The following is a 117,676-nucleotide window of genomic DNA, read 5'->3' as shown; positions in this document are numbered from 1 at the left end:
GGTTTGGCTCAATTGATAGAGCGTCGGCTTGGGGACTGAAAGGTCCCGGGTTCGATTCCGGTCAAGGGCATGTACCTTGGTTGCGGGCATACCCCCAGTAGGGGGTGTGCAAGAGGCAGCTAATCGATGACTCTCTCTCTCATCGATGTTTCTAACTCTCTATCTCTCTCCCTTCCTCTCTGTACAAAATCAATAAAATATGTTTAAAAAAAAAAACAAAACAGAATCCAATTAGCTTCCCAAACTTGGCATGATGGTTGCTTTTTCTTCACATCCTCACCAACATGTATTATTTATTGACTTGATAATAGCCATTCTGACTGGTGTGAGGTAGTATCTCATTATGGTTTTGATTTGCATTTCCCTGATGATTAGTGATGTTGAGCATCTTTTCATAAATCTGTTGGCCATCTCTATGTCCTCTTTGGATAAATGTCTTTTCATGCCCTCTCCCCATTTTTTTTATCGTAGTGGATTTTTGTTGTTGTTATTGAGTTGCATGAGAAATCTTATATATTTTGGATATCAACTCCTTATCAGACATATCATTTGCAAATAAATTCTCCCAGTCAGTAAGTTGGTGGGTTTTTTTTGTTTGTTTTATTGAAGCTTTTGTTTTCTTCACTATACTTTTGTTTAGTTTTTCTTTTGTTTTCCTTATTCAAAAGATATTACTCAGACTAATGTCAGATAGATTACTTCCTTTGTTTTCTTCTGTGAATTTTATGGTTTTAGGCCTTACATTTAAGTTGTTAGCTCATTTTTAGTTTATTTTGTTTATGATATAAGACAATGATCCAGTTTCTTTCTCTTTCTCTCTCTCCCTCTCTTTTTTTTTTTTTTTTTTTTTTTTTTTTGCATATAGCTGTCCAATTTTCTCAATACCACTTATTTAAAAGACTGTCATTACTTCAGTATTTAGATTAGTTGACCTTTGTCATAGATTGGCTGGCATGCAAGTGAGCATTTATCTCTAGGATTATTATTCTGTTCCATTGACCTGTGTGTCTATTTTTGTGCTAGCACAATACTATTTTGATTACTATAGGTTTGTAGTATAGTTTGAGATCAGGAAGATTGATACATCCAACTTTGTTCTTCTTTTTTCAATATCGCTTTAGCTATTCAGAATCTTTTATGGTTCCATATAAATTTTGGATTTTTGTTCTAGTTTTGAGAAGAATGACACTGGTATTTTTATAGAACTTGCACTGAATCCATAAATAGTTTTCAGTCGTATGGTCATCTTAACAATATTAATTCTTTTTATCCAAGAACACTGTATATCCTTCCATTTATTTGCATCCTCTTCAATTTTTTCTTCCATGTTTTACAGTTTTGTAGAGGTCTTTCACCTCTTTGGTTAAGTTTATTCCTATTTTATTCTTTTTATGAAATTTTTTCTTCATTTCTCCTTCTGATTGTTGGTTATAAGTGTATTGGAACACCACAGATTTCTACATATTATTAATTTTGTATCCTGCTTCTTTATCAAATTTTTAAAAATATTTTTGTTGATTTTTGGCAAGAAAGGAAGTGAGAGGGATAGAGAAATAGAAACATCGATGAGAGAAATATTATCCATTGGCTGCTTCCTACACACCACTACTGGGGATTGTGCCCCAAACCCAGCATGTGCCCTGATCAGAATCCAACTGATGACCTCCCAGTTCATGGGTCAGTGCTCAACACTGAGCCACAGTGTCTGGGCTTTACCAAATTCTTTTATTAACTCTATTAATTATTTGACGATCAATCTTCTCTTTCAGCTCAGCAAATTTGCAAGCATTGTGAGCTGTGTGACAATCCAATCCATCTTGTTTTTGGTATTTGTTGTGGCAGTCTTAGGAAACTAATCTATAAATATATAAGGCTAATATGCTAAGCGTCTGACTGTTGGGGTAATGACGTCAGGTAGCAATGCCCAGCTTCCTCTTCCTAGCAACTAGCCTCCTTCTGAAGGTTTTACAATGCATTGTAATCATTAACCAGTCTTTTACTATTAAACTTAAATGGCCAATTGAGACAAACGGTTCTGAGACCGTTCTTCCACCACTGATTAAGACTGGGGTGGCAGCTGTTAGGAATAATGTTCATTTAGCCTTCTGAGCTTTCTGGGCAGACTTGGTGACTTTGCCAGCTCCAGCTGCCTTCTTGTCCACTGCTTTGATGACACCCACAGCAACTGTCTGTCTCATATCACGAACAGCGAAATGGCCCAGAGGAGGGTAGTCAGAGAAGCTCTCAACACACATGGGCTTGCCAGAAATCCTATCAATGATGGCAGCATCACCCGATTTCAAAACTTGGGGCCATCTTCCAGCTTTTTCCCAGAACGACGATCAATCTTCTCTTTCAGCTCAGCAAATTTGCAAGCATTGTGAGCTGTGTGACAATCCAACACAGGTGCATATGCAGCACTGGTCTGGCCTGGGTGGTTCAGGATAATCACCTGAGCTGTGGAGCCAGCTGCTTCCATTGGTGGATCATTTTTGCTGTCACCAGCCACATTGCCAAGGTGAACATCTTTGACAGATACGTTCTTGACATTGAAGCCCACCTTGTCCCCAGGAAGAGCTTCACTCACAGCTTCATGGTGCATTTCAACAGACTTTACTTCAGTTGTAACATTGACTGGAGTAAAGGTGACCACCATGGCGGGCTTGAGAACACCAGTCTCCACTCTGCCCACCGGGACAGTACCAATACCACCAATTTTGTAGACATCCTGGAAGGGCAGATGCAGGGGCTTGTCAGTTGGGCGTGTGTGTGTTTGACAAAATTGCACAGAACTAAACACACACACAAATGAATGCACAGGAAACTGACAAAATCCTAGTATGGCTATGATTTGTGCCAGTGTCAATTTCCTCATTGTGATACTGTGCTAATTTCCAGTAAACACGGCTCCAGCAGGCATTATGCGATCCCCAGCAGGTGACGTGGCCATCCGCACCTGGGCAACACCTCCGGGGCCACCCACTAATGAGGTCCATTCCCCCACCGTTAATTGGATCAGAATGGTGGGGGGAGCGCAGAGCCACACATCCACTAGCCCATGGCCTGGGAATGAAGGGAAACTTGGAAGGTGACAGGAGGAGACAGGCGCGGCGAGGTCAAGGACTGGAACCCAAGTCGGGTGTGAACGCCCGCCGGCCCCGAGTTTACTGGAAAGACCTCGCTTCCGGATGGCTTCGCCCACCCCCTCTGCGTGGGGACCCGAGACCCACGGCGCTTTGGGAGTCCCGAGAGGCGCAGAGAGAAGCGGGGACAGGGGTCCGGTCCTCCGCAGGGGACTGTCCGGGGCTGCCGGGACCCCTGCGGCCGCCCGGCGGCTCCCCGCGGAGCGGTGGGGACGCTGAGTCACACAGCTGTCACGCCCCTCACCTCTCACCAGCCCTCCGGGGTCTAAAGTAAAAGCGAAAGCGAATGAGACTCGCGGGGCAGCCGGTCCAGAGAGCCGTGCCCGTCGCCTCCTCCCGGACCCCTGGGCACCTGGAGGCGCCGGCGGGGGCGCGGGCGGGGGTGAGGCCATGGCCCGCCCGCCGCTGCGGGGCCGCTGGGCCGGCGACCTCCCGGCGCTGCTGCTGCTGCTGCTGCTCCGGCCGCCGCGGACGCGGGGTAGGGAAGGGAGAGGGGTGCGCCTTTGGGGCGGCGGGCGGCGGGCGGGGGCGCCGCGGAGGGACTGCCCTGAGCTCCTCACCTTCGGCGGCCGGGAGTGGGGGTGGGGTGGGGGGGATACGAAACGGGGAAGGGCTGCCGGGGAGGGGGCGCGGCACCCGCGCGCGGGGAACACGTGGAGGGAGCGGTGGCGGGGACCAGAGCGCGGGTCCCCGCGCCCCGACCCTCTCCAAGGGAGGGAGCTGCGAGACCAGGCTTTTAACAGGACTTCTCCCCGATTTCCAAAGCAAAGGGGAAAACCCGGGGCTTGCCATGGGGTATCTGAGCTGGAGCTTTAACAGCAATTCCGAGAAACCGTGAGCGCGGTTCTCCGAGCCCCAGAAGGAAAGCGGTGCCCGCGTTGCAAAGCAGGCAGTCCCCCGCGGAGGTCCGGGAAGACGGCCCCGTCCACACCCTCAGACAAAAAAGCAAATAACGCGCGTGGGTAGTCGTAGGATCGGCTAGGAACTGCGTCCCTGGGGAGAGGAAAGGCGTTGGGCAGACTGCACATCTGGGAATCTGGAAACAACTCCAAATTCTCAAGCGGCTGGGAACGGTGCCTGGTCACAGGACAGTGGGGCAGCAAGTGAAAGCGCTCCCAGGCAAAGGCGAAGAAACGAAATTGTTGGTGATGGTTTGGTGTAGGTCGCATAGATGTAATCTCCGCGGGAAGAACCGAATGAGGGGCGGATACCCTTTTCTCTTGGGAGGTAGAGAGGAGGAAGAAGAAATAATAGATCTGGATTTATCTACGTTGGCTCTTCTTAATCTTTTTTAGTCTGGGAGCTCTTTGAGGGTCTGATGAAAGCTAGGTACTCTCTTCCCAGAGGGGGGAAAAAGCATATACTTACAAAACTTGCAAATGATCTTGGGGTCACGGACCCACTGAAAGGCATCCATGGACTCCCCAGGGATTAGTAAATCCATAATAGCTCTTACTTCCGTGTGTGTGTGTGTGTGTGTGTGTGTGTGTGTGTGTGTGTGTTTAAGGCAAGATTCCCAATCATTTACATCCAGTCAGTCAGTCAGACCAGTCTAGCCAGTACTTGATCAGAGCCATCCATCCTGGCAGAGTTGGTGTTAACTCCATAGCTCTGGGGATTCTATGAAGTTTTATTTTTGTGAGACTGTGTTTTGACTTTTCCCACATCTGAAAATGTGAGTTATATTGGTAATTTGTTCAGGTCCTCCCAACTGGCTAACCAGTGTCCTGCATGACCCCTAAGGAGATGAAGGAGACAGCCAGTGGACTGGGGCAACTCAGTTGCACAATGTGAAAGGAAGTGCAGCTTTAGTCAGAAAGCAGCAAAGACGAGCTGTCAAAGTGCAGAGAGCAAAACTGCAGTCAAGATTTTTAAAGCTCATCAATTAAACATTGCTCTTTAACCTCACAAGGTTCTTGCTGACTTCTGATAACTCCTCATGTTTCTTAGTTGTTGTTTTTTTAAACAGCTTTACTGAGGGATAATTAACGGATAAACTGCATACACTTAGATTGAACGATCTGATAAATTTAAAGTTAAATGTATACACATATGAATCAATCACCGCAGATCAAGAGAATAAACATAATCATCATCTACCAGAAGTTTCCTCATGTCCTTCATACTCCTTACCTCCCAAAGGGCTCTGTCACCCAGGCAGACAGCATCTGCTTTCTGTTACTTTGTTGTATCTTCTAGAACACATGTGTCAAACACAAGGCCCGCGGGCCAAATCCGTCCCACTAGGCCTTGCAATGTGGCCCGCACCGCGCTGTCATCACTGCACTCCACTGCGTTTCCATTACAATGACAGTTTATGACTGTTGAGTAAACCATTCGGCCCGCGATTTAGGCTGGATTTTAGATTTTGGCCCCTTCTCTGATTGAGTTCGACACCCCTCTATCTAGAATTTTATATAAGTGCAACCACAGTATGTGCTCTTTCTTGTCTGGATTCTTTCTTTCATTGTAACTATTCTAAGAATCCATCTACACTATAACTTGTATCAACAGTTCCTTTCTTTTTATTGCTGAGTACTATTCCATTGCATGGATATCACAGTTTGTTTATTCATTAACTTGTTAATGGACATTTATGTTGTTTTGGTTTTGGGCTATTGCATATATTCACATGTAGGTTCTTGTGTGGACATAGGCATTTATTTCTCTTTAGTAGAGAAAATGACTAGGAATGGCTGGATCATATGACACATGATGTTTAATTTGTGAAAGAACTTGACAAACTATTTTTCAAAGTAATTCCACTATTTTACATTCCCAATAGCAGTATTGCTTTGGTTCAGTTTCTTTTTGTTTTGTTTGTTTATTTGTTTGCTTTGCATATAACTATCCAATTGTTCCTGAACCATTTGTTGAAAAGACTATTCTGCTGAATTGATATTATAACTTAAAAAAAAAAAAAGCATCAGCCATTCCTTTATGTTTGGATTGATTGTAGTAGACAAAAGACCAATATGCAAATATCAATTATAGTTCTATACATTAGCAAAAAGCAATTGGAAAATGACATTTAAAAAATGTATAATTTGCTATAGCATCAAAACGTGTGAAATACTTAGGGATAAATGTGACAAAAGACTAGAAAAGATCACCTGTACACTGAAACATACAAACTATTGCTGAAAGAAATTTAAAGATCTAACAAATGGAGAAATATACCATGTTCATGGACTGGCCAAATCAATATCATTAAGGTAGCAATTCTCCACTAATCAAAATTTAAGCAGGCTTTATTGTAGAAATTAACAAACTGATTCCAAAATTTACATGAAAATGCAAAAGATGTAGTATAACCAAAGAAAATGAAAAAGAACGAAATTCAAAAAACACTTCTGATTTTGAGACTAATTATAAAGTTACAATAATCAAGACAATGTGGTATTGGTAAAATGGATAAAGAGCTAGTAGAGCAGAAGATACCTAATATTTTTTAAGTAGAAGAGATTCAAATTATTAAATTTGTTACTTGATAGTATGAACCTGGTTATCCTATATATTAGTAATGAAAGCCTATGCAAATTGTCCCCTCGACCAGGAGTTCAACTGTGAGTTCTACCAGGGGACAGGGCCAGCCAGCCAACTGAGGGAAGAGAGGCCCCAGCTGGCAGCTAGCAGCCACTAGGGACCCTACCCATGCACGAATTTCATACACTGGGCCTCTAGTAAACTATAAAGAGCAGCCCATTTCTTATTCCTACGTGAGAAAATAATACAGTCTCAGATCTGTAGCTGCTAGTATACAGTGCTACTAGACAGCAAGTTGTCATCTGTCTATTCTTATTCAAAGGGCCTGATGTGGAGGGAAATTCATCATCATGGGCAGGTCATTTGTTTAAAGTTGAATATCCCTGCTCACCACTGCTGGTTTGTACATTAGTGCATTGGGGGTGGTTAGTGTATTGGTGGTTAGTGCATATGGGAGAACATATTCACCAATGATTCATCTGATAAGGGGTTAATCCCCCAAATATATAAAGAACTAATACAACTTAATGCCAGGAAGACAAACAATCCAAAAATGGGCAAAGGACCTGAATAAATGCTTCTACATAGAGGACATACTGATGGCCAATAGACATATGAAAAAATAAGCAACATCACTAATCATCAGAGAGATATAAATTAAAATGACAATGAGGTATCACCTCACACCAACCAGAAGTGCTATTGAGAATGTGGAAAAAAAGGGAACCCTAGTTGGTGGGAATGCAGACTGGTGCAGCCATTGTGGAAAACAGTATGGAGTTTCCTAAAAAAAATTAAAAATGGATCAGCCTTTTGACTCAGCAATCCCACTTCTGGGTACTATATATACTAAGAATCCTGAAACACCAATTAGAAAGAATATATGCACCCTTATGTTCATAGCAACATCTTTTACAATAGCCAAGATCTGGAAATACCCCAAGTGCCCACAAATAGATGACTAGATATAAAAGCTGCATTACATTTACACAATGGAATACTACATAGAAGGAAATCTTACTCTTTTTTAATATATATTGTGTGTGTATACATATATATATATATATATATATATATATATATATATATATATATAATTGATCTTTTACAGAGAGGAATAGTTAGAAACATCGATGAAAGAGAATCATCAATCAGCTGCCTCTTGCACACCCCCTACTGGGGATGTGCCCGCAACCAAGGTACATGCCCTTGACCAGAATCAAACCTGGGACCTTTTGGTCCACAAGCTGATGCTCTATCCACTGAGCCAAACCGGTTTTGGCAGGAAATCATACTCTTTGTGGCAGCATGGATGGACCTGGAAATTATTATTCTAAGCGAATTAAGCCAGCCAGAGAAAGACAAATACCATATGATCTCACTAATATATGGAATCTAATGAACAAATAAATTGACAAACAAAATAGAACCAGAGGCATGGATAAATGGAACAGACTGACAAATGTCAGAGGGTAGAGGAAAGAGGGTGACTGGATAAAGGAAAGTGAAGGGATTAGCTAAAAAACATATATGCACAGCTCATGGACACAGACAATAGTGTAGGGAGGGAATAGGATGGGATGGTGGAGTTAGGATAGAGGTAGGCAAAGTGGAAGGTGGAATAGGGGACATTTGTAACAGTGTCAACAATAAAAAATTTAAATTAAAAAAATTTAAACTATTTTTTCAAAACTATGGGGGTTTTGCCCAAACCTTTTATTATTTTATTTCAAATCAGTTTTATCTAGTTATGATTGCTTTGTGCTACTACTAATAGCAAAAAAGTGATGAAAACTTAAATGTACAAAAAATTTAGGATTTGTTCAAATCAAACTAAATGTTCAGCAGTGGAGTACTGCATAAATACAGTGGAGTTGCTTTAAAATAGTCTGCATCATATGATCATTTTTACTAGAAGATCTAGATACGGATTGTTTTTGCCTTTGTGTCTTTGCCTTTCTTCGTTTTTCCATCATATTTTGAATTGTGCTTAGCCAGTTAGCTCAGTTGGTTAGAGGATGGTGCTAATATTTTCAATGTTTTAAATAGAGAAAGTAAAATAATATCACAAAATAACACAATCAAGATCTAGAATTTTGGCGGAAACCGGTTTGGCTCAGTGGTAGAGCATTGGTCTGCGGACTGAAAGGTCCCAGGTTCGATTCCGGTCAGGGGCATGTACGTTGGTTGCGGGCACATTCCCGGTGGGGGGTGTGCAGGAGGTGGCTGGTCAGTGTTTCTCTCTCATTGACGTTTCTAGCTCTCTATCTCTCTCCCTTCCTCTCTGTAAAAAATCAATAAAAATTTTTTATTAAAAAAAAAAAAAGATCTAGAATTTTGGATTTTTTTTTTATTTTTTTATTTTTTTTTTTTTTTTTACCAAATCCCATATAATAAAAGGCTAATATGCAAATTGTCCCCTCAACCAAGAATTTGACCGAGATTTTGACCAGGGGGCAGGGCCAGCCACCAACTCCCCTAGGCCAGCCCAGCCCCGATCAGAGAGAGCCGGCCACACCCCACCCATGCACAAATTCGTGCACTGGGCCTCTAGTAGTATATAACTGTTTGAATAAATGTATAAAATCCCCAAGTATATACTCTTGGAATCACTCAGTATTACTTGTTACACAGGATTGATGTTATCTGAATACTTTCTATTTGGAAAGACTTAATTTTCTACTGCATTGTAGGGAGCCATTGAAGGTTTCTGGGCAAAGGAAACATCATTGGAGTTGAGTGGTATAATGGTGTAAAGAGTGTGGAGAATTAACTGTGGTTTAGTGGGTCTGGAGGCAGGAAGCTAGGTTGGAGGCTTTTGCAATAGTTCCAGTAAGTGGTGATGAAATCCTGAACCAAGACAAGGTCAATAAGGAAGAGAGGAGGGGCAGATGTCCTCCCAAGTTCTATGAGCATAAAATGTATTTCATTCTTTCCCTTTTGTTTGCTCCTCAACTTTCATTCAACTCATCCAAGCCCTAAAAAAGCATTATGTAAGGACTTGAACTATGATGAATTTACCTATCATACAAAAAGTAGATTGGGAAGCTCAGTAAATGAGCCTAAGACAAAGAATAGATGAGTTAAAGCAATGACCTGAGTACTGTTGGTACTTACAGTGGGTGCCAGAGGAAGTGGGTTGGCTTGGTTGGCGTTTCAACTAGAAAAATTATGAAAGAAAATAGATTACTATGAACACAGAGCCCTTTATGCTTTAAGTACATCAGTTTCACACTGCATTTATTGAGAGCAGAAATTACATGGCATACTTCTTTGTATCCTATAATTGGCATGTTGTGGGCCTTTAAATGGTAGAAAAAGAGAAATAAAATATTGGAATGGGTTCTGACTCCCCTTAAAGAACAGGAAGGGCATGCTAACCTGATAACTTTTGAACTCCAAAAATGAGAGTAGGCCAGAGCTACTGACTTGTATTAAATTGTGTAAACCAACTTGGTAAAAAAAAGCCTGATTCACAAGTTCTGGGAAGTAGAAACATGTGTGGCCCTATGCACTATTTTAGTGACTTCATTTAAATGATCGTTAGGACTTTCTATATATGTTTTTTAGACAATTTAAGAGTTTTGACATTTCAAGAACCTTATTAGTAAGTTTACTCCTATTTCCATCCCACTCTATATATTCACAAGCCACTAACTTCAGAAAATACCATCACATGTCAGATTTAGCTCTGTGAGTACCAGAGGACTTTAAAATATATCCACCACCATCAAGGAGTTTACAATATTATTAAAAAGGTGAGACTTGCCGAGACTGGTTTAGCTCAGTGGATAGAGCGTCTGCCTGCGGAATGAAAGGTCCCGGGTTCGATTCCGGTCAAGGGCATGTACCTTAGTTGCGGGCACATCCCCAGTGGGGGGTGTGCAAGAGGCACCTGATCAATGATTCTCTCTTATCCATGTTTCTAACTCTCTATCCCTCTCTCTTCCTCTCTGTAAAAAATCTATAAAATATATATTTTTTAAAAAAGGTGAGACTTGCTTACATTGAATATCTAGGGAACAATGTCATAAAGAAAATGAATGTAAAGGGAAATTATCATTGAAGTGTCAAAAGATGTGATTGAAGCCTCAATTAAAGCTCACTGATACAATCAAATGCATTATCTACTATTCTATCTAATAAGAGTAATATGCAAATTAACCATCACTCTGTGACAAAAATGGTGGCCCCCATAGCCACAAGATGGTGGCACCCAGTCCTCTTAGCCCCACCAGAGTCCCCAACTCCACCCAGTGGCAGCAGCCTGGAGTGTCCAGCTTGGAGGCAGCAGCCCAGGGTGTCCAGCTGGGAGGCACCAGCGCCCTGCACTATCACCAGCCAAGAGAAGAAGCCTGGGCTGGGGTCTCAGACCTGCAGGGTTGTGCACCCCCACCATGCAATCTTCAGGACAACGGTGGCAGCCTGGGCTGGGTCCATGCACCCCCACCTCGCGATCCCTGGCCAGGCTGAGATGGCTGCCTGAGCTGGGGTCTCAGCCTGGCCAGGGTGCGATCCCCTTCCAGCAGTGGTAGCCTGGGGTCTTAACCATTGAGTCACACCAGCCAGGCAGATATAGAGGAATCTTAAATGTTTATTTTTTTTAAATATATATTTTATTAATTTTTTACAGAGAGGAAGGAAAAGGGATAGAGAGCTAGAAACATCCATGAGAGAGAAACATTGATCAGCTGCCTCTTGCACACTCCCAATTGGGTATGTACCCCCAACCAAGGTACATGCCCTTGATCAGAATCAAACCTGGGACCCTTGAGTCTGCAGGCCAATGCTCTATCCACTGAGCCAAACCAGTTAGGATTGTCCAATATGCTAAAGAAAAACTATCTATGCAAGGGAGTGCATTTGGGGCTGACCGAGATGTCAGGGGAGGGCAGTTGGGGAAGATTGTGCTGGCAGGGGAGCAGTTAGGCATCGATCAGGCTGGCAGAGGAGTGGTTAGGGGGTGATCAGGCTAGCAGGCAGAAGTGGTTAGGGGCAATCAGGAAGGCAGGCAGGTGAGTAGTTGAGAGCCAGCAGTCCTAGATTGTAAAAGGGATATCTGACTGCCTGTTTAGGCCCAATCCCACAGATCGGGCCTAAACAGGTAGTCAGACATCCACGAAGGGGTCCCAGATTGGAGAGGGTGCAGATTGGGTTGAGGGACACCCCTTCCATGCACAAATTTCGTGCACCAGGTCTCTAGTTCTATATAATAAAAGAGCAATATGCAAATTGACTAAATGGTGGAATGACTGGTTGCTATGATGTGCACTGACCACCAGGGGACAGATGCTCAATGAAGGAGCTATCCCCTGGTGGTCAGTGCACTCACACAGGGGAGTGCCACTCAGCCAGAAGCGGAACTCATGGCTGGCAAGTGCAGAGGCAGTGGTGGAAGCCTCTCCCACTGCTGAGGCAGCACTAAGGATGTCTGACTGCCAGCTTAGGACATCCTAAACTGACAGTCAGACATCGGCAGTCAGACATCCCTCAAGGGCTCCTGGACTGCAAGAGGGTGCGGGCCCAGCTGAGGTACCCTCCCTCCCCCCGAGTGCATGAACTTTGTGCACCAGGCCTCTTGTATACTTATGAGAGTCTAGCTTTGTAAAATAAGTAACTGGCTGATTGGGTTGGATGCAGGATATTGATATTCTTATGCATTCGCATGTAATCAAGTAATCATGTATTTATTTTTCTTTGAGGACTATTCAACATGAAAAAACCTCTAGTAGACTTCCTTTTTCAGCAAAATGACAAAGTAGAGGTTTCTGAAAAGCCCTCTTGCTACAAAACATCCAGAAATAATTAATAAAACAGTGAAAACATTTATTAAAATCTCTAGCCACGCCTTGACTGGTTTGACCCAGTGGATAGAGTATTAGCCGAAAAGGTCCCAGGTTTGATTCTGATGAAGGGCATGTACCTTGGTTATGAGCACATCCCTAGTAGGAGATGTGCAGGAGACAGCTGATCAAAGTTTCTTTCTCATCAATGTTTCTAACTCTCTATCCCTCTCCCTTCCTTTCTGTAAAAATAATCAATAAAAAATATATTTTAAAAAATCTCTAGCCAATAAAATATATAATAACTGCTTAAAACAAAAATAATAAAAATGTGTCGCTGTTGTGGGGTTTATGATATATGTAGAAGCAACATGTATGACAATAATAGTACAAAGATTGGGGGAAGAGAAATGGAAATATATTGTTTAAGGTTCTTATACTACACTAGAGGCCCTATGCATGAAAATTCATGCACTGGAGGGGGTCCCTCAGCCCACAGTCTGGGAGCCCTCAGGGGCGGGAGATGACCTGGTGATCAGAGGAAGGCAATTCCCCAGCACACCTCTGCTGCTGCCACTGCCAGCAGCGCAAGCCTCAGCTGGTCCTGGCTACCTGAGCCTTGGGTGGCCCTGGGCAGCTGGGTAGCTGCCATCCGAGGCTTGCCTGTGCCTCAGGCCAGCCCTGGGCAGCTGGGGGGCTGAAGGGACTGGGGGACTCTGGAGGCAGGCTTGTGGAGTGACCAGGCCCGCCTGGGGGTGTGCCCAGCCTTACTGCACACCTGCCACCCCAGTGGAGCTGAGCGGATTGGGCGTCACCATCTTGTGGCTGTGGGTGCTGCCATCTTTAAGGGTGTGGCAGTCAATTAGCATATTCCCTCCTTATTGGCTGTGGATACCATCATCTTTTGAGGGTGTGACAGTCAATTAGCATATTCCCTACTTATTGGCTGTGGTAACCACCATCTTTGCAACAGCATGAGGGTCAATTAGCATATTCCCTCTTTACTTGATAAGATATGTGAATTTGTATAATGTCACTTGGAAATAAACCATGTAAAGTAAAGATATATATTATAAACCTTAAAGCAACTACTAGAATAATACAACAAAAAGTTGTAGATAGCCGAAACTGGTTTGGCTCAGTGGATAGAGCATCAGCCTGCGGACTGAAAGGTCCCAGGTTTGATTCCCGTCAAGGGCATGTACCTTGGTTGCGGGCACATTCCCAGTAGGGGTGTGCAGGAGGCAGCTGATCAATGATTCTCTCTCATCGATGTTTCTAACTCTCTATCCCTCTCTCTTCCTCTATGTAAAAAATCAATAAAACATATTTTTTTAAAAAGAAAGAAAGAAAATCCATTCTTAAAAAAAAAAAAGTTGTAGATAGTTAGCTAATAAGGGAGATGAAATAAAATTATGAAATATACTCAAATAATCAATGACATAATCGTCTCCATAGAAAATCCTATGGAATTTACCAAAATACAATTTGAATAAGTGAGTTTAGCAAGGTTGTAAAATATACAATTATTTTACAAACGTGCATATAATAAAAAATTAAGTAACTAGTAATTAACCAACAAAACTTTTCAGTCTCTTATATAGAAAATGATAAAACTTTTTTTAAAAAACCTAAATAAGTAAAAAGATTTACTTTTCAGGTACTAAGACTAAATACCATAAGGATGTCTATTCTCCCAAATTAGCCTTGCTCTATTAGCTACCTGAATTATGGTGTAGAGATAGAAACTAAATCAATGAAATAAAATGGCCTAAAAAGAGAAAAATATGGCAACTTATTTTATGATAGAGCTTAAAAAAATGGACTATTTATAATAAATCTTAATAAGATAATTGGTTATCTTTGTTTAAAAAAATTAAATTGGGGTGGTAAACACACAATATAATACACAAATGATGCATTTTAGGATTGTATACCTGAGACCTAATTAATTTTATTAACTAATGTTACCGCAGTAAATTCAATGGAAAATAAAAGAACTATAAGAGAGTACTATGAACAATTGTACACTAACAAATTGGGCAATCTAGATGAAATGGACAAACTTCTAGATATACAAACTCTATGAAGACTAAATCGTGAAGAAATTGAACATCTGAATATACCTAGGGACTTCATGTCTCTCATGTTCTCTGGCATCCCTGATCTGTGGCTGAATGGAGACTGTCCAGTCACCAATAACATATTACCTAAGAGGTCCAAAGATCCAAGGTCAATTCTGGTTCCCTCAGAAGGAAGGAACATTTTGCCATAGAGCATTGTCTAGTATTTTAATGGACCTATCTATTCTGGTCTACTGCCAAATTTCTAGAGCTGAGTTTTATTTTCATTCATCCCACTCTATCCTCTATGTGAACTTACAGGAAAGCATCACAGATGCAGACTTAAGATTTTGGTAGTATGAAGTTAAAACCATGGTACTGCTAAGCTACACACACACACACACACACACACACACACACACACACACACGATGACAGAGGGGAACTAGATCCAATTAAAAAGTATTAGAACAGTACATCAAGAGGAACCTATAAAAGAAACCCTCACTGATATAATCAGTGGCAGTAACTAAGAAAGGTATGAACAAGCAGCTATCCCTGAGTCCTACTGACTCAGGAGCTCTGAGAGGAGAATCCAGCACTCTGTATTTTAACAAGCCATGCAGGTGGCTCTAATGCCCACTCATTTTTGAAAACTATTGGGATAGAGCAGTGTTTTCCAAACTTCTCTCATGATGAGAATCACCTGGTGGAGTTGTTAAAATACAGATTCCTGAATCCCAACTAAGAAGTGCTAAACTAGAATTTTTGGGAACATATAGGTAAAATTGTATACTTAACTAGTGCTCTAAGATGTATGTGTCTTTCTGAGTGAATTTAATCAGGAGGCATATGATACTGATTGTCCCAATATTACTAATGTGAATTTCAATCTACTTTAAGAAGGGCTTTCTCTTCTCCCAAATTTATTAATTTACTTATTTATTAGTACAAAATTATGGAATTTTATTTTGTTCCATAATCTGTTACTATTTTATTTTAATACACAAATTGCTCTGGATTTGGCTCACATGAGCTGGTTCAACCTGGCCACTGTATCCTTTGACATGTTTTCATCATTCTTTGAGCACTTCCTTACTTCCTGGCACAATATATTCCACACTCACTTGTGCTTTCCCTGTCCTAACCCTGGAACTAGTCTTTGCTCCAATGACTTTTTGTAGAGACCAAGATCTGGGTACCAAGTGTGTTTGCTGTTAATATGACATTACTTCTAGGCACTATCAAAGGACAAAATTAGCACACACATACACAGGTACATACTTGCATGTATACACAAACACACAAGCGTACACAAACTCATGTACACAGTAATTACATACTAATATCTCCAACCTCAATTCTAGTCCAACACCATAGGATACATTCTACTCATCCCCTTCCCCTTTCCACAGTTGTAATTTCTTCCTCCAAAACTTGGACTGAGTTTGTTTCACTCATGGACGATGACTAATTCCTACAAGTTTTTCAAGAAGAAAAGGAGAGATGACAGTCACTTTATACTTTTGCCCCCATATTTAACAGCAGAGATGGGCTTGGGAGGAAAGTCTACAGAAGCTGCAAACCATCACTATTTACTCGTTATCTAGACCAGCTTGCTTTTCCTTTTATTACTATTTTCTTTTAATCCTCACCTGAGGATATGTTTTTCTCTGATTCTATAGAGAGAATAAGGGAGAAGGAAAGGGAGAGGGAGAGAGAAACCAGGGCATCCCTTCATTTTATTTTTCTGGCATTTCTGCATTGACAGATGCTGAGTAGATCTTCAGGATAAACCTAGTGCTTATCTAATGGCTGGTTGGCATACTATTCGTTCTCATAGCTTAGTTTAGAAACATGCCAAGATCAGGCAATTCTAGTCTGAAAGTCTGATGATTCAGCTACCTCATAGTACTGTGGACAACTAACTCCCAAATGGATGAAGAGAGCCTGGCCACCTATCCAGCTGGAAGTGAAAGAAAAGCATGGATGTGGGAGAGAAACATCAATCATTTGCCTCCCATACACGCCCTGACTGGGAATCATATATGCTCAGACCAGGGACCACACCTGTAACTTGGGTATGTGCCCTGAGTGGGAATTGAACCTGAGACCCTTCGGTGCACTGGAGGATGCTATAACCAACTGAACTACGCTGGCCATTGAGGGGGGGAGGGAGGGAAGGAGGAAGTTAGGGAGGGAGGGAGGGAGGGAAGGAGGGAAGGAGGGGGGGGGAGAGAGAGAGAGAGAGAGAGAGAGAGAGAGAGAGAGAGAGAGAGAGAGAGAGAGAGAGAGAGAGAGAGAGAAACATTGATTGGTTGGTTGCCTCCCATATGGTCCAAGATTGAACCCACAAACTGGACATGTGCCTTGACCAGGAATCAAACTGGTGACCTTTCGGTGCATGAGACAGTGCTCCACCAATTGATCCACATGAGCCAGGGCATCCCTTCATTTTATTTTTCTGGCATCTCTGCATTGACAGATGCTGAGTAGATCTTCAGGATAAACCTAGTGCTTGTCTAATGGCTGGTTGGCATACTATTCGTTCTCATAGCTTAGTTTAGAAACATGCCAAGATCAGGCAATTCTAGTCTGAAAGTCTGATGATTCAGCTACCTCATAGTACTGTGGACAACTAACTCCCAAATGGATGAAGAGAGCCTGGCCACCTATCCAGCTTAAACTATGTACCAGGCCCGGGGGGGGGGGGGGGGGTGCTGGATTCTGGAAAACTTGATCAGCTTCCACAGCTTTGAATGTGAGGATTCTGAATTCTGGAACACAAATCTTCATCTATCCTGGAAAATGTCTCTGATCTCTAGCTGGGTGTTCAGGTGATGCTGATTTCTTTCTGTATGCTTCAAATAAGCCGCTCTCATTTGACTTATCCCAATAGAATCTGTGCCTGCTTTCCAGCAACCTGGACCTTCTTTGGGTCAGGCAGGATCACGGTCAGCTTTGATTAAATGGCAGGTTTCTCCCTCCTTCTCACCTGCTTTCTGTGGATTGGTCTGCCTTGTCTGTGAATCTAACTGCCACTATATTTAGTCTCCCTCTCAGTCTACCCTCCTTAGTAGAAAGATTGCTTCACTCAGTTCTCTTGGATGAGTCCTAACCTTCTTGCCTACTGATGTCCCAACTGCTCAGCAGAGACATATTCAGGGTTCCACAACCGGAACCAAAAAGCCAGCTCCCAGGCAGCTGAAGGAAGCCCACAGATTTGTATGCTTTCCTGCTATCTTGGAAACCTAGGTTTCTGCCCAGATGGGGGGCGCGGCAATACTTTCTCAACACGTTCATACAAGCTCCAGGACAATAGGAAATGCTGCAGAATTTCCCTGTGTGGGACTTTCCTTCCAACGCAGCCCACTCTGAGACTCCTCTACCGCCTCAGGCAAAGCTTGGCCTCAGAAACTAGTTCTTGCTCATCAACTCTGCATGCAAGAAAACCTAAAATGTATTAAATCAATAGTAAAAAGCATATAAAAACCATACAGTGGTGTCAGATAGGTAGACTTATGGGGGTGATCACTTTCTAAGTTATCTAAATGTCTAATCACTATGCTATACATCTGATACTAAATTAATAGTGTGTGTCAACTATAATTGATTTAAAAATTAATTTAAAAAAAGATCATACAGTGTTTCAAGTGGCTAAAGAAATTTTTTGCTTTTTAACCTTCTCTGCAATAGACTCTTTCTGGCATTGGACAGGACCTCATCTTAAGGATATGCCAGCAATATTATTTTGGAGCAAACGTGGCAGAACACTACATTGGCTGGTCCTCACCTTTAAAAAATATTTTTTAATTTTTCTTTATTGATTAAGTAAAAAATTATTTTTATTGATTTTGAGAAAGAGTAAGGGAGATGGAGAGAAACATCAATGTGAGAGTAAAACATTGATTGGCTGCCTCCTGCACACCCCCTATTGGGGATCATGCCTGCAACCCAGGCATGTTCCCAGACCAGGAATCAAACTAGCAACCTCTCAGTGCTTGAGACAATGCCCAGCCAGTTGAGCTATACTGGCCAGGGCTGGTTCTCATCCTATATAATGAAGAGGTAATATGCAAATTAACCAGCACTTCAACACACAAGATGGCTGCTCCCATATGAACACAAGATGACTGCCACAAGATGGCCAGCAGGGGAAGGCAGTTGTAGGCAATCAGGCCAGCAGGGGAGGGCAGTTGGAGGTGACCAGGCCTGCAGGGGAGGGCAGTTGAGGCAATAGGGCCAGCAGGGGAGGACAGTTAGGGGCAACCAGGTCTCAGGGGAGTGCATTTGGGAGCAACCAGGCTGGCAAGGAGGGCAGTTAGAGGTGACCAGGTTGGCAGGGGAGGGCAGTTAGGGGCAATCAGACTGGCAGGGGAGCAGTTAGGTGTTGATCAGGCTGGCAGGGGAGTGGTTGGGAACCAGCAGTCCTGGATTGAGAGAGATGGATGTCCGACTGCCAGTTTTGGCCCATTCCCAGTGGGATTGGGCCTAAACTGGCAGTTGGACATCCCTCGAGGGGTCCCAGATTGGAGAGGGTGCAGTTTGGGTTTAGGGACACTCCCACAAGCCCCCCTAAAACTGGGCCTCTAGTCTTTTAATAATTAAAGAGCCTTTTGGATTTTGGGTTTTTTTTTTATAAAACCCTAATCTACAAAATTGGTGCCAAGGAGGATACTGTTATCAAGGACTTATAAATAGATACTTTCCTGGGATCTATAGCATTTTACATTAGATACATGATAAATAATGTCAATTTCACAGTTTTGCCCAGTGAAAGAAAAAGTTATTTTTTCTTTATTGCAAGCTTTATTGTTATATAATGTAGAAAAAAGTCCGAAGTACTCTTTAAATTTGTTTAATGTTTATGTTGCATGCTTTTATATATGAAAGGAATTTTTCCAAGGGTTCAAAAATATCGACAGGCCATAAATAATTAACAATAACAAAAAGTCAGTAATAAATATGGCATCCTCAAAATGGAAATGGCCAACATTCCAGTCTTTCATTTTCTTCTGGGCCAATATCCTTAGATATCAACTTGTGAAACTCCTCATTTCCACAGAACAGAATGAAAGCCGCATTGCCAGAATTTTTTAGCTTACATTTTGGAATCACTGTTTTTTTATTTTTATTTTTTTGTTAAATCTTTATTGTTTAGATTATTACAGTTTTCCCTCTCCTCTCCCCTCCCCCCCATAGCTCCCTTCCACCTGGTACCCTGCCCTTACCCCAGCTTCCCACTGTCCTCATCCATAGATGTATGATTTTGTCCAGTCTCTTCCCACACCTCCCACAACCCTTTCCCCTCAAGGATTGTCAGTCCACCCCCTTTCTGTACCCCTGATTATATTATATTCACCGGATTATTCTGTTCATCAGATTTTTTATTCACTTGATTTTTAGATTCACTTGTCAATATATATGTATTTGTTGTTTATAATTTTTATCTTTACCTTTTTCTTCTTCTCCCTCTTCTTAAAGAATACCTTTCATCATTTCATATAATTCTGGTTTGATGGTGATGAACTCCTTTAGCTTTTTTTTTTTTTTTTTTTTTTTTTTTTTTTTGTTTTTTTTTTTTTTTTTTTTTTTTTTTTTTTTTTTTTTTTTTTTTATCTGTGAAGCTCTTTATCTGACCTTTAATTCTGAATGATAGCTTTGCTGGGTAATCTTGGTTGTAGGTTCTTGCTATCCATCACTTTGAATATTACTTGCCACTCCCTTCTGGCCTGCATAGTTTCTGTTGAGAAATCAGCTGACAGTTGTAGGCACACCCTTGTAGGTTGGTAACTGTTTTTCTCTTGCTGCTTTTAAGATTCTCTCTTTGTCTTTTGCTCTTGGCATTTTAATTATGATGTGTCTTGATGTGGTTCTCTTTGGATTCCTTTTGTTTGGGGTTCTGTGAGCTTTCTGGACTTATAAGTCTATTTCTTTCACTAGGTGGGGAAGTTTTTAGTCATTATTTCTTCAAATAGGTTTTCAGTATTTTGCTTTCTCTCTTCTTCTGGAACCCCCATAATTTTGACATTGAGGTTGTCCCAGAGGCTTCATATACTATCTTCATATTTTTGGATCCTTTTTTCTTTTTGCTTTTCCAGTTAGGTGTTTTTTGCTTCTTTGTATTTCAAATCTTTGACTTGATTCTTGCAATCCTCTAGTCTGCTGCTGGATCTCTGTATATTACTCTTTATTTCAGTCAGTGTATGCTTAATTTTTAGTTGGTCCTTTTTCATATCCTCAAGGGTCTTGCTAAATTTATCAGCCTTTTCTAGAAAATTCTTGAAAAACCTTATAACTGTGGTTTTGAACTCTATATCCAGTCATTTGCTTTCCTCCTTTTCTTTCATTTGTGACCTGTTTCTTTGTCTCAACATTTTGACTGCTTCCCTGTGTTGATAGAGTGGCTTTGTGTGCTAGGTGTCCTTTAGGGCCCAGTAGCTCAGCCTCCGCATTTACTTGAGGCGGACACTCTTAGTGCACCACTTTGTGGGCTGTGTGCACAGTCTTGTTATAGTTAAGCCTTAATTGTTGTTGGTATCACTGGGAGGAATTGATCTCCAGGCCAGTTGGCTGTGAGGATCAGCTTTGTCTATCATGGGAGACTTTCTGTGCTGGAGACACCCTTATGGGAAAAATCTTGCTTCAGTGTGGCTTTGGTGCTCACTGAGTCTGCCCACTGAGTGTGTCCCTTAACCTGTTAACCAAGCGGGACCTATAAATACGTCAAACGTAAACAATATCGGGAATGGGTAGGACGTATGAATACGTCCTTGAAATATATGTTGTGTCCCGAGAGGGACGGTATATATTTTTTGTAATCTTTTTTTTTTAATATTTTATTGATTTTTTACAGAGAGGAAGGAAAGGGGAGGGATAGAGAGTTAGAAATATTGATGAGATGAGAGAGAAACATCGATCAGCTGCCTCGTGCACACTCCCTACTGGGGGTGTGCCAGCAACCAAGGTACATGCCCTTGACCGGAATCGAACCCGGGACCTTAAGTATAAATAAATAAAAAAATAATATGAAATTATGTCCTCCGGGTGTGACGTACTGACACGTCCTAGTGAAAGAGTACGCGCCCATTACAGGTTGCGTCATTAAAAAGGGAACTCCCCGGTTAACAGGTTAAGGATCTGAGGAGTTGTAATATGGATGGTCCTACTCTGATCCATGGGTACACTGGCTCTTGGATCTCCAAGGAGGTGCTAATTTAGCCTCTGCCTGAGGCCACCCAGCAGGAGCTACAGAGAGATATGCAGATTCCTCTTCTTTGTTTGGGTTTTGGAGGTGCCCAGATGAGGCCCAGCTGTGAAGCAATTCAAGCCTCTGTGGGGTCTTAGGCCTTCTTTTGGATATTCTAGGTCTCTTTGACTCAGCTGCAATTTGTTAAGTAGGTTTAGATATCAAAGGACCAGGCCATTCATATGCAAAAGCCTCTGCACATAGCTTAGGTAGGGCAGAGTCTCAGGGCAGAGCAAACAGCAATGGTTCCCTTCAGCCCTGCCATAAGAGGCCTCCGGGTCCCAGTGTGCCTTGGTAATCGCTGCAAGCACCTCTGAGAGAAAGCCACCCTTGAGTTCTGCCCACTGCCAGACTGTCCATTTTCTCCCCATATGAGTCTGGGTCCCAAGAGTCTTGCCTGGAACTGGAGTTCAGAGCAGTTGGGAGCTTGTGTCTCCCTGCAGATTGAGAAAGACAGCTGCATACTCAGTTGTGTGTGCCTCCATACCTCTGCACTTTGTTTCTGCAGTTCCTCTGAGTCTCAGTGTGCTTTTCTCTTCCCTTCTAATTGTAGAATTTCCACTTATCTAACCTTCCTGTGGTTCTGGATGATGTCCTTTTTGTCTTTTAGTTGTAGTTTTGAAATGGTTGTGGGAGGGTAGGGAGATCTGGGGGAGATAATAGATCAACCGAAGGACTTGTATGCATGCAAATAAATACAACCAATGGACACAAAACTCTGGGGAGGAAGGGTATGTAGGGGGGGGGGGGCAATGTTAAAATATGTACACAGAGAATAATTTAATAAAAAAAAATGTAAAAGGAAAAAAATAAAATAAAAAAAGAAAGAAATGGTTGTGTGAGGCAGCAATTTCAGGTGTTTACCTATGCTGCCATCTTGGTTTCTCTCTCTGGAATCAGTGTTTAATTCCAGCTGTCACAAAAGTAGAGCCACCTGAAAAGATTCATCTTGCCTCTAGTTTCTTCAAAAAAAATTGAGAAGAATTAGATAAGCTGGGTTATACATATGGAAATTAAATAAATAGAACTCTTATATTAGAAGTTCAAACTTAAGCCTGGTCTTAAGGAAGAAATTTTATTCATTCTTCTTTGAATAAGTATTACTTGAGCACCTATTCTTGCCAAGTACTATACTAGGCTCAGGGAATATAGTGTTGGGCAAAACAGATGTGAGCCCACCTTTTATAGCATACAATGCAGATGGTGAGACATACTGGGTGTACTGGCTAATAATACATGGAGTTACACATATGTTGATATGTATGTGATTTGATATGTATACTATTTTGTTGTATTGAGAAGTTAACTTCATATGTCAAATTTGCTGAAGATGTTAACATTATAGATAATTTTACAGTAAAAATGTTGAATTTCGTGACAAAAAAAAATAGCATTTGCGAGAAGTTTTAATTCATACTTTATTTTGAAGAAAAGCACTGCTAAATAAGCTTATAGAGAACATGTTCCATCTCAAGATACTTGTGAATGCTGGTTTAAACTATTTAATAGTGATGATTTCTATGTGAAAGACAAAGAATGCAAGGCAACTGAAAAATTTGAAGACCAACAATTACAAGCATTATTGGATGAAGATGCGCATCAAACTAAAAAACAACTTGCATAAAGATTAAACGTTGCCCAGCAAACAATTTCCAATCATTTATAAGAAATGGGAAATACTTTAAAGGAAGGAAAATGGGTGCCACCTCAACTGAATGGAAAACTGAAAAGTCATCAGTAAAACATTGCTTCAATAGCACACACACACACAAAAAAGTCTTTTTTGCATCGAATTTGACTGGTGATGAAAAGTGGATTTATTTTGATAATCCCAAATGCATAAAATCATGGGTTGATCCAGGTCAACTATCAGCAATGATTACAAGGCCAAATCGCTACAGAAAGAAGACAATGCTCTGCATTTGGTGGGTTCAGGAAGGTGTGTGTATTATGAGCATCTGAAACCAGGTGAAACCGTTAATACTGATCGCTACTAACAACAAATAATCAATTTGAACGATGCTTTGATTGTGAAACAACCAGAATATGCCAGAAGACATGGCAAAGTAATTTTGCTTCATGATGACGCACCATCACACACTTCAAAACCAGTTAAAGACACATTAAAATATCTTGCCTGGGAAGTATTCACCCACCTGCTGTATTCACCAGACCTTGATCCTTCAGATTACCACTTGTCCTGATCGATGGCACGTGCACTTTCTGAGCAGCACTTCAAAACTTACAAAGAAGTGAATAATTGGGTCTCTGAATGGTTTGCCTCAAAACAAGAAAAGTTCTATTGGGTCAGTATGCACAAATTACCTGAAAGATGGGGAAATGTGTAGCTAGCCGAAACCGGTTTGGCTCAGTGGTAGAGCGTCGGTCTGCGGACTGAAGGGTCCCGGGTTCGATTCTGGTCAGGGGCATGTACCTTGGTTGCGGGCACGTCCCTGGTAGGGGGTGTGCAGGAGGCAGTTGGTTGATGTTTCTCTCTCATCGACGTTTCTGGTTCTCTATCTCTCTCCTTTCCTCTCTGTAAAAAATCAATAAAAATAAAAATAAAAAATAAAAAGAAATGTGTGGTTAGCGATGGACATTACTTTGAATAAAACACTTTTGATGTTTCTCTTGAAATTATCGTATTTTCTTTGATAACAAAATCAAAGATTGGTTTCTGGCACCAGGGCCTGACTGTGGGGTGAGGAAAGACTTTCCTGAGGAAGGATGACAGATGGCCAGCCAAGAGGGGGGCGAGGGGAGGAAGGGAAAGCCTGGTAAGTGGCATTAGGGGACCAGAGGCCACTGTGGTCAGGGGAAAGAGTAGTTAGAGAGGTAAGCAGGGCCAGTTCTGGATGATCCTTGAAGGCTTAACAATTTTAGTTTTTATTTTAAGAGCAGCAGAATATCAGGAAAGAGTAAAGCTATCAAATATGCATTTATAAAGATGATGCTGGCTGCCTGGAGTCTATTGCTGTTTGTTTAGGCAAGAGAACTCAAAGGCTTGGTATGGAGGAGGCAGAAGAGAAATAGAGAGATGGATACCTTTGAGATTGATTGAGGCTGGGGAGGATGGGAAGTAAGAGTGAAGCAAAGGAGGGTTTCTCTGATAACTCCTCCATGTCTAGCTATGCTGAAAGTCTGGCACCTAAGGCAAGGAGCTTCTGGAAGATTTCTGAACAAGCTGAAATTTGTTCATCTCTCAAATTTACACTCTTATCTGTACTTTTGCAGGTACCACATGCGCTACTCCAACATCTATTGAACACGCAAACATCCAAGTCAAGAGTTATAACGAGAACTCCAGAGAGCGTTATATTTGTAACTCTGGTTTCAAGCGTAAAGCTGGAACGTCCAGCCTAACTAAGTGTCTTCATAACAAGGACACAAATATTACCCAGTGGACAATTCCCTCTCTCAAATGCATCAGTAAGTACCTGCCCCTGCACCATCCCTCCCTGCCACTCTTGCCAAGGACACATAGACTTCAATGCTGCAGTGTGGGTAATGGAATAGCCCATCTGAGGGGCCAAGAGTTTTGTATTTAGGTCTGAGGCTAAATTAACCAACAGGCCTCTAAACAACACCTCTGAAGGTGGAAATACATGGGCTTTGGAGCGGAGAGGGTGTCACACAATTCTGGCTTCAAATCTTGGCTCTGCCACTTACCTAAACCTATGAGACTTTGAGCAAGGGCCTTCATATCTCGGAACTCTGGTTTCTCATATAGAAAATGGACCTGATGTCAACATTGTAGCTTGTTTGTAGAAAGATTCAGTGAAACCTGGTAAATATTAACTATTATTACCATCGATGCTTTAAGATTGTGGTAGCAAGAATTTGGCTACAGATAAGGATGTGTGCTCAAGTGTAGTTACTTCCCTGAGGGCTTTTCCAGTTTCTCCCTAGAAGGCATGCAGGGAAATTATTGTCATTCTCCAAAGGTATCCATCCCAGACTGCGGAGACACATGGCACAGATTCCCTAACTTGGTTACCCACGTCGGGTGTCCAGTCAGTGTCCAGAGCAAGTGTGAGGGAAAGTCCCAAGAATCGATTTTTGTAAACCACCTACAACTAGATAACCATGCCAGAAGGAGCCAATTAATCTTGTGGCGGAAGCCAATTGTGCCATTTCCAGAAATTCTAATCCACTTACTCTAGGAAAAACATTAAGCCACAGTCTTCGGATTTAACATTCATTGCTTACTTGGTGCATGTCCAGCAGTGAGTGAGATCCTTTCTCATATAACATTTGTGAAAACTGCCAACTTCTCTATGGGGGAAGCAGAGGGGTAAGGAGATGAGGGGAGGTTTTGTTTATTTATTTATCCTCACCGGATGATTTTTTTCTATTAATTTTTTAAAATTTTCTTTATTGATTAAGGTATCACATATTTGTCCTCAACTCCCCATTCCAATCCCCCACCCCCACCCCCAAAGATGCCCCCACCCCCTATTGTCCTCGACCACTGGTTAGACTCATATGGATGCACACAAGTCCTTTGGTTGATCTCTCCCTTTTATCCCCACCCTCCCTTTGAGGTCCAACAGTCTGATCCATGGCTCCTTATCTCTGGGTCTGTTCTTGTTCATCAATCTATGTTGTTCACCATTTCCCCTAGATGAGTGAGATCATGTCCTACTGGAAATAAGAATAAAAAATGAGACAAGCAATAATCGTTATGCTAAAAGGCATTTGAATCAGTCTGTAAAGAGTTTCTTTCTGGGCCACCATCTATTGATTTTTAGAGATAGTGGAAGGGAGGCAAGGAGGGCAGTGGGGAAGAGGGGGGTGGACATGGATATATTGCCTCTTCACAGGGCCGCAACTAGTAATGGGGATCAAAATGCAACTCAGGGTCATGCTTTTGATCAGGAATCAAACCTGCAAATTGAACCCACGACCCTTTGGTGCATGGGCCCAACCACTTAGCAACACCAATCAGGGCAGAGGGGAGAATGTTCTATAGCAAACTCACTTTATTGTAGGACTTCTTGGAGAGCCAAGAATTTGTAGTGTTTAGGCCACTGGTAGCCCTCCCCCTCAACCTCTCTGTCTCTTTGCATGACTGTCATGCAGACATCAGAGGCAGAGCAAGGAGAAAGCGTTCTACTTGATGCAGAGGACTGACTGGCCCTTTCCCTGATCTTTTCAAGGATGCATGTATATATACAGCCTTGGAAGATGGAGACAGCACCTCCCCCTGGAGAAAAGGCAGACATGGTCATGCCATTAATAAAAGACTCAGGTTCCCTGAGCTCAGGCTTCCGCTGTTGTGTTGCAGACCACTGGATGTATCTGTTCTGGCCCATCCATGTTGCCTCCGTGGGGCTTAGGGATGAGGGAACTGCTACAGATTTGCTGATATTCCTGCTGCCTATTCTGTTTGCAGTCTGTGCTTGTATTTGCAGGAGAACTGCAAGTTGGGAAACATTGATTGTAGTTTATTTCTTGTGCTTCTGGCCTATCCTAGGAGGCCAAATGTATCCGTTTTAAATTTGTATGTTTATTTGTTGTTTATATCCAGTTCTGAAGCCACCCAAGTTCCACCCGCAGGATCATAAATTCCATGTGGTTGTCCTCTCTCTAGGAGACCCCTCCCTGACTCACCAAAGGCCATCCTCCACAGTAGCGCCAGCAAGGGTGACCCCAGAGCCAGAGAGTCCTTACCCTCCTGGAAAAGGTAGGAATGTTGGGAGTTTTTTAAGGATTCCCATTCCCTGCTAACACTCAGGTCCCCACAGATCCCTCAGATACATGGACCACAACTGAAGTTTCAACACAAACTTACATAATAGAACAAAACTTTTTAAAAATCAAGAACAAAAATTTACCTTAGCTTAAATTTTCTGTTTTAAATCAAAGGAGCTTGATATCCAGGTTTTATATGTGGATGGTTAAGAATGGATTGAAATCCACTCTTATTACGACAGATCAAACTTAACTGTAGACTGCTATCCTTGTCAAAACCATGGAGGATCTGAGGTTTGGCCTATCTCACATGTTAGTCCACCATGGTTTTGGGGTACTGGCAGAAAACACAGCACGCCTGGGTCAGAGCTGTGGCCATCACTTTGTAAAGTATATAGATGTTGAGTCACTATGTTGTGTACCTGAAACTAATATAATACGGTGTCAATTATGAATAATTTTTTTAAAAGCAAAAAAAAACAGAGTTCTGGTTCTAGAAAGAGCTCTAAGTATTAATAACAAAAGAAGTGAATTTCAGAAACATGAGACACCTACGCAGAATTACCTCCCAACAGTCCTAAACACCAGCAAGTGAACTATGATGGCGCTGGTGTAGCAGCATTGCCCAAAGCTGCCAGTGTGCCACATTTCCACTGAGTCTTAGGTAATCATCCATCCCAATTTCCTGAGCACTGTCTCAGTGTTAAGAAAATTTGAAATCTTGGGTGCTAAATATCATGGGACAATGTGCCCCTTATTTTACACAACTCTTTAAAAAAAAAAAAAAAAAAAAAAAATATATATATATATATATATATATATATATATATATATATATTTTTTTTTTTTTTTTTTTTTTTTTTTTACAGAGAGGAAGAGAGAGGGATAGAGAGTCAGAAACATCGATCAGCTGCCTTTTGCACACCCCCTACTGGGAATGTGCCCACAACCAATGTACATGCCCTTGACTGGTATCGAACCTGGGACCCTTCAGTCCGCAGGCTGATGCTCTATCCACTGAGCCAAATGGGTTTTGGCTTAACTCTTGATTTTTTGTGTCCCATTTTCCAATTTGTGGCTTTTCCTGGCCCTTTCTCCTCCCCTCCAGGCACAGTCACCCTGTTATACCTGGCACACCTCCCTAGAGCAGGGCTCCTAATCTTGGCTGTCCACTGAGGTCACCTTGGAACTCTCGAGAGCAACCTGGGAATAAGAATTCTAGAAGCTCCCTGGGTAATTCTTAGGTAGCCAGAGCCGAGAGCCACTGCTGAAGGGAGGATGGAGAGGCCAAAAAGGTTTCCTTCTAGTTAGCTGGCTACAAACAGAAGGCAGAGGCTGAGGTACTGGCTATATTTAAGTTTGGGCAGTTCTAAGCTCCTTTGATCGAAGTCAAATCTGATTCACCCAATTAATGAAAATCATCAAGTGGCCTCTCCCAGTTCTGCCTTCATGTGCCAAACACTTGGTCAGATGAAACTGCACAGTCAAAATCTCAGATGTGAGACTGTCATCTTTGACACAGAGTGATGTTGCCATGGGCACTTGGATGGGAATGCTCTGGGGCCATGGTCGGCAAACTGCGGCTCGAGAGCCACATGTGGCTCTTTGGCCCTTTGAGTGTGGCTCTTCCACAAAATACCACAGCCTGGGCAAATCTATTTTTGAAGAAGTGGCATTAGAAGAAGTTTAAGTTTAAAAACATTTGGCTCTCAAAAGAAATTTCAATCATTGTACTGTTGATATTTGGTTCTGTTGACTAATGAGTTTGCCGACCACTGCTCTGGGGTACTCTATGCAAAGTACCTGGAGTGCTGGCAGTCTGGGTAGTATGAGGACATGAAGGATTAAGGGGCATAGGACCTCTCACACTATCTGGGCTGGGAGCGCATGAAGTAGCCCAAATAATGTGGCCGGACGGCCAAAGATGCCAAGTCTGGGGCAAAGCCAAGATACTCTTTAAATACACTATCGTTCAGATGGGCGGCATCTCAGGCTCCCCCTTATTTAGAAAACGTGTGTAAAATAAACTAAGGCCAGCATCCCAGACACTTTGGCTTTGGCAAATACAGTCCCACTTGTGTGTCTTTTTTGTTTGTTTGTTTTGAGACCAGTCTTCTCTAGTAAACAGCCTGGATCTACTCTAATCTTTGTAATTTATTCTGCAAACCTTCTAGCTTTCTCAAAAGTCTCGTGGCCACCCCGGATGGCTGACTATGTTAAACACTTAAGGGATTTTCGTAAAGATCCATGGAGCAGTGTGTGGGGGAGGGCTGGCCCAGGTCGGGCTCCTTGGAGCACGGATTAAGTTCATTCTCTTCTGGAGCTGAGAAAGTTACTATTTGTGGGAACCCCTTTCACGTTCTGTGAGATTCAGGGTTCTGGTTCAGGGTTTGGGTTCTGGAGAAGGCCGCACACAAATGAAAAGAGACTTTAGAAAAGATTTTAATTTGGGAAATGGGGGCCAGGCGGTAGTCCAACTCTAGTGGGAGAACTACTTCTCGCTCTGGCTTTTCCATCCCTTTTATTAAGATTAAAATTATAGGATACACCCATATTCCCTAGGCAGGAAACTCCAATAAAAGCCAATCAGTGAATTTAGGACTAACAAGTGGGGGCTTCTTCAACTACCAATATCTAGTAATTAGCTCTGACCCAAAGCAACTAAGGATGACCAGCCCTCCGAATTCCCTGTCCACAGCTCTCTATTATTAAAATAATGATCGGCTTCAGCAACTATTCTAAACATTTATGTTCTCCATGTGTTGTACCTTCTGACAGAACCAGCTTTCATGTCCAAGCCAGACACCATAGTGGCCACAAAGCCAGCCGTGGTACCGGGCTCCAGGCTGATGCCATCCAAACCTCCTGCAGGAACCACCGGGGTAGTCAGGAATGAGCCCTCCCAAGCCCCACCTCCCACAACTGCAAAGGCCTTGGAACACACTCCTTCCACCTCCCTCGAGAAGCTAGGTTGGCACTGGCTTTGCATACTTTACGGGAGATCAGCTCTCTGTCACAGCCTTCTTGCTCTGGTCTCTGTTTTGTGTTCTACCCTGGCTCAGTCCAGGTGAAAAAAGAAGTCCATTTCCCAAACATGCTAAGGCTCGCCGTATTAACCTGCTTTGCTAAGAATCTGAATACTCTCTGCCTCCTCCTAATATGGGAGGACGGAGGAAGCTCCCCACCCTCTGGAGTCACGATCTATGGGGTGGAAGAGCTCTCGGTAACCTGTACCTTATGCAAGGGCACATCTAATTCTTAAGCATGGCCCAGCCTCTAAATGAATTAATTACCTTGCTTGTTCTTTGCTAAAATGAGTTTGGCTGCCAGCCATGCATCTCTCAAGGCTTTAAGATAGGAACCAAATTGTGCAGAATTTCTCCTGCTTAATGAGAAGAGTATCTTTAGGACTACCATCATAACTGAGCTGCAATCTCTCCCCGCAGGTACACATTCATCCAATTCCACAGTTGTCACTGGTAAGTATTTCCCTTTGTCCTCGAAGTGTTGGAGCTCAGGGGACTTGTCCCAGGAAGCTGAATAGTCCTGGTTGAGCTCATCTTTGTAAAATAAATAAATAAATAAAAAATAAATAAATAATGCTTTATACAATACAATAGTGGTTGCTCAGTAAATGTTAACTTAATGTTTTGATCAGCACATTGTTACTACCAATATCATTTGTTTTTTAAATAAGGTTATAAAAGATAGCACAACTTTTAAAGTTGCTTTTTTTAGTCAAACAGAAATATTGAATGAATAAGTAGTGAATGAATGAGAAAATTATTAAGTAAATTTGAGGGCTTTAACATTTAAATAAATATTCAGGAAGTGTGGTGCATCATTTCATTGTCTTAAATATCTACTGCCTCACTTGGCAGCCCTTTTTATCAATAATTTTATTCAGTTTTTCCAAGATCTGGTCTCTGATCCTTAACTAAGCTATTCTTGAGGAGTCTCAATTGTAAAATAGAAGTCAAAATGTCATCTATGATGGTGTTTACATGGCCATATTCATTTAGTACACTAGGAGTGAGGAGTTCCTTTTTCTGTCACATCTGAAATTTTTGCTACAGTCAATATGCTCAGCTTTAACAGGAGCTACAGTTGTAACATTCATCTGTTCACTCAGTAGAAATGGAGATTCTATTTGTGGCAGGTCTGGTACTAACCTGCAATAAAATGCAGGCAGTTACTAGCCTTTCTCCTCACCCCCACCCCCAACTCTAATCCTCCTCTATCTCACGAAATCTCTTTCACTTCCCTTTTCTCTAATTCATGCACCCCTAGGAAACCCAAAAGGGTGGAGGACTTGGCAGTTGTTATCTTGGTCCATTGTTATAGAGATTCTGGTTTCAATTTCTTTACTAAATTATCTCCGTAGATAACTGAGGAAGAGGCCAAGTGTTTGAGTTTAAGTCACTGAGTTCAAATTACTTCTCTCTTGAGTTTGAGTCTGTAGTTTATATATATCCTCATTAAAAATAAACAGGAAGGAGCATTGTGAAATACAACTTATTGTTTATATCAACTTGCCTTTTCCAATAAATCTCTCTATGAACAGTAAATGCATGCTGAACTGCTTAGTCAACATGACGAAATAGTGAATCATCGGCTACAATATCTCTGCTAATAAAGATTTTTGATTTTTAGTCAAAAAACTTTCACTAGTTTTCCAAGTTTGTTGTTATTTCTTTTAGAACAACTTTTCTATGCTTTTTCTACAGCAAGTAATTTTGGTTTTGCACTTTACTGTTTCTTCTGATTACAGCAACATTGCAAAAATATCAGGGGAAAATTTCTTAAAGAACATAAAGATTATCTATAATCCCACCATTACTTAATACTTTGATAGATATTCTTCAATATTTTTTTTGTGCCTATGATACACACATGGCTTACTGGATTTCTTTTGGCTCATTTTTATTTCAACCACCTTTTTTCACTTATGATATCACTAGAGGCCCAATACATGAAATTGCCCGGTTTCATCCAGAAGGACATGCAGAAGATCGTTTGGCTGTCCAGTCTAATTAGCATATTATGTGTTTATTATTATAGATAGGCATCTTTTCATGTTAATATAAATTAGTTTCACAAGTTTTAAAATATATTTTTATTGATTTCAGAGAGGAAGGGAGAGGGAGAGAGAGAGAGAGAGAGATAGAAACATCAACGAGAGAGAATCATTGATTAGCTGCCTCCTGCACACTCCCTATTGGGGATTGAGCCAGCAACCAGGGCATGTGCCCTGACAGAATCAAACTGTGACCTCTTAGTTCAGTGGTTCTCAACCTTTTTAATGTTGTGACCCTTTAATACAGTTCCTCATGTTGTGGTGACTCCCAACCATATAAAATTATTTTCATTGCTACTTCTTAACTGTAATTTTGCTACTATTATGAATCATAATGTGTTTTCCGATGGTCGTAGGCAACCCTACTAGTGGTTCTCAATCCACAGGTCGTGACCCACAGGTTGAGAACCACTGCTATAGAGCCTAATACCTAACTGTATTAAAGAGTCGCGGCATTAAAAAGGTTGAGAACCACTGTCCTATTTCATAGATCAAAGCTCATAGGTTCATAGGTCAAACTATAATACATCTACCAGGCCATTTCATAATTTTTAAAAGCTGAATAATATTCCATTGGATGGGTATTAACACATTTTAACTAATTTTCTACTGATATTTAGGTAAACATTTAAAAAATTATTTTACATAGTACTTCAGTAACTATTCCTATATATACTCTCCCATTTCCTTAGAGTGAATCCTAGAAGTAGAAATGGAGAGTTAATATATATGGTCTTCTCTAGAGCTTCTGTTATATTACCAATTACCTTTGAGAAAAACTGTACCCATTTACATTCACTGCTGGAAAGCAGAGAATCTGGGTGTTTCCCATTTCCATATACTTAACCTGTATTTCAATAGGGTTATATTTTAAATGCCAACCCATGGGGATTTACCCTTGCCTACAAGGTTGTGTGTTAGTTGTACAGGGACAGGTCTGAAAGTTTAATGGTCTAGGACCATGGTCGGCAAACTGTGCCTCTTTGGCCCCTTGAGAGTGGTTCTTCCACAAAATACCACGGCCTGGGCAAGTATTTTGAAGTGGCATTAGAAGTTTAAGTTTAAAAATTTGGCTCTCAAAAGAAATTTCAACCATACTGTTGATATTTGGCTCTGTTGACTAATGAGTTTGCCAACCTCTGGCCTAGGAGACTAATTGACTCATGGTCCACAGTGAGATGACTGGCTCTCCAGATGTTCAGGGTTGTCATCTTGCAGGTGGGGCAGCCAGGTGATTTTTGCAGGGAGATTTCATAATATTAAGGCAAGTTGGCAAAATCTGCTTGGAATTTATTATTCACTCGGTGTTTTAGAAATAGTTATGTTCACCTGCCCTTTTGCTTCCACACGAGGATCCCACTCTTCCTGTCTAATAAATCTCAAACACTGTCATTGCTGCTGGCCTTCCACCTCAAATCCTCCCACCATCCATGCTGTTCTTTTCAACTCAGTCAACAGTTTTTTCCTTTTCCTAAGCATTTCTTTATTCTCCTCTTACTTGTAAGACCTCTCTTATATAATAACACCCCCTCTTTCTCCTTATCACCCTTCCTCTGTTATAAAAAAAAAAAAGTAGCAAATAAATAATGACAATGGACTTGGAAGAAAAATGGCACTGCAAGCTATCATTTCTAAATCAGGATTCTGCAAAGCTGCAGAGAAGAGGGAGGTTGTGCCAGAGGACAACTGAGAAGGACCCTTACCATATCTACTTTCTTGACTTTGGATTTAGCAGCAAGCATTTCTTCTCACGAAGTGCTGGCCTCCTCATCCTCATATGTCCACCCCAGGTTCTGATCTCTGAGCCTCTTACTTTCCCCTCCTGATCTGTCACTCTGCTCAGGAAGGTCAAGGATTAGGAGCACAGGACATGAGATAACATGAATTGGACAGTTTGAACTGGCAGTGTTGGTGGAGAAGGAATTTACTTTTTGCCCAGAGGTAGAATAGATTGAATTGCATGGAACCTTAAGAAATATTAATAACAGTAAGCTGGTTGGGAAGGCATTTGTATCTCTCTGCGGGAATGTAAATAGTAAAGATTTTTCAGATTCTTAGAAATGAACCTTATAAGTGATGGTGATGGATGGAGGCTTGACCTGGGGTACTAAATACACACAACAGTGTACAAATATGAGTTGTAGAATTGTGCACCTGAAACCTGTATAATTTTGTTAACCAGTGTCACCCCGATAAATTAAATAAAAATGAAATGAATCTGAACTTTTAGGATGATACCAGCTTAGTTCTCTTCTTTTACAGTGGCAACACTCTCATCTGTTACTGTGCTTTGTGGAGCATTACTTCTGGTATGTTATTGTAAAAGATCAAGGTGAGTGGCACAAGAGAATCACACTGGACAAGATTCTTCCTTTCCTCCTAGAAAATAGTTCATTATTATGACTCTGAGCCTGCCTTCCCAATGAAGAATCCCTTTTTTGGCTAAAGACACAAGATCTCCCTCTCACCCCTCTTTTATGTTGGCCAAAGGTGTGTTGGGCCCTGGCTGGTGGTTCAGTTGTTTGGAGCATCATCTCAATATACCAAAAGATGGTTTTTTCGATTCCCAGTCAGGGCACATACCCAGGTTTTGGTATATGATCTGTACAGGAAGCAACCAATCAATGCTTCTCTCTCACACTAATGTTTCTCTCTCCCTTCCTCTCTCTAAAACATATCCTCAGGTGAGAATTTTAAAAAGCACACAACGGTGTTGGAGTTGAGCAGTCACAATGAACCAGTCTTAGAAAGCCATTTACTTTCCAAAGCAGGCCACTTGTCAGAAATGGGGCAATGAGAGCTGATGACACGGGGCCAATTTTACCAAGAGCCAATTCAGAAAGAAAGAATGTGCCAAATTACCAATTTGGTAGATATGCAATTTGTATCACTTCTTATCATATAGGCATGACTATATTCTTCTTCAATGCACTCATTAAATATGGAGATACTTTTTTAAAATATATTTTATTGATTTTGTACAGAGAGGAAGGGAGAGAGATAGAGAGTTAGAAACATTGATGAGAGAGAGTCATCAATCAGCTGCCTCTTGCACACCCCCCATTGGGGATATGCCCGCAACCAAGGTACATGTCCTTGACTGGAATCGAACCTGGGACCTTTCAGTCCCCAAGCCGACGCTCTATACATTGAGCCAAACCGGTTTCGGCTGGATATACTTTTTTTTTTATAAATATACTCATTCATTTAAGTCTTACTTTTGTATTTCTGATCATTAAAATTCTACATTTCAGCACTTGTGACAAGATTGTTTCTGCCACTTGCTGAAATTTCAGGCCTTATTATTTTTCTAATCATCAGGCATTTTTATCATTTTTTTTCATTAAAGCCTCAAATGACACATTAGCCTTTACTTAATTTATTTTTTAAATGCTCCTTAAACTTTTTAAAATGAATTTTTCTTTTTCTTTTAATATATTTTTATTGATTTAAGAGAGGAAGGGAGAGAACCATCATTGATGAGAGAGAATCATGGATCAGCTGCCTCCTGCACTCGCCCTAGTGGAGATCAAGCCTGCAATTTAGGCAAGTGCCCTTGACTGGAATCTAATCCTTCAATCCACAGGCCAATCAATGCTCTATCATCTGAGCCAAACCAGCCAGGGTTAGCCTTAATTTTATACTTCTATCAATTAGTAACCAGTATTTCAGTATTCCACATTGATGTAGTTGCTCTGGATCCTTTCTCGGCTTTATACAATCAATGAACATAAGATTTTTTGAAAATAAACTTTGTTACTAGTAAAAAAAATATTCTTTTGTAAATATCATATCAATATAAAAACTACACTGTTTTGAGCCTAACTTCAAAAAAATGAACATTTCATGAAATGCTACTGTAAAGCCAAAATGAAAGTATCTAAAAATTTACATAAATCTTCAAAACCTGTTAATACCATCTCAACCAACAAGAATTACCATAAACTCATAAATAGTTTAGAAATTAACTAAGATTACTATATTACTTAAGAACTTATCAAAAAATAAAAAAATTTAAAACGTTGGCGAAATGTATTTTAGAAGGATTTTTTAAATATCATAATAATTTCCATATAAAATGCTATATTTAGAGTTACATTCTTAAGAGATTATAATGACTATAATCATTGACTATATATTTTTAAAATATATTTTTATTGATTTCAGAGAGAAAGAGATAGATAGAAACATCAATGATGATAGAGAATTATTGATTGGCTGCCTCCTGCATATCCCACATTGGGAATGGAGCCCACAACCTGGCATATGCCCCGACTAGGAATAGAATCATGACCGCCTGTTCACAGGTTGAGATGCTGTTGGCTAGGCGACTATTTAAAAAAAAAAAAAAAAAAATCATACACAATCTTTTAAAAAAATAATACATTAAATTATGTTCTTTAAAAGTATTTGAAAACATAGTATATATGGCCAATAAATATGCTCATAAGAAAATATCAATATTCACAGACTATGTTAAAGAAATATTCATAATCACCTCTTTAAGAGTTGATTAACCTACTAAGAGGTAAACCTGCTTATTTTATTTTATTTTTTTATTTTTTATTTTTTTTATATATTTTATTGATTTTTTTTTTACAGAGAGGAAGAGAGAGGGATAGTTAGAAATATCGATGAGAGAGAATCATCGATCAGCTGCCTCTTGCACACCACCTACTTGGGATGTGCCCGCAACCAAGGTACATGCCCTTGACCGGAATCGAACCTGGGACCCTTCAGTTCACAGGCTGACACTCTATCCACTGAGCCAAACCAGTTTCGGCTAAACCTGCTTATTTTAAAATGTCCTTAAAAGTGCTTATCCTCGCAGGGTGGATTAAATAATGCATGGAAGAAATTGCTGACTCAGACACTCATGGCCTAAAAATCACACTGTTCAACAAAGAAACATGAAATTAAGGTGTTCTGCCTCCCCTCCTCTTGATTACTCAGGAACTGATTAATATATTTGTTTACTTTTTTAAATGTTTTTAATTTATTTGTAGAGGGAGAGAGATAGAAAGACACATTGATTGGCCTCCTGTACATACCTCTACTGTGGATCGAGCCCACAACCCAGGCATGTGTCCTGATCAGGAATTAAACCCAGTTCCTGGGTCAACGCTTAACACTAAGTGCCAAGAACTGTTTTTAAAAGCTTTATAAGTATAATATCATTTTTATCAGGATTATCACATCTGGCTTAGCTGATTCCTAGTTACTTTCTCCTCTTCTTGCCATTTGAGCTACCACTTTTCAGCAGAGGATTGGCAAGGAGGGGGGGTGGAGGGGTTGCTCCAATAGCATTTGGAAATCTTTGGTGAATAAGAGGATTAAAAATGCTGAAAACCCTAAAAATATAACACTATGTGCCCAGAGTACAGTTTTCTCCATGTGAGTGTTCAATAAGGACTGTTTACTCAATTTGAGGGCAATGCTCTCCTCTTTTCAAAACCTGTGAATTATTTCTTTACAGGCAAACTTCCCAGACACCCCGTGATCAAATGGAAAATATGGAAGATATCCCAATGACTGGGAGAACCAATGGCCGAGAGGAGGATACAGAAAGCAGCCACACAATCTAGGAAACTCCAAGGAAAAGCCAGGCCAGCAAGGGCTACAGCGAAGGCACCAACTCTGCTCTGGCCAGAGGGGACCTAGAAAAGACTCAAGGAGTCCGGGGCCAGGGAGAAGCCACCAAGATGTGCCCACCCGCAGCACTGTCTGCAGGAGTAGGCGCTCTAGGCTTAGGATGGAAGCTTGATGCCTGCCCTGCCTCAGATATGGGGCCAAGTTCCCAAAGTCCCAGGCATTGAAGGCCTCAGGTCTTCCTAACAGGGCTTTTATTTTATTATGATATTTATTCAGGATAACTTATCAGCTTGACTCTCTTCCATCCCTCCTCCTGACTGGCAGTTTACAAAGAAAAATATATCTGAGGCTCTAAGTGAATTCAGGAGGCTCCTCCTGGCTTGAGAGGTGTCTATAAGGATGACATTAGCTTTTGAGCTCCTAAAACTCTCTCCAGTTAGGTGCTCTGCTTGCACTGAAAGGGAGCAAAGAGATATTGTACCCAGTGAATTCTCTTAATTTAAGGATTCAGAAAGAAAACTGAACTCAGTGACATTTTCCATATACACATTTATATTTATACATCGTTTATTATCCTATATAATAAAAGCCCAGCGATCGAATGGCAGAACAACCAGTTGACCAGTCACTATGATGTGCACTGACCAGGGGGCAGACGCTCAATGCAGGAGTGGGAGCACTGCTAAGTCTGACCAGGATGAGCGGCTGCTCCCACTGCAAACTCTGGGCCAATGGGCAGGAACCCAGGTTGCGATTGTCCCCTCCTTACCCCAGGCTCCTCCTCCTTGCTCCCTTTCACCTCCTCGGACACCTGCAGGCTGCACAGCGTCTCCATCTCCACCACCTCCATGGCCTAGGCTCACAGAGCTGGACCCCTGAGGCTGGGAGGCGGGTTTCTGGCTGCCATGGGAATGAGGCCTACTCTACCGCTGTTGTCCTTGGGCCTGGCTCTGACCAGGTCCTCTGGAGAGGCTAGTGATCTGGTGCCACAAAAGATGCCAGACCAGGGAGCAGCCGCTCAGAGGGCCGGTCCACAGCCACTCAGCTGACCTGGATGAGCGGCGCTCCCATAGCAAGTCGATCCCCACGAGCCATGCCCCCCACCAGTACACGAATCCCATGCACCAGGCCTCTGGAATCTACACATTATGACTTCATTTTGAAATTGTATTCTATGTAAACAAAATAAAATGTCTATTTTCAATTTAAAAATGCAGTAAAACAATCACTGAGAAGAAATAAACATCAACAACAACAAAAAAGGACACCAAGCCCTGGCCAGTTGCTCATGGTTAGAGCGTCGGCCTGCGGATTGAAGGATCGTGGGTTTAATTCCCGGTCAAAGGCGCATACCTCAGTTTCAGGTTCGATCCCCAGTCCCAGTCAGAGGCAATAGATGTGTCTCTCTCTTGTCAATGTTCCTCTCTCTCTCTCTCCCTTCCCCTCCTTCCTCCCTTCTACTCTTCCTAAAAATCAATGGAAAAAATAACCTCGGATGAGGATTAAAGAAAAAAAAAAAAAAACAAACTAAGAGGAGAAAAAGCAGGAATGCAAAGTCCCAAATGGTTGAGCTCAGCTTTTCTAAAAGGAAAAAAAACAAAAAAAAAACAATCTTACCTAAAGCTGGATCACAGTGTTAGAGAATCTCTAATGGGATTTTCATGTAAGAAGCCACAAGTGGCAGATTATGGCCCAAGTACTCCTGGTACATACATGCTCTTGCTTTGCATTGTACTCTTTCTTCTTTTCTTCATTTCTTTGCTATTTATAACATTTTAAAAATAAAATCATGGGCCTAATTCCACATCCTTATTTTATAGATGAGAAAACTAAGGCCCAGAGAAGTTGACTTACCCAAGGCCACATGGCTCAATTAATGCCAGAGAGTTTGAACAGGATTTGGGATAGGGGCGGGGAGTAGTAGTCTTGACTATAAACCAGCTACCAATTGCCCAGTAACACAGCCAGGGGTAGCCAAGTAGCCATTACAAGCTTTTGAGAGGTGGGGCATAGCAACCAATTCATGCTCTTTCAGAAGATCCCAAATTGCTCTCCATATATATATATATATATATATATATATATATATATATATGAAATTGATTTTTTACAGAGAGGAAGGGAGAGAGACAGTTAGAAACATCGATGAGAGAGAAACATTGATCAGCTGCCTCCTGCACACCCTCCACTGGGGATGTGCTAGCAACCAAGGTACGTGCCCTTGACCGGAATTGAACCTGGGGATCCTTGAGCTCTATCCACTGAGCTAAACCAGTTTCAGCTCAAATTGCTCTTTCTTTTTCTTTGTGTCAACAATTTAGATGGTTTCGAAAGTGAAGAGTAGGAATTTAAAGACTGGTGCTGGGAATTTTAGAGCCACACCATTTTTACTATATGCAAATATTTTTTCAATGAATAGGAAAACTGGCTGCTAACATGTGAGCTGAGCCATTTTATTCACTCTTGGCCTTAATTACTTCATTATCCTAAAACTGCCTGATTTAAACTCTTCAGCTACTTGCCTCTAAGGTTCTAGGGCTGGCTCCAGTTTGTACTTTTTAAGAAGTGTTAAAAATTTGACCCTTGATATTTTAAAACTAATTTGACAGAAAACACAACTTTCATAAAAAATTGGGCAGATGTTCAGTAGAACCAAATTTTGTAAGGTTTCTATTGGGTGTAAGAGGGCTATGTCACAGGACTAATTGATAGATTTCGTGGTTTGGATTCACTGTGGTCTTTGGGAAAGACATGTTATAACAACTTCTGGGCCCATTTTGGAGCTTTAAAATCACTAGTATCAGGCCCATCACAGAAAAAAGCCCATGATCCATCAGTTACCAACCAAGTCCGAGCTGGGTAGATTACATGACAAAAATTAGATCTAGATAATTAGATCTGGACATAGAAGCAAGCAGGGTGGGATGGAGTTGGGGTCTGAAGGAACCACGAAGGGTGGAGAGGCATGGATAAATAAACAAATCTATGATTTTTTTTAAATACCTAAAGGGGTAAAGTGAATTCTTTTACAGGTGGTAGTTCTTCTAGGGAAGTTACAAAACCTCTTTAACATCCAAACATACTATGGCCCCAGAATTTATCCATCAAGCAGTGATGAACATCTCAAAAGTAAGGTCTTTATCTTTGAATTCTCAGAGATTAATGCAGTGCCCTGCAGGTGATTAAGAGATGCTAGATCAATAAAGTAAAAGCTTCCTAACTGAAATATGGCTAAATGTTCTGAGACAGAATAGCCTGTTGTCAGGCAAAACTACAAAAGTGGTGTTTGTGAACACTCAGTTACTTGTCTTTGTGCCCCATATACCCATGCTTTGTTGACAGTTCCAAGCATTGACTCAAATTCTACATATTCCTGTCCCCCATTTTTACACACAAACAGCAATTGGCCAGTGGGTTCGGTTTGGGAAGACACAATGTGACATGGCAGTGAGGAAGACAACATGGAGGGAGAGCAATAAAGACCTATGCTGGGAGGGCAGATAAACAGTATGTAGGGATCTGAGGCGCACTTCCTCTGTTGCATCAGGGCCCCCTTCCTAACTCATCTCCCTCGCCCTACCCAGAGAGCTGCCTGCCAGAGATCTCTAAGATCTCCACTTTCTCATCCCGCCCAAATGACTCACTCCAGCCTACCAGGGAAGAGTCTTGCCAACTAGCCTGCTATAATACTAGTTGCTCTAGTTATCTGTTGCTACGTAACAAACCACCACTGTTCATTATCTCTGGGCTAACTGGGCTCAGCCAGGCAATTCTGTTCTATGTGCCACCAACTAGGGTCACTCACTTGGCTGCATTCAGTTAGTGGCTGGGCTGAGCAGAAAGCCTAAGAAGGCTCCACTCACTTGTCAGGTGCCTCAGCACTCCTCTATATGACCTCTTCACAGGGCTAGCTTGGACTTCCTCATAGTATGGTAACCTTGCAGTACAGTCAGATTGCTCACATGGTGACAAAAAAGAGAAACTGCCAGCCCCTTACAGGCTGTTGAATTTTATTGAACCTTGAGGATTGAGGAATATTTTAGACATACTAGGGCTTGAGTTGAAAAATGAGTGTGATTTAATAGAAACAGACATGGAGGGTTCTAAACGGGGATTGACACAGGCAAAGACACACAGGAATGAAAGTGACAAGTTCAGGAAAAAAAAAAAGGCAAGACAGCTGGAATGATAAACTATTTGTAGAACAACTTGAGAGATGAGGCAGAAGGCAGATTGTGAAGTATCATGTTTCTCTTATAACCCCCTGGGATTATATCAATATAATATTAGCTGTGGCTCCAGAAGGATTGCTCAGTAACTATATGTTGAGCAAAATAATTTTTTTTTTTTTCAAAAGGAGTCTTACAGAGCAAAAGTCTTGAAGGGACTGAATCCCTGAATCAGCAGAACCAGAGGGTCTCTCTCCAAGTCCCTCCCTGGCTCTACCCAATGCCTCCTTCTGATAGATGTCAACATCATAAACTTAGGTCTGACTCTAAGTTCCAGGGCAGTTTCATCACTTCTCTGAGTAGAGCTGAAGCACTAATTATAAAACAAGCATGTCATCTTCAAAATCCCCTTTGAGATCAACACAGTCCAGAGGGCTCCCGAGTTGTTCCGGGCGCAGTGGTCCAGGGTCACCTGGGCTGCAATGGCTGATGGTGTCTTCAGCATGCTCAAGGAAGCTCCAGAGGCTCCAGAAGCACCTGGGTGGCTACCCAGGGAGAAAGCTTAGAACACATTCCAGTCCTGTCTAATTAGAGCAGCTACACTCTTTCAGTGGGGGTAAAATTTAGTTTGAAGAGTATCATGGCTGCCCCAGCCAGTTTAATTCCAGTCAAGGACATGTGTTTAGGTTGCAGGTTCGATCCCCAGTCCCAGTCAGGGCATGTGCGGGAGACAACCAATCAGTGTGTCTCTCTCAATGGATGTTTCTCTCTCTATCTCTCCCCCTCCCTTTCAACTCTCTCTGAAAAACAATGGGGGGAAAAAATCCTTGGTTGAGTATTAACGAAACAAAAAAAGTGTCCTGGCTAAGAACATCTGAAAGTCTCCTATGCTTTCTGTTTTTAACAAATGTGTTTTTTGGCTTTTTTTTTTTTTTTTTTTTTTTTTAGGAGCTCTAGCTCTAGCTGTTTACCTGATGGTAATGGAAATACCATGGGTTTGGGAGTGGCACCAAGCTCTGTTCTATGTGCTAGAACATAGCTGCCTGGGCCCAATCGCTATAGAGCCTATTTCACCATCTGCTCCTCCAGGTTTGCTATGATGACTAAATGAAATAATGTACACAAAGTCCTAAGTGTGTCTACCATGTAGGAGGAACTTAATAAAGCTAAATTAATTTTCCAAGTGAGATCTTTTTATGTCTTAGCTGACCCAATACTGGTGGCTGTCTATTCCTCTTCTTCCTTCTCCAGTGAGTCCCAACATGTTGTGTACCATCTGCTTCCACACACCGTGTGCATCCAAGGAAGCTAACCTCATCTCAAGCTTCAGGAAAGGAAACTGATTATTTTAAACCATCCTCTTTCCTAGCGATTGGTTTAGGAGTAGGCAAGTGACCAACTTCTGATTACTGGAGATGTGAGGTCAGCTAGGGAGGCTTCTGGGAAAGGTTTCCTTGCTCCTAAGACAGAGAAGACAGGCTTTCTTCTCTCTGAGATTGCTGCATTTGGAACTGCCTGGAACTGCGGCAGAAGGCTTGTTACAGAGAAGCCAGCATGGGGCAAAGCTCACAGGAAAGATGGCAGAGAGAGGCAAAGGATGTGGCTTCCTCCCAGCAGTGCTGAGGTCCCTGACCTACAGCCTGCCTCCTTGTAGTCTTAGATGAAATCATAACATTTTCTGTTCAATGCCTGTTAGGGTTTTTGTTTGGGGTTACTCAGCCCCAAATGTCCTGATACTGAATTTAGTAACTAAGTGGAAATATTATAATAGACTCTATAATGAGGAACTGCTGAGCAGAGGAAGTAGGTCAGAGGGCAGTAAGGCCCCTACTGCTTTAGGCTAGGAAGCCAGTGCCACTTTGTTATGTAGTTATGAAATAAGTGATTAAAAGGTTGCCTGTTTTACCCTGGGAAGAGATTAGAAAAATGTAATATTAGTAAAATGATTTCTTAAAAAAATCCAGAACCATTGAATCTCAGGATGTTCATGTTCTGTTGGCTATTTCTTGATGCCTTCAGTAAGGTCCTTTAAAAGATGAGCTTGTCGGCTCAGTTGGTTGAGCATTCTTCTGTGCACAGAAAGGTTGCCGATTCAATTCCCAGTCAGAGCACATACATGGGTTGAGGGTTTGATTCCTGGTCCAGGGCACATGGGACATGTACGGAAGGTAACCAATTGATGTTTCTGCCTGCAGCCCAAGTCACATTGGCATTGTAATTATAGTGAGAAACCCTTAAAAAGTTTTAAGCAGGTGGATGACATAATGTAGTCTTCATTCAGACAAAAAAAAAAAAAAAAAAAAGGGCAGAGCAACTGAAGGATGTTGCCATAGGTCAGGTAAGATGAGGCCTGGTCTAAGAGGTAGGACAGATTAAAAAAAAAAAAAAAAAAAAAAAAGTGGGTAGATTCAAGATATTTTAGAAACAAAGTCAAAAGAACTTGCTCAGTAGTGCCATTTTCTGAGATGGGAAAGGGAGAGGGGAGGAATTAGGGGTAAGAGAAGAAATCGAGAGCTGCATTTTTGGATTTGTTAAGTTAGAGACATCATTAAGACGGCAAGTGGAGTAAGCAAGAAAAAAGTTAGATAACTCCATATCTCTCCATCTATTCTATCTCATTGTCCAGGCCACTAAAAATATGAAATATATAGAACTATTGGTGGTAATGGACATGAGAGACAGCTACCACAGGCTCTCTTGGACGATCTATAAGCAGCAGCCCAGGGAGGAAGTGAGAATCCCCTTCCAAACGCTCCAAAAGCCCTCGACACCCAAGGTGACAGTGTTTAAAGGGCCCTCAGGAAGGAGTACATGAGGTCTTACTGTCTGAGGCAGTGTCTGGGGGAACTCCGGGCCTGCCTCAGCAAATCAGCTTTCAGTCTGTGGCTAAGCACATTTATAAAAGCCCAGAGGTTCAGGACTACTAGCAAGGACTGAAACCAAAAACAAGGCTTGAAGAAAAGCATTAAGCCACAAGTAGTGTGAACAAAAGGTGTCCAAGTTCCTTGTCAACACAGCTGGTCGGCCCCAGAGACCGCTCTGACACAACCACAGGAAGGAAGGATGGTCTGCTACACACAGGGCTCACACAGCCTGAGGACTGGACTCGCAGGGCAGGACGATTTCCCACACGGGATCTTATACTTCTGTCCACATTAATGTTTAGTAAACTGTATGAATCTAACCATTTGCCTTCTCTGCTCCCACATCTAGTCCGCTATAGGAAAAAGTACATATCAACTAAAAGCATGGCTTTAATTTCAACTGGGTTGATACTGCCCAGTGATCCTGTCAGTTTCCTCTCATCTCTTCTAGATATGTTCCAAGCTTTCCATATTTTCTCTGAATGGTCTGATTTGTGACTTCACTATAAATAAAATAATTGGGTGGGAGCTATCTAAACTTCATCTTTACCCATTTATATGTATATCTAACCTAGTTTCCTTTATATCTCATGCCCCAAACCATCCCACCTCATCCACCAGCCAGCCTTTCACCTGTTTCTTCCATCATTCTTTTGTTATTTTCCATTCAACATGTATGCCTGCTCAGATTTCCTGCACTTTAAAAACAAATTCCCTTCCTCAACAACACACCATCCCCCATCTACTCTCACCTCTTTCTAGCCTTGCTTCACAAGATACATTTATGTGGCCAATGTCAACAGGCACAGACTTTAAGTCAATAGTTGTATAAGGCACCACACCAAAAAGCACCCCACTTCTCCATCTCCCCTTCCCAAAACAAAATCATTTTTAAAAATATTTTACCTAGCCGGGACCGGTTTGGCTCAGTGGATAGAGCGTCGGCCTGGGGACTGAAAGATCCCGGGTTCAATTCCTGTCAAGGGCATGTACCTTGGTTGCCGGCGCATCCCCAGTAGGGGGTGTGCAAGACGCAGCTGATCGATGATTCTCTCTCATCGATGTTTCTAACTCTCTATCCCTCTCTTTTCCTCTCTGTGAAAAATCAATAAAATATATATTAAAAAAAATATTTTAGCTGATTGTTTTGGTACTTATTCTATAGCTCTAAATAATAAGCTCCTTATGACTGATTTCTTACTGTGGAAGCTGGAGACTGAGCACACCTCTTGTTATCACATATTCACACATTTCCTATCTCCAATACACATGCTGACATTATGAAGACTATGGGAACACCGTCATATGCAGCTGAGCTAGATAGTAAACTATGGTTACTTTCTCTCCCTTGCGTTATATAACAAGTTGCTTTAATCATTAAAGAATTAATAACAGCCTTATTTCCCTGCCCCATTCTAGGTATTTCTCACTAACTCCAGCTTCAACACTAACAGCGTGCTCAGGTACACTTGGTATGCCCCTCCAGCTCCCAGAGAATCCTCTTGTTATTCTTGTTATTGTCATTCAATCCTCCAATAGCTTCTCAGTAGATAATATTTTTACATGTGAAAGTGCCCTTATTCTATTGATTCTTTGGTTAGGTTTGGAATTCTAAGTTGGAAATCGGTTCCTCGTGGTTTTGAAGGTACAGCTCCACAATGCTGCTGTTGCACAACCTGAAGACAGTCTGAGTCTTGGACCTTTGTAGATGGCTTCCTTTTTCTCTGGGAGCTTGTAAGATCTTTGCCTCTAGTGTTGCTAAAATTTCACCACAATATACACATTGTATGTCTATTTTTATCCAATATGCAGAGCATTTGAATCTGGAAACTCATACATTCAGTTCTGGATAATTTTCATGATTTGAAAAACAATTTTCCAGCTTCTGTTTTCTCTTCCTGAAACTCCTTTATTATTCAGATGTCAAATGTCTTAAATTGATTCTACCAGTTTCCTTTTTTCTAATCTTTGTTTTTTCTCTACTTTCTGGATATTTTCTCAACTTATCTTTCTTTTGGATTTTAATTGCTTTCAATTTTGTCTCTAGATATGATTGTTTTTCATGGGTGCACTATCTTCTCTTTTTACCTAAATATATTTAACATATTTAGATAATTCCTTCTCCTTGCATAGACTGCTTTTTTCCAAATTGATTCTTCATCTTGGAGGTTCTATTAAGATGTTTGGCAATCCGTGGTTTACTGCTCTGATTTAAGAGTGAAGCACTAAAACCATGTCTGAAACTGAGCATTTGGATGGGGTATGAAAATTATAGGCTCTTTCCCTGGGTAATCTGGTCGGCCAATTTCCTTAGGAACCTTTAATGTCATTGTTAGTGTTTCTGCCAAAGCTGGTTATATTCCCTAGAGAAGGAACTGTCAATCTTCTACCAAGACCCTACATGCATGTATGCACACGTGTGTATACACTGAGTGGCCAGATTATGATTATTGCTGAACATAAAATAATCTGGCCACTCAGTGTGTGTGTGTGTGTGTGTGTGTGTGTGTGTGTATAAATTAAAGGCCCAGTGCATGAATTCGCACATGGGTGGGGTCTGGCCAGCCTGGCCAGGGGGAGGGGACAAGGGCAGTTGGCTAGCCTGCCTGCTGGTCAAACTCCTGATTGGGGGGACAATTTGCATATTAGCCTTTTATTATATAGGATATATACTGAGTGGCCAGATTATTATGCGTTCAGAGATCATCATAATCTGGCCACTCATGTATATGCACATGTATGTGTAAATGTGTGTGTGTGTGCATACATGTTCTTGTTATATAAAATTTATGTTAAACCTAAACCCCAAGGGGATGATATAGAAGGTGAGTCTTCTGGGAGGTGATTAGATCATGAGGGTGGGGCTCCATGAATGGAATTAATGCCCTTATAAAAAAGACCTTCAGAGCTTCCCAGCAAGAAGTTGGCTGTCTATGAAGCAGGAAGCAAACCGTTTACCAGACACCAAATCTACTGGCACGTGAACTTGGACTTCCAGCTTCCAAAATTGTGAGAAACACATGTCTGTTGTTTATAAGCTGCCAAGTCTGTGGTATTCTGTTTTGGCAGCCTAAATTGACTAAGACTATGATCTTACTAGTATGGCCACTGTCCTCAGCTGTGTCTAGCCTCTTAAATGAGATATTCCTCTATTTAATCTTCTTCAGAGATTAAACCTCCAATCTTCTGCGAGGGTTGAGGATGAGAAGTTGCCTACATATACAGGAAAAGGGAGGAGAGAACTGGAGGACTTAAATAAACCTTTCAGCCAATCTTCCTGGTTTTTTGCTCTACCTTTACATCCTACTTCCAGAAGGAGAACCTGGTGCCATAAATTTTCACATCTTTTCAGAGTTCTTGGGCTTAAGATTCCATTTTCTCAAATGAGCTAATTCAGTTATTACTCATTTATCTACTTTCCAACGTCCAAAAATTTTGTGACTATCATTTCTTTTCTGCTTTCTTTGCCCTTATGTGTTTAGACCTTTCAAAACTCCTTTTATTGTCGTTTTAGTATGGTTTCAGGAAGCAACCAAAGTAAATACATGTTTAGTGAGTGCATCAGAGAACCTGAAGTCCCCCACTCACATTTTAGCCCACTACAGTCTGGCTTTTAGCCTCACTAAAACTGGCCGGGCCAATGTTGCCACTGGCTTTCAAAGTATCAGTTAAAAGAACACCTGTCCAGCTTTATCTAACCTGGTCCCTCTATAGAACTAGATACTGAAGACCACTTTTGCTTAAACTCTTTCCTCTCTTGAATTAGGTAGCCTGCTACGATACACTTACTTTTGCCACATACACATCTTACTTTTTAAATCATTTGTATTGATTTCAGAGAGGAAGGGAGAGGGAGAGAGAGATAGAAATATCAATGATGAGAGAGAATCACTGATCGGCTGCTTACCATACACCCACACTGGGGATTTAGCCGGCAACCTTGGCATGTGCCCTGACCAGGAATCAAACTGTGACCTCCTGGTACACAGGTTGACACCCAACCACTAAGCTATGCCAGCCAGGCCATTTCTTATTTACCCAAGCTTTTCCTACAATTTCATACCGTTAGTAATTGAAATTTCAGTTGCTAGTATTCTGTGATATTTTTAAAAACCTATATGCCAATATTTTAGGTTGGTCTAATACCACCACCTCATTATTTTTTTAGAAATCTGTGAAAGGACAAACTAATACATATTCTATAATAACCTATGGTATTTTAACACTTCTTTACAAAAAATATTTTTATTTTATTACAAATACCTTCTAAACAATGGAATATGATATAATAATATATATTTTTATATGGGTAACTCTGCATCAGACTGTATACATACATGACAAAAATCAAAGAAGATAAAAACAAATCAGCAATGCTTTCTCTGAAACAAAAAACTAGAACTTAATATCAATGTATTGCAGATTCTTACATTTAAAAAGATCTCCTCTAAATTATCAAATAAGAGGAATTGTTTAAAAAAATTATTAAACCAAAGCAAAATATTTTAAAGTAGCTTCTAATTATTTTCCTTATTTTCTCCCAATTACTATGGCTAAAAAACAACAACAAAAAACTTCTACAGAAAAATCTTGCACAAAAATACAGGGATGGACCAAAGTTTTTTTACAGTAATGAGTACACGATATAGTGTTAATAAAGTTCTTATAATAAGCATAACCCATGTCTTTTTCCATACGAATAATTGTAAGTATACTTCTGCCCATCTCTGTATATTCACAACTAAATGAAATGAGAGCTTCTTATTTTAAAGACTATACTTAAAAATAATCTAATAGATTTTCATATTCATGTAGATAATAATTCATATTTTTAGTAATGCTTTTATTCTTCTCATCTAATCATTTATATTAAAATGATAATGGACATTTAACACTTATTTTTAAAATATATATTTTTCCTGGGTACTTAAAAATTGCTTTTTCTATTTGAAACACACTATTTAGTTTTACTGATTTTTTTAAAATTCTTTAAAAATTAAATACCTGTACTAATTCTTAAAAAATGAAATACCAGCCGAAACCGGTTTGGCTCAGTGGATAGAGTGTCGGCCTGTGGACTGAAGGGTCCCGGGTTCGATTCCGGTGAAGAGCATGTGCCTTGGTTGCGGGCACATCCCCAGTATGGGACATGCAGGAGGCAGCTGATCGATAACTCTCTCTCATCGATGTTTCTAACTCTCTCTCTCCCTTCTTCTCTGTAAAAAATCAATAAAATATACTTTAAAAAATTAATTAAAAAAAAATGAAATACCAGTACTAATTCCTAGATTCCATTGTTTTTCAAGATAAGTACCAAAATACTAGCACTGGCTGATATTTTGTTCTTGTAGTGACATTACCACACACATCCTTTGTGCCCTTCAGGTTGCTCCTTCTTTCCAGAATATTCTTTCACTCTTTAAGAGCTAGCTCACTAATTGTTCTAATATTAAACACAGTGACAGCACTCCCTTGGGGCAACCCTTGGCCCTAGACTCTAATAAGGACACCCCTCACATCCCCAGAGCACTTATGCAGCCCTCTCTCCAACACTTTTCACCTCAAACTACAATCACACCAACTGCAATCTCCGTGAGTCAGGGACCACATTTTGATTCCATATATCCACTGACATAGCAACTGCCACACAACAGGAGCTAAGTGAAGTTCACTGAGTAAATGACTTGTCCTCCAATAAATAAATTGCTTCCTCTCTGGTTGGCAGAACTAGATTTCCAGGAAACGTGTAAATGAGCTCTCTTGTCCCTCTTCCCCCAAACCACTCTTTTTTTCTTTTCTTTTTTGTTAATCCTCATCCAAGGATATTTTTTCTATTGATTTTTAGAGACAGTGGAAGGAAGGGAGGGGGAAGACAGAGAGAAAGAGAAACATTGATGTGAGAGACACATCAACTGGTTGCTCCCGTACACGCCCTTACCGTGCTGGGGAACAAACCTGCAGCCCAGCCAGATATGAGCCCTTGACCGGGCATCAAACCTGTGACACTTTGTTGCATGGGCTGATGCTCTAACCCACATGTGTCAAACACAAGGCCCGCGGGCCAAATCCGTCCCGCCAGGCCTTGCAATGTGGCCCGCACCGTGCTGTCATCACTGCACTCCGCTGCGTTTCCATCACAATGACAGTTTATGACTGTTCAGTAAACCATTCGGCCCGCAATTTAGGCTGGATTTTAGATTTTGGCCCCTTCTCTGATTGAGTTCAACACCCCTAAGAGAACACCGGCCAGGGCCCAAACCGCTCTTCTGATTGACACTGAATACTGTAACCAATCTAAATTCACATAATTTCCTTTCCCTTGTTCTTTTATTCCAAGTCATCCATAAGCATCAAATAAGGCTAAGCCTGAAATACCATTCAAGTAGATGAAAGAGTCCTGTCCCCAGCTGAAACCGGTTTGGCTCAGTGGATAGAGCCTCAGCCTGTGGACTGAAAGGTCCCAGGTTCGATTCCAGTCAGGGGCATGTACATTGGTTGTGAGCACATCCCCAGTAGGGGGTGTGCAAGAGGCAGCTGATCAGTGATTCTCTCTCATCGATGTTTCTAGCTCTCTATCCCTCTCCCGTCCTCTCTGTAAAAAAATCAATAAAATATATTTAAAAAAAAAAAAAAAAGAGTCCTGTCCTTTTCTCATTAAATTTGTCTTTAGGTCCAATTCTGTGAATTTTCCTCCATATGCAAACAGTGACTTGTATTCACCCTTTCCAAGCACCCCTGGCCCAATCCAACAGCACCCTTGCTGTACTCACCGGCCCACATCTAAGCTCCACTAGAGGCCTAATGGAGGAGAAGTTAAAGGGAGATTGCAACAACTGAAGCTATGAGGTGGGCTCTTGGACTCCACTCGTTGGCTCAGACACTAGATGTGGTAAGCTCTTTGGGCAATGCCGTGCCAACTCCCTCACCTGCCATCTGCATCCCTGAAGTGCTGTATGGCAAAACTGTAAAAATAGCAGATCCATGTACATCTAAGCAATGTAAATTTTCCATTGGTTTCTATAACAATAGCTTTATTAAAACCACCCAGACTCCCCAGGCTGCGAACCAGGTACCAACTTTTCACCTCTACCTACTTTTATTCTTCCTCCTGTAACCCCTTGGCTGGCCAATTCTGCTTCCCTCTCAAGCATTTCTTTTTTTCTTTTGGTTTCAAATTATTAGATAATAGTAAGGTATTTTCTGGTGTTACTCAGTAATGCCTCTTTTTATTTTATTTTTTACATCTGACCCCCTTTACCCTCTCAAATATTTCTCACCTTTAGTTCTACCTGTGAGAAACACAGGAAGTCTAGCTATTGTTACTTTGTGCTTGTCTTTTTCTGTATGATGTTGCTTCCCTGTTTAAACTGTGAACTCTGCGATGACAAAGACACAGTATCTCTCATATAAGTGTGAATCTCCCCAGCATGAAAATCTCATTGTTGACGCAGCAATTATACCCTAGATATTAAGTCTGACACTCTACTTGCTGATTGTGTGAACAGTGACTGAGCTGTTAGAAAAAGTGGAAAAAAGAGAAAGCTGGAGAAAGTTTAAAACAATAGGGCTGAAAGCAGGTGTCACACAGTGGTATGTCAGTTCTACAATGGCTGTTTAATTGAAACCTTGTAATAAAAGCTTAAATACATAAAAGGTTGTGGTGGGGTGTTTTTTTGTTTGTTTGTTTGTTTTTTTAATAATCAAAAGAATATCTCTTATCTCCCCAGCCTGAGTGCATGGAGGAGGGGTAGGGGAAGCTGATTACCCGTAGGGAATGGAGAAATGGCAGGTCCAACTCTGGTTGGCTTCATCTTCCTCAAAAATGCCCTGTGAGTGAATTCAGTCTCGGGTGAATGAGAACCCTACCCTACACTGGCTTTCTTCAAGTAACTGGAGTCCACGGAAGGCAATCTGTACCATGAAGAATGCTCCTCTTGGCTTTCAGAAGACGAGGAAAAGCAGAGCTTCGTGTCTGGGCAGCACTATGTTCTCGACGGTGCGATGCATGGAGTGCACCTGCTTGGGCGAGGCAGTCAAGAAGGCCAAAGGCCCGATGCGCTGTTCTGCACAGGAGTGGCAGAGGTGGCCTCCCTGGTTTTCCTTTCTGTTGCTCTGCAGTGAGGGAGAAGGAACAGAGGATGGGAACAATCAGAAAACAAGGATTATACCAAGAAATGCTGAATTGCTGTCATGCTGTCAAAGGACTATGTATTCTGGTTCTGGTATTTTCAGACTTGTGCAAACCTCTCAGGTAACTTCCAACTGCACTATCATCTAGGGTGGACTCCACTCTATCAAATTCTCTTACAGCAGAAACCCAAATTTATTAAGGCAAGAGATGAAGAGCCAAGAACAAGTTAACCAGACCCTCCAGGGAAGCAGTTCTCCCCGGAGTGTCAGTCACAACCCAACCTCTCAGCCAATGCCACCCACATTGATTATGTTAGTATGACTATTTTGACACGCAGATCTGATATCTCTTATGCCTTATATATGAAAAGCCCCTGAGAAGGATTATACAAACTCCTCTTTTATCTCGCTCACCCACAGCCCTGAAAGCACGTAGCTCATGTGCAATAAAACACATGATTAGACAAAATTCTATAGAAAGTCAAAGCTGCGGCCAAGACCACATACATAAGTGATGGGGAGCTTCTTCATGGTGAGCACAGTGTCCGCTGGGATGGTGTTGTTGCACTGACCCACACAGCAGTGAACCACTCCTGTTTTTAAAACATTACTTGTCAGCTCTGTTTGCAAGAAATACTCCTAAAAAGAAAAGAATGGGAAAGAGAATTATAGCAACACCTCTGCCACATTCTATTTGGAAACTCTAATAACTAAGGCACTAGAAACACTCCAATTCCTAAAATCTTGCTGCTAGATCTAAAACTGCCTAATGCTTCCCTCCTAGACTCTAGGTTCTATGAGATCACCATGCACCTTACTTGATTTTGTTACCCGAACTTCCTAGCACTAACTGCAATGCTTGGCACATCACACAGGTGTTATACAATAAATTAATATTTGTCAACTGAATGAATAGGTAAAACAACTAAGCCACCCACATTCTTTAGTGACATCTTGGGTATTTGATACTTTCACAGATACAAAGACCATTAGCTGTGGAGAAACTCCATCATTCAAAAAAAGTGTGAAGGGCTTACATCAAACTGTATAACATACTGGCAGATGGACCACTGCACTGTTGCAAAAACACTATCACAGGAGGCAAAGCTTCGCTGGAACCCCTGGCCTTCAGGAATCTAAAGGCACACGATGCCATCACCTACACCTCTTTAAAAAAAGATACCGTAAGTAGAGATTATTGGTACCTAATAATTATTATTCTACTTCACTCCCTAAAATTAAGAAAAGCCACACTTATCTCTAAACCAGGGGTCAGCAAACTACAACCAGGGAGCCAAATATAGACTAGTGCCTGTTGTAAATAAAGCTTTATTGGAATGCAGCCACATTCATTTATTAATGAATTCTTGTGGTTGCTCTCTTACTACAACTATAAAGTTGAATAGATGCAATAGAGATACCATGGCCTGCAAAGCCTAGCATATTTACTGTATGGATCTTTACACAAAAGTTCACAGAGCTCTGCTCTATGTCATCTCTGGAAACTCCACTGGTGCCCGTGTGAGCACTGACCTAGGAGCCAGGAGGCCAAGGTTCTATTCCCGATCAGGGAACAGGCCTAAGTTCCGAGCTAGACCGCCAGTAGGGGATGTGCAGGAAAGAGCTAATCAATGATTCTCTATCATTGATATTTCTATCTCTCCCTCTCCCTTCCTCTCTGAAATCAGGAAGAAAAAAAAGTTAAAAAAGAAACTCCACTGGTAACCCAAGTGCTACTGAGGATGCAACCAAGGAGAAAGACTTCAGCCCAAGCTCTTTTACGTGAGCTGCCACACAAGGTGAGATGTCACACACACAATGAGGCCCAGGCGAAGCCAAGCTGCTTGGGGAAACATGCAGCTGATTTATAATTGCAAGAAACTTTCTCATGGCCAAATAGGCCTGACTCAGAGCAGCTTGGAAGAAAAGTAAGACAGAAACTTAAAAAAACAAAGTTCGATATAAATGCAAGATAATCGGTCTTAGACAAGATTTTGCTGTTCCAGCTGGTTATATAGAGTATTTACCTGCATAGTTTCTCCCTTTTAAGCCTGATATCCTCCTCAAAATAAAAGAGAAATCCTTTTTTATTTACTGGTTTATTGTCTGTCTTTTTCACCTACAATGGGAGTTCTGTTAAATCAAGAACCCAACTGCCCTTCCCTGCAGGCCCAGTCACCCCCAACTGCCCTCCTCTGCCAGCCCGGTCACCCATAACTGCCCTCCTCTGCCAGCTCGGTCACCCCTAACTGCCCTCCTCTGCCAGCCCGGTCACCCCTAACTGCCCTCCTCTGCTAGCCTGATCACCCCTAACTGCCCTCCTCTGCCAGCCCTGTCACCCCTAACTGCCCTCCCCTGCAGGCCTGGTCCCTTGCCCACCATTACAGCTCCAGTGCCTAGAAATGTGCTTGGCACATGGTAGGCACTCAAAATATATTCAATTCTGAGTTACTTATGTTGTACTTTTCAGGCTTAAGTATCTTTGGTTCAGAGAAAAATGGACTAAGTAGTAACTGTTAGCTCAAATTTCTGTTCTAGTTTCCAACAGAGTTGAAAAGACAAACTGGCTTACACTCCAGTACATAAAAGGTGGAAATAAGAGAGTGTGAGAGAAGATTGATTTGCAGGGGTAAAGAGTGAGTGTTGATACTTTTCTGCATCTCAGCCAGTGACAAGAGGCCAGGTGCCTGAATGCATATTCTCCCCTGGCAAGGACATGTTCTCTTTGGAGAAGTCTATTGGTGGCAGCAACAGTTGCGAGTTCAAAAAGAACCAGGGAGTGAGGAGGAGAAAGTTCAAACACAGAAAACATTCTTGCCATGTTTTCTCCTAAGAGTGTTAAGCACTAATCGAGTAAGGGAGAAAATAAGAAATACATGAGCACAGCTGATATTTTTAAAAGAACTTTTAAAACTAGATCAGGAAAGAATTTAGAAAAGAACCTACATGCTTGTTTCTTTGGTTAGGACACTTCCTGTGCTAGCAATAGGCCTCTGTGCACTCAAGAAAGAGACGCCCTTCTCTTCCAACCCAGGAAAGGGTGATCCCTATTCAAACCCGATAAAACCCAATGTTGTTAAACTAATTTGTGCTACCAGTTCCTCTTACCCCAGCCAAAGTCAAAATGTTCTCCAATGATTTGGTCATGATGAGACACTTCTTGGCACGAGTGACTGCGACATACAGTAAATTCCATTCATCCTCAGAGAATGACTCTAAAGAAAGTAAAGGGAAATAATATATCAACTCAAATGCCTGCTAACAAGAATTTATATTCTCATTTAAAGGTTAACTATCCTCATCCACCAACCCTAAAAAAGAAACACTCAAGTTTTGCTGGCTACATATGAGCCTAACCAGTGGTGGAGGACAATAAGGGGGTGGGAGCATAAGTTGGGGGGGGGGGGGTTTGGAATGGGGGTTTGAGGACAAATATGTGATATTTTAGTCAATAAAGAAATTTTAAAAAAAGAAACAAACAAACAAAAAAGATTTGCTGGCTATATATACACAGTTTTCCTATAAACACCAACTCCAAAAATAAACAAAAACCTAACAGGCTAGTGGCATAAAATACTGAATTTTAGTTAGTGCCACTACTAGTGGCCTCTGGGCCAGTTCACTGGTTATCAACACCTGTGATGTGGCCCAGTTCATATTTTCAGTTCGTTCTCCCAGTTTTCCTCACGATGACCCTGAGGGACTGCTAGGAAACCTGAAACCTATGGAAGGTAAGGCATTTGGACAAATGGACCATGGCTAATCCAGGGTCCAGGAGTTTAGCTCAAGTCTCTGAAACCCAAGTTCTTTCCTTTTCCTGACGCTCTATCTCTTACTCGGGCCAATGTGCTGTCAAAGGACAACCAGAGAAGAAAAATATTACAAGAGTTTACTGCCTACCTTACTTCTCAGTTCTCTCATTTACAACACCTAGCACAAAGGTAAAAATGCAATAAAGAGCAGCTGACCTGTGAATATACTAAAAGTCATCAAATTGTGTACTTTAAATGGATGGATTGTAGGGTTGTGAATCACATCTCAAACAGCTATTCCCTGCCCTAGCTAGCCAGTTTGGCTCAGTGGATAAAGCGCCGACCCGTGGACTAGAGTCCTGGGTTTGAATCCGATCAAGGGCACATGCCTGGGTTGTTGGCTTGATCCCCAGTGTGAGGGGTGCAAAAGGCAGCCAATCAATGATTCTTTCTCATCATTGATGTTTCTATCTCTCTCTCCCTCTCCCTTCCTTTCTGAAATCAATAAAAATATGTAAAAAAAAGAAAGAAAGAAAAAGCTGTCCCCAATATATATATATATATATATATATATATATATATATATATATATATATATATATATATAAACATGTACTGACCAGCAGGAGGGGAAAAGATGGTAGTATATTACATAAACTTCTCTTCCCCAATATAACGCAATTGTTAACTAACTCTCTATGGCCACTCCTCTTCACCACTCCACTTTATGTTCAATACCAAGTCTTTCTTTCATTTTCTGACTATATTCATTAGATATTTAGAAATTTTTAGTGTTTCTATTTCTGCCTGCCAATGTATGCTGTGCCCCAAATTTTGAATCCACAGTTAACTGAGAGCTTTTGTTTATTTGTGGGAAAACTTCAAGTGGTTTTATTCTAAGATTTAAAACCAAAACAATAACACTGATGCTTAGAGCTTAACAACTAGCCTTGAGTATAAATCTATATATATAAAAATCCAGCGACCTAAACACTGCAAAGACCAGAATGATTGGTCACTATGACACACTACGGCCAGTGAACTGGCCTGATCAGTGGGTGGGGCCAGTGGCCAACCCCCTGCAGCCCCTGCCCCCTGCTAGACCTACCTCTGATTGCCCTCCAACCCCAATAGGGGGTGGGGTCAGCCAGCCAATTCCCCCCACAGCCCTTCCCCATGGCCAGCCCTACTCCTGATCAGCCCCCACCACCCTGATTGGCCCATGCTTCCCACCCCACCCCACCCCACCCCCACCCCCAAGCCAGTTCCAACTCTGATCGGCCCACCCACATATTACATCTCCCCACACCAATCGGGGGTGGGGCTGGCTGGCCAACCTCCCACGGCCCCTCCCCTGGCCCCATTCAGGGGCAGGGCCAGCAGACCCACCACCCACAGCCCCTTCTCATTGCCGGTCCCACCCCTCATAGTTCCCCCCTCCTCCACACCAGCCAATTGCCCTTAGCCCCTCCACCCAGCCAGCCCAGGTCTGATCAGGCCTGATCAGGGTAGGCCAGCCAGCCAACCTCCCACTGTCTCCTCCTCCCAACAGGTCTGACTGGCCAGACCCCACCCATGCACAAATTCGTGCACTGGGCCTCTAGTTTATACACAAGCAGCAAATAATAGAATGCTTACTATTTCACCTATTATTATTTTCTGGCCTCTTCAATAAAAAGGAGATTTAATTAAAGGAAAAACACCAGGTAAGCTGTACATTTTAAAGCTTCTTTGAGTCTAATGGAGAAAGCCCAAAGCTGAACAGTTGATGCAGGCTATAAACATAACTTCCCTAGAAGCAGCCCCAAGAAAGGTGGGCTCTAGAAGTATAGTTTTTCTTAAAAAATGCAGTATATGAATAAAAACTTTAAAACTAGGAGTTGCCTTTTTCTTCTTCTAGAAGAATCCTTCCAAGAGGCCACACCATCCAACAAGAAGCAGGGCATTCCAAGGAAGAATCCCAACTATTAAAGAGGATCCTCAGTGTGACCAGTCTTACCAACTCTGAAGTGGGGTAGTTGTGCAAGGTTGTGCCTGGCGCAAGGCACTTTCACAAAATCATCCAAAACATGGACAGTGTCAAATTCCAAGCCTTTGGCTTTGTGTACAGTACCCAAAATATACTCTGGAATAAAAATACAGCATAGCATTAGAAGGGGGCTAGATAGGAAAAGAAACAAGAAGAGCAGGGAGAAATATACTCTTCCTACTATACCCTTAAACTCTAACTTTGGCCCAGACAGCGTGGCTCAATGGTTAAGTGTTGACCTATGAAACAGGAACTCACAATCCAATTCCTGGTCAGGGCACATGCCCGTGTTTCAGGCTCGATCCCCACTGTGGGGTGTGCAGGAGGCAGCCAATCAATGATTCTCTCTCATTGTTTCTCTCTCTCTCCCTCTCCCTTCCTCTCTGAAATTAATAAAAATATATTGGGGGGTGGGGGGGAAGGAAACAACCTCTAATTTTGCCAGGCCAGCCTGGCTCAGCTGATTTAGTGTTGTCCTGTGCATCTAAAGGTGTCCGGTTCACTTTCTGGTCAGGGCACATACCCAAGTTGTGGGCTAAATCCCCAATTGGGATGTATGGAGGCAACAGATCAATGTTTCTCACATTGATGTTTCTCTTGTTCTTCTTCTCTCTCTAAATTCAATAAAAACATTTTTTTAAACTCTAACTTTATTTTCCTGCCTGTGTAATGTTTGTGAGAAAGGAAGAAAATACAGTTAAAAGAGAGAGAGAGAGAGAGAGCAAAACAGAATAAAAAAAATGAGGGGAAAAGCAGAAAATTCATTGCAGTGGGTCAGTGCATCTCAGAACCACATTCCAAAGCTCACAGCGACTCACCCACCACCTACGTTTCACACACACAGGGACAGAGACCCAGAAGAGGGATGAATGGCTTACCCAAGGTTATACAGCAGCCGAATTAGGACTAGAAAGTCCCATTCTACCAGCTTAGAGGCAGAACAGAAGCCAAAGGAAACCTAAGGAAGAAGGAAGCTCTGTTCCTTTCTCTCAGGCAAAGCCAGGAACACAACAAAGCAGCCCTTGGTCACACATGATAGTCACCCAAGCAAGAAGCATGGGAAGACCTGACAGAACATCTGTTTCTCCTCCCGGTGGGAAGTGAAGAACTAAGTCTTTTCCTTACCTGCAAAATCCACATCTTCTACGTGGCATTTTCCTATCCTTTCCACCAGTTCTGGAATCCTGATGTTATACTTTTCAACGACAGCAATCTTTGCTTCAAGTTCCTTATCCTCGGCTGTGGTCACATACCTCTTGAAGCCACTGAAGCCTTCTTTGTGCACCCATCTTCTAATAAACCTATCCTTAATGAAGAGGTTTCCTAAGGAGAATACAGACACAGGTTAAAGTGATTCAGGCTACACTGACATATAGTGGCAGCAGCTAAACATTCCTAACCAACAGCAGAAGTGAATGGTCTTAAGGCTGGGAGATCCAGGTTCTAGTCCCGACTACATCACTAACCTACTGTGTGCTCCTGGGCAAGTCAGTGAAAGGACCTGTGCTTTAGCCTCTCCATCTCCAAACTGAGGGCCAAAAGCCCTACCCTTGGGATCCTTACCTACTTCACAGGGATTTGAAATAGCACAGTAATGAAAAGAAAAGTGCCATCGAAATGTTAGTAATGATCATTTAGGGCACAAGCAGAAGTTTCCAGTGAGTAAAGTTGCCCAGGCAGACAGAAAAGATGATGAGGGAAGACAGTCTAAGGGACCAACAATAGAAATAAATTTAGGACTCCTGAGAGAAGGATATGGAAAAAGTTATCATTACCTCTGAAAACAGGAGGCCTCAGGGATCCCAGTCTTAATGGGAAAAGAGCAACACTAGTTCCACCCTTCTTCAGAATTTAAAAACTGATATGCCCATCCTTCTCCCATCCCTCGTCACTGCAGTGCTTCCGTCCACTGCATCTACTCTTCCTACATGGCCAGGAGGGTACTCACGTTTCTTCCGTTCTTCCTCTGGCTGAAGAAGGATCCAAATATCAACGATTCTGTCCAATCCAAATGATTTTATCCCCTGAAAAAGTTTTTTGGTGGGATTTTTGGGTGTTTTTTTGTGTGTGTGTTTTTGTTTTTGCCTTAACAATAGTAAACTAACTGTTGAGATGTGAATATGAAATTAGATGATTCCTTGGAAACAGATCTCAAATTGTACCCAAAGTGTAAGAAAAGTAAGCAGGAAACTTCATCAACTGAAAAAGCCTGGGGCTATAATGCAGCCTGAAAATTCAGGATTATTAAGTGCTAAGTTTTAGCTGCTACCTCAAACTATCCCTATTTTAAAAAAGGCAAGAACTGCCGAAATCGGTTTGGCTCAGTGGTAGAGCGTCGGTCTGCGGACTGAAAGGTCCCAGGTTCAATTCCTGTCAAGGGCATGTACATTGGTTGCAGGCACATCCCCGGTTGGGGGTGTGCAGGAAGCAGCTGGTCGATGTTTCTCTCTCATCGACGTTTCTAACTCTCTCTCTCTCCCTTCCTCTCTGTAAAAAATCAATAAAATGTATTAAAATAATAATAATTAAAAAATAAAAAAGGCAAGAACTAGCTGCACCTTTTCTTGTAAAAAAAAAAAAAAGGACAATTTAAATCATCTATCTTTCAGGAATATAAAAGATTGCAATGAAGAATACTTGAATACAAAGTGTGGGCTATGAATACTTACCATTATTTCTTTTGAGAAAAGAATTAGAGAATATCTATAGGTCCAGATTATTGTTTTAAAAGGCTATTAGCTCCTGGAGGAGAGGGTCTGACTGTGTCACAATTCAGAGCAATTCTACTTAGAAGCATGTACTGAGCACTGGCTGGGGGACCCAGCATTTGCACAGCATCAGGCCCCAGTACAGAAGAAACACGTGTCAAAGGCTCCACACTACAAGGATTTATCATCATTTTGGGAAGGGACATATACACATTAACATAGAACAGAGACCAAAACAGTATACATCATAATTGGAAACCAGATGTGATCAGGTATAATGATACATGCTACAGGTGATGAGCAGATACAGAGAGAGGAAGAGAGCAACTTACTTTATATCATGCCCAGCATGGATGGTACTCCCCAAGTACTACTGGTATTTTCTTACAATAACAAAAATAGCTAAATTATGCTATATCCACTAAATGAAATGTTGTTAATGACATTATAGTAGCAACATGAAAGAAATGTTTATGTGTTGAGTTAAAACAGCATACTTTTTACTGTATACTATAATGACAATAATGTAAAAATACACATCTAGAAGGACAAAAACAAATAATTAACAAAAATGAGAATTATATGAAATACTGAGATTAAGGCTGAATTTTTCCTATAACTTAGTTATAAAATCTTTATAAATAAAAAAGAGAAGTGAGAACATCTTGGTGATTATGACTCACTCAATATATTTACTGAGTGGCTCCACATAGTAGGCCCTGGAAAATATTTTTTCATAAGTGAATGAGCAAATGTCTTTTAGTCATATAACTTTGCTTCAAGAGTTAAAAATGCCATATAAATGTCAATGAACCCTAACTTCCCCATGAAACAGGTAAAGAAAAGGCATTATTTTTATCTTAGAGAAGGAGAGAATGAGGTACACAGAAGTTGTGACTTGCCACAAGGCACACAAAGTTAGTGACAGAACCAGAGATAGAACTAGGTATTCACTTCTTATCCACTGGAGCCCACTAGCCTGTCCCAGCTGTACTGTCACCTTACGCACTCTTACACTAACTAATGAACAACACACACGGAACATTCACAGGTAGCCAGCAGCCTAATTTGCACAGCCAAAGGTAAAAAGGGCATTTGTTTTTTTAAATAGTAGGAGATCCAGCCGAGACCGGTTTGGCTCAATGGATAGAGCATCGGCTTGGGGACTGAAGGGTCCCGGGTTCGATTCCGGTCAAGGGCATGTACCTTGGTTGCGGGCATATCCCCAGTAGGGAGTGTGCAAGAGGCAGCTAATTGATGACTCTCTCTCATTGATGTTTCTAGCTCTCTATCTCTCTCTCTTCCTCTCTGTACAAAATCAATAAAATATATTTAAAAAATAAATAAATAAATAGTAGGAGATCCTTGTTTTTTTATTGTGGTTGTTTTTTGTTGTTGTTGTTTTTTATCTGACTGTATAGGAATGCTTGGCTAGCATAATCAGAATAGTCAAGTTGAAAGACTTTAGTGCAGATGGTGAAAAATGTCAAAAATCCAAATTCAAATGCTTGCTTACATAATAATCTTAACTAAATTGAATATTTCCATTGGCTGTGTTTGTCTGCAATGTTTCTGTGCATGAAGCAGTCAATAGAAATTTACTCTTACCCCAATCAAATGTATCCTTGCAGGTGCTTCTCCTTCAGTCACCCGTACAGCCTCATCAAACACAGTGGCATTGGTCCGGGACAACAGGGCCACCTGCCCCTTTGTATCACCTCTAATGCCACCTTTTGGGAGACAGCACAAGCTCTACAGCAAATCCAAATAAAGAGGTAACTAACTTTTGTAGCAAATAAAGGAAGAAGAACTGAAAACCTTACTCTGATGGTTTCCTCCAACCAAAGTCTTTTTCCTTACTCTCTTGCAGACATCTAAGATAGTAGCTCCCACATAAGCTATTTCCACACCAAATCTAAAACTCTGTTGGAAAAGAGCAAAACAAAAAGAGTTAGCAACCTCTCCCTGAAGTATGTTAGCACATTTCTATTATTACCAAGTCTTTGATTTGCCAAAGTGATCATTCTGGCTCTCCTTACCTGGAGAGCATATTTGGAAATTCCATATTGTTAACCCACTTGTTAGTTAACAAACCGAACAGGAACTTGACAAAGAACCACTGACTTTATTTCTAAATGTTCAGAATAGCATTTTCTATCTTGAAACTTTAGTTGCCTTTTTTCCCCCTCTTGTCCCCAAATCCAAATCTTGACAATTCATCCACCATATTTTCTATAATATATTGCTTATCACTGCTGCCAGGTCAGCACCGAAACTCAAACTTCATGCCTTACCTACTTGGTCACTTTCCCTCCAGTTTCCTCCTACTGCCCTTGCCTCTCTATACCTCTGCCAGATCAATCTTCCCCACACACTGTCCTCAAGCCACGCTCTTGCAAAGAAAAAGAAAAAGAAAAAAAAAAGGAAGAGCAGCCTGGTCAGTATTGCTCATAAGTTGAGCATCAACCCATGAACCAGGAGGTCACAGTTTGATTCGATTCCAAGTTAGGGCACATGTCCAGGGTTGTGGGCTCAATCCTCAGTAGGGGGTGTGTGCAGGAAACAGCTGACCATTGATGTATCATTGATGTATCTATCTCTCTCTCCCTCTCCCTTCCTCTCTCTGAAACTAAGAAAAACATATTTTGAGCAATTTTTTAGAAAGGAAGAATAATGCGGGAAGAACAGGTGATGCACACATTCTAAACAGGTTCATCACAGCCTGTTTCCTCTTATTCCCAAAGCCAGTGGCAAATTTTTCTCTTAAACAACCTCTACCCTTCTTTCAAAATCAAATCTAACAAGTATAAATTATACAAAAGACTAAGGGGGGTGGGGGGAGTTTCTCTCCTTGCCTTAGAAATTTTCTCAACATTAATTTAAACCATTGCCCTACATAATCAGCCACAAGTATAATCATTATTACCTGAGCATTCCCTGAACTCTCCCTGCACTAGTGCATGGCAAAAACAATTACCTGCCCTTCAAAGTCTTCTTGACACCTAATTTCTTGACCACTACAGCTGGAAAGATGCCATTCTTCCCCAAACTCATGATATTCACAGCCTTTTTTGTGCATTTCTAACTTAAAGTAATAAATTATTATGTGCTTTGGTGAATATCAATAATATAGTCAAAGGAAAGTGAGACTTCGTTTCTATAGAACTTTCCTGAGTGAATCATAACCCAAATTATGAAATAATCAATCCATACTGATATAAATTAATCAATGGAAGAGAAGACATAAATCTCTCTTGCAGAATAACAACAAATAATTTATAGATACTCCAACACATATTCTTAAATAAGGGTTAAGTATAGTGAATTTCTTCCAAAGTATATAGTATGGAAAGGGCAGGGGGCAGGGAGAGAAACCTGACAAACACTACTCCAGCCAGAATATTAAGGTTAACATCAACAATTGTTAAGTCATAGTCCCTCAATATTGTCATGAAAGTAATAGTTTTGTTCTGAGATCTTCCTCCTCAACACCCATAACATCAGTCTGATCATGAGAAAAACAGTAGATAAATTCCAATACAGGCATCTTACAAAACACCTGACCAGTACTCTTCAAAACTGTCCAAGTTATCCAAAACAAGAAAAGTCTGAGAAACTGTCACAGTCAACAGGTTAAGAAGACATGACAACTGCATATTATGAAGATATGGTAACCTTCATTGAACAGAAAAGGACGTTAGGCAAAAACTAAAGAAATCTAAATAAACTAAGGCTTTATAATAATGCACCAATACTAGTTCATTAATCATGGCAAATGCACCACAAGTAATGAACTGTTAATAATTAGAGGCCTGGTGCACAAATTCATGCGTGGGTGGGGTTCCTTGCCCTGGCCAGCAATCCAGGCCAATAGGGGCCATCTCACCTAATCCTAATCGGGACGATTGGGGTTGGCCAGGGAGGAACTGCAGGAGGGCTCCAAGTGTGTCCAGCCCTCTCACCCAGTCCCCATTGGCTGGACCCCAGCAGCAAGCTAACCTACCAGTCGGAGCATCTGCCCCCTGGTGTCAGTGCACATCATAGCGATCGGTCAGACACTTAGCATATCATGCTTTTATTATATAGGATATGGTAAACTGAATGCATGGCATATGAGAAATTTTTCTACTACTGTCTCAATTCTTCTGTAAATCTGAAAATGTCTATTAAAAAAAAGTTTCTCTGAGTTACCTAAATCACCCTATATCATCCTAAATACATTACATAAATCACCTAGAATACAACAGGAACTCAAAAGAATAAAGTCACAGAAAAGATTGCAGGACTTTCTACAACAGAAAAAAGTGTTCAGATTACTACCTGGCACATCTCATATCCTAACTGGAAGTGTTTCTTAAAAACAGTTATTCTTGCACCTCTTGGTCTCAGTACTCTTTACCCTTTTAACAATTGCTGAGGCTCTGAAGGAGCTTTTATTTATGAGTTGTATTTAATTATGATACCACATTAGAAACTTTGATTCATTCAAAAATAATAATAATAAACCCAATTGCATAATAATATAAAGAACATATTTTTTAAATATATTTTCTAAAACAAAAAAAATTTAGCAGGAAGAAAGTGTCTCTGTTTTACATTTTTGCAAATCTCTTTAATGCCAAGCTGAATAGAAGACAGCTGAATTCTCAGTTGTGTCTGCATTCTATCTGCAGTGACATGTTGTTTTGGTTGAAAGACGAAGAAAATTCAGCCTTACACACATGCATATTGAAAAGGGAGGGAAGTTTAGTAACCTTTTTAGACAATCAAGGACACCATGGGTTGTCATGCTCACAGTGGCAGATATCAAAATTTAGATTTCACTTGAAAACAAAGATTTTATCTTTGGCAATGAGTCATAGCTCATTTCATTCATTTTAGAGAAAATGCTAAAAACCCAAATCTGAATAACCAGAGTTGGTCAGTGAGCTGTTCTTTCAATGACAAATGGTACTATAAGAAAAGAGCTGCCAGTGTACTTCGCAACTCAATCACAAAAGTGCTCTTCATTAGACAACCATCATACTTCGGTGGGCAGAAGTACTTTATTCATACCTCCCTCTTCATCATCCAGAACATTAAAGAGATGTATGTCCTCAAGGGACAGCAGTTAATAAAATTAATCATTTTTTCTATATCAAGTACATTTTTAAGAGAATTGTTTTGTTTTGGGAGGATAGGAGGGTTGTTGTTTTTTGTTTTTAAACTCTTTAAGTGCATTGAAGTAAAGAATACAATGACTTCTAGTACTGTTTGGTGCTGACGCCTTTGTCCATGGGAAGGCACTAGCAGTTTCACCAACCACTGCTTTGCATCATCAGTTCAAATGTCAACATAGTGAAAAAAGCAAATCTACACTAATAAAAGAGAAAGATGCAAATCTGCCATGTCTTTGCGACACCCACCAGCCAATTAGGAGTGAGTATGCAAATTAACCCAACAAAGATGGTGGGTTAATTTGCGATAGTGATGATGCAGGTGTTCTGCATTGCGCCAGCCGCCCGGGCCTCTGGGCAGCTTGGGAAGGTGGAAAGGCAGCTCTGCTGGAGTGAAGGCAGGGCCAGCAGCCGGGGGAAAGAAGGCCCATTCTTGCACAAACCTTCGTGCATTGGGCCTCTAGTTACTATTATAAAAACCACTGGACTTTGCAGATCCCCTGAGAACCACAGTGAACCACTGCTTAGAAGCAAGGAGTGGCTAACACAAAACCTGGCACAGGTCCTAGCACACAGTAACCACTGAAAAACAAGGATAGGGAACCACAATGCTTGTTTATGTGCTTCTGGGGACTCGGGAGCAAAGAGAGCTCTTACCTGTGTGAGATAGAAGACATGGGTGTGAGGGACTGTAAACAGAGCATTGACTGCACCACGGAAGGTATAGATCTGCTGGTGTGGGTCCCCTACAAAGATCTTCCCACATGGCTGAGACAGAACTATATTCATGATAGCTGCAAACAATAAGAGGGAACATAAAGCCAGCCTTCATTGCAAAAAGAAACCACACTTGAGACAAAAAGGGATGAAAATGCTTTCATGAAACTGAGCCAGTTGTCTTGTCCTGCAGTACAGGCACATTCATTCCAAAGAAATGATTTTATAACAGACAAAAGGGTTTCTAATCCTAAAAATGTAGATTATTTTCAGTCCTGAACACATTTTTGTATATGAAAATCACATAGGCAAATATAAAATGAGGTAAATTATATTTTCTCACTAATGTTATAACCTAAGGTCCCAAAATAACCTACAAAGTCCCACTGCCTATTTTCTACTAGAGGCCCGGTGCACAAATTCATGTGTGGGTGGGGTTCCTTGGGGTGGCCTGGAGAGATCAGGCCCCGGCTCACGCCCCAGCCTTGCAGCCCCTCCTGGAACCCCACCTTGGCCTGGCACCACCCCCTCACCTGCTCCACTATCCCCCTGCAAGGTGATTGATCAAGGCTGGCCCCCCCACCTGGCTCCCTCAGCACCTGGGAGCCAAGTGGCAGCCCTGCCTCCTGCCGCCATCATCTGCGGGGCCATCTGGCCCCTGTATGCACCTGCGTTGGCCTGGCGCTGCCCACTCACCTGCTCTACCATCCTGCCACAGTCCCGCTCTCATCGGGGCCCATCAGGGCCGGCAGCGCCTCCACTGCCACCCACTGCCAGCACTGTGTCACCAACACCTGCCATGTCCCGCACCCACCCCTGGTGGTCAGTGCACGTTATAGCAAGCGATCAAACTCCCAATTGAATGACCGCTCAAGGAAACAATTTGCACATTAGGCTTTTATTATATAGGATTAGCCACTTGAAAAATATACAATACAAATTGTTCACTCTAAATTGACCGTCTTTTCTCACTCAGCATGAATCTGGTCCCTATCATCTGATGACCTATGCTTCATCAACATTTAAAGCATAACCTGAAGCAAAACATTTAGAGGAAAATTAATCTGCCTTGGGTGGGGGAAAGGACAACTGCTGAAATCCAAAATCAAATAATAAAGGCTTTCTGAATGACTAAATATCATTTGTTCCTCTTCCTTAGGACAAATGAGAATAATCAATTTATTTCACATATATGTCCTCTTATATAATCATGATATTGTTTCTAAGTGTTTGAGACTGCTGATGTCCAAAATAATTTATTACCTGGGGTACAGTCCTGGGCCTCATCCACAAAGATGGCGTCAAAAGAGTCAAGCAAAGGCTTGCTCAACTGCCAGAGTTTCAAGTAGCCTAAAAGAAGGGAGTACAACAGTCAGAACTCATAACTAAAGCAGTTACATTGAACAGCAAGATTTGGAAATTTGCATACCATCATGAGTCATTTGGTAAGCCTCTTCTCTGCATTCCCCCAGCTTCTGCATGTTGTCCCAAATGCGGCTTGCTTCAAGAACACAGTTCTAGAAAACAAGTAATTGGTAACTCCTAGTTTAAGACCTTGGAAAAGACAGCACCCTGAAATCACACTTTCATTTCCACATAGAGAGCAGAGAGCAGAATAAAGACACCATCCCAGTTCGGTGAGTGGCAGTCACTTCCCTAACCTCCTTCTGGCTCCACGACAGCCCAGTGACAGAACATTGCTCAGACAACACAAAATCTGGTGGACTAGAAAAGGCTAGATCATGTCTCTAGATTTATGACTAACAATTAATTCATAAAAAGAATAGCAAATGACTGAAAAAAACTTGTTAAAAATTAGAAAAGAGATTCCCAATCTTTAGATTCATCCAGCAGCCCAGACAAACTCCTACAAACCCTGGGTTGATGCCTCATTTTCTAAATGGGAAAACCAATGCAAGAACTAAGTGAGACGTCCATGAGTATTCTTCACAAACAAAACACTTTACAACTCCCAGCTATCACAATTAGCCTACAGTCTCACCCTCCACCATTACTTCCTGCCAGCAATTATGAAAAAATGAAAGACAAATATAACACTGTATCATGTCAACTCTTCTCATTTACTACCAGATCCCTAATTCTAAAGATATTTCAATACTCACCAGTTTTTCACTCTGTTCAACCATGACTCTCTGTCCGTGGGTGTCCTTACACCAAATAGGTACGTGATCGACATTCAGTTCATCATCAGCCGAGGCAAAGAAGTTTTCTAAAGTCTTACACACTAGCTTGGCCCTTATGAATCCAGCTTTCCCTTCAGCAAGGACAAAATTGACCATGAAGGGTGTTAACTTGAAGAGATTCAATTTCTTCTTTGACTGGTACCTGTAAAACATACCCCAAATGAACAGTATTTGGCTTTATATTATTGGTACCTGTAATACATATCCCAAATGAACAATATTTGGCAATGCCAACAAAATGTGTCCCCCACTCCCAATCCCCTTCTCTGAAATGACACCACAAAGTCACTCTCAGTATCACATATACATGAGGGGGAAAAAGCCAGAGAAGTTAAGCCAGATCCATGTATGATTTGGAATGACTTCATTAGGCTTCCAGGAATTCATACATGTTAACCCTGAAGATGCAGTAGCTCATGGCAGATACTATACTAATTCAAGATGCAGACCAAAATCCAAGAGGCCCTAAGTAAGGACACTCAAAGCTCCTTGAAGGCTTCATATCCAAGGGAATGCCGATTCAGAGGCTTCAAGAGACCTGGGTCAACTGCAATTCAGCTTAGCTTTCTCTCTCTTGCCCAGTTCCAAGGACACCCTAAAACTGACCAATCATATTGCTAATATTCTGACAAGTCATCCTGATTTTCTGTGCTTCAGTTCCAGAGAAATGAGAGAGATTGCCCCACCTTAAACATTACTTGTAAACAATGTATTTTTATAAGGTAAAAGTATAAATTATTACATCTATCTTTCTATTTCCTGTCTATAAATGGAGATAAAAGCATTCAATTTTCTTAGTGCCATTTTGGTGTAAGTCCATATGTGATCATGATAATTGCAACATGAAAACAGTAATTAGACATAATAATAATGGTGGCAACACAATACTCACTTCTGCCCAACGTGTCTGTACGCCATGGAGTGAAAGGTTCTGCAGGTGACATTGCTGGGGAAGACTCGCTCGGCCTGCTTTGCGATGCTCTTGTTAAATGTCACATAAAGAAACTTGCTCCCAGACCACTTTTCAGCATACTTGACCAGGGTAGATGTCTTCCCAGTACCTGGGGAAGCCAAAAGGAAAGGAAATGACCTTCTGAGCAGGAAAAACTGTTCCAAAAAATGCCTTGGTCAAGTTTTATCCACATTTATCTCGCCTCTTGCTTAAGACTAGGCAGTAACAAGTTTTCCAATACTGATAAAAATGAACAACGGTATAATGAAAAGAACAGCAGATTCTAAACCATATTAATCTTTGTTGGAATCATGGCTCTGTTAGCTAAGTAGCGAAGGGCAAGACACTTGGACTCAATGAAACTGAGTGTGCTTCTCAGCCATGAATGAGTAACAGTAGAGTCAAGCAGGAAAAAGATAATCCAAGTAACAGCAGAATGCAATAAATGGTAGCTATGGCTGGCCTAGGACTTACTAATGCATGGCAAGAGCATATAAATGAGATTCATTCTGAACTCTCTTCTCTTCCCTACCTCTCCACCAATCATTCAATCATTCAGTTAGTCAACTGTCATTCATTTAAAAAGTATTTGAGTAGAGTACCTACTACATGTTCAGTTGTATGCTAAGTACTAGGCGTATATTAAAAAACATAAAGCAAGGTTTCTACAATATAATCTAGTTGGACATAAAATACGAATACAGTTGAAACAACTAGAACAAAACATAAGTATAATGATAACACAGTAAAGTGAGAAAGAATATGGATTTGGAAACAAAATAAATTTCACCTGTCAAAAAAGAAAAGAAAAATAGTATTCCATTTCCAACCTTACAGGGCTGTTTTGAAGATGAATGACACAGTGTAGTATTTATAAAGTGTACATTTTGCTATTCCTACTATATAATCAGGTGCCAAACAATTAATGAGGATTATTAGTTATAGGTAAGAAGAGTTCAGAGGTCATATAGGAATCAAAAGACTAAAGAAGCCTCCATAATGAAGAACCAGAAATGATGGGAGTCAACATAGCAAAGAACAAAGGGAGGCAGAGTAAAAAGGGAAGGAGAAGAAGAGGAAAAAGGCAGGTTTTTGGAAAGAGATACAGTTTTTAATTCTACTTCTATCACTTATTTGTTTATTTAACTTGGGGCTTAGTAATTTTTTCTCTGAGCTTCAAATCCTCATCTATAAAACAGAGATAACTAGCCAACCTTACAGAATGCTGTTAGGATTATCACAGTGCCAGGCACATGACAGGCATTTAAGAAATGGCTACTGTTGTTTTTAGTAAGATATGTAGGCAGAAAAAAAGTGGAAAGAAATTCTAGGTAGGAAAATAGCATGAGCAAAGGTTCAGACAAAACAATAACCAAGTACTTTAAGAAACTGTATGAACAATGCATTGACTGAGTCATGAGAAGAGTCAACAATATATTTGAGAATGTAGGTTAGAACCAAATGGTGGAATGTCCTTCTAGACTTCACCCAACAGAAATCAGGAGTTACTGAAACTCTGAAAGATTAATGTAACATGCCAGTCCATAAGCAATCAGTGATTGAGCATATATGATGATAAATAACAGGTTGGATCAATCCCTTTGGTAACTACTCTGCAAACTAATTCCTATGAACTATGTCTCACCAGGAATGTGGATGCTCCCCGGTGTGGTAAGAAAAACCAATATTTATTGGCAACTGCTTTTTAGATTATTTCATTGAAGTAGTTCAATAACAAATCCAGGTAAAGATACTCTGGCAGATAATAGGGAAGAGAGATGTAGTGATAAGTTATGAACTTGACTCTCTATTCCAGTACTGGCAAGCTCCCTTACCTGCAAATGCCATAATTTTTACCACCTGGAGAGGTTCCATCTTATGGTTCAGAATCAGCCGTTGTTCATGTGTAAGTTGGATGGTTTTCCTGCTATAATCATTAGAGAAGATAAATTAGAAAAACACAATGGAATTGAAAAGACCAGGTGACATACTATCAAAAACCAAACAGGCAAATCAGATGAGCAAATTTAATCAAAGGAAAGATCTCCCTTTTGAGGTGATAAAAATGTTCTAAATTAGACTAGATATTGATGGCACACTCAGTAAAATTACTAAAAATCATTGAATTGTAAAATTAAAATGGGTGAATTTTAAGTTTAATCTTCAAGAATGGAAGACCTCTCTCCCTCTCTCTCTCTCTTTCTCTCTCTCTCTTCTTCTTACTTATCTATATACATACCCTGTCCAAACCGATGTTTCCTCTTTAACTTCTGTGGCCTGAGTACAGGAATTCTCCTGAAGATATAGGCAATAAAAGATGTTGTAGTGAATCCTAACAGGGAAAAAGCAGATTTAGAGAGTATCAAATTAAGCCATATCTGTATCTTATTTTTCCTAGGTTGAATTTAGATTCTTTACCATTGCTTAAAAAAAAAAAAAATACAAAAATTAAAAACCTACCACCATTTTATGATAAAAAGGAAAGAAAAAAATTTAAATATATCTAGAGCTGGCCAAAGCCCTCCTGGAGAGCGCAGTTCTGGGAAAGACCCTGGCTCCAGTGTGCAATGGCAAAAGGAGAGATCAGGGCATGTTCTTTGGGGAACGAGGCATTCATTAGCTGCGACCATATAGACAAATAATCACAAAAACGGTATGAATCAGTTGAAAATAAATGTAAATTCTGCTCCTAAAGAGATTCTTGTTCAACATTAACGTAACGTCATCTTATCTTTGTGAGCCCCTGTTTCTCCCTGTGAGGTGATACTGGTTTAGAAGCATGAAGAGTTTTCTATCTTTTAAGGCCCCAAAGGAAGGGTGCTACATGGGTAACAAGATATGATTACTAAGAACTAGAAAACAAAACATCCTCCAAGTCACAAATAAGGACCATAGACCACACAGTGCACTCAAAAGAGGCACTGGACATATCCCATCACAAGTCACTCCAAACCTCTCTATGTTCACATGAGCCCAAACTCACCTCCTTCTATCACCAATTGCCCACCGTTTAGTGCATTGCTCCCTGTTCCTGGAGTGAGAACAGGTAGCCTCCACACATCAATCTTTTTGATGAAACAAATACTTTTACAATATAACATTTCAGTCTCTGGTCACATTAAGATTTCTTTTGCCCTGGATTCCTCCTCCTCCTTCTCTTTTTTTTTAAAGTATGGTATATATTTTTAAAAATAGTTTATTGAGTTTTAGAGAGACTAAATAACATTTAGACTAAATAACATTTCAGACTCTGATCACATTAAAGATTATCTCTCAGGCCCTAGCTGGTTTGGCTCAGTGGATAGTGTCAGTCTGGGGACAGAAGGGTTCTGGGTTCCATTTCGGTCAAAAGCATATGCCCAAGTTGCAGGCTCAATCGTAGTGGGGGGTGCAGGAGGCAGACAATCAATCGTTCTCTCTCATCATTGATGTTTCTATCTCTCTCTCTCCCACTCTCTTTTCCTCTCTGAAATAAATAAAAACTAAAAATAAAAAACATTATCTCCCAGGACTGTATACTGTTAGAGCTTGGAGTTGAGACCACCAGTGGCCAATGAATCACAAGTGTATGTGAATGGCAAGTTTTTCGCTAATAAAGTTCTCTAGCCCAATAAGTGGAATTTGATAGTAATCCTTGCTATAAGTGGAAAAATAAAAGATTACCTCCCAGGTAAAGCAGGGGAAAAAAGATATAAACACAATATACATGTTTCCCATTCCGCATATATGTCCATGTAAACATGCAGATAATTTGTAGGTTCATATTTTCACTTGTGATCATTATTCATCATTTGTGTATTTGTCTTATCTGAATTATGTATGAAGCTCCTTCCTCCACATCTCAATGCCATGGAGTGGGAACAACATAAGCGATATTTAATGAATGAATTGAAATATATTTCAGAAACACAGTAAATACTCCGACATTTCTGGAGACTAAATGGAGACTTTATCATGACTGACTGGGCCACAGTTCACCTAGGGCCACCACCATGTTACTCCTAAGGCTCACTAATTCCAGAAAGGAAATCCGAGTATCCTCTGTAGGTTCTCCTGGATCTTCTGCACTGTCACACTGCCTGTCTCCAGGCCAGGGCCTTCTAGAGCTGGGCTTCATATCTTAAATTTCACTCTAATTCCTTAGATGGTTTACACAACATCTTCTCATCTGGTCACTGCAGACTTTTCATAATCATATACCACTTTCCCTCTTATTCACCACATGTCACTAAACTTCTCTATTCTTTGTATATACTAAATTCATTCCCATCTTTGCGCCTTTAAGTTATATATTCCTTCTGCTAAAATGCTCTCCCGACAAAAATGGCCAGCTCTTCCTGACATTCAGGTTTCAATTCAGATGTTACTTCCTCAGGGAAGCTTTTTCTCACCCAATCTAAAGTAGTACTCCTCGTTTCCTTTGCCTAACACTCGGATTTTTTTTCTTTGCACTACTAATCACTCAGTAAAATGTTATGCAGTATCTGTCTCCCACCACTAGAAAACAAAACTGAACAGTGTGAGTTTTATGGCTTGCCTAGTGTTCCATTGGCAGAGCTGGGACTATTGTATGTCTAGGACCTTTCACTCTATCAGAGTTTCCATTCTCCCTCCTGCCACTTTACCGATTGCTGATGTTAATTCCCTTCTCCCTCATGGCATAGAGAAGCACAGCAATGCAGTATAAGGTCTCAGTGATGTCTGGCATTGTCACGGTGGAGCTTGGTCTTCTGAGGCAGAAGAGTAACTGCTGGATGTCATTCACACTGCTGGAGAGGAGAACAATGGCTGCTACCAAAGCCCACATGTTGACACCCTAGAGTACGATGGGCCAGGAAGGGAAGAAAAGACCCCAAAACACCGGTCACAATTAATAAAGATCACATCAAATAACCTTTCTTTTGCCCTGGATTCTTTCTTCTTTTTTAAAAAATATGACATATATTTTTTAAAATAGTTTACTGAGTTTCAGAGAGAGAGTAAGTGGGAGGTAGAGAGAGAACCAATGATGTGAGAGCGCAACACTGGCTGGCTGCCTCCTATATAATCCCTACTAGGAATGGATCCTGCAACAGGGCATGTGCCCTTGACTGGCAATCGAACCAGCAACCTCTTGGTGCATAGGACGATGCCCAACCAATTGAGCTACACCAACCAAGGCTATATTCCTTCCTCCTAATCACTTCTGAATTTGAGTGCTTAGTGTAACTAAATAACATGTGTTAAGTATTTTACATAGACTCCTGCAGACAGATGATGCTCTCACCTCCCTACCCTTCTTTTCCACATCAGTGTGAGCTCTCAGGTCCACAAATACTCAACAGGGTCACAACAGTATCAGTATTAAATGGGTACTTACTTAGGAAGCACAAAAGATGGGAGATACAAAATAAGACAGCACTCTTTAGGGGGGAAGTCAAGACTGACAATTCTCTGGCATTAAAATATTAATTTACTACTTATTATATGTTTTTATTTAATAATTATTAAATATTAAGTAAAATATATCTCCAGATAAATATGAAATAAATTATTTAAAATCTATTATTATAACACAGTATGCTCCACTTTAGTAATGTCTAAGAAAATGTTCACTAATATAAAAATAGTCAATAATCGGACATATATCTTTATCATTCTTAACTTTAGTACAAGTCCCTCTGTTAAAAGAAGGCATTCCAAGAAAGGTACATTTCCTGCACCTCTCACTACCACCATCCTGTGAAAGAAAACTCACTCCACCATCGTCAACAATCACTTCACTAAAGATAGAAAGATAAATGCACATGGATGGGTTTTCAGTCCTCTACTGGCTGCAGAATACAGGTTGAGGTTGCATTGAGCTTCCAAAATAAAATTTCAAAATCCATGATCTAAATGAGAAGTCATAGGTCAGGAAATTCAGGACTATTTCCAGCTTCTCATTAACTCGTTGTACATCTATAACAAGACCATGAATTTCTCTGGTCCTCATATAATCCACCTTGTTGATGGAATGGGCTGCCCTGTAAAGAAATCCTTATTAATCAAAGAATTCAGAGGTTACATGACCATCCTCTGGTTAAGGATTCCTCAATGGAATGAAACATTAAACTGAATGTGTTTTTTTAACATGTTAATTTATTTTTATTTTTATTTTTTTTATTTTTATTTTTAGAGAGGAAGGGAGAAGGATAAAAAAAGATTTATTGATGTGAGAAAAAAACATCAATCTACTGCCTCCTGTATACCTTCTACTGAAAATCAAGCCCACAATCTGGGCATGTGCCCTGACCAGGAATTGAACTGGCAACATATTGGTGCAAAGGCAGACACTTAAGCAACTGAGCCATACCAACGAGGGCTGAACTGAATACTGAATGCTTTTTTTTTTTTTTTTTATCTTGACAGGGTCTCTGATATTTTCTGAGCACAAATCTTATTAAATTATTGAGCAATTCTGACTTATGCAATCACATGCTTCATTACTCATCTCCGCAGCAGAGTAGCAATTAGGAGAATGAAGCTACCTTATACTGTTAGAGAGGGCTAGAAAGGCATGTCCACAGAGATGCACAAGGTGGGCACCCCAAAAGGCTTGCTGGGACCTAGTCCATTCTCTAAATATTCACTAGAGGGGTGTTTTGTGTGTGTGTGTGTGTGTGTGTGTGTGTGTGTGTGTGGTTTTTTGGGGTTTTTTTTTGTTAATTCTCATCCAACGATACTTTTACCATTGATTTTTAAAGAGTGGAAGAGAGGCGGGTGAGAGAGAAAGAGAGAGACAGACACGTTGCTTGCCACCCATACACGCCCAGACCAGTGCAGGGTATGTGCCTTGACCGGGATTTGAACCTGAGACCCTTTGGTACAAGGGCCAATGCTCTAATCTAGGGGTGTCGAACTCAATCAGAGAAGGGGCCAAAATCTAAAATCCAGCCTAAACCGCGGGCCGAATGGTTTACTGAACAGTCATAAACTGTCATTGTGATGGAAACGCAGTGGAGTGCAGTGATGACAGCGCGGTGCGGGCCACAGTGCAAGGCCTGGAGGGACGGATTTGGCCCGCGGGCCTTGTGTTTGACACATGTGCTCTAATCAATGAACCATGCCAGCCAGGGCTGAACTGAATGCTTTTTAAAGTTACTTCCAGATTTAAGAATCTACAACAATATGGACTTTTACTTCTCTAAGGGGACCAATGACAGGATTAAGGCTTCAAAACAGAGATTAAGGAAATATTTTTTAAATAAATCTAAAATAACCTTCAGCCAAAATTAATCACCACTACACTTTCCTTCCATAAGAAAAAGATGTCACTTTCCCCCAAAATTCCTCACAGCCTCTTCACTTACGGCAGCAGCGAAGTAAAGGTCAGGGAGGTGTTGACGCACGCAGGCCTCTGCCTCAGGAAGGAGGTGGTGATCCCTCAGACTCCACAGTGCCTTTCCAGGATCCACACTTGGGGAGCATTTCATGGTGGCTACATAGCTATAAGACATTTACAAAGGAGTCCATGAGAAAGATGATTACAAGTGATGAGATATGCAAAAGGATTTCAGAAATGTCTTCTAAGGAGAAAAGCAACTCACTGGATGAGGTTCAGCACACAAAGATTTGACTCTTTCTCAATACCCTGGTTCAATAGGATGCCATCTACTTTGCTGACAGCTTGCTCTTCATTCATCAAGTATCGATGATACAGCTTTTTCCAAGGAATGAACTATATAGTTGAAAAAATCCAAAATAACATGTAAGCAATGGCTCTTAGAGAGCAGATTAGGCCACAAACATATGGATTATCTTCTACCAATTAAAAAGCAATTATCCCTGGCTGGTGTAACTCAATAATTGAGCATTGATCCAAGCGCCAGGAGGTCACCAGTTCAATCCCAGGTCAGCACACAAGCCTGGCTTGCGGCTCAATCCCCAGTAGGTGGTATACAGGAGGCAGCCAGTCGATGTTGATGTTTCTCTCCCTTCCTCTCTCTCTCTAAAATCAATAAAAGCATATTGTTTTAAAAAGGCAATTATAATTCATTCAAAAGATGAGCAAATGGGCTACAAACATTACACAAATTTGGGTTGGAAACTAGGAGAACTACGTCTTGGTTTTGATTCAAACACTAACTTGACATAGAATCTGGGAAAAGCTAGTACTTCAATTTCACTATCGAAATATCAGCACACAATAGCTCAGAGTTTCAATGACAACTAAATAAAATGAAAGCTGTGTCTATACTAATCTCAGACAAGAGAGACACTAAGTCAGAAATTATTATAAGAGACAAAGAAGACTATATAATGATAAAAGGGTCAATTTAACAAGAAGATGTAACAATTATAAGTATATATGTACTAACAACAGAGTTCCTAAATCTAGGAAACAAACACCAACATAATAGAAGGAAGAAATAGCAACATAATAGCAATAGAGGCTTCAATACTTCACTTTTAAGAATGGATATCATAATTAGTCAGAAGAGCAATTAGGAAACAATCATTTCATTGAACCTAACAGACCTATACAGAACAGTCCACCCAACCACAGTAGAATATAGTCTTCTCAAGTGAATGGAACATTTTCCAAAATAGATCACATGCTAGGTCACAAAACAGATCTTAACAAATTTTAAAAGACTGAAATTATAGAAAATATCTTTTTTTTAAAGATATATTTTATTGATTTTTTTACAGAGAGGAAGAGAGAGGGATATCGAGTTAGAAACATCGATGAGAATCATCGATCAGCTGCCTCGGGATGTGCCCGCAACCAAGGTACATGCCCTTGACCGGAATCAAACCTGGGACCTTTCAGTCCGCAGGCTGACGCTCTATTTACTGAGCCAAACCAGTTTCGGCTAGAAAGTATCTTTTTCAATCCCTGTGGAATGAAACGTGAAATCAGTAGCAGGGGGGGGGGGGAAACACACAACAACAACAACAACAACAAAGTAAGAGAAAACTCCCACAAATATATGAAAATTAAACAACACACTCTTAAAACAAGCAATGGGTCAAAAAGAAATCATGAAGAAATTATAAAAATACCTTGAGACAAATGAAAACAAAAACACAGCATACCAAGACAGATATGAGGAACTCTACATGGGAGTGTGAGTTGGAGCATTAAAACAACATGTGGAAAGGAATATACAGTCTTTGGTTGGAATGCAACAAATCATGTGCTGTGGATAGAACACAAGGATGTGTTGAGAAGTGAGCAATGAGGCTGGGATAATAAAGTGGGAAAAACATGGAAAGCCTTACCTGCCTCCAGGGAATTTGGATATTATTCTGGAGGCAAATGGAAACTAAACACTATAATCAGAAATATGTATTGGAGAATCAAGATGGTGATGTAGGTAAATGCTGGTACTCATTGCCTCCCAAAATCACATCAAAATTATAAATAAAATACAGAACAACCATCATTCAGAACCACCTGAAATCTGGTAGAAGTTTTACAACTAGAGAAATAAAGAAGAAATCACACTGAGACTAATAGGAGGGGCAGAGGTGCAGAATGAGTTGGTCTAATACCCACATATGGAGATTTTTATTTGGGAGGGATAGCTCAGCTATGGAGGCTTCCTGGGAGGAGCAAGGGGTTCCAGCCCCACACCAGACCCCCAGCCTAGGATTCCAGTACTGGAAAGAGAAGTCCCCATAGCTTCAAACTATAAAAACCAGCAGGGCTGAGACCAGTTTGGCTCAATGGATAGAGCGTCGGCTTGGGGACTGAAGGGTCCCAGGTTCGATTCCGGTCAAGGGCATGTACCTTGGTTGCGGGAATATCCCCAGTGGTGGGTGTGCAAGAGGCAGCTGATCAATGACTCTCTCTCATCGATGTTTCTAACTCTCTATCTCTCCCTTCCTCTCTGTACAAAATCAATAAAATATATTAAAAAAAAAACCAGCAGGGATTATAGATGAATGATTTGGAGACTGCCAGAGTCCCAGGCAGTTCCTCTTAAAGGGCCCAGGCACAGACTTACTCAGACTCACTTACTCTGAGCTCCAGCACTGGGGCAGCAGCTTGGGTGACTCAGAGATATATGGAGAACTGGACTGTCTAGAATAGGGGCAAGAACTTGGGTGTTTCCAGACAGTGGTGCAAAATTGTACAGAGTCCATTACTCCTATGCTAAGACCTCTACCATTGCAGAGCTGACTGGCAACCATATCTGAGTCTCCATCAACCTGGCTCACACTGTTCACTCCACCCTCGTGATTTCCTGAGACCCTGCTCCACCCAATTTGCAATCCCATCCAAGCTGTTTGCAGCAGCTTTTCCATATGAATGGCTTGTCCTATCTCAGGCTTCAGACTCTCCTAAAATTTCTCAAACAAACAGCAGCTGGCATCAGAGTGCCCCATACCTATCAATAAGAGGTCCAAGACCCAGCACTACCAGCCTGCCTTGTTTCACAGCTTGGCCTCACCTGGATGCTTCTCAGTCCAATACAAGTAGCAGCCATCTGCAGATTGCTCTGTAGCTCCTGCCAGGTGGCCCCAGGTAGTGGTTTGCACCTCCCAGGAGGCCCCAGAGCCAGTGTTCCCAGTGGGTAGCTTCAGACCACACCAGATTACAATTCTATAATTCCACAAGCAACAAACTCAAAAGGCAGATTCAGTGAGCACCAAAGCCACACTAAAGCAAGTCCTGTACCATAGGGGTATCTCCTGCACAACAGTAATTTCAGCTGGTCCTCACAGCCAATTGGCCTGGAGGTAAATTCCTCCCAGTGACATCAATAGCAATCAAGGCTCAACTACAATAAGACATTGCACACAGCCCATATAGGGATGCAACCTAGAGTTCCCAGCTCAGGTGACTAGGGAGGCTGAGCCACTAGGCTATATGGAACACCTATTACACAAATTCCTGGAAACACAGCAGCTCTACCTAATACATAGAAACAAAAACTTCAAAGCAGCCAAATGCAGAGACAAAGAAACATGTCACAAATTAAAGAACAGAAGAAATCTCCAAAAAAAGAACTAAATTAAATGGAAGTGAACAACTACTACAGAGTTCAAAACAATCATTATAAGGATGCTCAAGGATCTTAATAAAAGTTTAAGGGACTTAGTGAGAATTTCAAGAACGTTAGTGAGAACAAAGACATGAAAAAGGACCAGTCCAAAATTAAGCATACACTCACTAACTGAAATAAAGAATAATTTACAGGGATTCAACAGTAGAGGATGCCACAAATAAAATCAGTGATCTAAAATATGAGGAAGCAAAAAACTCCCAATCAGAAGAGCAAAAGAAAAAAGAATTCAAAAATATGAAGACAGTGTAAGGGGCTTCTGGGACAACTTCAAACATATCAACATTTGCATTATGGGGGTGCCAGGAGAAGAGAAAGATATTGAAAACCTATTTGAAGAAATAATGACAGAAAACTTACCCTATCTGGTGAAAGAAATAGACCTAGTGAAAGAAATACACTCTGAGGAAGCACAGAGTCCCAAACAGAAGAACTCAAAGAATCCCATACCAAAACACATCATAATTAAAATGGCAAAGGTTAAAGACAAAGAGAGGATCTTAAAAGTAGCAATAGAAAAACAGTTACTTACCTACAAGGGAGCACCCATATGTCTTTCAGCTGATTTCTCAACAGAAACTTTGCAGGCCAGAAGAGAGTGTCAAGAAATATTCACAGTGATGAATAGCAAGAACCTACAACCAAGATTAATCTATCCATAAAGCTATCATTTAGAAATGAAGGTCAGATAAAGAGCTTCACAGATAAGAAAAAGCTAAAGGAGTTCATCACCACCATACCAGTATTATAAGAAATGTTGAAGAGTCTTCTTTAAGAAGAAGAAGGGAGCCAAGACCGGTTTGGCTCAATGGATAGAGCGTCGGCTTGGGGACTGAAAGGTCCCAGGTTCGATTCCGGTCAAGGGCATGTACCTTGGTTGTGGGCATATCCCCAGTAGGGGGTGTGCAAGAGGCAGCTGATCGATGACTCTCTCTCATCGATGTTTCTAGCTCTCTATCTCTCTCCCTTCCTCTCTGTACAAAATCAATAAAATATATTTAAAAAAAAAAAAGAGTGGAGATGGGAAAGCCCCATTAATAAACTTCCATTAAAAAAAAAAAGGGGGGGGGGGAAATAAAAAATATGAACAATAAAATGGAAATAAATATATATCTATCAACAATGGAATCTAAAAATCAAAATAAATAACAAAGAGTCTAATAGCAAAATAAACTAATGAATAAAATAGAACCAGAGGCATGGCAACATGGTACAGACTGATAAATCTCAGAGGGAAGGGGGAGAAAGGGTGGGAAGAGCTTAACCAAAGAACTTATATGCATATTTGCATTACCTATGGACACAGACAATGGGGTGGTAAAGGCCTGGGGCAGGGTGGGAGCAGGAGTGAAGTGGGGCAATAGGGGGAAAAAGGGAAAAACATCTGTAATACTGTCAACAATAAAGATTCAAAAAAAGAAAAAGAAGTATGGACTAGGGAAGCTATTCTTTTTATTTTTAGAGAAAACATCAGAGAACTCCAAATATTTTACATACCAGTGGATCACTAATTATCTCCCTCCAAAGGTGGCACACCAAGCACAGATTCCAATAGAGATCTTCCACAGGGAGAAAAGCAAAAATGTGCCTTAGGACTTCATTGGGCAGGCTGCAGATATGGCTCTGGGGTTCTTGGCAGGGCAAGGTTCCAAGAAGCCCATAGTATGTGTCAGGAATGGGATCATGATCCATTTTCTCCACTTCTTGGCTGGATTCTTCAGTCTCTGCAGGGAGCCAGGACAAAAAGCCCTTTGCTTCCAGTCTGGCTTCCCTGGCCTTTGTGCAAGATAGGGGCAAATAATGCCGTGGGGGGTTTTTAGGAACCCCACGCCAGTGACTGGTCCCTGTAGCCTGATTCCTCTCATCCTCAAAGGACCGAGAGCGCTTCCTTGCCAGCAGAGCAGAGGCTGATGAGCCCAGTCTTGCTTCTCCATCATCTTCCTGAGACAGGGCACAATTGCTCTCTGCAACCAAGATCATTTCATCCTCTGAGTCCTTAGAGCTGTCCTGGCCCTCAGAATTGCTTTTAGCCATGTCATTGGTGCACTGCTGCTGGCCAACTGGGAAGAATTCAGTGATGTACCTTTGACATCCTTGACCTGCACAGAGAACCCAAAAAGAATAACAGACTGCTGACCCATTGTTAACCCAAATTATTCAAAATAATTTTCAATTAAGAGATAAGAATATAATTATTGGCTAATTGATTATATAAAGAGCTTAACCGACACCCCCCCAAACATACACACACACACACACACACATTTATATTTGGCTCCATCATATAGTCAGAAACACATATGGAATGACAGAAACCAATCTTCAGATGATGTGAGGACCACATTATACTTTGTAATATATGAGGAATGGAAAATAACTGACCTTGCCTGGAGGGTAGAAAGTTGCTACTAACTCCTCCTGGACCTGAAGGCCAAATCAACAGTCTGGGGTAGATAAGGCTGAAGGCCAAATCAGCAGACTGTTAGTCAAGGCTAAAAGAACAGGACAAACCAAGAAGGGAGATTAGGCCATCTGGCCGATGCATGCAACCATAGAAACTACCTCCACCCCCTTTTTTGAAATGTGTATAAAAAGCTGGAATTTGTCATTGCTTGCTGCTGTTTGTTTGCCTGCTCCATCCTGGCGGCAGCAGCCCAGATTCGAATCTGTAATAAAATTTGTTATTTGACTCCGCAATTGTCTAGTTGGAGTTGTTTGCCGGGTAGGGGTCTCTGCCTCTTGGGTGGTCTCTTCTCCATTCAACATTTTGGAGGCTCGTCCGGGATTAGAGATCCCCAGACGGGCAGACGCCCCATTCTCGTCGTCCGGACTACTTGAACGGCGCCGGTAAGTAGAGGCCTCATTTGTTTCTTGTGTTTCTTGTACTTGGTTGCTCACGAGCGCTTGGGATCAGAGAACGGCGGGACGCTGCCAGAAGTTCTCAGATCCGGCCGGAGTGGGGGACGCCCCACCTGCGGTCTTGGTTTCTTGATGTTCGAGTGGGTGGAAGTGTGAAAGAGATGCTGTGGTATGTCTGGTGGTTTTTTTGTGTGTGTGTGTGTGTGTGTGTTTCTAGGAATGTTACTTGTCGTCCTTGTTTTGGACTTATTTGTTGCCTAACTGTTTATAGATTGGGAAGAAAGAGAGAAATGGGGCAAGGAAACTCGAAGGAGAGTCACCTAAGTCCCCTTGAATGTATGATTAAAAATTTTTTCTGACTTCAGAAAAGGGTGAAGGCTATGGTGTTTCTGTAGATGCCTTCACTCTCCGGAGACTCTGTAAGTTGGAGTGGCCGAGATTTGGGGTTGATTGGCCTTCAACAGGGACCCTAGAAATGGGGCCCTGTACGGGAGTCCGGCGGATAGTCTATGGAAGCCCCGGGCATCCGAACCAAATTCCCTACATTGATATTTGGATTGATGTTCTTTTTGATAACCCCAAATGGCTGAAGGAGTGTGGTTGTCTCCCTGACGAAGGAAAATTGGGAAAGAAACCTTTAATTTGTTTAAAGCTGAGTGCTCTGAGGGCTAGCAAACCGCCCCGAATGGCCACTGGGATTCCTTTTTCCCAGGGGTGCTTTGTTTTCTATCAGAGGGGAAATTGGCCCGCCTAACAATATTTAAGTCTATGTTTATTGATTTGAAGGTATGAAATTGTAACAATTGTGGTACAAAAAATTAAAAGCAGAGACCAAATTCTAAAGTTAACTATTTACAAGAAGGAAGCTTGAGCTGGCAAAGTCACCAAGTCTGCCCAGCAAGCTCAAAAACTAAATGAATCTTATTTCAGACACCTGCCTCCACCCAGTCTTCATCAGTGGTGGAGGAACGGTCTCAGAACTGTCTGTTTCAATTAGGCATTTAAGTTTAATGTAATTAATGATTACAGTACATTGTAAAATCTTTAAAGGAAAAGGAAAATATTTTGTGGGCCTCTTGGTCCTTGTATGTGTGTCAACTCAAGTTATAATTTTAAAATCAGTAAGAGCCTGTCAGAAAGTTCAGGGAGTGTGATCGCAGTGGAGGGGTCACCGGTTCCCCCAAGGCACCTTCGCTAGCAAGAGGCAAGCGGCGGACTGCCAGATGAAAAAGCCCTGGTGGAAGCACCTCCTTCGACACCTGGGACCCCTCGTGTGCTCCCTGCCTCAGCCCACCTGGTGTCTATTCCCTCCAGGGGTTGTTTTGAATAGCTGGAGGCAGCAGATAATTCCCCACCAGCTTTTGAAATTCCCCACCGTGAGGGGGAAACTACCTAGATGATACTGGTAACAAGTTTACAGGAATGGCTGGGAGTCTTCAGCTAAAGAATGTGTTCATTTGCATTTGAATGCTACTCCAGTGATCTACAGGGAGTGGCAGGTAATTCCATGGTGAAGATGCCCCGATGGCCTTGCTTACAATGTTTAGTCTTTGTCATTGGTATCAGCTAAGCAGGGTCATATAGCTACGTAAGTATGAATTATAATTGAGAAATGTAATGTTATTAATTTGAAGAAAAAAAAATGCCAAATATATTTTACTTGCCAGCTCTAAAAGTTCAAAGTATAAATTAAATTAGGAAAAGTTAAATGCAGTAACTAAATGCCTAGAATATGGCAGGCTAAACTGTATTACATGTGTTAAGAATAAGCAGTAATGATCAAAGATCTCAAGGATTGATTTATTCTCATTTGTCAGATGAGGAATCTAAATGGTGCTTGAGCCCTATCCAGATTGTTTCATACAGACCTAAGTAAATTTGTCGGGAATTTATAGTGTGCCTCTTGTGAAGAAGTAGGCCAAGTCATATATTTTTCTCTTAATGTAGAAAAAGTGATAGCCATATTAATTTGTTTTGTTTTGCTTTTCTCATATGCCATTGTTATCATTTCTAATTGCATTGTAAGCTTGAATTTGGGCTTGTACCTGCATCTTGTATTTTGTTTAAACTTTGGGAATCATTTTTGGTTTCAGTCATGTGTATCTACTTTATATATTTAAGTAGACTTCATCACAAAGGTTTATAATTTATTTAGAATTGTGTTAAAACAATGTGAAAACATGGTTTAACCCCCTGTGACTGCTTGGACACTTTTCACCGTTTTCTGTTAGGGGCCTTAAAGGAGCAGCTAGAAATTCTCTTGTTCCCCTTTTTGGTCTTATGAGAATCTGAGATCTTTATCTGTAGGAAGAATGTGACAGCTTAAATTTCAAGGGCTGGAGGCCTGGGAACAGAATGCTGGATCTGCTCACTCTTCCCTCTGCCTTTTCTAAATATTTTAAAATAATGGAAGAAAATAGTGAAAGTTTTTATGAAAGTTGTGCATATGATGAGAAGGAAAAGCTCTCAACATCTACACTGATAGCAGGTATGCTTTTGCCACTCTTCACGTGCACGGGGCCATCTATAAGGAGAGAGGCCTCCTCACGGCCGGAGGGAAGGACATTAAACATGCAGCAGAAATATTATCTCTCCTAGCGGCCGTGTGGAAACCCCGCAAGGTGGCCGTTATACATTGTAAGGGCCACCAACGAGGTGATTCCTTGGAGGCAAAAGGGAACCAGTTCGCGGATGAAACAGCAAGAGCTGTGGCCCGGGAGGGGCAGGCACATGCATTATCGGTCACCCCCTCCCCGGTCAAGGAAGACCAGCCAGCCATAGTCCCTTCATATTCAAAGGAAGATGATGAACTGGCTAGGAAGCTAGGGGGGACTAAGTCCTCAAACAGCTGGTATCAGTTGCCAAAAGGGAGAGTGCTACTCCCAAAAGCAGTGGGGAGGCAGATAGTGGAGCAAACGCATCATGCCACTCACTTAGGAGAGAACAAGCTGGCTGAATTGATAAGGAAGCACTACTTGATCCGAGGTATATACAAAATGGCACAAGACATAACCGAGAGGTGTACCGTTTGTGCCACAGTGAATGCGAACCCTAGCCCTCGGATTGAAGGAGGCGGTGCCCGCCTGAGGGGTGAGCAGCCAGGAAAACACTGGGAAGTTGACTTCACTGAAATGACTCCAGCCAGAGGAGGTTACAAGCACCTCCTGGTATTCATTGACACCTTCTCAGGATAGGTAGAGGCTTTCCCTACGAGGGGAGAGACAGCCCAGGTAGTCTTAAAGCACTTAGTTAATGAAATAATTCCCAGATTCGGACTACCCCTCCGATTAGACTCAGATAATGGTCCCGCCTTTATAGCTACATTAACTCAGATGTTGGCTGAGGCATTAAGAATAACGTGGAAACTCCACTGTGCCTATCGCCCTCAGAGTTCAGGACAGGTAGAGAGAGTAAACAGGACTATAAAGGAAGCAATTACCAAAATGAAAGTAGAGACTGGTGGCGACTGGGTGAGTTTGCTTCCTCAAGCCCTCCTCCGGGTAAGATCCACTCCGGGCAGGGAAGGGTACTCCCCTTTTGAAGTTTTATACGGGCTGAAGCCACCCATTGTACCCCGCCTGGGGCTAGAGCACCTGTCTGGCATTAAACAGCGAACTTTGCTCAAGTCTTTGCAGGCTTTGCAGGCATCCCGAACCCAAAGTCGAGCAGCACTGAACGAGACTCGACCAAATCCAGACTCAGCCACAGCGGAGAAGCAGCTTTTTACTCCTGGTGACCTGGTCTACGTGAAGAAGATCAACCCAGCGCAGCTGACACCCCGCTGGGAGGGACCCTACCAGGTTATCATCAGCACACCGACAGCAGCTCGAGTGGCGGGAAAGACTGCCTGGATTCACCACACCCAGTTGAAGAAAGCACCGCCTCAGGACGACAACGGGACATGGTGGGTAGAGACTACTTCAGACCCCTTAAAAGTCAAATTGACTCGGGATGGTGGGTCAGGACAGTAACCCTGATTTTGATTGTAGGCTGGGGAGGAGCAACAGTTCCCCTCCAATCTAGGTGGGTGCTGGTTCGCACAACCGATGGAACCACCCAATACAGCCGAATCGTGCAAACTGAAGACACAGCTGTTTAGCTAACTGCTGATTTCTTGCTTTTGTAAACTTGCTTGCTTGCTTACAAAGAAAAGAGGCCAAGGATTTGACCTCTGCTAAGGAACTAAAAGCAGTGGGGAGTGAGGAATGGAAAATAACTGACCTTGCCTGGAGGGTAGAAAGTTGCTACTAACTCCTCCTGGACCTGAAGGCCAAATCAGCAGACTGTTAGTCAAGGCTAAAAGAACAGGACAAACCAAGAAGGGAGATTAGGCCATCTGGCCGATGCATGCAACCATAGAAACGACCTCCACCCCCTTTTTTGAAATGTGTATAAAAAGCTGGAATTTGTAATTGCTTGCTGCTGTTTGTTTGCCTGCTCCATCCTGGCGGCAGCAGCCCAGATTCGAATCTGTAATAAAATTTGTTATTTGACTCCGCAATTGGCTAGTTGGAGTTGTTTGCCGGGTAGGGGTCTCTGCCTCTTGGGTGGTCTCTTCTCCATTCAACAATATATACAAACTGAACATATGAATGGACCAAGAGCAAACAACTGTCCATATTCACTCACACGTCCACCTATAAAAGTTCACACCTCCTAAATTGCTCTTATAATAAAAAAAAATCTAAATTTGCTTAAGTAGAAAGAAAAATGCTTCAGATTATTGGGATTCAGTAAAATCAACTCTCCCATGTGACTGAGTTAAAACAGTTTTATTTTCATTTTTTCCTGTGCAGCTGACACCTTAATTTATTTTAAAATAAAAAGAAAGGACTTGGAATTCTCTTCAGATTATTAGAGTGGTACCTAATCTAATTATTCATCCTATCTAATAAAAGACTAATATGCATATTTACTGTTACTCCAACAAACAAATGGCCGCCCCTATGTGGTCAAAGATGGCTGCCCCCATGTGGACACAAGATGGCCAACAGGGGAGGGTAGTTGGGAGGGACCAGGCCTGCAAGGAAGGGCAGTTGGGGGCAATCAAGCCTGCAGGGGAGGGCAGTTAGGGGTGACCAGGCCAGCAGAGGAGGGAAGTTGGGAGTGACTGGGCCTGCAGGGAAGGGCAGTTAGGAGTGACTAGGCCTGCAGGGGAGGGCAGTTAGACATCAATCAGGTAGCCAGGAGAGTGGTTAGGGGGTGATCAGGCAGGCAGGCAAGCAATTGGGAGCCAGCAGTCCTAGATTATGAGAGGGGGTCCCAGATTGAAGAGGGTGCAGGCTGGGCTGAGGGACACATACCCCTGTGCAGGAATTTTATGCACCGAGCTTCTAGTTTATTCTTAAGTACCTATGATTCTAAGACAAAAATAAAATGAAAAATGGTGTAAATATAGTGTAGGGAGTGGCTATAGGGTTAAGTCTCGGACTGAGCTGTGGCAGAGCCCTCCTAGCATAATTAAGCTTGACCTTATAATCCTCCCTTGTTCCTTCCTAGGTAACTAATGGGTTATGGGAGGTGCAGCAAGTGCTGCTAAAACATGATGAAACTCACAAGAACATTGTAAACATGTTGACCACTTCTCTTGTTTTGCTTTGTGTGCTTTGACTATAAAATAAAGCTTCTACTTGCAGACTGAATCACTGTTTCCTTATCCAGGCACAGTGATCCCACCTAGCCCCAGCTGTATTCTCGTCTGTCTTCTTTAGTCCTTCACTGCCCCTCCTCAGGTTCACCCTTGGCTGTGCTGGCACGGCACAATATAGTCCTGGACTTCACAGACTTTTCAGGCACTAAGGGGAATCAAAAGGTGATTTCACACATCATTACTGCATTTTAAATTCCTATAAATTATTGTAAAATGCCAATGAAGCAGGTAAACACCTTATCAATAAACAACAAAATATATGGTTCCTTTCTGAAATGACGGTAGCCAGAATTTTTACTTTGGAAATAAGACAGTGTAACAAAACTAAGTTTAGCCTTGCCTGGCCTACATAGCTCAGTGGTTGAAAGTTGACCTATGAACCAGGAGGTCACAGTTTGATTCCCAATCAGGGCACATACCTGGGTTGTGGGTTCGATCACCAGTGTGGCGCATGCAGGAGGCAGCTGATCAATGATTCTCTCTCATCATTAATGTTTCTTTCTCTCTCTCCCTTTCCCTTCCTCTCTGAAATTAATCCTATATAATAAGAGAGGAATATGCTAATTATTCGTTATGCCATGAGGTGTAATGACTGACTGTGGAATGACTGGATCACAGATCTGCAGGAGGGTGGGGCAGCGAACCTACAAGCGGGTGGCAGAGAGCTACAGGAGGGGGGAGGACAGCAAGAAAGCAGGAGGCAGAGAGCTACAGGAAGGGGCAAGGCAGCAAGCTATGAGAAGGAGGGTAGGGGGAGCTATAGAAGAGTGGGGCAGCAGGCGAAGAGCTGCAGGAGGGTGGCAGAGAGCTACTGGAGCACGTATTCGTGTGCAGGGCTACTAGTAAAAATATATATTTTTAAAAATGAGTTTAAAACGTTATTTTAAAAAAACATTTTAGAATTATTTTATAACATTTTGGGGGGAAAAACCTAGGTTTGGCCTTTAAAAAAATTTAATATTTTTTTCTATGTTAGTAAAATAAAACTATAAGTGTCTCTGGGGTAATGTGATAAAAACCCAGATTTGTAGTTAATAGGCCTGGGTTAAATCTTGATATTTTATAATTGTGAGAATTCAGTCACAGCAATATCTATTAAGAACCTTCTACATGCTCAGTGCTAGGACTCCCCATTGAAACATAAACATGCTGACAGTATTAGCCAATAAAGAACTCACAATAGAAAAGTTGACTTATACACACAAAACAAACAAAATATAATCATTTAGTTTAAAATTGCCTCATAAGTTGGTTATGGCAGTTCCAAAAGTGATAAACACATAATATTTAAAGACAACTATATAGAATAGATTTAAGTTGGATGATGAAATTATATATATCAAAGGGAAATAAGGCAATCTGGATCATACATTTATTATTAAAAGGTGGTTGGTAATATTATATTTAAAATCTTTTTTTCTTGAAATATTAATGTTTATTGCATGAACATTATATTTAAAATCGGTTTTCTTGAAATATTAATGTTTATTGCATGTAACATTTAAAATCGTTTTTCTTGAATTATCAGTTTATTTCAAGTAACATTATTATATTTAAAATTTTCTTGAAATATTAGTTTATTGCATGTAACATTTAAAAGTTTTTCTTGAAAAATATAAATAAATAATAAATTAATTAATTTTTTAAAATTCATTTGACACATAAGGATATGATAAGAAAACCAACTGAGAGATACAGAACTTGCATGTAATAAATAATAAATATCAGGTGATGGCAAGTTTGAGCTTGGGTCCATAATAGTAACAGGACATTTCACTGCTGGTTTTTAAGTGGCAGTGACATGACAGGAAATGGAACTCAAGAATATTATCTTGATGTGTGTTCCAGGTGATTTGAAAGAAATAAAATCTAAAGGCAAGGAAAAGTGTTACTGCAGCAGTCCAAGTCCGAGGGTAACCAAGGGCACAGTCTACCATGAAATCACTGAATAAGGGAACATTTTGAAGAAAAATAATGATACAATGGACCTACTGGCAATTGGACAAAGACGATTACTGCAGTCAAGAAATCAAAATGGTTCTAGATTGGAATAATGATGATACTGGTATGTGTTTTCAAACATGTTATAATTAAGCAAGCTAATGGAATTCATTCAGTCATGTTTTCCTGGGGCCTTTACCAACCACTTATAATAGGAAAGGATTTTCATGGAAAATGCACAAATAATGAAAAAAGTGTCAAAATGTTGCAACAGGACTACAAAATCATTACAACAATACTTACTACAAATACTGGGAGACGTTCAAAAGCCACACACACTACAGATTCATGCAAATGAATTTTGGAAAACATACCTCTAGTCCCTCTTTTTGTTCTGGGTCTAGGATAGAGACCATGGTTCGGGTCTCTGTTTGTCCATCTTTGACTGAAGGGCTGGGTTACAGCCAAGTGACTCTGAGACAAATGTTGGCAGTCGATGGCTGTAAGATGCTTCCGCTTAAACCGTCTCACTGTATTATACCAATTGGCAAAAAAAATGGGACACTTGTTAGTTATTACCAATTCTACAAGCTAGCCAGAAAATTATTCTTAATTTTCAGGAATACAGTGACTATGGACCCACTCAGCCAACACTTTTCTTCTTCTCTACATTTACATAAACTTTTACTCATTTCATAGTTTCTTAGCATTTCTTCCTCAAAATTTAACAACAAAAAAAATCCAAAAAAAAAAATCCTAAAAAGATTTTTTGTTTTTACTTACACTTTCTAGAAGCCCTGATCATAAAATACTCTTTCAAAAGGACGTTGCCACTAATGGATAAATTGAGATCTGGCATCTTTTCCTTTACTTTAGCCAGGCATTTATGTTCCCATAAAAATTATGAGTTGGTTATAACTTTTCAAAAATAAACTCATCCATCATCCCCTGTACAATATACACCAGCTTCTTCAAGTCTCAGAAGCAGAATGCAATGATAAACAAAACAGTCACTGTAAATTCCTAGAGAAGACTACATTGTCTGTCCGCCTCTTAGCCCCCAGATCTCAGCACTGGGCACAGGATAGGAATGAGGTTTCCAAATATAAGAGAACCAAGTCTGCTTCTATTAGGATCTCAAAGGAGGAAATCTCATATTCTCCATTGGCAACTCAGTATAGCAATTGTACCTTGAATTTTGTCTCAAATCTTTAGTTGTACACCCAAATCTACAATATACCGCTAAATTCAGCTTTTGGAAAGGTACAAAACAGAGGCTATCAGCAGATTTGTATAGAATAGCTCATACATACACAGTGCACCTTGGATTTTTTTCTGTAAAATGTACAGAATGGCTTTATCCTATTCTTCCCCAGTGAGCTAACTATTAATGAAGCCATAATAAAAACAAAGAAGCACTGAAAATAACCAAGTAGGTAGTTATGTCTTAATCACATGGCTAAGAGTTAAAGAAGGTAAGAAAATATTACATCTTTTCCTCTGCTGTACCCCCTGCATGTAGCATGGTGCCAGACACACAGTACATGGTCAATAAATACTGAAAGAACAAAGGAGGATGAGAACGCAGCAAAGTCGGAGTGGTAAGACTGGGTGGCAGTAGAGGAACCTAAGCCCTAGATCACTAGGAATTTGCTTTCATGTGGAACTTGGCAAGAAAAGATCACACTCTTGCTTGCAGCACACCAGACAAGAAAACACCAAAAATACCCAAAAGAAAGTGTTTTAGAAAAGTGGAAAATATGGATAAAGATAGACTTCTATTTACGGTTTTCTTTTGTAAAATTCATCTGAATCTTAAATGCTTGTTGAAAGATTAATTGTTTGCAGAAATCTAACAAGGGCACTGGAGCAAAAGAAAAAGGTAAGGAGAGTGAATGGAAGAATACCATATTCTGCTTCCAGAGTTCTGGTATATCCCAATGTATTCTGGCAAGAAGACATCATGGAGGGGGCTAAGGTTCACTGCTGGGGAGAAGGGCCCCTAGACTGAGCAACCTGGCTTCTGGGCACTAATACAGCTGCCTATATTGTTCATTTCGAATGGTATCGCCTGAACCATGACTGCTAACCTGGGATGCAGAGCTAACACTTTTATTGTATTTATATGTGAAAAATTACTTTTCTGATTTTAGCTAAAGGTTAAAAATATATATGATTATTTTTAACCTGCCTCTCAGGTCTCAAGAGGAGGTGTTGTAATTCACTGAACTGGAAGCCAGAAGCCCTTCATGAAACATTTCACTAAAAGGCTGCATGGTATATTCAGATTTGGAGTCAGAAGACCCCCTCCACTTGGTAGGTGTATTAAACACTAAAAGCCTTGATTCCCTCATCATTAAAAATGGGGATTATAATAACCTGCCACATTGAATTCACAAAATAATTAAATGAGGTTCAAATGAAACAAGATAGATAAAAGTACTTTGTGACACTCACGTTGAAGCTGACAAAACCTATCAACTGAAATGTCAAAGAATTATATATCAACCACACCATTCTGAGTGTCTCCTAAAATGTGCATAAGGTTTATTTTAATATTAATAGCATTAATACTCTTGCAAAATTATATTTTTAAAACTATAGCAAAATTCTAACCACTGGGGATTCAGCCACCCAGCCCCAAACTGGGCGGATTGGGGCCAGGCCTGTCAGGAGGAGATGGGGGAGGCTGGCCAGCCCGCCCACCCCAATAGGGCCCATCAGGGCCTGGCCGTCCAGCCCCTGAGTGGGGTGGGGGGGCTGATCAGGGGTCAGCAACTGGGGGAGGGGCTGTGGGAGGTTGGCCGGCCAGCCCCATCCCCTATTGGGGGGAGCAATCAGGGGTGGGGTTGGCTAGGGAGAGGGGCTACAGGAAGTTGGCCAGTCCCACCCCCTACTGGGGCCTAAAAGGTCATTAACTTGGTCTAAACAAGCCTCCAAAGAACATGGCATCCATGAAAGAGAAAAATAAAAGAACGAAAGGACAGTTGAAGTACTGCAGAAGAAATCACTAAGAAATTGTTTAAAAAATAATAATAATATGAAATGATATGAAAAATAGCAAATAAAGTTTCAAAACATATAAGAGAACTGAAATGCACAAATACGTCACTATATATTTATATACCGTATATGAGGCCCCTAAAACCATAAGAAATGCAAAAAATTCACTGTTAGTAACTCATTCTCGAATTGCCTCCCTTAAAATTAAATTGTGCCCCACATTGGGAACCACTGAAGTAGACACTTTCCCATAATAATGAGCTACATTGCAGTGTACCTCTAATGTCCTGTGGAGACTGCACGTGCACTGAGATGTAGCTCATTATTATAAGGTTTCAAGTACTTCACAGGTCAGGACACCACCTTGAGATATAAGAGCCCAATTTAAACAGTTAACAGTGTTGTTCTTCAAGTAGTAGAGAATATTCATTCCAGCCAGGAAGCACTTTGTCATAATAAAACCATCCCATATGCCTCTGAGATACTTGTAATTATTTGCATAACTATGTGTCTAATATGTGTCATATATAAATTATTATTACTAGAGTAGACTTTATTCTTATAGTATTAACTGTTTGTGTAAGTGTCTCTTGATATGTCTTCTAGCCCTGGACTGAAAGCTCCATAGTCAGTGGGAGGGAAGAATGAGGAACTCACTCAGTTCCATTATGCATACTGCTCCATAAATAACTGTCGAATAAATGAACAACTGCACAGCTACAGCACATTCCTCTGAAGGAGTGTAGGTTATCTTTGAAACCCTATACTATCCTATAGCTCCTAAATGCTTCTTAGCTTTTAAAGTTCTTTCACATACTCTCATTTGATCTTCACACAATCTTATGATTGTGCCAATAATTAAACTGTGATTCAGAAAAGACTTGCTTGAAGTCACAAAACAGCTTATAAATGGAATGTAGGTCTTCTGATTCTCCAAGCACAGTGTTCTTTCTGCTATAACATTCTCCCTTCCATCTTCCATGTTCAGAAATATTTGAAGCAGTTTCTAAAAACATCAGGTTTAATTTCTATGTAACTATTGTTTAATCATTGTGCAATGTCATAACCAAAGATTTAATAATAAGCAGGTATATAGATAGCATAAATATGGGGGGGGGGAAATCACTAAATACTGTAGACTCAAAATGGAAACACTTTAAAATATTTTGTTCCCATTAGTTTTAAAAGAAACAATGCAGAAAGAAAACATTATAGAGCTAACTTTCCTTCCTCCCCCTCCCTGCAGTGCTCACCCTTGATCCAATACCAGGTCCTTCCCAGCATCACAGCCTACTTCTCTTAAACCCAAAAGGTCTAGGGTCCAGGCTTACTCATCCTTAGGTCCTCTCACAACCAGCAAACAGTTGCTCCTTTCTTGGAGACACGTTCGCCTGATGTTGCACACTAGGATGAAGGGAGCTTTATTTTTATGTATGTTTCTCACAAGAAAATGAAGGAATAATTTAAAACAGAAGCCAGGCCAGTGTGGCTCAGTGGTTGAATATCAACCCAAGAACCAGGAGGTCATGATTTGATTCCCAGTGAGGGCACATCAATGATTCTCTTTCACCATTGATGTATCTATCTCTCTCTCCCTCTCCTTTCCTCTCTGAAATCAATAAAAACATATTTTTTAAAAGGAAAAACAAAAAAAAGATATTTTTTTACATATTAGAACATGTTTTTATATATTTAAATAGCTTTTCTACTGCCAATTCATTCCACAACAACTTTTAAGTATCCACTATGTCCAAAATTCATTGTAAACACATGAGTGCTTCCTCTCTTGGTATATTAGGAGTCAAATGTTATTTTAGACACTGAAAATACAAAAATGAGTAAGACAGCCTGCCCATAAGGCAGCTACCAAATAAACACAAATTACTATACATACAGCAATGTAAATTCCACACCAATGCACATAGGAAGGCTATAACGGAAAGAAAAGCTAACAGGAAAATTGAAAAGGCTTTATGAAGAGCTCAGCCTCAAAAAATGAATATGATTCAGTATGGCAAAAGAAACAAAATGTGCAAAAACACAGACATGACACAGCACTGGTGTGGCGGGAAGTTGGGTTTCATCATAACAAGAGGTTCATAAATGGAGAACAGAGTTGGAAAAGAAATTTGGAGGCACAGATTATAAATGTCTTTAAATACATATAACACTAAGGAAATTGGATGTTATTAGATAGGCAATTCAGAGAATCTCCTAGCTCTTAAGCAGGGTCAATGCACAATTAAATTTGCACATTTAGAATAATAACTCTGGAGGTAGGGTAGTCATGAAGATTGTCAAGAAAACAAGGCAGAACCTGAAGCAAGAGTTGGTAAAGTCTTGAGAGCAGTGGCAGAAATAGGGAGCAGGAGGCCCCTACCTGGGTTGCAGGAGGCAACCAATTGATGTTTCTCTTTCCTGCTCCCTTCTACTCTCTCTAAAAATCAATGGGAAAAAATGTCCTAAGGTGAGATTTAACTAAAAAGAAGGAAGGGAAGGAAAGAAAGGGAAGGGAAGGAGGGAGAGAGAGAGGAGGAAGAGAGAAAGGGAGGAAGGGAGGAAGGGAGGGAGGGAGGGAGGAAGGGAGGGAGGAGGAGAAAGTGAAGATCAACAAGTCTTTTCTAACAAGACTGGACAAAAAAGAACAAAGAAAACTGAAATTTCCAATACAAATGTCATTAACTACATTAAGAAGTAAAGGAGAAATAATGCTTTTCTTTTCATCACCTTTTCCTGGAGAGGGAGGATGAAAGGTTTCAGTTTTGAAAATAGTTTTGTTTTGTTTTAAAGTTATCTGTGGAATGCCAGGTAAAGCTCCAGGAGGCACTTTGAAATATGACACTGATCCTCAAAAGACGTGTGAATGACAGTTGAGACAAGTTTTGAGGTGCTTTAGTGAGATGCTTTTAGAAGTAGATGACTCCATAGCCAGAAGGACAAAACCAGAACCAAATTCAATCTTCAAATAAAATCAGCCCAGGAAGGATAGAGGAATGCAATAACTAGAGAAAAGATAATGGCAACAAATATGAAATTAGAGCTCTAAGTCCAATACCAACTGTTTGGTGTTCACACACTCACAAATGACAAAACATGTCAAATGATCATGACATCAGTAACCACTGGTAAATGCTACAGAACCATGAAATACAACGTAGGAGAAAGGAAAGCAGACAGACAAGGCGCAAATCATAATGCCAACATGACTGCAAAATGTGACGACCAAACTACTAAACAGCAGGCTGTGTGGGATGACCAGGCCAGCAGGGGGCGGAGGGGGGCACGGGGGGTGACCAGGCTGGTAGAGGGGGCAGTTGGGGGCCCGTTTAGGCCAGCGGGGGAGTGGGGGGGGGGAGGGGGGTTAGGGGCAATCATGCCAGCACACAGAAGCAGTGAGGGGCAATAAGGCCAGGAGCGGGGGCAGTTAGGGGCAACCAGACAGGCAGGCAAGCAATTAGGAGCCAGTGGTCCAGGACTATGAGAGAAATGTTCAATAGGGCCTAAACTGATAATCAGACATCCCCCGAGGGGTCCCGGATTGGAGAGGGTGCAGGCTGGGCTGAGGGGACCCGCTCCTTCCCCCCTTGCACGAATTTTGTGTACCCAGCCTCTAGTAAGTTTATTAAAAGGACAAAAGAGACAGAGTTGCATTTGACACTAGTTAAGTAACTAATCATCTGGATTTAAAAGAGTTTTCCCATTGTGCAACAAATGAATTCCAATTTTGTTTTTAAAAATCAGGGAAACTGGAAGCATAAGGCAAGAGAAGGTAAGGTGATTTGTAATAAGGATGGGAGGAAGCATTAGTAGCAAAAAGTGCAAAACTTACATTTGACTTCAACAGCAGCATGTTGTTACTTAGCATGTTCTAAAACTTCATGCATGCAAACCACTTTCATGCCTTCCTGTTTTTTGAAGTAGCAAGACACAATTTGACAAAGTTGATATTAGACCTAGTTCTGTCTCCAATGGCTGTCCATATGGCTCAGGAAATTAACCAAATTCAGTGTGTTTACTGGTAAAATTGGTTTGTTTTCATAGGCCCATACCACAGGTCTTTTTTATTTTTTTATTTTTATCTTTCAATTTATTTTAGCACAGGGCTAGGCACTAGGAGACACTCACTAAGTGCTATCATCCTTCCTTCCATGGGACTTCATTATCTACTAGAGGCCTGGTGCACAAAATTCGTGCATGGAGAGGGGAGGGTGCTCCTCAGCCCAGCCTGCAATCTGGGATCCCTGGGGGGATGTCCAACTGCTGGTGGGATCTGGCCCAAAGCGGCAGTCGGACATCCCTCTCACAATCCATGTCTGCTGGCTCCCAACTGCTTGCCTGCCTGCCTGCCTGATTGCCCCCAACCACTCTCCTGCCAGTCTGATCAATGCCTAACTGTTCCCCTACAGCCCAATTGCCCCCAACTGCCCCCCCCCATCCTGGAGGGCATGCTCTGGCCTGCTCACCCCCAACTGCCCTCCCCTGCCAGTCTGTTCACCCCTAACTGCCTCTGCCTGCCACCATGGCTTTGTCTGGAAGGACACCTGGAAAGTCTCCTGGTCTAATTAGCATATTACCCTTTTATTAGTATAGATACTTCCAGTAGCAAAATCACTAACTGTAGGCCTCAGTTTCTCCACCTGTAATGAATGATGCCTTACAGCGTTGTTTTTAGATTACATAATTGAAGTGCTCTGTCTAAAGCACAACATATATGTAAAGCATAATTGTTTCTAGGTCTGGCAAATAGTAGCAACTCCCATTTTATATATAGAGGAACTGAGAACCAAGAGGTTTAAAGGACTGGTATGTAATAAGATCGGGGAAAGAACTCAATACCTACTCAAACCCCTTTCATTACCCCCTATACCTCGCTCAGATATCAAGGTATCTTCTACAAGCTCAAGGTCTTCCCACATCACCTAAATTTTTCTTAATATTCAGGTAAGGGGTAAGCAAGCTACAAAGGAAAGAAGCAAAAGGACACATAAAATGACTCGCCCAAAGTAAAAAAAAAAAAAAAAAAAAAAAAAAAAAAAAAAATCCAGACTAGAAAAGGAATGATTGCCTGCCGGCAGCCCAGGCCACTTCCCCCATGACTCCCACAACACCGATAAGTGACGAGCTCCCCACTTCCCGGACTCAAGGACACTGTGTAGGGGCGCCCTCCGCTTCCAGCGTGCCAGCCCCCCGCGCCCCTGCAGCTCACGCACTGTGGGCAGCCCGGGCGAGGCCCCCACGCTCCCCGCAGACCCGTCCCCCCTCCCACGCTCCACCCCCGCCCCGAGACCCCAGACCCTCGCTCTCAGGACCCCAAAAGGTTGTGTTCACAGCGCGAGCCCCCCAACCCCCCGTGCTCCCAGCCACGTCCGCGGCCTCACGCACTATGGCGCTCCGGACAGGGCTCCAGCCACCGCCGTTGCCTCTGAGCCCGGCCGGCCGGCCTCCCAGTCTCGCCGTCCACGGGGGAGCGCTGGCCGGAGCAGACCTGGGACTTCCTCTGACAGCTCCGTGCCGCCGCGGCCCGGAAGAGCCCGCCTCAGGGACTGACGGACTTCCCCCACGGCCAATCGAAACGCACGCGCGGACGGGGGCGCGGCCACGGCTGGGGGCCCCGCCCCTCCGCACTTCCGCCGAGGTGAAAAGGCCAGCGGAAGCTTTGCCAGAGTTCCTCCGAGCTCCCCGCGCCTGAGGGGTGGCCGCAGGCTGGCTGCGGCCGGAGGGGCCGGGTGTAAGAGTGGCGGTGGGTGGGGATGCGCGAGGCCCCACCCCGGCTCCTTTACCCGTATCTTGTGGGCGCTGAGCTGCCCTTGGGGCCCCTCACCGGTGCGGGCACCGCACGGACCCCTCCCCTGGCAGCGGGCGCACCTCAGAGCCGGGCGCCCCGGCGCTGAGGGAGCACAGACTCCAGGAGGTTTGACAGCAGCTACCTAATGTTTTGCCCAAATGAAACCCGTGCGTCTTCGCCCGCACCGGAGCGCGCGTTGGGGAGGCGAGCTGTTTGCAGGGCCACTAACCACCCCGCGTAGGAAGCGCGGCTCTGCCCCCGGCGCGCGGTCTGGAGAGGGAGGCGCAGCGCAGGGCTGGGGTCTTGGATACTGAGCCTGGCCGCGGCGGCCATGGCGGCGCCCGGGGACGCGAGGCGGCTGTGCAGGCTGGTGCAGGAAGGTCGGCTGTGCGCCCTGCGGGAGGAGCTGCAGCGAGCGGGGCCCCCCAGCTGCCCCGGGCCGGCGGGAGACACCCTGCTGCACTGCGCTGCCCGCCACGGCCGGCGGGACATCCTGGCCTATCTGGCCGAGGGCTGGAACATGGACATCGAGGCCGCCAACCGAGACTACAAGCGGCCTCTACACGAAGCTGCCTCCATGGGTCACCGGGACTGTGTGCGATATCTGCTGGGCCGAGGAGCCGCGGTCGACTGCTTGAAGAAGGCTGACTGGTAGGTGGCAGGAGTTCCAGAACGACACCCCTTAGCTCCTTTTCTGCAGAATCATATATTCCCATGTACTTTTTCTGCCTCTGCAGTATAGCTTCTCATTAGAGCACACTGTTCCTACCCTTGGGAGTCAACTGTTTGGTCCAGACAGATGCTTCCCTTTATAAAGCAGAGAACAGTACAGAATACGATCAAACAGATAGAAGAATATCGATGAATTCCCCATGTAACATGAGCCCCAGGATACGAAATTCTTCTGGGGACTTATGGTAAATGATTACTTCACCAAAGGCATTGACTTAACTTTTTAAATTTTGAAGTAGCTATAGGGTCACAGAAGGTGACAAAGAAATGTTCAGGGAAGTCCCATGTACCCTTCCCCTAGGACATTAACATCTTACAAGTTACAATAACAGAACTAAGAAACTGACATTGCTACAATCAATAAACTTGCTCACATTTCATCAGGTTATACCTACACTTATATGTGTGTGATGCTCTCTGGATGTGATTTTATCACGTGTAGCTTTGCATAACCATCTCAACAGTCAACATACTCACCTTTACCATCACACAAACCAATTGCATTTTGTTAGACCAGCATTGTTTTCAGTACGCAGTTCTTGCTTACACAGGAGACGGCCACGTATAGTAAAGTATTGTGCATTTTGCCCACGGGGAGGGGAGTAGGCTTGGTGGTGTTTTGAGGGTTGCACTTAGCTGTGACTAAGCACAAGACTGCTTTTCTTGTGCTGCTGGTAAATTAATCTAAAGACAGTTCCAAGAGGCATAGACCTCATATACTCCTCAAAGCAATAATTCAGATAAGGAAGCAGCCAAAAACAAAGCACTAAAAAGGCAGGTTCATTTGATTATGTGTTTAGGAAGTGTATAATCACAGTGAGACATTTTTGCCCATTCTCTTTTTCTTTTCTTTTTTTCTTTCTGAAACACCTTACCTGCTTTTTCAATAATCCCGCCTTGCTCAAGATTCATTCCCTTCATGAGGTTCTTGAAAACTCCAGCCTTCATTTATCTGTTTGTTTTCCTCTTAATTTCTCATTCACTGTTATTTCTACATTACCCACCCCCCCCCCCAAAAAAAGAGTGTTGGTAATTTACTAATATAGCAATATTACAAGTTAATTCTTAGATGAGACTTTAGAGATCACCCAAGTATAGTGAGCTCCCACAATGTGCCAGACACAGGTTCTAACCTGGGAATGAGGAGGTAAACAAGATCTGCATTGCTTTTCAGAAATCCTAGCACTCTCGTTTTGTAGACAAAACAAAAAAACAAAACAAAAAAACTAATGAAAGTAAAATGGCTTACCCCAAATCATTCATGTGGCTGGAGAGGAAGACCAGAGCCACCTCTCTTGATATAGATATAATGTAGTTCACTCTCCTGTAGTTGTGGACACAAGTCAGTACAGAGACTTATTGTAATCACACTGTTTCATTTGCTCCATTAATGTATGTTTGTTTAAACTAGGTACAGTGTCAAATGCTCTTTTTAAATTCTTTTTTCAGCGCAATATAATTAACTAGAGGCTGGGTGCACGAATTCATGCACAGGTGGGGTCCAATCAACCCAGGGGTAGAGTTGTCAGGGAGCCCTAGTCGAACTCCCAATCCCAGTTGAGGGGACAATTTGCATATTACCCTTTTATTACATAAGATAGGATAAGTGGTTTCTCACTAAAGTAAGTGGGATAAGTCCAACAGAGTACCTTTTATGCAATATTCTTCAGGACAAACTTTATGATTTAGACTAATTCTGTCCCAATTCAGTGCCATACTAGAAACTAGCTCAGAAGCAGCTTTGCCTCCTTGGTATCCCCCTTTTGTAGGCATGCCTACATCACAATCGTTTTCCTCTTATTTCACCCAGAGTCCTCAGGGCAGGCAAAGTAGTTGAAAGTTTTCCTGCTTCCCAAATCCCTGAGTCCTCTAGGTTTTCCATCTCTACCAAGGATGTGTGTTTTTCTAAAGACCTGGCTGTACCCGTATAATGTCTCAGCTACCCTTCTATCTGACAGCTTGTCCTCTTTGGCCTTAGGACTCCTCTGATGATGGCTTGTAGAAGGAAGAATCTCGAGGTGATCCAGGACCTTGTAGAACATGGTGCAGATCCGCTTCTGAAGAACAAAGATGGCTGGAACAGTTTCCACATTGCCAGCCGAGAAGGTGACCCTGCAGTCCTTCAGTACTTGCTCACCATTTGCCCAGATGCCTGGAAGACAGAGAGCAAAATTAACAGAACTCCTCTGCACACGGCAGGTATGGCCCGGAGTTCTGCCTCCCCCAACACTGCAGAATGGCATCGAGTTGGGGGGTTTTGGATAATAGAGGTTGGTGAATAAGAGCAGCTGTGGGATATTTTGGCATATGCTTAGTTTCTAAAGCTAATGTCACGTGGTACTTAACATGCACTTCTTTCTTGTATTAGTTCATTTTTCATAAATATCAGTCTTAGTCTTCCCAGCTAGTTATATGGTTTTTTCCTCACTAAGTCTGTACTTTGGGCAAGGAGCTTAGTCTCTTGAGCTAGTTTCAACAGCAAGATAATGATGACAATGATGCCTATATCACAAGGTTGTTACAGAGTTGAAGGAGCCGGATGTAGGTAAACCCCTTAGCACAGTGTGTGACACAGGAGCACACAATAGGCTGTTGCTATTTTTATGATCATTTTCACATTGTTTTTATTATTAAAGACAGGAGGAAAAGAGACAGGGTTTTTGTTTGTTATTTGTTTTTATATTTTTTTTTATTGATTTCTGAAGTGTATAATCACAGTGAGATATTTTTGCCCATTCTCTTTTTTTTTCTTTCTGAAAAAGGAGGAGAGAGAGAGAAACATCAATGATAAGAGAGAATCATTGATCAGCTGCCTTCTGCATGTCTCGTGCTGGGGAGTGAGCCCTCAATCTGGGCATGTGCTATGACCAGGAATCAAACTGTGGCTTCGTGGTTCTTAGGTCAACACTCAACCACTGAGCCACACCAGCTGGGCAAGAAACAGTTTTTAAATATACTCAGCAATACCTACCATAACTCTACCCATTTAAATAAATATAGGTGCTTATAATTAAATATCTGAGTGTATTTGACTTATCTAGTGATAATGTCAAATATAAATTTATTATTTTGAGTAATTAGTCTTAATTTTGAATTATCTATAGATTATTTTAAGTTAGTAAAAAGCAAAGCTGCTGTGGTGTAAGATGAAATGGATATTAATGAGCTTGAGTCCACATCAAGAAATCTAGAAAATAATCTTTAGTCTTCTAGAGCACATGTGTCAAACACAAGGCCCTCGGGCCAAATCCGTCCCGCCAGGCCTTGCAATGTGGCCCGCACCGTGCTGTCATCACTGCACTCCGCTGCGTTTCCATCACAATGACAGTTTATGACTGTTCAGTAAACCATTCGGCCCTCGATTTAGGCTGGATTTTAGGTTTTGGCCCCTTCTCTGATTGAGTTCGACACCCCTACTCTAGAAAGTTCATTGAATTGGAATACAGAGCTTTTAATTCTCTAAAAATGAATACCTGTAACATGACATAGTTTAGGAAATATGCATACAATTGTTTTAGCCACAGCAGGCAGGTAAGAACCAAGCAATCTTTTTGCAAGAGGGAGCATAACGTTTCTCTTATCACCAATTGTTTGACTAGATCCCCTACTCTTTTGGAGAAATAGTACCCAGTCATTTACACAAAGTAGTGATGCACAGATAGTCAAAAAGCTTTATTATTGACCATAGTTATTTTTAATAGAAGAATTAAATTCCTGGTTATTTTGTCATGGATTACTCTTAAAATGTTTTACATTTCCTGGGCAAAAGCTGCCTGGCTCAATGTGAGGAGATAGCTAAGTTTAGGATTGAAAATTTTTCATAAAAGGGTTCATAAAGACAAGATAATCAGTTTTGGCTATGGGCCTATTTAGTAAAAACGTCATTCTTTACTAATTATCTAACTAGATTTTTATTAATGTACCTACCTTACTTGCCCCTTCCTGTAAGTCATAGCTAAAAAGATGGGACAGAAACCAGTGCCAGGAGGAAAGAAGCATTTTATATGTGCACCTAAAAACTCTAATTCTCGACTCTCTTCTCCCAGCAATGCATGGCTGCTTAGAGGCAGTAAAGGTGCTTCTTCAGAGGTAAGAACAAAAGAGATTGAGGAAGACATTTGCTAATCATGACAGTTAATGTCGATGCTACTTAAAGAGCTCAAGCAAATTGTTCAAGAGCAGCTAAAGTATCCAAAGAGAAAAGAGAAAAGGATATAAGCAGATAATTTAAAGAACATAAAACAAAAATAGCTAACAAATTTGAGAGAAAGCCATTTATTTGTCTGTTCATTCAACAAGTATTCATCTGTTTATTCAGTACCTGTTATGAATTGTACCAGATGCAGGGATTACAATTTTGTTATTTAAACATGTTATTTAAACTATGACCTGAAGGAGGCTGAGAGAGGGAGGCAGGGGGCATTCCAGTCAGAGGAAGCAGTACTCAGGGATGCTTATCCCGGGAAAACCATAGTGCATGTAAGAAACTAAAGGAAGCTCAGTATGTGTTGAAGCCTATAGTGAGGGGGGAGAGGAAGAGCAGGTTTCAATCAGGTGGGACATTATAGACTATGGGAAGGATTTTAGGTTTTATTTTAAGCATCTAAGATGCCATTGAAGGGATTTAAGCAGGGTGAATAGAGTAAGAAATTGTCATTTTTCAAAGATCCTCTAGTTGCAAAATAGCAAATGAAATGGAGGAGGAGCAAGATTGGGTGCTTCGAAAGCTGTTGGGAGGCTATTGTAGTTAAACAGGAAAGAAATTGTAGCTGGACTAAGAAGCTAACAGTAGGATGAAAGAAAAGATTTGGAGATACTTCAGTAGATCTAGGTGAATGTTTCAATAAAAGGACTTGGAAAAAAGGAAAAGTCAAGGATGACTTTCAGGTTTCTCACTTAAGCAGCTGGTGCTGGTGTCATTTACTGAGGTAAAGAGCAGTAGAAGGAGAGCAGGTTTTGTGTGAAAAGATGATAGGTTCACTTTGGGACATGTTGAGTTGCATATGCCTGTGAGACATCCAAGCAAAGATGTCAAGGGAGCAGTTAGAGACACAGATATGAAGCCCAAAAAACAGGTATGGGCTGAGATACAAATCTGAGCAACAAAGAGATAATAATTGAATTTTTAAGAATGGAAGAGATTATCTAAGTAGACAATGCATAGTAAGAAGAGAGGAGAGGGAGAGATCCAAGATGGCTGCGCCCAGGTGAACACCTAGCCGCAGCCGCACACAACAATTTCAATAAAATACAACTAAAATATAAAACGGACATTGCCCAGAACTACAGGAAGGTTGACTGACTGGAAATTCTACAGCGAGAAGCAAGGAGAAAACCAGAAGGAGGCGCGAAGGAGCTAGAAAAGCCCAAGGTACGGAGACGCGGAGAGGACGGAGCCGGAGAGGAGGGAGGCCGAGTGCCTGGCGGGCGTTCCCGAGCGGAAAGGAGAGAAAAGCTCCGACTGTGCTGGGCCCCCAACTGCTCTGAACCCCAGTTCTGGGCCAGACCCCGGGGACTCAGGCTCATCCATAGGGAGCCGGGCTGTAAGGCGGAACCCCGGGGAGAGGCGAAAGGAGGTCCCGGAGGCGCGCACATTGCGCGCAGAGAAGGGACGGTCGGCTGTGCCTCGGGATTGCCCTGACGGGAAGGAGACCTGGGCTCCAGACTGCTCTGAACGCCACCTCCAACTCCACTTCCAACTGAACTGAACCCCAATACCGGGCTCATTGTGGGAGAGCATAGACTGTTTGGCAGCAGGCGAAAATCGAGGGCACCTTTCTCTCAGAGGCGCCGGCAGCGAGCACTGAAGGACCCGCATAGGGCGGGGCTGACGGAAGCCAAAGCTGCAGGCTCCACCCTGAAACCCCGTCCCATCTGTAACTGCGAAATGCGACAACAAAATAGATCACAAACGAAAGAAATGGAGGACAAAAAGCGTCTGGATATAGAGTTCAAATCTACGCTTATAAGGTTTTTCAAGAATTTCCTAGAAAAGATGGATAAGGCCTATGAGGATATGAAAAGAGATCAACTAGAATTAATAAGGAGTCAACAAGAAATGATAAGGGATCAACAAGAAATAAAGAATACATTGTCTGAAATAAAAAATATTTTACTGAGTCCTAAAAACAGAAGGGAAGATCGCAAGAATCAAGTCAAAGATTTGGAACATAAAGAGCCAGAAGACACTCCTCCACAGAAGCTAGAAGGCAAGAGAATCCAGAAAATTGAAGATAATGTAAGAAACCTCTGGGACAACTTCAAGCGAACCAACATCAGAATTATGGGGGTCCCAGAAGATGAGAGAGAGCAAGATATCAAAAACATACTGAAAGAAATAGTGACAGAAAACTTCCCCTACCTGGTGAAAGAATTAGACTTACAAGTCCAGGAAGCGCACAGAACTCCAAACAAAAGGAATCCAAAGAGGACCACACCGAGACACATCATTATTAAAATTCCAAGAGCAAAAGACAAAGAGAGAATATTAAAAGAAGCAAGAGCAAAGAAGGTAGTAACCTACAAAGGAGCACCTATACGATTGTCAGCTGACTTCTCAACAGAAACCATGCAGGCCAGAAGGGAATGGCAAGAAATATTCAAGGTGATGAATAGCAAGAACCTACAGCCAAAAATAATCTACCCAGCAAAGCTATCACTCAGAATCGAAGGCCAGATAAAGAGCTTCACTAATAAAAAAAAGCTAAAGGAGTTCATCACTACCAAACCAGAATTATATGAATTGCTGAAGGGGGTTCTTTCAGAAGAGAAAGTAAACAAAGATAAAAATTATGAACAACAAATACATAACTATCAACAAGTGAATCTAAAAACCAAGGAAATTAAAAAAATCTGATGAACAATATTAACTGGTGAATATAATAGAATCAGAGGTATGGAAGGGGAGTGAACTGACGATTCTTGGGGAAAAGGGGAGAGGGGGGCGTGGGAAGAGACTGAACAAAAACTGTGCACTTATGGATGAGGACAATGGGGAGAGGGGAAAGGGCAGAGGGCGGGGTGGGAACCTGGTGGAGGAGAGCAATGGTGGGGGGGGGAGAAGGAACATTTGTAATAATATGAACAATAAAAACTTATTTAAAAAAAAAAAAAAAAAAAAAAAAAAGAGAGGAGAGCTTAATGCAGTGCCCTGAAAGCATTGCTTATGTTAGGGCTTGCCTACTGCAAATTGGAACATACTTGATTATCAGCAAATTTATAAATATCCATTCATTGAACAAACATTTTTGGAAGCACCTCCTGTGTGTTAGGTGCTGGGTGGTAAGCAAAACAAATGCAGTCCTTTTCCTAACAACCTACAGGCTGATATGGAAGCCAAGTATAGGAAATCAAATAAATACCATAAAATTATAAATTGTAATACAGGTAGCTCTGTTTTCTGAAAGTTTGCATTATCCCAATTCACCTATATATAAGACCTACATTAGTACCTTTTTTCACTAATCAAAAGAATCTGAAAAGGATTTTCACTTTTACAAGAAAAGCTGTTATTATAGCAATGCAGGTATTTCATAAAAGTGAATTAGGACATGTAATGCAAACTTTCAGAAAGGTGAAGATACTTATTGCTTTATTCCATTTTGCTTACAAAAAGTTTTGTAGGAATGCTCTACTTTCAGCTAGCGGGGGAAACTTGTAACGCTAAGAGAAAAAGTATACAATGGCATGTAGAAGCAAAGGTACTGTTGATGCAAGAGAAAAGATAGGCCTCTGTGAAGTCACAGAGCTGTGATTTGAAGAATGCAATGGAGTTTGCCAAGTGAAGTGGAGAAATAATTTCTAAGTAGAGGAGATCAGCAAGTGCAAAGGCATCAAAGAGTTGGGCAAATGAAAGAACAGGAAAAAGGCAGAACCATGAAGAAGGTAGGATAGAAAAGAAAGACAAGTAGGATCGTGAAGAAGGTAGGAACAGAAGATGATCAGACTACTAGGAGATGAGACTGAGAAGATAGCACAGGAAGTTGAGGGTAGGAACACAAAAAGGGAGATGTGATGGAGAAAATGATAGGACAAGAAGGTAGGACCAAGGAGACAGTGGGGCAGGTAAGATAGGATGGTGAAGAAGGTAGGACTGAGAAGAAGATAGGACAGGTTGGACCATGGATAAGATGGAACATAAGAAGATAGGACAGGCGGGAGGTGAAACTAAGAAGATGATAGGGCAGGTAGGACGAGGAAATAAACAGGACCTAGAAGAAGAACAACCGTGAAGAAGGTAGATTACAGTAAGCACAGAGCAGTGGGTATGTGGGCAAGAGAAACCTGGAGAGGTAAGTTTGTGGGGCATTATCTTGACCACTAGAGGTCAGGCTGAAGTTCCAAATTTTGTGCTTTGTTTTTGTGACATACTAGTTAAAGGTTTATAACAGGAGCAGTCATACCCAAATTGCATGGTGAAAAGATTATTCTGATAGCTCTGATAATGAATTAGCAAAAGCAGAAGCCAAGGTGAGAAAAACAGGAAGCTATTGTCTATTGATTTTGGTCCTAATGGGTAAAAGCAGCAAAAGAGAGAAAGATACAATTAAGATATTTTGAATGCAGAATTGAGAGGTAATAGATTAAGTTTGAGGGCTAAGGGTTGATGTCAGGCTCCTGGCATGAGAAATTGGGGAAATTGTAGTCCATGATATGGAATGACAGAAGTTTAGAGGAGGAACAGATTCACTGGGGGAAACAGACGTACTGTTGAAAAGCTAAGTTCTAATATTGAGATGGGGAAAAGAGAGAGTGCTGCAGATTTTCACAGATCATTTGTAGGGCATGTCATCTACTACAGGTGATGAAGAGTCAACTGTCCATTGGGTCTGAAGCAGTGGCTCTTCTCAATTCTGTTATTTTGGGTTTGGGCTCTAGGTGTCAGTATGAACCAGACTGCAGAGACAAGTGTGGCCTCACACCCTTTATGGATGCAATTCAGTGTGGGCACATCAACATAGCCAGGCTGCTCCTCGAAAAACATAAGGTACAACAATGATTTGGTATTTTCTATGAGTTTTAGGTTATGGGATAAATAGAGATCATAGTTATTCAGTTCCTGGGTTCAAATTCCAGCACTGCCATTGTCCCCCTGTGGAACCCCTTAATCTCTTTTTTTTTTTTTTTTTTTAGAAAGTAAATTATTTTATTTTATTTTTTTAATATTTTATCTATTTTTTTACAGAGAGGAAGAGAGAGGGATAGAGAGTTAGAAACATCGATGAGAGAGAGTCACCAATCAGTTGCCTCTTGCACACCCCCTACTGGGAATGTGCCCGCAACCAAGGTACATGCCCTTGACCAGAATCGAACCTGGGACCCCTCAGTCCACTGAGCCAAACCAGTTTCGGCCCCCTTAACCTCTTTAAGCATCAGTATTTCCATCTGTAAAATGGTGACGAATTTTAATTCTTCAGAGGGTCACTCTAAGGATTAAATAATATAATATACATAAAGCAGTTAGCAAAAGACGATTTTTTAAATTTTAATTGATTTTAGCGAAAGAGGAAGAGAGAGAGAAAAACATTGATGTGTTGTTCCACTTATTTATGTACTCACTAGAGGCCCAGTGCATGAAATTCGTGCACTGGGCAGGGGATCTCTCAGCCAGGCCTATGCCCTCTCACAGTCTGGGACCCTTCAGGGATGTCCGGTATTCGGATATTTCTCTCGCAGTCCAGGACCCCTCACTCCTTACCGCCTGCCTGCTCACTGCTCTTTACTGTTGCTGCAGAGGCGGGAGAGGCTCCCGACACTGCCACTGTGCTCGCCAACCATAAACCCGGCTTCTGGCTGAGCGGTGCTCCCCCTGTGGGAGCACACTGACCATCAGAAGGCAACTCCTGCATTGAGTGTCTGCCCCATGGTGGTCAGTGTGCATCATAGCAACTAGTGGTTCTGGTTGTTCTACTTAGACTTTTATTGTATAGGCTAGAGGCCCAGTGCATGAAATTTGTGCACAGGGGTGGGGGGGGTCAGCCTGGCCTGCACCCTCTCCAATCCGGGACCCCTCAGGGGATGTCTGACTGCCTCTCACAATCCTGGATCACTGGCTCCTAACTCCTTGCCTGCCTGCCTGATCACCCCTAACTTCTCCCCTACTGGCTTGATTTGCCCTAACTGCCTCTGCCTCACCCCACACCAGGGACACAGGATTCCCTCCTGCCGGTTGCAGGCACCCAGGACCCAGTCTTCCCTCCCTCTGGCCAGCTGCAGGCACCCAAGACCAGGGCTAGCTTTGCCCGGGCTGGCCACAGCCGAAGGGGATAGTGGCAGGCAGCTTTGCCTGTGCCGTAGCCACAGGTACCTAGGACCACAGGGTGGGCAGCTTGTCCCTCTCCTGGGCCACAGACACAACCGCGCACCCGGGACTGCGGGGCAGGTGGCTTGTCCCTTTCCAGGGCAGCAGGCACAGCCACTGGCACCCAAGACTGTGGAGCAGGTGGCTTGTCTCTCTCCTGGGCCACAGGCGCATCCTCTGACACCTGGGACCACAGGGCAGGTGGCTTGTTCCTCTCCTGGGCCACAGTCTGACTGGTCCCCATTCCTCTCTCCTCAGTGTTGAGTGTCTGAGCTGTTACAGCATGAGGGCATGGCAATCATTTGCATATTAGCTCTTTATTATCCTATATGGTAAAAGGCTAATATGCAAATTAACCAAACAGCAGAATGGCCAGTCACTATGACATGCACTGAACATGGGGGTGGGGCAGATACTCAACACAGTGTGCTCCCACAGGGGGAGCACCACTCAGCCAGAAGCCCAGCTCAAAGTTAGCTAGCGCAGCGGCAGTGGTGGGAGCCTCTCCTGCCTCTGTGGCAGCGCTAAGGATATCCGACTGCCAGCTTAGGCCCACTTCCTGTGGGGAGTGGACCAAGCCGTGAGTCAGACATTCTCTGAGGGCTCCCAGACTGTGAGAGGGTGCAGGCTGGGCTGAGGAACCCCTCGAGTGCACTAATTTCATGCACCAGGCCTCTAGTATAGGGTAGGATTGGTTGATTCTTGTATATGCCCTGACTGAGGATTAAACCCACAACCTTGCTGAAACCAGTTTGGCTCAATGGATAGAGCGTCGGCTTGGGGACTGAAGGGTCCCAGGTTCGATTCCTGTCAAGGGCATGTATAATACCTTGGTTGTGGGCATATCCCCAGTAGGGGGTGTGCAGGAGGCAGCTGATCAATGACTCTCTCTCATCGATATTTCTAACTCTCTATCTCTCTCCCTTCCTCTCTGTGAAAAAAATCAATAAAATATATTTTTTTAAAAACTGCTGATTTAAAAAACAAAACAAACAAACAAACAAAAAAACACAACCTTGGCATATCAGGATGATGCTCTAACCAACTGAGCTACTCAGCCATGGCAGCAAAGTAACAGTAGCTGTTTTATGGTAATAAAAACAAGCCCCACTGAGTGCACTTTTGGCACACTTTAGATCATTGAATCTTAAACATTTTGTTTGTTTATAGAGTCCTTTAAGAATCTGACAAAAGCGCAACAATAAAGATTAAAATAATAATAACCACAAAAATAAATAAATAATCTGACAAAAGCTATTTAATATAGGCCCAGAAAAATGTACATAGGCAACAAATTTTAGCTAAAATGTCAGAAGGTCCATGAACCCAGGTTTCTCTGCTGCTTATTTTTGTTCCCGTCTCTCCCTAACCTACTAGGCTTGCATTGGTGCTGAGGATTCCCTGGGTGCCCAGGCTATACACAGAGCAGCAGTCACCGGGCAGAATGAAGCCATCCGATTCTTGGTCTCTGAACTTGGCATTGATGTAGATGTGAAAGCAACATCAACCCACCTTACAGCACTTCATTACGCAGCTAAGGTTTGTTTCTTTTCATGAGGTTGGCCCTGCTTCCTCAGGCTTCCCTCTACTGATAAATAGCTCCACTGTCCTATTGCTTTGGCTCCATCTCTGGAAGAAAAAAAGTTGCTCATGATATGCTCCTAAAATGTTAAAGGGCAGCCCTGCATCCCTTTAAATAAAAACCTAACTGTATTTGTTGTTAGGTAAAAACTGAACACCCTTTATTCCATTCAGTGACTGGATTTTATGTTTCATCCCGCCTTTTTTTCGTCTTCAAGAATGATGTTTTTTAAAGCCATAAAAATCCATTATATTAAATTCCTAGCCCTCTCTCCTAATGGGAGATTTCAGAAATTAAAATTTTTTAACTGAAAGAAGGGAATTGTATTTACTGGCCTCTCTAAAGTATAAAATATTTTAAGGCATGCAAAAATTTTTCACTACAGCCTGGCTTGTGTTGCTCAATGGTTGAGCAACGATCCATGAACCAAGAGATCCCTGGTTCGATTCCTGCAACACGTGCCCGGGTTGCAGGCTCCTCAGTGGGATGGTGCAGGAGGCAGCCAATAGATGTTTCTCTCTCATCAGTGTTTCCATCTCTCTATCCCTCTCCCTTCTCTCTCTAAAAAATCAGTTTTAAAAATATTTTTTAGCCGAAACCGGTTTGGCTCAGTGGTAGAGCGTCGGTCTACGGACTGAAAGGTCCCAGGTTCGATTCCGGTCAAGGGCATGTACCTTGGTTGCGGGCACATCCCCAGTAGGGGGTGTGCAAGAGGCAGCTGGTCGATGTTTCTCTCTCATCGACGTTTCTAGCTCTCTATCCCTCTCCCTTCCTCTCTGTAAAAAATCAATAAAATATATATTTAAAAAATATATATTTTTTTTAAAAGAAATCTCACTTAATAAAAATCTTATTTTAAAAAGTTTTCCTCCTGTTTTAAATAATAGGAGTATTTGCTTATTATATTTAATATGGTTGAACTAACTGGCTAGATAGAAAGTGTATAAATGAATGATAATGCCAGCTATGATATAAGTCCCATCCAGGAGAGGTGACCATCTTTTCTAATTTATCTCTGCCTTAAAGATTTTACCAAAGAGTATATGTACTTGGGAGAATTTGGAATTGTGTGTTCTGTATAAATCACAATACTAATGCTCATTACAGTGAAGGAAACCCAAATGTATTAGTCGGTAATTTGGCCTCCAAAGTTAACCATCTATTTTCTAATAACTGATTATCACCAAAATCTATCTTTAATGATTTGTAGTGGAGTTTGAGAGTTATGTAATGATTTTTCCTTTAGATACAAAAATATAGTTTTAGCAATTGAGTATTTTAGAAAAATGACCTAATAAATACATTCATGTTTATGTTTAAAGGTGCTTGTCACAGTGATAATGAGTTTATTTCATTCCTCAGGAAGGACATGTGAGTACAGTTCAGATGCTCATTTCCTTGGGTGCTGACATCAACTCTAAAGATGAAAGAAATCGATCAGGTACAGTTTCTTTGTGCTTTGGAAATTATTATTCAGTGGAATATAAACAATATAAACAATTCATGCACTTTTTTATTGTTGTTATTAATCCTCACCTGAAGATATTTTCTCCATTGGTTTTCAGAGATTGTGGAAGAAAGGGGAAGAGATAGAGAGAGAAATCGATTGGTTGCCTGCCCTGACCCTGGCTGGAATCAAGCCTGCAATTGAGGTACATGCCCTTGACCAAAATTGAACCTAAGACACTTCAGCCCTTGGGCTGACAATCTATCCACTGAGCAAACTGGCTAGGGCTAGATGACTTTTAAAAATATTGCTTTTAATATTATTCCTCTACTACCTCAGCAACTTTTTTTTTTATTACATCTCCAAATAGAACTGTTGCTGTTACCATGGCAATGATGATTACTACTACTCATTATTACTGCTGTTATTGTTGTTTTTATCATTTTATTTTATTTTATTTTATTTTATATATTTTATTGATTTTTTACAGAGAGGAAGAGAGAGGGATAGAGAGCTAGAAACATCGATGAGAGAGAATCATCGATCAGCTGCCTCTTGCACTCCCCCTACTGGGCATGTGCCCGCAACCAAGGTACATGCCCTTGACCGGAATCGAACCCAGGACCTTTCAGTCCGCAGGCTGATGCTCTATCCACTGAGTCAAACCGGTTCCGGCTGTTTTTATCATTTTAAACTACAACAGTATATGTGACATAAAAACACTTAATATTGTCACAATACTACCAGTTATTCAGGTAGATGCTTCATAGGTCATCTCTCTTTTAAGTGTATTTAAAGACTACAATCATTACAGTTTTCTCAGTTTAGAGCTCAGAAGGATATTTTCAGAGCTAATTTTTTTCTTTTTTTTTTTAAATATATTTTATTGATTTTTTACAGAGGGAAAGGGAGAGAGATAGAGAGTTAAAAACATCAATGAGAGAAAGTCATCGATCAACTGCCTCTTGCACACCCCCTACTGGGCATGTGCCCGCAACCAAGGTACATGCCCTTGACCGGAATCGAACCCAGGACCTTTCAGTCCTCAGGACAACGCTCTATCCACTGAGCCAAACCGGTTTCGGCAGAGCTAATTCTTTAAATTCATACTTTAGAATAAACCTCAATTAACATTCTCTGTGCCAATGGCAATCTTTCAGGAGTTTAGTGGAGGTTTCATGATATTTCAAAGACTCAAAGAAAACTATTCACTTTCAGCCACAGAGGATGGTCCCCAAGTCCAGGGACACAGACTTTCTCTTAAAGACCAGAGCAGGAGCTAGGATTCCTTCAGCTCTCTTTTTTTTTCTTTTTTTTCTTTTTTTGTCATATCATTCTCAATCCATGGTGATACTTTTACCAAGAGAGTTCACAAAACTTTGAAAAATTTTCTGTATCATTTAAAGTCTCTTTTTTTTTTTTTCCATAAACTTGCTTTGTTGCTTTAGTCAAATCTCTTAAATCCTCTCCAGTTGGTCTTGTTATTTTTAAGTCTTTCTATCCCAATCAGCTTAAAAGGAAAAATGTTTTAATCTACTATGGGCTAAGTCACACAGAGGGACTGTGGAAATATAAACCTTTACAGTTGAAAGAATCAATATTTTCATTAGGAGCAACCTACTAGCCAGGTCTGTATTGCTTTGGGTATCATGCACTAAGTTTGTGTGACTTCTCTCTCTGCTTAGCCCTACACCTGGCCTGCGCGGGTCAGCACCTGGCCTGCATCGAGTTTCTTCTGAAGTCTGGGCTGAGGGATTCTCCAGACATCACGGGTACCATGGCTCAGCAGCTCACACGGAACACAGACATCCTTCAGTGCTTCAGCCACAGCATGACGGCATGAGGGATTCTAAAAGGCAGTAAAACCATGGTAACTTATATCCTGCTGCTTAAGTCATCACCGGGTTCAGTGAAATCTGCAGATAGTTGCTGCCCTCTGCCTTCCCTCCCCTGCACTCCACCGCTTCTGAGATTCCCAGAGGATGTGGACGCTGGCTTCCTAGATGGAGGGATGGGCACATTAAAAATCTCTCCCATGCCGAAACCGGTTTGGCTCGGTGGATAGAGCATCAGTCTGCAGACTGAAAGGTCCCGGGTTTGATTTCGGTGGGGGACATGTACATTGGATGCGGGCACATCCGCTGTAGGGGGCAGGTGGTTGATGTTTCTCTCTCATCGATGTTTTTAGCTTCTAGCTCTCTATCCCTCTCCCTTCCTCTCAGTAAAAAATCAATAAAATATATTTTTTAAAAAATAAAAATAAATAAATAAATAAAAATCTCTCCTTACCTGCATTTCATTTTGTGGCCTTCAAATGTATTTAGATGATGTTTGTGAGGTCAGTGTGTGGACACAAGCATGTAACATGCAGGAATATAATATAGTATACCATATTTTCCGGCATATAAGACGACCCCCTAATTTTACAGTTAAAACATAGGTTTAGGCCTATATTCGCTGAATAAGACTACCCCCCACTTCAAAGAAAAGACTTACTTTGCCGTCAAGATCTGCAGGTAATTTTTGTGCAATTTTGGTCTTTTGCCCCCGATTTTCAGTTGACTTTTTTTCGT

The 117,676-nt window shown here is 41.6% G+C and overlaps 4 protein-coding genes across 19 annotated transcripts; 2 read left to right on the top strand and 2 right to left on the bottom strand.

The window, feature by feature from the left end:
- Positions 1-1,978: 1,978 nt before the first annotated feature.
- On the bottom strand, positions 1,979-2,875 carry LOC118719709 (elongation factor 1-alpha 1-like). The gene is given in 2 exon segments (XM_036439482.2): positions 1,979-2,302; positions 2,305-2,875. Coding segments are annotated over 2 exon segments (780 nt in total). The 3' UTR covers positions 1,979-2,093.
- A 137-nt stretch (positions 2,876-3,012) lies between these two features.
- Positions 3,013-39,299, top strand: IL15RA (interleukin 15 receptor subunit alpha). Of its 10 annotated transcripts, none has more exons than XM_045588509.1 (7): positions 3,013-3,139; positions 24,959-25,153; positions 27,255-27,410; positions 30,197-30,388; positions 30,865-30,897; positions 34,758-34,804; positions 37,972-39,299. In XM_045588509.1, exons 1-7 carry the CDS (start codon positions 3,070-3,072, stop codon positions 37,993-37,995), a joined length of 717 nt encoding a protein of 238 aa, XP_045444465.1. In that variant the 5' UTR covers positions 3,013-3,069; the 3' UTR covers positions 37,996-39,299. The 10 variants fall into 10 exon arrangements, with proteins under 10 accessions (XP_045444465.1, XP_045444467.1, XP_045444463.1 ...); XM_045588507.1 differs by having other exon boundaries at positions 3,015-3,139; positions 30,290-30,388; positions 34,758-34,827; XM_045588488.1 differs by having other exon boundaries at positions 3,015-3,139; positions 34,758-34,827.
- Positions 39,300-52,715: 13,416 nt separating this feature from the next.
- FBH1 (F-box DNA helicase 1) lies at positions 52,716-100,769 on the bottom strand. 6 transcript variants are annotated; one of them, XM_036460937.2, is made up of 22 exons: positions 100,640-100,769; positions 92,629-92,784; positions 83,698-83,903; positions 83,302-83,436; positions 78,337-78,467; positions 78,100-78,235; positions 75,394-75,584; positions 73,008-73,100; positions 72,604-72,695; positions 70,709-70,877; positions 69,736-69,958; positions 69,042-69,129; positions 68,876-68,962; positions 67,553-67,689; positions 63,563-63,662; positions 63,348-63,469; positions 60,980-61,055; positions 60,157-60,354; positions 59,002-59,127; positions 56,359-56,465; positions 53,758-53,889; positions 52,716-53,232 (listed from the first exon to the last, which is right to left on the bottom strand). In XM_036460937.2, coding segments are annotated over exons 1-22 (2,877 nt in total). In that variant the 5' UTR covers positions 100,641-100,769; the 3' UTR covers positions 52,716-53,061. The 6 variants fall into 6 exon arrangements, with proteins under 6 accessions (XP_036316830.1, XP_036316807.1, XP_036316815.1 ...); XM_036460914.2 differs by having other exon boundaries at positions 83,302-83,903; XM_036460922.2 differs by having other exon boundaries at positions 72,604-72,692; positions 83,302-83,903.
- Positions 100,770-100,935: 166 nt separating this feature from the next.
- On the top strand, positions 100,936-117,246 carry ANKRD16 (ankyrin repeat domain 16). Of its 2 annotated transcripts, none has more exons than XM_045588485.1 (7): positions 100,936-101,693; positions 103,753-103,973; positions 105,821-105,863; positions 110,652-110,760; positions 113,452-113,613; positions 115,019-115,097; positions 116,714-116,865. In XM_045588485.1, exons 1-7 carry the CDS (start codon positions 101,374-101,376, stop codon positions 116,725-116,727), a joined length of 948 nt encoding a protein of 315 aa, XP_045444441.1. In that variant the 5' UTR covers positions 100,936-101,373; the 3' UTR covers positions 116,728-116,865. The 2 variants fall into 2 exon arrangements, with proteins under 2 accessions (XP_045444441.1, XP_036316867.1); XM_036460974.2 differs by having other exon boundaries at positions 100,941-101,693; positions 116,789-117,246.
- Positions 117,247-117,676: the final 430 nt, after the last annotated feature.

This window comes from Pipistrellus kuhlii, unplaced genomic scaffold (assembly GCF_014108245.1).
Source record: "Pipistrellus kuhlii isolate mPipKuh1 unplaced genomic scaffold, mPipKuh1.p scaffold_m20_p_1, whole genome shotgun sequence".
In the NCBI taxonomy this organism is placed as follows: Eukaryota; Metazoa; Chordata; class Mammalia; order Chiroptera; family Vespertilionidae; genus Pipistrellus; species Pipistrellus kuhlii.
Note: the sequence above shows the minus strand (reverse complement) of the source record. Positions and strands in the feature narration are given on the sequence as shown.

Bases quoted from the DNA above. Each gene is read 5' to 3' on its own strand.
- IL15RA (XM_045588493.1), top strand. From the start codon at position 3,534: ATGGCCCGCCCGCCGCTGCGGGGCCGCTGGGCCGGCGACCTCCCGGCG. The intron at 3,622-24,958 runs GTAGGGAAGGGA...GTACTTTTGCAG, and splicing joins CCGGCCGCCGCGGACGCGGG to GTACCACATGCGCTACTCCA. The intron at 30,389-30,864 runs GTTGGCACTGGC...CTCTCCCCGCAG, and splicing joins CACCTCCCTCGAGAAGCTAG to GTACACATTCATCCAATTCC.
- FBH1 (XM_036460914.2), bottom strand. The intron at 78,236-78,336 runs GTGAGTTGCTTT...AATGTCTTATAG, and splicing joins TGTGTGCTGAACCTCATCCA to CTATGTAGCCACCATGAAAT. The intron at 53,890-56,358 runs GTAAGAGGAACT...TTTTCTTTTTAG, and splicing joins ACATTTTGACTTTGGCTGGG to GAGTATTTCTTGCAAACAGA.
- ANKRD16 (XM_036460974.2), top strand. From the start codon at position 101,374: ATGGCGGCGCCCGGGGACGCGAGGCGGCTGTGCAGGCTGGTGCAGGAA. The intron at 101,694-103,752 runs GTAGGTGGCAGG...CTTTGGCCTTAG, and splicing joins TGCTTGAAGAAGGCTGACTG to GACTCCTCTGATGATGGCTT. The intron at 113,614-115,018 runs GTTTGTTTCTTT...TTCATTCCTCAG, and splicing joins CACTTCATTACGCAGCTAAG to GAAGGACATGTGAGTACAGT.